Genomic DNA, 143,051 nt, shown 5'->3' with positions numbered 1-143,051 from the left:
CCGTATTCCCATGGAGCAACCTCCCTGTGGGGTGGGCAAACACAAGCTAGAGGAAGGGAGTTTCAAAGAAAGGCTGGCCCGGTCCCGCCCTCAGTTTAGAGGAAACATACATGGCAGAAATTTAAGTAATGAAGAAATGATACAGGCAGCGGATGAGTTGGAAGAGATGAAGAGAGTACGAAATAAACTGATGATAATGCATTGGAAGGCAAAACGGAGCCGCCCTTACCATATTTAATGTGCCCCACCTTTCCTTGTTTTGCTTAATAATACCATTGCTACCTGGACCCTCTGTTTGCATTTTTTCTATGCCCTTTCACTTCTTTGTTGTAACTTTCTGTGCAGTTTTATTTCAGGTGTTTGACTTGTAACTGGCACAGGATTTTTTTTTTAACCTTCTAAAATCTGAGTACGATCTATTTGCATGGAAAGATACATTATATATGTGCGGTGATAAAAGTAAAGAGTATACATAGCATCCCATTTTTTTAAAAGGAAAACACATTTATATATTAATATACAAGGAAAAGCTAAAATCTATATACTTAAAGGCTAACTAACATTGATTATCTGTGTGGTAAAGATAATAAGTGATTTTTATATTTTTAAAATTTTGCTTTATCCTACCAAGAAGAGACTTGATACCCTATGAGCATATACAGGGGGAGGAGGTCCCCCTCAGGAACAGTCATAGGGGAGGGGAGTAAGGGGAAAATGGGAGGGAGGGAGGAATGGGAGGATACAAGGGATGGGATAACAATTGAGATGTAATATGAATAAATTAATAAAATATATTAAAATTGTTTTGCTTTATCTAAAATCTCACATTTCATGATGAATACGTTTTATTTATGTTGCACTACAAACAACATAGTGAAAAATGCGAAGCAATTCTTAAAAAAAACAAAACTTGTTAATCAGTTTATAAATACCATGTGCTCCTTAATAAATATTTATCTGAACTTAAATTAATCCTATTTCTTCTGAATCTCTTTTCTAAGATTTATCTTATTTTTTTATTTTATGTGCATGAGTGTTTTGCATACACCAGGTTTGTGCAGGGTGCCTGTGGAGGTCAAAAGAGTGTGTTGGATTCCCTGAAGCTGGAGTAACAAATGGTTGTGAGCCATCACATGGATTCTGGGATTTAAACCTAAGTCCTCCGGAAGAGCAACAAGTGCTCTTAACCACTGAGCTATCTCTCCAGCCCCTTGTCTGAATCTCTTAAACAGAAATATAAATGAGGTATTTACTATCAGTAGGAATAACATTTTCCAAGTTAAATAGGAGTACAACACACCTTAGAGCGCTGCTATGACACTAAATGAGAAAATAATCCTTTGAGATGTTTTTTTGGTAGAACCTCCCTCAACCTATATAGATTCTTCTGGAGCTCAAGAAATGAGTAGCTAAAGGAAATCTCACCAAAAATTCTGGTGACATTCCAAGTGAGTGCCACGTTCTCTTCATGCTCTGCTGTACTCTGATACAGTGCCTTACTGCCGGGTACAGCTGCCCCTTCGCCTAGGGCCTGCGGTTTGCACTGGCCCCTATTGCGGCTAATAGCCTCAAGGTGCAATGCCTCACTGTTTTGAGATCTCGAGTGAGCCAGAGCTATAGTGTGTCTCCTCTAGCCCTATGGAGAATGTCTCTTCTTGCAGCTTTACTATTAAACATACTCAAGTGTATAGAGTCACAGTGCTGCAGACTTACCTACAGACTTTGGTAGGGTAAAAGAATGCTCAAGAATATATTTTCCAATGTTGAGCAATATGGTCTTTTTTCTCCAATTTCTCTCTTAAAGCCCTTTTTTGGGTTTTTGTTTGTTTGTTTGTTTGGTTGGTTGGTGGTTTTTTTTGTTTTGTTTTGTTTTGTTTTTTTGTTTTGGTTTTTCGAGACAAGGTCTCTCTCTCTCTGTGTTATCCTTGGCTGTCTTGGACTCACTTTGTAGACCAATCTGGCCTCGAACTCACAGAGATTCCCCCTGCCTCTGCCTCCCGAGTGCTGGGATTACAGGCATGCGTCACCACGCCAGGCTTTAAAGTCCTTTTTTTTTTTTTAACTTCCTGGACTCAAACATGAGATCCCTGAGACCTGGAGTAGAAAGGCAGATTGGTAAGATGGACCCATGCTGAGTAATTAGAATAGAAACTCCCCTTTCAACTATCCAAGGCTAACTCTAATTTCTATTGATTTACCTACCTTAGAGTGCTTTTCTCTCAGGGGCTTTTCACAGAATTGCCTTACCCATTCAGTTAAGTGGTATAAAGTAAAGAGGACGATAAAAGTTAATGCCCATGTGGTAGTAAATGAAGCCGGCAGTCCCAACTCTTGGGAAGTTGAGGCAGGAGGGTTGCCACAAGATGGGGACCAGACTGGTCTACACAGCAAGTTCTAGGCCAGCGTGAGGTACAGAGTGACTATGTGTCAGGGGGAAAAAATGAAAAACAAAGTTCTGAAACAAAAATAGAATTAAAATAAACCCCCCTTGGGCTCAAACTGGGACATTCTCATGTACAATAATCCTCAGCAACAATGTGCATACAAAAGTACTCACTGTGCAGCAGAACATCAGAACATTCTACTCATTAGCCAACCATTCTTCATTAGAGTCCATACACCATCTTATTCAAAATTCTTAAAGTTAAAAAAAAAAAGGGCAGTACAGTAGAGACGATGCCTTTAATGCAAGAGGCAGAGGCAGGCAGATCTCTGTGAGTTCAAGGCCATTCTACTCCACACAGTGAATTCTGGGACAACCAGAGCTACATAGTGAGGTCTTGTCTCAAAAATGTGAATCACAAGCAATATTAAATGATACATGAAAGACTGGAATAAAACATAAGAAACATGTTACATATTTACAGGTATACTTTAAAAAACAAACACCTCAACTTACCCACTGGAAAACAGTCAAATGTGTTAATCCACACGAGAAGCAATACAAATTTTATGGACAAATATGCATGCAAATACATATACATATATACAATTTGCCAACTATAGAACACACTCATAGATGGAATTGTATATATTTATATAACATACATACATACAAATACATATTCATAGAATCTAAATTACATTGCATAAAAGATGCCACATCCTGTATGTCATCAATTGAAATATTTTTAACTCATAATATGTCCTGAAAAATCTACACTTCATCCATCAGCCTAGTTTAAGTATAAATGATGCACATGTTGCATATTCTGAGCATTTTGTAGCTTGTTCCCTAATGATAAATACTTTGGTAGTTTCTGGTGTTTTACTATTACAAATATGCCATAGGTGCCATTCATTTTAAAATACTTTAATTAAAGTTGCTCTTTGATAATGTCAAATAGGCAGAAAATGCATTTTGATTACTATAACTGCATCTTTTCTAGTCTCACTTCCTCCTCCTCCTCAGCCTTCTCACTTCCAAACATTCCTTTTTCCTGTTTTGAGAACCACGGAGCCTAACCAGAATGATGGGTGTTACCTTGGACATGGAACTATCCATTTTGACGCCTGGGTAAAAACAATGGCTGCCCTTCCTGAGAATCCACCAATAAATAAGAATTTTTCAGGGAAGATTAGGACCCCGGAGGCCCTTCCCTGGTCCATGATCAACAGTTGACAGGTCGAATATTATGTAAACCTATAAAGCAAATAAGCACAGATAAGTTGTGAGGTCTGAAATTGGTGTACCTAGCCCAGAAGACAGTATTTTACAAACCTTCTTTCAGAGATTTTTGAAGACCGTTTGGAAAGGTTTATTTTATTCTTTGTGTCACTCTGTCTCTGTCTTTGACTCGTGTGTGTGTGTGTGTGTGTGTGTGTGTGTGTGTACATGCAGCAGTGTTTGTGCAGTTGCCCACAGAGAGCAGAAGAGGACTTGGATCTCTTGGAGCTGCATTTATACTCAGTTGTGTGCAACCTGACATGGATGCAAGGAACTAAATCCAGTTCCTCTGGAAGAACAGCAACTTCTCTTAACTTCTGAACCATCACTGTAGCACCAATACCTTTTATATCTTATGTTTTTTCTGACCCTCTTCCTAGATGATGATTGACCACTAGAGGGGATGTTATAAACATTCTGTTTAAGGCTGAGCACTAAATATTAATTATTCTCAGTACTTTGAGCATCCACATGTTATACACCATCATTCACACAATAGCCATTATTGATCATGACTTCTTGTGGTTTTGATTTTTGACCCAATTATTCTAAGTAGAAGCAGAATAGTTGGGTCAGAAGATGTATCTATGGTACACAACCAAACCAGTCTTTGTAATAGGCATGTGCTATCCAAATCTTTTCTAGCTGGTCTAGTCCACTTGTGCGTTTGAGGCAAAATCTCCATGACTTCACTCAGGTTCCCCTCTTGTGTTCAGCAAAATCCCTTTCAATCAGTCCCAGAGGATGTTCCTCACAGTCATCAAACCGAGATATTAGATGTTCTTTCCTGGTGCTTCTAAAATATACCAAGTGACTAAAACTTACCTTTTTTTTTTTTTTTTTTTTTGGCTTTTTTTTCAAGACAGGGTTTCTCTGTATAGCCTTGGATGTCCTGGACTCACTTTGTAGACCATGCTGGCCTCGAACTCACAGATATCCTCCTGCCTCTGTCTCCTGTGTGCTGGGATTAAAGGTATGCACCACCACTGCCCACCCCCCGGCGTGACTAAAACTTTTAATAGTGTTGTTGTTGTTATGTTAAAACTTTTATTATTGTTGTTGTTATGTTATAATTATTTTAGGTATCTAATTTTTCTATAAACTGCTGCACTTCTCAAAGAAACCTATATCTTGCTTACCATATCCAGGACATAGTGCAGAGCAAATACTCATCAAATATCCTTGAACCACATAGCCAAGAGTCCAGTGCTGTCTCTTCTGCTCCATCACTTGTTACCCACACCTAAAGCTGAGGTTGGTTGTTCTGAGTGCTTTAGTGAATCCCTGGTATAAAAAGAGTAGCTGCTTAATGTGCTAGAGCACAGAAACGAAAGCCAGGCAGGAACAAATACTTTCCTTCGGAATTACCTGGATTCCAGGAAAGGTGGTAGCAGCCTGGCTGAAGGATGTTTTCATACAGATCAAGTGATGTTCCTGTTATCTCACAAAAGCTGAGCCATCTCACCCAATGACAGAAGTCAATTATTGGAAAGGATGATACAAGATAGACATTATTATGTTGAGCTAGGTGACCAGTACTGGCTGCATGATCATCCTAAGGATCACTCAAACTAACAACTTCAAGTGAAGATCTTGCATAGGAATTCAATATTGCTTATTTTTACTTGACATGTATGAATGTTTTGTCTGTCTGTACATGTGTACCATATACATACACTGACTGCAGAGGCCAGAGAAGGGTTTCAGAACTGCTGGAGCTGTAATTGCAGAAAGTTTTGAAGTGTCACGTGGGTGCTGGGAACCAAACTTGGGTCCCTCTGCAAGAGCAGCAAATGCTTTTAACTGCTGAGCCATCTCTCTGGCACCTTATTTAAGAACTTTTATGGCAGTGGAATTTAGCAACTGGTGAGTCAGTGCCGGGGCACGCATTAATCAGGCAGTGGTCCGTTTTCGAGGCACATTCTGATATTATCTGAAGGTCACCAGATGTTTTGGGTCCCATAAATCTGGAGGAAGATTACAGATTATGAAGTCTTATAACTTCCCTTGTCCACTTTTCCTGGAATCGTTGACTCTAGAAAGTAATATTTAAATCATTTAGAGGCATATTTTGTTTGTAATATAAAATTTGGACAACGGTAATGAAAAAACAGTAAGGTTGCAAAGGACAATTTGCCAAAGTCAAGTGAACTCATTAGACTGTTTCATTACCAGAAACGTGTTGGGAGTGCAGGATCACCACAGTTTAAAACTAGAAGGCGACTCATTTATGATTCTGCTACAGCCTCATTTTGGGTGGAACAAGAGACCATAAACAGTAGCAAGAAGATGTGTTGGAGGCTCCTGTGTATCCATCCATTCAGAACCTCCACTGAGGAATGATAACTTTGAGTTCTGTCCAGGACCTCACCTGTTACTGGCTTCCTTCAGCCCAGATGGGACCACATTCTCTGCCCCCATGTGTTTCCAAAACTTGAGTTGCTAACCAACCCTCCTTCAGAAGCCTTCTTTGTTTCTCTGGAAACATGCAGGTGCACATGCCTGTCTGTATGCCTGCCTGCATGCCACAGAGAGAGGGAGGAGGGAGGGAGGGAGAGAGAGAGAGGGAGGGAGGGAGGGAGGGAGAGAGAGAGAGAGAGAGAGAGAGAGAGAGAGAGAGAGAGAGAGATGTTTCTAGGCTTCCGTTAATACCAGAAGCAAAAGGAGATGCACTCATGGTATTCCTAATTGGATATCCCACTCCTCTGGCAGGGTAAGGATGATACAGGAAAGCAGGCGAGCCAAAGGCTGGGCAGGTCCTGCTGCAGTGAAGAGATGCTAGTCTGACAGCAACAACTGCCACCACAATCATGTGCCTTTAGGAAAGAATGAACACAAGGCAGCAATAGAGCACCCTGGGCTGGAGGAACCCAGGCAGACAGGCCCTGAGGTGTGAAAACAAGGGGGCAATTAGAGGGTGGACAGGCTCTGTCCCTTCAACGGAGGCAGGAAAGCCTGGACCAGAAATTCTCTTTGGACTACCTCAGATTCCATCAGAGAAAGTCTGGGACCTGGCGACTGTTGCCATGGCAGCAGTTATCCAGGGCTGACAGCCTCTCCTCTTTCTGCATGGCTGCTCTGTCTGTCTTCTGATACCTTTAGATCCTGCTTCCAGAAAAGGCCTTTTATCCTGCCTTTGGCTGTGTGGGAATGTGGCTGGGTGGGGGTCATTTACTAAGGATCAGTTTTAGCAGAGTACCTCAGTACCATATTCTAGACCAATGTCTAGAAGGTAAAATGTGAGAGAAATGTCTTCCTGAATGATACAAATCAATCATAGTCCACAGATGTGAGTTACACTGTTAACTCTTTTGCTGACATTTTAAGTGAAACTAGCCATGTATTTCATCTTTATCTGTTTCTGTTTTCCCATTGGTAAATGAGACTAGATGCAGATTTTAAGTATATCCTCCTCAGCACATGATGTGTTTGGCAGTATCTTCTCCCAAAACAAAGGAAAATTATGTCCTTACAGCATGTGCAAATATATATTTGTAAATTTTCAGAGTCTGGCCTGAATTCAGGAATGTGCACAAATGACACTTTGGACTGGATTCAAATTAGTGTTGGGTTAATTAATACTAAAGTAACCAATATTCAGTGTGAGCAATAGAAGGTATGGCCAGTAATCTCAATAGTTTATGTAAGTGACATGGCATGCTCACCAGATCAGAGGAATGAAAGAATTATAGATAAAAATCAACCTTTTTTTCCTGTGCCAGAGATTCAACCCAGACCCTGTCTTAAGTTTACTGCTTTTTAAACCCTTGTCCCTTTAAGGTCTCAAAAACAACTTTGATATAGCCTACAAGGAAATTCATCTGCTGTTTATTAAGCCATTTTACCAAGGCCTTGTGTACAGGCTCTTGGTCTAAACCTTCTTTCTCTGACCGAACTTGAAATAGTATTTCTTTTTTGTGTTTGTTTTACAAGGGAATTTTCCATGCATGTCAGCTTAGGGGGTTTTTTATAACAAGGTTGCCCATAATCTACTTCAGGGAGAGGCTAGTTCTTTTCACCTGTGCTCAGTCTGGGAGAAGCAATGTCTTAGGGTATTTCTTTTGGAGTGAATAGAAAGGAATTAAGACACTTATAGCTAAGGATCCATGACTGAATGAGAGAAGAGATCAGAGGTGTTCCAACTAAAGATCTGTGTGTACCCTTGCAATGATGAAACCAGATACACAGAAGAGGCGGTGGGTCCACAGTGTTCTGCATAGGTCTTTTTTTTCCCCTACAAGCCTAAACTAAACTATTTGGTTCCTCCAGAAATGTGCCTGTGTTATCACTGAACTGGTTAGTAATGGCTCTCGGCCTGTGTGGTCTATTTTAATGCTTTAGAAATACCCATTTATGTGAAACTGACCTTTAGAATGCCAGACTTAGGGAAGTTACTGACTCTAGAGGCAAGGGCACAGACAAGAAAAGCATGAAGTATGTCTGGGTCATACTGATTGGGTGGTCTCTTTTGGCTGGAGCAGAGGAAAGTCCCTGATAAAGCTAAGAATTTATGATTCAGTCTCGATTCGTAAAGGCTTTGAGAATAAGAGGATGAAACACGGGGGTTAGTCATTTATATGTTTTTTAATGTATTCTAGTGAATCCAGTCTACATTGGCACTACTTTCTTCAAATTTCTATATCTAACTGATAATAAGTAGTATTTCACAAATTAATGAATAAGGTATGGGCTAACCCCTATGCTGTGCATATATAAGCAGCAGTTATCCCCATGCTAGCCACATGAAATGCACTCAGTGATGGTGAAGCTCCCAGAAGTCTCTAAAGGACATATGCTGTTTTCTTGTGGTTGGTCTTTATGTATCTATCAGCCTGACATATTCAGCGTGTGTATAAGAATCATTGTGACTACATGTTGTTGAGTGACCAAAATATAAAGATCTACTATCTGTCCCCATATCAGTGTTGGAGCATTTAGGTCAATCCTCAGCACTGTAAAACAAAACAAAATTAGTACTGGTCAGTTCATCATATAACATCTGTTTGAATTATAAGCACTAAGTAATCTACAGTTGTGTAAGACTGAGGTTTGGGAACTCATTAGCAGACTACAGTTATATAGGAGAAGTGTGTGTGGGGGGAAGCTGAATGGCTGATAGGTAATGAACAGGTGAAACTACCTTGTAGCCTTCAAGGCTCTTTGATTTCTACAAGTAGCTAGATGTTGATTTGTACAGGCCATTAGGAAGAGTTCTTGAAGGCAGAATATAAGCTGATTATCCAATGGACTTAACTTACGTATGTTCTTGCCTTTGATATTAGATGGTACTCCATGAATACAATGAGGCATCACACCCATGATTACATTACTTAGCAGGAGAAATTTTAAAAATACAGTCAGAGTTCCAAGGGTTATCACTGTGTGATCTTGACATAATAAAGTTATCTTTTTAAAGGAACTGGCCCTATCTTAGGTGGGGGGAAATTTAAGCCATGAAAAGGATTGAATATGAGGGGGCTTTTCCAGTGTTGACTTTGAAGTTTAAGGAGACTACCCGAAGAATGTGAATTTCTGGGAGCTGAGAACGATCCCTGCTAGTGAGCCAGGAGGAAAGTATGGCCTCATACTTGATCCACATGTAACTGATTTCTGTCACAACCATGGAAGTTTTAAAAAGGACCCTAAGCTTCAAACATAGCTTCACACATTGACTTTAATTCATAACACACTAACCAGAGGACTAAGTCACTCCATACTTGGAATTACCACACATCCAACTGTCAGGTAAATAAGTGGATGTGAGTTTAAGTCCATACGTATGGTACCTTGTTTGAATGGCAATAGAAAATGAATGCACAATGCATTACTGTCTTGTATATTTTGATACTTGGCAAGCTATAGAAATGTCTGTGACAGAGTGTTAGAAGGAAAGTAGAGTGTCATGAAGAATAGTGCCCAACATTCAAGAGCATCTCTATTGTAACTTTTCTGTTATGCTTTAAGAGACGGATGTAGGTATATTGGTGTAAGGGGAAGTTGTGGATTTAGCTTAGGTTTAATTAGGTAATTTATTCCTGTGTTCCCCAGTCTCTTCCACGCATAAGTAACTATAAGTTAGGACAATTACAGGGTAGAGACATAAAATTCAAATTAGGATTATCTAACTCTGGTGCTGCTGAGCCTAACTACTCCACTCAATTGCCTTCTTCGGACTTAGTAGACACTTGTAAAAACTTATGTCACAATTAAAGTCATGAGTAGTCTATCATTAACCTCTTGCCAGCATTTGATAGTAGTTCCAACTTCCTTACCTGATTCCAAGATACATTTTTAGTCTTAGTGAACACTACTGTCAGTAAGTACCATCAGGCCACCAGGAATGCAATCTTGGGCTGGGCATAGTGGTGCAAGTCTTTAATTCCAGCACTCAGGAGGCAGAGACAGGCAGATGTCTGTGGGTTCAAGGCAACCTGGTCTTCATAGTAAGTTCCAGGACAGGCAGGGCCACATACACAGACCCTGTCTCAATCTACCCCAAATATGGAAATTTGTCCACCCATCATATCATCTATAACTTTCCCTAGTACATCCACATAAGCTTTATTCTTTAGTGGTAATGGAATGATATATTTATATTTACCAAAGTATTATAAAATTCAAAATACACCACCACAAAAAGGCATTGATGTTAAACTGGACTGTGTACATTAAGAATATTTCCCATTTGTTTGTTCGGGCTGTAGCTCAGTATTGCTGCTTATCATACACAGGGCTCTTTATTATATCCCCAGGAAAACACGTGTGCATGTACATATGCAAGGACACACACAGTTATTTAGGATTAGTATATCCACAAGAAAACTTGATATGCTCTGAAATGTTAAGAATAAAAAAGAAACTGCATAGTGGTCGCTAATGCTTTCCTCAAATTTGGTAATAATAAAAAATTAAAATAATAAAAATATGCTATCGCGAATAACGAACAATAAAGCTGAAAGATTTTAAGATCAATAGCAAACAACTGATTATGGCAAGTACTGAAGTACCTTTTAAGGTTTTTGTTTTGTTTTTTGAAAAGAGACATTACCAAAATGTTATATGAAGAGAGAATCTAAGTGTTTTCAACCAAAATTTGTAGGGAAAAAAATCATTATAGAGGTGTGACAGGCAGTAAGAAAATACAGTTCCCCTTCAAATTATGATATTTTGTATGCCATTGTTAAATTTAAAGTGCATTACGTGGTACAATTTCTCATTATAAATATTGTTTACATGAATACCTAGTTGTCTGCATTGCCCGTATCTTTTATTCATTTATTCTTTGATTCATTGTGGTAACCAATTAATCACCCTGTCATCTCTTATTCCTCCTTTTAAATATCCTTTTGCTTCAAGAGGGTCTTTTAAGGTGTACACTTTAAATGCCTTAACTTGCGTCTCACCGGCTTGTTTATAGTGTCAACTTGACACAAACTAGGGGCACCTGGGAAGAAGAAACTTCATTTGAGAAATTCCCTTCGTCAAACTGGAATGTGGGCACATCTCTAGGGAACTGTCTTACAGATGAAGATGACTGATACGGTACAGGAGGGTCCCGCCCACCGTGAGTGGCCCCTCTAAGCTGGTGGGCTTAGACTGTGGATGAAAGCTAGGAAAGACCAAGAGAAGAAGCAAACCACAAAGCAGCACTCCACCATCGTGTCTGCTCCAGACACCTGCCTTGCTTTCCTGCTTTGAGCTCCTGCTTTACTTCTCTTGTTGAAGAATTATAATTGGGACGTCTAGGTCAAACAAATCTCTTCCTCCACAAATTGTTTTTGTTCAGGGTGTTTTATCATAACAGCAGAAAAGCAGACTAGAACAGGGTGACTGACTGGTTAGGATTTCAGTCATTTGGAGAGGTTGGAATGCTGCAAGTCCTGAGCCATTTTGGGGGGGGCTATCTTAAGCCCCCTTAATAACTGTTTATTACCCTCTGTTCTATATGTGCTAACATCTTTGTAGTCATTAGGCAAGTCCTTTGGTATATCCAAACAGACCCGGAGTTTCCCCAAGGTGAAAGGCTAAGGCGGCAAATGGGTAGAATCTGAGGCCAATAGTTGAGATTTCCCTGCTTTTTTTTTTTTTATAACTTGCCTAAGTAATATGCCCACCAAAGTATTTGAAAAGTCTTAAATATTTGAAAAGCCTTAAGGTTTTCTTTGCTCTTTTATTATAAGATTTTATGGAACTGTTGTCATGTTGGAACATGGTATCTTGGGGAAACCTGAATCTGTGTTCCTGGACTATGGCCCTCGTATTTGGCTCTAGAATAAACTCTCTCTTTTGTTCTGAGTTTAGAGCTGGTCCTTTCATCAACAGTAGCCAGCGTTTAAAATCTGAAAGCCCAGATTTTTAAAAAGCAGATTGCTTCTGTACTATGGCATCATGTGGCCACAAGAGCTGACTTCATGGAAAAGCCTCTCACATACACAGGGGGCCCCCGGGGGAGCTCCAGCTGCTCTGTACATTTCAAACTTCCAAAATAGTGGCGGCTTAAGAGGATCTATATTTGTATTATCACTGAGAAGCAAAAACAGGTGGCTGAGTTATTTGCTTACCCACAGGAACTCTTTTATCCACCTCTTGCTCCTCAAATGAAAACAGATCTTTTCTATTTTCTCATAACAAACAGGATGTACGCTGATAATAACAGTAAAAAAAAAATTACTGTAGTGATAAAAACCAGAATGGACAAATAGTAAAAAGAAGTAGCAGAAATTCCCCCCTCCCTCTCTCTCTCCCTTTCTCTCTTTCAGACTCATTTCCTGGGCCTTGTCTTTTTTCAGTGTCTGTATGGGGCTGCATGAGAAACAGTTAGGCTTTAGGGTCTTGGGGGTGGGGAGGTAGAGAGTCTTAGGGGATAAAAAAGAAAAAAAGGAAGCATTGTGTATTTACCCCAAGTGCTGATCCTCTCTGATAATCTGAGAAGAAAGGGAACAGAATTCAAGGACAATAATATACATTTAGTGTCTCCAAGAGAAATAGAAAGGATTAACAAGTGGGAGGGAGGGAGGGAGGGGAGGGGCGCCTGGGCTCCTGATTTAGTGCTGTTGGCGTCATTGAGAACCTTAGTTTACTGAAAACATAGACTTTGTTGAACAAAGAAAGGGCTGGCATGCATTTCAGTTACCAGGTAGTCCCAGTCTTCTTTTCTACCTGAGTGTCCACGCCTTGGGTGAGTGTGCCTACTGGACAGAAAGGGGTAGTGCCTGCTTTAGATCTGAGGTGGTTTGAAAGCTGGTGCTAGCTTAAGGCAGAGGCTAGGATAAAGACCACAGCAGGTCTCAGACTGTGTTGCTTCCTTTCAAAGTAGAAATGCATAATAAAAATAAAATAATGACATACAGCAGGTATCTGAGGGAAGGGGCTGAATTTGCCTTTGGGCACTGGAAAGCAGAATGGTTTCTGGCCCAGGAAAAGAGGAGCAAACGCTCTGGTGGCAGCCCTGCAAATCAGGGCGAGAATAGGTAGCACTTCCAAAATGCTGGGACGACGGAAGACGTGTGGGAAATGGATGCCACAGCTGGTCATGTCCGGCAGTTCTGACACCACAGCTAAGCCCTCTGTTCATTTTGATGCAGAATATGATGGGCATAAGAAGGATCACTGGGGAAAGCGAACTGAATCCTGCGTGGGTGCCAGCTTCCTTTTTGCGGAGGATGTGGGCATGTTGGGCGCAGATACAAATGGGGAAAGAGGTAAGCACATTGAATCCCTGTAAGAGAGCATGAGAATGGCTGCTGCCTGGAGCTTCCTGGTGGGGGTGAGCAAGCTGATCCTTTTCTAGACTACATCCCCTACAGTTTTGCCCCACCACCTTGTTCCTCTTGGAAAACACACACACACACACACACACACACACACACACACACACACACACACAGACACACACACACACACACACACACACACACACACACACACACACACACACACACTCCGTGGCTTAGACCAAAGTGAGAAAAATAGCAAAATATCCATGTGAATTCAAGGGGAAAACACGTCTCTAATGCATTAAAACAAAACAAAAAAATGAAAATGATGCTTCTATAAAGCAAGTAAAATATGCCCTTTATTCATGCATACTGCTCCTCCCCCCCCCTTTCTTCCTTCCCTCTCATGCCATTTTCGGAGCTGTTGCTGTCTCCTGGTCTCTGTCTCTAAGGCTATTGCTGCCTGCTCTGTGCCGGTGGGGCTGGAATTCCTTCTGGAGTGAGGATGTTACGTTTCTGGGAACGAGTGCCAGGTTTATAATAAGAAAGGGTACATCCAGCCCCTTAGCATTTGAAGGGGGCACTTTCACAGGAAGCACTTTCCAATGCTGCAATTCTTTGTGGGGTAGTTCTACCCCTTTAGTGCTCCAGCCTTCAGGAGGCATCAGGGCTGATGGTACGGATGTTCCACACTCATCTACCAGGACGAGGCCAACTGCCTTCACTGATGATCAGAGCACAGTGCGCATCTCCTCCTTGTCCTTTTCTTCCTTGGGATTTTTTGTTTGTTTGTTTGTTTGTTTCGTTTTGTTTTTTGAGACAGGGTCTCTCTGTGTTAGCCTTGGCTGTCTTGGACTCTGCTTTGTAGACCAGGCTAGCCTCGAACTCACAGTGATCCGCCTGCCTCTGCCTCCCCAGTGCTGGCATTAAAGGCGTGCGCCTAAGGGAGGAGACAAGCCCCAAAGGTCCCTCACTAGAAACGATGGTTGGAACTGTCTTTAGATCAAATTGGTGTCTCACAGAATCTGACTAAAACATTTGAGGTTGCAGCCCAAGTAGCCAGCCTTTTCCTCGGACTCCAGTAAACTAGCCTATGAAGTAACTGACAAAAATGAGGTTAGGCAGCTGACCAGGCCTTGCCCATCCTCCTCCTATCCACTTGGTATTGGCTCTCTGAAGAGCTAGACTGCCCTGACCTGTTTTGGTGATTCGTTGATGACTTATCTCTTTGTCTGCCTGGTGCAGACCATCTATCCAAGTCATCGAAGGGTCAGGATTACAAGAGGCACCAGAAAAGGGGGCTTTCAAAGGCCTGTGCTCCTCTAAACTAGTACAAAAGGTTGTTGGCCCTTGTTCAAACAACCTGGCACACTGCACGAAGCCCTTGACTTGAAAACCAAGGCAGTCGGACTAATGACTTGGTCTTTTAAAAACTTGTTTCCAGGCTTCTTTCTGGCCACTGTCTTTCCCACATATTGGGCTAGTAGCTCAACCACATGTCTAAGCGCTGATTTGCCTGGTCATGGTCTTGACAGAAAACATTGAGGTTTCAAGATCCTAGAAAGAAGGGAAAAAAAGTCATATGCCAGCTGCATTCACCTTGCTCTGAGGAGACAGTACATAGAGAGGAAGCTTCTATGATGACGAAGCATAGGGACAGGTAAGCCTCATGCCCCTAGCATTATACTGAGGCCTCACTCAGCAGAAGATATGTGACTAACTGCTAGGAAACAGTCCCTGTAACTACCCTTACATAGATTACTAAGAAGGTTGTGAGTCCCTAGACTATTACCAATGCCATTGCCGAGCGCTACTCGATCATTAGAACTCAGCCTTTAATGCTTGATAAGGGGTCTCTTTCATATTTGCTTACATTTTCATTAGCTTGTTCCTGGCTCTCAGTAATGCACTGTTGTTTGTAGTTTCTTCCTAATTTCTTCCTTCCGTCTGTCCCATGTGTGAGTTGTGTAACACAGTCTGAATGCTCTCCCCATCTTCTCCTGATCTCCCTTCCTTTATCCATAAAAAATCCCTTCTCAACTTCTCTTTGGTGTATGGAGAATCGTATCTTGGCATATGCTTCTAGGAGGTCCTGAACTGTAGAGAGTCAGGGTACTTGCCCAGATAGTCTAATGTTTTCCATTTTCATGTAGCTGTACAAGTTTTCAGAGGCAGGAGAGCGTAGTGGTTAAAAGTGCTCAAAAGTAATTGCAAACTGGATTTAAGTCCTAGGCCTGACACTCTTAGCTCTGTGTCTTTGGCCTCTGAGTGGCCATCTTTGATAGAGCTTCATCCAAGCTAAATGTGTGCTCTGCCACTGAACTATACTCCCAGCTGTTTTGTTGCATTTTGAAATGGTCATGATTACATAATAACCCCTTAGAGTTGTTGTAACGTTTACATAGATCACTTAGTGGCAACAGATAGTATGTCATATGCATCATCTATTTTCCATCTTCAATAGATGAGGTAAGACAGGGAGAAAAGATCTCACTAGGTCTTAAAGTTTCTGATGAGTGGGGAGCTGGAACTCTCGTTCTAAATCTATATACAGCTCTAAGTCTATATGCTCCAATGTGCTTTTAAACCTAGAATTTCAATTAAGGCTCAGGAAGACACATGAAACAAATATGATTACTGGCTTCTATTTTTAACTCCCAAATGAAAATATTGTGATAATATTGTTTCTTTGCCTATACAAAATCCACCATATAAATCATTCTGGAATACAGAAAAGGCATGGAAGATCATATTTGGGTTTTCCTTTTCTTGTCATATTATATTAAGAGAAGCAGTGGTTCTCATCCTGTGGATCGTTACCCCTTTGGATAGCTGAATAACCATTTCTCAGGGGTCACCCTAAGACCATGAGAAAACATAGAGCTTTCCATTATGATTCATAACAGTAGCAAAATTATAGTTATAAAGTAGCAATGAAAAAATTTATGGTTTGGGGGTCACCACAACATGAGGGACTGTATTAAAGGGTCACAGCATTAGGAAGGCTGTGAACTACTTAAAAGGAGGGAAGAAACAAATTAGGGAGGACATGTGCTTGACTGCTCATCAATGGATACACGCAGCATTTGGTGTTCTATGTTGGTTTTCCCTTTAATTTTTGTAAAAAAAATCCTATAATAGAGTAATAATTCTGTTAAATGAAGGAGAAACAGAACTCAGAGAGGCTGACTACAGAAAGTCCTTAATCTAGTTAATTGTAGAGGTTCAGTATTGTTTGCAGTTTTGTCATATTTCAAAAGCTCATACTTTCCCCCTACTTTGCTTTTTAAATGTCACTTCAACATTAGATAGTGACTTTCCAGGACTAGGGGCCTAATTAGTTTAAACTTGCAGGACAATATGTCAAATCAGAAGTTTTCTCTTACGTATCAAGCTATAACAGTAATGAAATTAAATCTGCACTTCAGAGAACAAGCCAGCAGATTTACCACGCACAAGGAAGATACAAAGGACAAAGAGCAGAGCTAAGAAGAGGGAATTTTTTGAGTAATTTTTCTTTTCTTTCCGTTGGGGCCAGGTTATGTTGAATGTTGGGAATGAAACTTGGGGCCACGTCAATGGTAGGCAAGTCCTCCATTGGACTAGATCCCTAACCCATTCTGAAGAGTTGTGGTGCTTTTATCCTTTAATCCCATAGGGTTAAGCTAGGCCTCTTGAATCTGAAATTGAGAGGCATAATGGGATATTATCTATTTGTAGCATGAGAAATCGTATTGGTTAAAGAATGGAACTATGCTGATGGAGGTGACTGTATTGTGATCTGTTTGCATTTCCAGTCCCTCATGAAGAAAAATATACATGAATTTTCCTCTGTGCCAGAAGATGGCTCGGGAAGGAGAGCAAACTGCTTGGTAGTGAAGCCATGCAGAGAAAACATTTGGATGTGCTGTGTGAGGCTCCGCGGAGAAACTGTAGGGCTGCATAGGGGGATGGGGAAACAACAATAGAACGGTTCACTGTTGGTATACAAATTTCAGTCCAGTAGCCTGCAATGAGAGTCTGCTTTAAGTAGCAGCAAGACCAATAGCTGTAAAAACAGTTTTACAATGCTACAAGGCAAGACCTGACAGCCCCTGTCCTGCTTACTTTCTCTTCTCTACACTGGTGGCCAGGCCTGAAGTCAAAAGCAGTAGGCTAGGGAAGGAGGACTGGCTAAGAGAAGCAACTTGGCACATCCTTTTCCAGTGGAGGGTCATTTCAAGTTGGTGCAAGCTGAGCAGAGAAGGGTTAATCCTAAATCAAGTTCAAGAAGCCCTTTACTGTTTGGTACTGGACATTCAAATCATTTAAGGCTCAGTTTGTGATTAAAAGTAATTGTACAGCTATTTGGAGGAGGAAAAAAAAAAGTCATGGGCCTGAGAAAACTTTAGGTTTAAAGGTATCATATTAGACAAATTTAAAGCTGCACTTTCATGGTACCTTCTCTCCAGTATTTTTGGTCAGTATATTGAGTGCATTTGCTTCGTACAGTGTCTGTCACATGCCACATTCCTATGGATGAGTACTATTAGTGATTTAACTATGACTTTGCTGCTTCCACTTCTTTCTGCTTGCTGTTTGCCTGCTATATGTTTTTCTGTCTTTTTTATGGTGCTGGGGATTGAACTTAGGGCCTTGTACATGCTAGGCAAGCATCTTATCACTGAGCTACACTTCCATCCTCTCTCAATCATTTTACTTAGAACTATTCTGAGTACTTCTGACTATACCTTAAAATCAACCCTGAACTCCATGTCCAGTACAATAATCCAGCGTAGGGATTTCTTTTAATATGAGGTTAATTGTGGATTATTGACATACTGTAGATCTATTTACATCTTCACAGTTGCTTGTTTGGCCATGTATGTTATTTGCATCTTTCCATCCCTTCCTTCTCTTGCCTATTGAACCGATGGAGGCTTTTTTTGCGGTTGTTGTTGTTTGTTTTCATTTTGAAATCTTTTTTCTTTTTGGGTTTGTTTTTGGTTTTGTTTTTTTTTTGTTTGTTTGTTTTTCAAGACAGGATTTCTCTATGTAGAGCCCATCCCCCCTTTTTTCAAAAGTAGGACGATAACTTATTCAAAGGAAGCAACAGTATTCATTAGCAAAGGATAGGGTGTGGTGGCGCACACCCTTAATCCCAGCACTAGAGAGGCAGAGGCAGGCGGATTGCTGTGATTTCGAGGCCAGCCTGGTCTACAAAGTGAGTCTAGGATAGCCAAGGCTATACAGAGAAACCCTGTCTTGAAAAACCAAAAAAAAAAAAAAAAATCGACAGTGGGCCAAGGTGGGTGAGGGCTCCAGGTTACAGCCAGGGGTGTCCTTTCATGAGGTCTATAAAAAGGAGAAGTTTTCTTACTTGTACATCTGTTTTTTATTTTCAATAATTATTAAAAAGTTTTCCAAATTGTTTATCTACGTATACTTTTAGTACGACCTAGAATAAAATATCTCCCAACTCTTGTACAGACTTTTACATTATATTTTATAATATTATTATATGTGTTATATATGACATGAAATTGGATACTTCCATAATAAATCAAATTATAAATTCAGTTATTTATATACTTTAAAAATACATCTTTAGTATAACCTATTGTGGGACTCCTAACAATGGGAGCAGGAGCTGTCTCTGACTCTTTTGCCTGCTTTATGTGACTCCTTTGCACGTACTGGATTGCCTGTTCAGGCTTAAAATAAGGGGAGGTGCCTAGTCTTATTGAAACTTGCTATGCCATGACTGGTTGTTATCTCTGGGTTGATACATCCCTTTTCTTATGGAAAATGGAGGAGGAGTGGATTGATTTGGAGGAGAGAGGAGGTGAGGGGGCAGGACTGAGAGGAGAGGAGGGAGGGGAAAGTGCATTTGGAATGTATTGTATGAGAAAAGGATAAAAAATACGTCATTTGATTCTAAGAAACTCTAAATGAATCTTACCGGGAAAATTAATTTAAGTGACAAAAATAAAAAAGATCAAAGATCTCTCCAATTTTTCGAGGCAGAATTTTTTAATGTAGGCCAGGCCTGAGCCTGTAGCCTTCTGAGTACTGGCATTACATGCATGCACCATCGTACCTGGATTTCTTCAAATCTTCATGGTATCTTTACAGACCCTTAGTGTGGAGACCTCAGGTTGAGAACTATTTCTCTTGGGGATAGATCATTTCTGAACACTTATTCTGTGCCAAATATATGCCTTAGACAAAGTAAACCATACTGTTTTGTCGTTGTTTGGATTGGTTTTTGGTCTTGAGAGGGACTCACTGTATAGCCTTGGCTGTCTTGGACTCGCTTTGTAAACCAGGCTAGCCCCAACCTCACAGAGATCTCCTGCCTCTGTTTCTTGAGTGCTGGGATTAAAGGCATGCACCACCACACATGGCTGATTTATTTTTAATTATGTATAGACATGTGTGTCTGTATCTGGGTAAGAACATATGAGTACAGGTGGCTGCCAGATGAGGGTCTCAGATTCCCTGGAACTAGAGTGAGAGATGGTTGTGAGTTTCCAGGCAGAAGTGTGGGAACTGAACTCCGGTCTTCTGCAAGAGCAGTAGGAACTCATATTGCTAAGCCGTTAAAAAATATAATACCTCTTACATGTGTAAGCATGTGAGGTAAAACCCACTCCTGGTAGGCCTCTCATCCAAAGTTTTATTAACAACTCTTGTACATCTTTTGGGATGCTTCTTGAGTGTCATTCATCTAATGTTTCTTGAACTGGATTAGAGTCCTTCTTAAAAACTCATTGGTTGCTTTAACCCTATATCCATAGAGGGCCTGGGGACAAAAGGTCTCCAAACCTGCCCATATTGTCACCCTTCTATCACTAAGCTAGAATTTGCACTTGATCTTAGCCAAAAGTCCAAGAAGTGATACCAATTCAGGATTTGAATTACTTTAATTTGTCATCTGATCCAAAGAATTAACCTACCTAAAAAGGAGGCACTTACTAAGATATACAAAGACTATACTCTATTCATTGAGCAATTTACATGTTCTATGCACCAGGGTTAAAGAATGATGGTAATTAGGTCATCAATAAGGTGCATAGAATTATCAACAAAACCCCATTATTGTTTATGCAGGTCTCTGCTACTTTTCCTCTGTCCTTGTGGTAGTTTAAATAGGGATGGCCCCCATGGACTCGTATATTTGAATGCTTGGCCCCTAGGGAGGAGTTTTTGTTTTCCCTGTCTGGAAAAAACAAAACAACAAAACAAAATAAAACAAAAACTCTTCTTTCATATACTACATTCTGACCAGTTTCTCATCCCACTCCACCACCTCCCCCATCCACTCTTCCTCCATTGAAAAGAGCAGGCCTCCAATGGTAGCACCCAAACATATCAGCCTGCTTTCTTATAGAACCCAGGACTACCCACCCAGTGGTGGCCCCACTCACAACGGGCCCTCTCCCATCAATCACTAGTTAAAAAAATGCACTAAAGGCTTGCCTACAGCCCAATCTTATGGAGGCATTTTTTTTTTCAATTGAGGGTCCCATCTCTCAAATGACTCTAGCCTATGTCAAGTTGACATACATCCAGCCAACACAAAGGCCAACCTGGTCTACATATTAAGTTTCATGTCAGCCAAGGCAAGATAGAGAGATGTCTCAAAAAAAAAAAGTGACTACGATAAAGAAAGGTACTTTTTAAAATTAGCCTTTAGCTTTAGCTTTATTTTCCTAGTCCACTATTGTTAAAAAAAAAAAAACCCTCATAAAACATATCAACTATTTATGCGATTGCTATATAACCATGCTACAGATATGTGGACAGGTTTTTCATGTCTCATAATTTACACATTTCATAATTTCCTCTATGTTGTTTCATTATAAAGATATTTAAGTATTTATGTACTTAAATCTACCCATTTTTTGATGGGCACTTTGCCAATAATCTAATATTCAGGAAGGGCATACCTGAGTATAGAAACCTCTATTTTAGAGCACCACACTTTGGTTTCATCAATGAATTGTCAAACCTTACTCCATTTAGAATGTACTTTGTAATAAAATGTAATGCAAAAAAAAATTAAAATCACTCCCAGAAACATTTTCTCAAAATGTTTCTTGACTATATTAGTCTTGATTCAAATGTTCCAACATATGAAATACATACATATTCAAACATTTATATTCTGTTCCTCTATTTTGGTTAGGGCCATTTTATACTGAATTTTGCTATGTAACAACTCCTTACTTTAAAAACAGATTTCTTTTATGTATAGTTTGCATTCATGTATGTGTGGTCCTCAGAAATGAAGTTATGAATGGTTGTGAGCCACTGTATGGGTGCCTGGAATTAAACCCAGGTCTTCTGCAAGAGCAAGTGTTCTTAACTGCTAAGCTGGCTTGCTAGGCCCCTCCCTAACTTTTTTTCAGAAATTTCCCATTTGACATTTTCTTTCCAGTCACTCATATTAAAATAAGGAAAGAGACCTTAAACTTGACACCAAACAAGGAGGGACATATTGGAGAGTTTGAAAGGAGGAAAAGAGGAACTGATATAATTATAGTCTCCAAAATAAAAGAAATAATCTTAAAAATAGAAAAAGAAATGCAACCCTCCACCAAAAACCTAAATGTCTTTTCCATATCTGTGAACAAAACACTTAAATTATATGTATATTTTGACTTCTACCTTTATTAAATACGCACTCATAATTCTAGAGGTGTATGGTAAAGTAGCAATTATGGTTATTTCATGTATGTCAAACATCCTTGTGCTGTACCTCACCTCCTCCATCTAGCTCTCTCCTTGCTGTGTACCCCAGGCTTCGCAATGTAGACTATATATAAGGTCACGCTTCTCTGGCTTTCAGTTTTGCAAAAGGAAGATTATATGCTGCCATGATACAGAAGTAAAACACTGAGGTTAGCCATTTTATCTTTGCTTTTTTCCCCAGGATTCATTTATGCACCACACTGCTCGCAAATGGCCCCTTTCCCCACACAGGTGCACACCTTTGCCCCACTCTCCATCACCTCCTTTGCCTAAAGGTACTAAACCCCATAGGATAAGCTGAATTGGAAGCCACCCGCCCTTCACATGCCTGTACCAACTCCAGATGTAGTTGTATTTGATAATAGGGTCTTTACAGAAGTGTCACCATAGCAGGCCCTAATCCAATGATTGGGTGGGTCCTTGTAAGAAATTTGGAAATAGATAGACATAAGGAGATGGTCATGGACAATCTTAAAGGAGGCTTCAGAAAAGCCAGCTGTCAGCACCATGGTTCTTTACGCTGCAGAATTGTAGCACCAGCTGTTGTATTTTGTTATACCTGTACAAACCAAATATATCCCATGATTCTGTTTCTCTGGCAGTAACTTCAGAAAAACACTCAAAGACCGATCCTGTAGGATTTGGTTCTCAGTCACTTCCTATTTGCCCATAATCACATGTTCCTAAATTTCAACAAACACCGCAGAATACTTCTGTTACTAGAAACATGCCCCACCCCACCCCACCCCCATGGAAGGGTATAGCTGGGAAATTTCCATGTTAAGATTTAGAAAAAAAAAGATTTAGAAAAATCCGCACGTTATTCCTCCTGATAGAAATAAGACATAGGGTATGTATGTTTCCTATGGTGAGACGAATTAAAAGCTTTGAGCCTAGGGCCTGGACATAGTTCTCAAAAGAATAAAAATAAGGGGCAGGTAAGAGTACTTATCCTGGTATATATGCCAAAATAATAGGTGCAGAGCGTGTCAGGGACAAACCTGGCTGCTATTAAGTGTCACCAGTAAGCACTCTACCCAGAGAAACCAAACTAAAAAGGGGGAAATGACTTGACAGGGCATATTCTAATCTGCTTCAGCAAGATTCTTTAAAGGAAGATTTTCACTTTTCGTTATGTATATGTGGGGAGCATGTCCATGCAAGTACCTGAGATGGCCAGAGGGCATCAGATCCCCTGGAGCTGGAGTTACAGGTGGTTGTGAGCTGCAGGGAAAGAACCTCAGGTCCTCTGAAAGAGCAGAACAGGCCGAGCCAACTCTCCAGTCTAAGACATTTCTCCTTTGAGAGCCAGGTTTCTTCTGTGCCACCTAAATCTCTCAGGACCCTGCATCTGTCAGCCTCAGTAACATAAGAGGTGTACCACAAAATGTTTTGCTTTGAAATTTAGAAACAAGTTTTATTTAAGATCTGAAATACAATTCCTAAAATATCAACTTTTCAGAAAACTGTGGCTACACAATAATGCATTGCCTCTATCATGTTAGAACGTGCATTAGACTCAAATACAAAACCCAAGAAACAAACCACCATCCTTCAACAATTTGAGCAAAGAGAATGAATGCCTAAGGAACAACAACGATGGATTTGCAGAGGATGGGCTGTTTACGTCAAGCACCATAAAAAAAAAAAAAGCACAAATGCATGGGTTTGGGTTTTCAGGTATATACATTTAAGTTGAACCTTTGGCACTAGGAACCAGGGCATCTCATCACGTAGCATTAACACATATTAGAAAACCGTGTAGTGTCAAAGGGATAGAACCACCAGCATTCAAGCAATGTTGTCAACTAGGCAATAAAATGTTCTACTGAATTTCTTCTTTGTCTAATTACTGCATACACTGGTAGCAACTTTGAAATGAGGAAAGGAGCCAGGCACTCCTTTTATTTTCTGCTTACAACAGAACAGGAAACAAACTTAAACATAAGCCCTGTTTTACATTGACAGTTTTAAAGAACATCAATTATACAATGAAACGACTAAACAGAAGTGTTTACAGATACCAGACAATAGCAAGTGGTCAGTAGACCTTCACAGGGCTTTGCGATGATACTCAGCAGAAGCCACTTTGTAATCACTGGCAGTAAACAGAGAGGCAGAATTCTTTGCCAGATACTTAAGGAAATCATGCAAATAGCCCAGCAATAATGCAAGGCTTTTCTCATCAAGGGGCGTATAGGCCAACATTGCCCCAATTCTCACAAATAATCTCAGTAGGTGTGGTGCCCCATAGATCTGCGACATTGGCGCATCAGGGTGAGCCAGCAGGATCTCGGCATACTGGGGCCTCTCAAACTTGTAGAGCAGCTGAGTGCCCAGCATCACATTGAAATACTCTTTTATCCCTCCCACAACTTCATTAACTGCATACTCCTTATTATCAACATTCCCCTGCGACTTCTTGCAATTGGCATACTCCTCAAGAATAGCATCCACATTCTTTTTAGCAGGGAGTTGGAACAGCTGCTTCTGCCTAGTTACCAAGTCCCAGTCCTCAACCAGCCATGGCTTTAATTCTTCAGGAATCTTCACTTTCACTTCCATTCTATTCTTGAACGCCTCCTCGCTCTCCACAGTGGGGTCAGCCCGTGCCCTTTTCTTCCGAGGGGGCTGGGGCACTTCACTGGTACTGCCACCATCTCCATTGCCAGGAGCCTTCTGCTTGTTCTTCCTTGTCTTCCGCACGGAGCCAGAAGGGGGGTTCTCAGCAGAGCGACCCCCCCATCTTCCTGGGAGGGCTGGTTCAAGATTCTTTGGCTGTGAGCCAGCTGACTTCTTTCCTGAGGCAGCTCCCCTCATCTTACTTCTCTGCATGTTGCTTCGAGTCGGTTTCTTAAAGTTGTCTTCTTCAGCAGGTTGTTGTCCACGAGTTTGAGAAGCCTGCTTTCTGGAACTCATTCAACCCTGTTTTTATTCCAACCACTGTAATACATAAAGTATTTTATTTGGTTGTTTACTATGGTGACTTTAAGGCCCATCAGAGCACAACACATGCTAAAGTCTCTTGGAATACAGATCCCAGGTCCTATTTCTGGACCATTTAGAAGTTCATTTCTAGCTTCTCCTATCCCAAATCCTTACTCCCACCCACAACTCATCACACAGACACACTCACATCTTAAGTTTCTTGATGCTATTTAAAAGACAGGCTCTTAATTTTAGAGAAAGATAGAGGGGCAAAACCACAGAAGGAAGTAGAGTTGAAATTCAAGACTTTGGAACAAGAATAAGAATTTGAAAGAAATGAAGTTGGAGGTAAATGAATTAACAGTAAAGGGTTGCGTATCTAAGTCTAGGTAGGCCTTACCTAGTGTAATAGCAACAAAGAGAAACTGAACTCTTGTGCAACACACACTGAGGAATACACTAAGTGAAGGCTAAAGGCAAACTGGGTTGTGCACCACTAAACGTGGGTAGTTAATTAATAAAGCAAATTTTTTTTTTAGTTTGATACAATCAGAAAACAAGGTTAGTCCAATGAGAGTCACATGCATCAAACATCTTTCAATGGCTGCTTGCTGGAAGAGATGAGAAACCGGGTAGTCAGTGATGACTTTCAGGCTTTGAGGAGAGTGACTGTATTTGTACTGTTATGAAATGAGATGGCATGTAAACAAGTAAAGTGCTTAGTGGAGAAAGATGTTCAGCTTTGAGCTTTTAATATCTGGGGTGTGCACTCAAACAGAGAACATTCAAACTCACCTAAGAGGTCAGAGCAAAGAAATGGAGATGTAAGTAATTATTACGTAGCCAGTAGCAAATACTATAAGCCAGAGAACCTTTTCATTGAGGAAAGAGGCAGAATTTCATACATAGAATTCTGGGAAACCTAAGAAAGGTATTTGAGTCAGCAAGAAAGACACCACAGGTAAAATGGTTAGACTCTCATCTGAGAGTAAAAAAGAATGTGATTTTGGAAGCTAAGTTGCAAGAGAAACAAAACAATGTTCAGTGAAAATGCATTAAAAAAAAGTCTCCTGCTACTCTTATGGCATGACTCAGGAAACAATCCCCTTGACTTACACAATCTTCCTTCTTTCCCTTCCAAGGATGCCTAGTAATCTCCCAGATGGAGTCTTACAGATCTCCCAGGATGGTCTGGAAAGATGAAGTGGAATACAACCTAGAAAGGAAAGCAGGTATCTGCAATGAAGATGAACTTTTATGAAAGCATGTAAGAAAAAGATTACAAATGTGCCTTAAACTTATTAAGGACAATAGTAAGAGTTTTTGGCTTGCCACATGGAATTGGAAGAACTGAAACAAGACTAATGTAGACTCTTAGTCTCTTCTCATTTGCTACATGACAAAGTATTCCTAGTTGTTATAGGCTCCTATAAGAATGGCATGTCACGGCTGAATAGCTAGCACAGCATCTCACTAAAACATTTGTACATGTGAATGTGGACACAAAGATGTTCATGGAAATGGTATTTGCAACGAGGAACTATAGACATTTACATATTCTTCAGTAGGGGGAGGGTTCTATAAATTACACATGCACACTACAGAATACTCAAATGAACTAAGCAGAGGCCCATATACTGACACTGACATTTCTATAGGAAAATGCACACAACATTCAGGCCAAATCTGTATTGCCAGAGTAAATAAAGGCAAGGATACAGGCCTGACTCCACCTCAGATTAAAGCTCTTATACAGCCAGCTCCTAATACATAACAGCTTCACTATTTACTATGCTCTTTCTATATCCACCTTTCCTAGAGTAACACTGTTCCATAAAGTTTGAAACAAGTGCCATAAAATGAGCATATGGTATGGTCCTTCAAATTTGACTCTTTAACTTTGTTAGCATACCTAATCTTTACACCAGATTTCCTCTCCCTTGGTTAAATATAATAGAAGTCCTACCACAGGGTTTGTGCTATACCTAATCTTGGCTCTTTGGCAGTAGCACACAGGTTGCAGATTAATACACCATTTTCCCACTCAATCTCTATAAGCTAGCTTAAGAATGAGGCAGAGAAGAATAACACTCTTATGTTTGCCCCTACTTATTGAAGGGCTTTTATCATAGTGCTAAATTGTTTTCCCTTCAAAAACTCTAATTTAGAACCCTAATAGTAAGTAAAAAACAAAAAACAAACAAAACAAAACAAAACAAAAAAACCGACATCAAACCATGCCCTCTACTAAGCAGCAGCAAATCTTCACTTTTGTGATTTGCATGCAAGCAAGTGCTCCACTACTGAGTTACATTCCCAACCCTCAACAGCTTAAAAATTTTTATTTTATAATGTGTTGATCTGTTAAGAAAAATGGGTTTCAGCTGGAGATGGTGGTCCATGCCTTTAATCTCAGCACTTAGGGAGGCAGAGGCAGGCATTTCTCTGTGAGTTTGAAACCAGCCTAGTCTACAAAGTGACAGCCAGGACAGCCCAGGCACCAGAGAAAGCCTGTCTTGAAGAAAAAAAAAAGGGGGGTTTCAGGTCTCCAATTTGCACTTGTGCTAACAAAAATCCACTCCCCATTTATAAATGTTTTTGTCCTTTGAGTTGTTTTTTGGTGCTTTTATCATTTTATAAGATATCATCTAATTATCGTTGGCATGCTTTCCCTTGGAGGGCTCTTATAGTGTCAGACATCAAGATTTTTAAAGTTCTCAGCCCCACCGTTGTGGACATGGCTCCAGATATTTCATTACTATAAAAATGCAGTACTAGAGACCAATGTATAGATATACTAAGAGCACCAGCTAAGTATCTCTGAAGGATATATTCCAAGAGGAATTATTCAAGGAATCTGCCTACTTAAAGCTTTGGTGATCTAGCCCAATTTACGTCAGAACTGTCTTAATTTGTATTCCTAACCAAAACATGTCAAATTCATTTTTCCATCTTCAACCACACTCGAAAAAGATAGATTATAATATTTGCTTTAAGGAACTTACCTCAGGGCCTCCCACATATCGGGTAAGCATCCTGCTACTAAGACAACTAACTACACCTTAATCATCAAGCCTCTTCTTTTGCCAATCTATGTACTGTGAGGTACCTTCATTTGAATACGGATGATGGATTATCTCTAACCATCTATTCATGCAGTCACTGGTCACATATCTTTTTCTTACATGGGTATTCTTTTTATTCCTTTTTCTATTAGGATGCTTCTTGTTTGACATAAATCAGTAACAAAAACCATGGTTTAAGCGTACTTAATAGTGTCTATGGCCAGGTGTGGTGGCACAGGCCTTTAATCCCAGTACTTGGGAGGCAGAGGCAGGCGGATCACTGAGTTGAGGTCACCCTGGTCTACAAAGCAAGTCCAGGACAGCCAAGGCTAACAAAGAGAGACCCTGTCTCGAAAAACCAAAATAAATAAATAAAATAAAATAAAATAAAATAAATAGTGTCCTATGGACTGGGTGCACTTATATATCTCAATAGTATAAACAAACCTGGCTGGCCTTTCTTTGGCTTTCTTGTGCTCAGACAAAATGATGCCAAGCAAAAGTTATAGAGCTAAGTCTCCCCTAAATTTCTAACACTCTTTTCTCAACGTTCATTACTGACGATTCTGTCCTTTTCTCAAGGAGAAACGCTATCTTATTCAAATATTCATGAATTTATGTGACTTTTAAGGAGCTCTCTCCCCAAGCCAAGGCTGGCCTGGAATTTTGTTTATTAACCCTCCAGTTTTTGCTTTCCACACACTGGAACTACAGGCATGAGCCACCACACCCATTTTTGGGCCCTATCAGTGATAATCCTGCTTGTTCTTGTAGCAGTATCATAATGATTTAATTATTTGAGTTGAAAGGCATAAATGGTGCTCTAGAATAATAGTTGTCAATGGATATAAAAGGTGGCTGATATATTATTTAGTAGTAAAATACTGGGGTAACCTTATAGTAATTTGACAAAATGTGATATATTCACAATATGGAATATCATCTTAGCTAAAGGAAATGTCACTGCGAAAGAAATACCACAAAAGAGGTTAGACAGAGATCTATGCATTGACAAAGACATTCAAAAACTATTAGTGAAATAAACAGCTAGTTGTAAAACAGTATCTACATTGACATCATAATTTATACAAAGAAAATCATTTAAAAAAACCTTTTATGCATATCTGTACATTTTAGAAGAAGGAAATGAGGAAAATTAGTAACTGAGTGTACTAAGAACCAGGAGCAATGAGAAAACATGTGATCCATACATATTATTCATGACTTTGTAATATGGTCACCCATGGATTTTATATTTACTTTCATTTTCCACTTCATTACCACTGTACACTGCATGCTTTACAGGCATACTACTCAGAGAGCCTCACAGGTCCAAGTCAAGGTTTTTTTCCTCCTTGAGGCTTTCCCCACTTCAGATCTCTTTGGCCCTTGCTTTGTCAGTTTCTATGGATCCACTTTCAGCCCTCACTCATTCTCTCAATTGCCTCTCTTCTATTAGGGAAGTGCCCTCTGCTGAAACAGCTTCTACAAAGGAGAAAAATTAAGGAAATTATATAACTCCTTTAAAAATGGAGCTGTGAAGAGCCTGAGACACACCCCTTCCTTTCAGTGCTTCGTGCAATCAGACTCCAAATGCTGTTTTGTGTGTGCTACAAACACATCTAGTTAACAAACTCCAATGATTTGTTGGCAGAAACCTTTAGTTGTCTATTTAGTTAAACGTGAAGGGACCATATCAATCACATCATTTTTTTCCATTGCTTGGTCTCTGGCTAAAATCAAGTACACATCATCTTTCTCATTTGGATCTTGGAACATTTCTTATGTCTAAAGAAAAAAAAATTTTTTTGACAAAGGGTCTCATATGTTCCAGGCTAGACCCAGATTCCCGAAGCCCCTGCGTCCACCCCCTAAGTGCTTTGATTGCAGGCATGTGCCACCACACCTGGTTTGTGCAGTGCTTGGGGATCAAACCTGAAGCTTCATGTTTGCTAGAGAAGCATTCTACCAACTGAGCTACATTTGCAACCCAACAGATTGTTTTCAGTCTGAACAAAAAGAGGAAAATTGCATAAAAATGCTGAACATGCTGGCTATGGTAGCTAAAATTATAGTTCCTGGAAATTTCCTCATAAGCAAATAACCTTACAACTTTTTACATTGATCAAATAAAAGAGAAGTCTTAATTTCAGAATTCAGTTCTAGTAGTTAATTGCTGTTTCTGGAAAATGAGAGAAACCAACAATATTAATTAGAAAAAAGAATTCCAAGAAAATTATATTCACTATTTTACAAAACTGTGCTTAGGTGTATGTATGTAAAAGGTTTCATACAAGTATTATTACAGCAAACACTTTTATGAGGACATTTTGGAACAAAGGAAGTTTCTTGCTCAGGCTTAAATCAAATCTATCAAGTCCATATTTGCTCTCTAGAAAAATAATGCAACATTTGAATCTGTGAAACCATTAAGGAGCACCAATTTTTAGTATTTTTTAATTAAGAGAGTAAGATTCCACATGACAATATTGCTTATCTAGTGTGCATCTTTCTCTTTTCAGAATTTAGGGTATTTTCTTAGATGGGAGCTTATTAATCTTTAAAATATTCCTAGACATTTAGGAAGATTATGCTTTATATCTTGTCTGTAAACTGAGGCCAGAAGAAAGGCACTTACCCTGTACTCTGCAAACAGGAATGGTTCTGCAACCAGGGTCAGATCTCCTGATCCTTATTGTATAGCAAAGTTAGCTTTTCTGACGATGACCTAGAAGGTCAAACAAAGAGATGGAAAAGGACATAAAAAGATATGAGATGGTGATTCTTTTCCATCCATCAATACAATTTTGTCTCACACAAAGGACATAAAAGCTGATAATGTACAAATTTTATTTTTTTGCGTGGCTAATATTCTCAAATGTACCTTACTGTACATTTATCAATTTTGGAAAAAATTAATTTCTATTAAGGATAATGTGAAAGAAATAAAATTGTAAAAGAACAGCATTACAAACCGATGCGAATCCATCATCCAGCTCCAACAATTACTAACTGAAGGCCATCTTGTTTCATCTGTTACCCCACCCACTGCTCCCCCCCCCCACTTTCTTTAAGCTACGGAAAAAAATGACTTCAGAATTATGGAAAAATTCAAATATATACAATAAAAAAAGGTGAGTATAAGAAACCCCATCTGTCTACCCCTACACGCTTAAACGATTATTAATCTAGGGTTCCAATTATACCCCTCCCATCTCTCTCTACCGCTGAAATTATTCTGAGGCAAATCCTAGTCATCCACGTATTTTGAAGCCATTTTCAGACACCATTTAACCCTTAAGCATTTATATATGCATATATACATCCACAAAATAAACCAATTTGAAAATATAACCACATTGCCACCATAATCGTCTAAAAAAAAAAATCTGACACAGATTTCATTGAATACTAATCTCGCATTTAAAAATTCTCGATGCGTCTTAAAGAATACTTTACAATTGGTATGCTCGAATCAGGATTCAAACAAGGCCTACTCATCGCATGTGCTTCATTCCCTCCCTCCCTCCCCTCCCTGTCTCTCTCTCTCTCCCTCCCTCCCTCCCTCTCTCTCTCTCTCTCTCATGTGGGAAAATTCCAACCCCCAGACCATTCTGAAGCAATTCTCGGCTAGCGAGTTATTTTAACGGTAAAGCTTAACAAATACCTAGCCCCATAATTTCTTCTAAGAAAGGCGGCGTGCAGGAAAAAAAAAAAACCTACATCGAACGAATTTGCGTAATTTAAAATTCCCTTCCGCTACACAAATATCTGTCCTTAATAAACAATTGCTAATATCTTTCGGGGGACAGACTCCGCATTGAATGTCCTACACGCACTATTTTGCTATGCACGTCTGAGACCACGGCTCTGAGACGGATACTATTATCACCATTTTGCAAACATGGAAACCCAGACACAGAAAGGAGCCTTGCCCAAGTTGGGCGTTGCCGAGCACGACTATGAATCCCGCTTTGCCTGAATGTAAAGCCACTAGCTAATCCTGTCTAAAGACACGAAGAAAAGAGGAAATCATCGACCCCCTCCTCCCCACCCCCACCCCGAAACCTGAAACGAGAATCCAGTTCTTTCCAGCAGCCGACGTGTGATCACTGCTGCTCCTCCAACCGCCATAGTAAAGCCAGGTTTCTCTGGCAACTGATATCCATAGGCAGACACGTCACCCTGGGGGAGGGCTTAGCCTCTCAGCGAATCACAGTCGTCTTGTCTAAGTTTTAGAATGTTCCATAACCAAATGATTGGGCCGCCGTCCCCACGTCAGCAGTGACACTGCGCCGCAGTAAAGGCGGGTGCTAGGAACCTGCTTCTTCACGGTGAGGGCCGAAATCAAACCAATCACCGTCCTTCTTCAGTGCGGGCTCCCGCCAATGACGATCGCTCTTCTAGGTTCTTAGCCCGCCCTCCAAATGCGCCACAGCCGTTGGGTCAGAAGTCTATAGGGCAGCGTGTTCACGTGGCCTATTTTCACGACCCAGAGTTCCCCTGACCGTGAGTTTTTTTTTTCTTTTTACCCCCACCCTTCCCTCGCTCTCTCTTTTTCTCCTGCCGGGAGGCATTATGGGTTTGTGGGTCCGGTCCCCTCCTCCGCCCCCGCCCCACTGGGAAAGGAAGTGTCTACGTGGCTTGCGGAAATAGGATAGGCGGAAATGAGCTAAGGTTCCCGCGAGTGGGAAGAGCGAGGTCAAGCCTAGGGCCACGCCCCCGAGCCTGTTGCGCAACTCTCGGGAACAGGAGAAAAAAAAAGGAATAATGAAGGTTTTCATGTGTGTGCGTGTGAGGGTGGTGAGTGCCACGGGAGGATGCCATGAGAACCAGTGTGTATTTGCGCGGACACGCTCGCGTGGCTGTGGAGTGTGGGTGTGGGCGCGCATCAGCCCTCGTGGCGCCAGAGGTGATGGGTGTGCGCAGGCGTGCACTCCTCGCGGTGGTGGGAGGGGCCCCGAGTGCCTGTGTTGTTGAGGTTTTTTTTTTAATGGGCGAATTTCTGCATTTTTATGTTGGCAAACTGCTTTAATGAAAAGGAAAATAAGACAACGTGCTAAGTAACAGGGCTTTGTTAGAAAAAGGCCTGCTGATCGATCGATCTCTCTCCTTCTCTCTCCCTCCCTCTCTCGGTCTCTCCCTCTGTCTCTCTCTCTCCTCCCTCCCCCTCTCCCTCTCCCTCTCTCCCACCCCTCCTCTCCCTTTTTAAGTTTGGCTGGCCTGGGACTCATAGGTCCACCTGTCTTTTCTTATCCGGAATGCTGGGATTAAAAGCATGCGCCACTCCACCCAGTCTCATTTAATTTTAGACCTCAAAGATGGTCGTTATTCCTACATTTTAGTCCACCAAAATAAGCCCCTTCTATAGTTAGGAGTCAAAACTATATCACCTAGTCCTCCCTTTTGCCTTTCACCAAGTTTACTGCAAACCTCCCCTTTCCCCGTCACCAAGTTTACTGGCAGAAAAAAAAAAAATCTAATGAGAACATACACAATTAAATCCCCTAATGATAGCGACTCCTCCAGATTTCTGTGGATGCTAAGGCCCGCCTACCTTTTTCCTGATCTCTAAGCATAGTGATCCTCAGGCACATATGCATTCGTCAATTTTCCAGAAAATTCACTGGGTAAAGAGTATATCTCTTGAATCTGCCACTAGATGTCACCCAATTCCAGCAAAAGATTTGAGGTCCGGTTCCCAGGGACTGTGAGATTTATTTATTTATGCTCCGCCCACTTCTTATTTTATGGACTCAATAATCTCTAGCTGTCTTATATATATCTTAGATTCCTAAAGAATAAAAAAAATCAGGTTCCGTCAATTAAAATCCTTTGTGAGATGGGGTGGCACATCTGCTGTATGAGCCCTCAGGAGGCCAGCGGAAGGACCCCCAATTGAAAGCCAGCTTAGATTTTTATGTTGAGACCCTGTGTCTATATAAATAAACTAATGAAAGAATATCCCTTTTGCTTTTTTGCTCACTTTATTTTTCAGTAACTACAATTCCTCCAAACGGCAATTGCAGAGGACTCTAGTCAGCCTGTAAAGGTAACTCCAAGGTAAACATTAGACCTCAGCATTTGGAAAGTATCTTTCCTCTTGAAATTTTTATCTGATATGTGTGTTCGCACCCTACTTTTATTTACTGGTTCTGTGTTTCGAACAAGAAGGTAGGTACTAAGTATAACTAGTATTTTATTATGCTGAGAGTTATCACACCAAGTTAACACTCTACGTTCCTAACTAGTCCTAAACCTGTCTCCCCAAGGCCGTTCACCTGTGCAACTTACCTTAGCTGAAGATCAGGATCCTAGGGGAGACTCTGCGGCCTCAAGGCAGATGAAGGTGCTGTCCCTCCAGGTGCGCAAGAGGAAGAACAAGGCTCTGGCCTCTGCTTATATACTGTCCGGTGGGCGTCACAGTCATGAGACTCGAGTCCTGTGTCTGCTTATCTCGAGTGAGTGATGTCATTGGGGGCTGGTTATCAGGTGTAGCCTGGGGTGTAGTGGAGTTCCTGACTAAGCTGTTTCTGTAGGACAAAAAGGCTTTTTTAAAACTACGTTCATAGCACTTCTGCGTAACTTAGTTGTGCCTTTAGTGCCAGATAGCAAATAATTAAACCAATTTCACACTTACTGGCCCTATCTTTCAGAGCAAATAGTAATGATGAGGCCCTGAGGTTGTTTTTTTTTTTTTCAATTTTTTTATGTATACACATGTATGCAACAGTGTTTGCCTGTGCACATCCTGGCTAAAGGTCAACTCCCTTTAGGTCTCTTCCTCTATTGCTGTTCCCCTTTATTTTTGGAGACAGTTTCTCAATGAACTGAACTAAGGTCGTCATGCTTGGGCCGCAGACACTTTATCCCCTGAGACATCTCCCCAGCCAGAGCCTCATAGTTTTTATTAACTTTATATCTCAATTGAAGCCCCCCCTCCTCTCTAGATCCCACCCTCTCTCCTTCTTCCCCCCACCCCCTTCCCCTACTCCTCAATTTTTAAATGTTTTCTATCTTTCAGATGTTGTATGAAATCCTTTCCATAGATATTTTTTTTCTTAACAAAAAATCAACCAAAAAAATCTGTTTCACTTATCTACGATATGTGGGTGAAGGGCTTTTCTTTTTATTAAAGATTTTAATTTTACTGTTTTTAATTATGTGTAGGTGTAGGCCTGCATGTGGGTGTGTGACTTGAGTTCAGAGGCTAGAGGCATTGGATCCCCTGGAGCTATAATTACAGGCTGCCCTGAGACAGGATGTGGATGCCTTGGAGCCTCACGTGGTCTTAATTGCTGAGCCTGCTGAGCCACCTCTCCAGCCACTTTGGTGAAAGGTTTTTAGAGCAGATCTCCAGCTGTTTTTTTTCCAGGCAAACCAGAAGCATCAGTCTAACCTGGTAAGTTATCAGACAATTGGATTCTTAGGTGCTACCTCAAATCTCATAAATCAGAGAATCTTTGGATGGAGTTTGACAAGCCATGCCACTACAAATTGTTCTAACGAATCCAGTGCACTCCAAAATTTAAGAACCACTGCTTTGGAAGGGGAAGAAAAAAGCAACACTTTCTTGGTGCACCACTAGAGGGTGCCATAGAATGTAAAGTGAAATACAAAGGATGTGTTCTGAGATACCCTGCAGTCTCGTTTGGCAGATTAACAAATGTGTAGAATTGTCACCCTAAATGGTCATCTTTCAGAGCCTGAAACAAACTATATTATAGATTGTCCCTTGCTTTGACTGATATTTCCTGAGCCATTAACGAGATGTGGAAATAGCTTGATGATCTTGGTACCTTTCCTTCTCTCCCTTCTATAGGGTATAACATGGAAGTTCAAGAGTGGGCTCCTTCTTGTTTCTTATTTCTCAGTGCTCTGTCTATGTAGTTATCCTTTTTAGCACGTGTCATAATCTTGTATGTATGATAAATGCCTGAGGGTGGTGAGTAAAAACAGCTTTGAAAACTCATTATTGGTCACTCACTCTATTGCTCTATACATATTAGTACTGTTAATAAGCTTATAACTTAGCTGAAACTTAATACTGTTTTATAGTGATGAAAAAAAGTTCTGATGTCCAGTTATTTTCATTGATCTTATAATTTGCAAGTAATAAAATCTGAATACTTCCTGGCATTCGGAATTCTACTATTAAGCTTTCTAGTTCTCTGGTTTAGTTTCTATGTAAGTGATTTTTTTCCTTTTTAAAAAAATTTCCAAGATACTGATACATTTTGACCCAAGAGAAAACGTGGAAAAGTCCCTGTCTTGTATTTTGGCCAGTTTTTATCTGAGACCGGATGTGCACTCTCCAGGCCCCCTCCTATCAGCCAGGCACATTAAGAGGGGGGTAAGTGTGGCACCAGAATCAACATTTCTGACTGCTGCAGCCCTACTCTAATGGGTCCATCTGTGTGCTTTACTGAGTAGGAGTGTAAGAGCAAGAGCGTGAATAATGGCCATTAGTTTTAGAGTCGGAGCGGCGGCCAGTAATGGCCTAGAAGCAATGTTTGCTATGTTCCAGGTAGCACACGACTCAGCCCTTTCCATCTGTTGTCTTAGCAAATTGTCACGGAAGCCCAGAGAAGTTAAACAGTCACTTCACCTTGCTCAACCAGTAAATTACGGAGCAAAGCCGGACTTGTTCCCTGACTTTAAAGCCCAGGCGTTTTTCTGTTATGCTGTGTCACCCCATCAGTGTGAATACTGCCCTGCAACCTAAAGCCTCAAGGGGATTCCTGCCTTATGGTCAGTCCTCAGAAAATGAGAAATAGTCTTCCATTAGATTTTATAGCTGCGCTGGTGTCTTCATACACTTTCAACTTGGAAGGGAAAGATAGGGGAATTTTGGGTGGCTTCATGACCGAAGGCCAGGTAGAAACTATTATGGTCTCAGCCTTCACAGGCCATTCGGGGCTCCACGCATCTGGTATTATTTTCAAGGCTACCATTAGCTTCTACAGTGGCTCGGTGATAATCAGAATCATAGGCCACCCAAGGGTAGACAGATTGCAGAAATATGTACACTCCGGTGGAACAGTGAGGAAAATGCCCCTTTTCTTGGCCTTGCTGACATCTTCACCAAGGCAATTAGTTGAAAACGACATTTCAGCTAGGAATTTTCCTCTCTTAGTTGAGTACTATTGTGTAGCATGTAACCTGCCTGCCAGTATATATGGGCCTTACTTGCATTACCTGGTGACTAACAAAACCGTCCTTGGTCTGAAAGGTAGTGGTCGGTATTGGTTACACAATATTCTGTAGTCTATCCCCACTGTCCTCCCGTGTCTTATGACTAGTAAACAAAAGTTGTTCTATCCTAAGCTTTAGTTGTTATCATGTCATATATTATATATACATATGTGTATGTCTATAATTTTATTTTAAATTTTATTTTACTTGTGTAGGTGCTTCATCTACATGTATATCTGTGCACCATGTATGTACCTGGTGCCCAGTGAAGCCAGAAGAAGGCATTGGATTCCCTGGGCCTGGTAGTACTGGTTGCGAGTCAGCACGTGTGTGTTCCAGCCCCAAATCAGAACCAAACTAAAAATACCAAGGAGAAGCTGGACAGCTGGCTCAGCAGGTAAGAACACTTATTGCTCTTGTAGAAGACTAGAGTTCAGTTCCCAGCACCTATAGGGTGGCTCGCAATCATCTGTAACTCCAAGTTCAGGGGACTTGACACTTTTTTGTGATGCCTGTGTGCACCAGACGCACGTGTGTACATACATATATTCAGGCAAAGCGCTCATGCACAGAGAAGTAAATAAAAGAGGTTTTAAATTTTTGTTCTAATTATCTTATTTACTATTCTTAAAATAATGATTATTTAATTTACAAATTTAAAAAACTAGTCCTAATATTTCAAGGCTGAACAAAATGCCATTTCTGCGATTAGAATGCCTTTTTTCATTTGTTTATACTGCCTCTTTCCAATAGAAGTTTCATTTAGCCAGTCCCGCAAATTTCTTTGGATCTGTATGGTTTTTTTGTCCATGGCAAAGCAAAAAAAAAAAAAAAAAGTTAAGGGGAAAATTTTGTCCTTTTAGTGATATCTGTTCTCTTCTGTAACTGAACTACAACCGCATGGCTCCATTTGACGTCGAAAAGCTCATTTCAAATGACTGAAGCACTGAGAATTGAACCTAGTCAGCGATAACCTTAGATGACCTTGAGATGCCAGGCTTGCACATGATCCCTTGTTTTTCTCCTCCTGAGTTAATCGTTTAGCTTGAAGCATGCCAAAATGCCTGGTTTTGTCAGCAACACACTTTACTTGGAGGGATGATGTAAAGCCGCCCATGGTATACATTAACTCAGAAAGATAAAGACTGGTTTTCGCCAGTGATTGTTGTTGCCTGCAGTTCGAACTTTGCCTCAAGTGTGGTTGCTTTAAATCTGTCCCCCCCACCCCTGGCTAAGTTTCTTGTGTTTGTAATTTCTACCTATAGTTTACATTTTCCCAGAAGTGATAAACATTACAGCTTTTGAAAATATTAGCTGCCATGTTTAAAAGGACAAGTCAACATCGCTCGAACTATTTGACATGCTAGTAGTACGGATCTAAATTGTTTAATGGTAGATATAGGGTTGCTTGGTCTGGTTCCCTACTTTTCTGTAGTTCTGAACAGTCTGTTAATAAAATAATTCTTTAAGAAGAGAAAAAATTAGCCGGGCGTGGTGGCGCACGCCTTTAATCCCAGCACTCGGGAGGCAGAGGCAGGCGGATCGCTGTGAGTTCGAGGCCAGCCTGGTCTACAAAGTGAGTCCAGGACAGCCAAGGCTACACAGAGAAACCCTGTCTCAATAAACCAAAAAAAAAAAAAAAGAGAGAGAGAGAAAAAATTAAAAAGTGCTTCATTGGTTATGGGCTACAGTATAAACATGAGTTTCTCTTTAGAAGAGTATTAATTAACCAAGACATTGAGTAAAATATATATTCTTTAGTAGGAACAGACCATGTCAGATTTAGGAAGCAAGTCAAATAAGGTCTCCTCAAAGGACAGCCTCTCCAGCAGATGCTATAAGAAGCCTTGCTGTAATGAGCCACTGTGTGCAGCGTCTCACAGGCATCAGGAAATTAGGACCAGAGAGAGGTTGAAAACAACAGAAAGAAGCTTCAGGTAATCAAGGAAGCTGTGGACCAGAAGGCAGAAAACACACAGGCAAACGGAAGCTGGGGCAAGAGGGTCTTAGATCTTTGCTACCACCCTCAATGAGCGCTGAAGAAGTCAAAGCTGCTAAGGAAACAGGAGGCCAGATTGTGGAATGTGTGACATAAGGCATCTTATCTATTTTCAGAAGATGCCTTTCCTACCTTGTTTACAGTTTTTAAGAGTAGGAAAACCATCTGAAAGCAAAGACTATGTATGTGCACATGTGTGTAAAAGTGCAAGCATTTTAAAAATTTTTAATTTTATTAATTTATTCAGATCACAACTCAATTGTTATCCCAATACTTGTATCCTCCTGTTCCTCCCTCGGTGCAAGCATTTAAAGACAAGGCATCTTACCACCGTTATGCTTGGAAAGGCAGGTTCTACAAACTACACACTGAAACAGTGGTTTTGATCTACTTGCAGCAATGGTACCATATGGATAAGTGAAGGAGGCTGTTGTACACGACTGTGAGAGAGTGGATAGAGCTTAGGGTATGGGGTCCTCAGAAGATATATTCCTTCAAAGCTTGAAGGAATATGTTGAGAGAAAATGATTAAAAATTGAGGACAGAGAAATGAGTAAGAGCAGTTCCTAAAAGGTACAAAGCTGAGATACACCCAGCTGCTCCCTGCCTAGAGTTGTGGGTGGACGTCAGTGGGATCCAGGAGGGTACAGCCAGCTTTCAATAGAGCTGGTCTGTGAAACTTGGCTGAGAGGACAGAGGAAAATTGATGTTTGCTCCAGAGTGGGGCTGTCAGCTGTGCTCACTGCCTCACCAGGCTCCCAGCTGTAAACAAAAGTCCTGGCCCTTCATGGCACTGCAGAGCAGTCCAGGCTGGCGTAAGTCTCTGAGGACAGCTAGACCATTTTCTCATCCTGGCTGACAACCAGGAGACAGAAGAAACAATAAAAGGTAGAGTGGGGGAAGGGGCAGAATTGCAAGGGGGCGAGGAGCAGAGACCATTAGGAAAACATTGTCCATTTCAGATCTTGAGTCTTTAGATGAAAGTAGTAGAATTATTTTAGGGAAAGCAGACCACTTTCCTTGTGTAAATGTCCCAAGTAATAGTGAATTCTGAAGGAGGTTTCAGAGAAACTAGTGCATCATCCACCCCCTTCGTTTACAAACATAACGCTCATTGCCATGCTAGGTGATGCTAGCCATCCTGAGTGATGCTAAAGTAACAGAAAGTAGCTCACACATTCAGGGGTCTAATAAGGAGTTTAGGGATATGTGTGAAGTTGAGTCTTAGCAATACCAAATAGGCTTTTTGTTGGTGTATTTGTTTCTTTCTTTTTGAGACAGGGAGTCATGTAGCCTAGGCTCTCATTGAACTTGCTATGTAGCCAAAAACTGGCCTTCAATTCTTGACCTTCCTGCCTCTACCTCCACAGTGCTAGGATTACAGACATTTAACACTCTGCTCATCAAATAATACACCTTCTAAAATACTACGTGACGAATTTGGAGTAGAAGTACTGAAGCAACATATCTGGCTATAGTCACAGAAAGTGGGATTTGAGAGAAATGTAGAAAGCTAGATGTGATTTGGCTATGAAGGAAAGATGTTTGGAATTGCAGGCAGGACAAAATTATTAATAAAATTGATTCCTGCTTTGGCTGAAGCAGTAAGTTAGTGTGCCACAGATGCTGTTCTTTCTCACCCTCTTATACTCCCATCATGGATCGGCCAGCATGCAAGTCTCCCTTTAAGTGTCACATTCTCACAGTGGCCCTACCTTATCTCTAGGACCAAGTTGAGTGTCTTGCTTTATGCACCTACAGTACACACTGCTTCTGCCTTTCCAAGATGCCACCATTTTCATTTGATGAACTTAGTTTGTTTTGCTACATTTGTTCTCTACATTATAAGTCAGGAAGGTTTGTTTGATTGTATTTCCTCCTCTTCCTCCTCCTCCTCCTCCTCCTCCTCCTCCTCCTCCTCCTTTTCCTTCTTTTTGAAAAAGTCAAATATTCTCTCCCTTTTAAGACTGTCCTACTCCTGCTCAGCTCTGGAGGCAGAGACAGCTGGATCACTGAATTCAAGACCAGCCTAGTCTACAGAGGAAGGTCCAGGACTATATAGTGAGTCCCTGTCTACAAACAAACAAACAAACAAAACCAGTCCTACTCCTAATATGTTTGTTTCTTTGGCTGTTTTCTGTTCATTTCTCTTCATTCGGGTCATAAGCCTTTGTCCCAGGAAAGACTTCTAGGACTTTCCCAACTTCCACCATAGATACATTGTCCATAATATCTGTATATTTTCTCCATTTTCCTACTTACTAACAGCGTAGTCAGATTTTATCTCTCCCGCCGTACTATAGGATCTCTGAGGGCAGAAGGTGGGTTTTTTTTCTTTTCACTGTGTAGTCTGTGTACTTAGCATGTAGTGAAAAGTACTTCATGACCATTTGTGAATGAATCCAAAGGAGAGGACAGAATGTTGGAGTGAAAGCCAGTCCTATGCATGAAGAGAAATCTTTTGAAATTTTCAACTGTAAGAGGAGAAAATTATTTTCAAATCTCCTATTTGTTTTGATACTACATGTGGAATTCTTATTTATGTCAGGCAAGCAATAGGCTGCATTTCTAGCCCCTGAGGGACCACTGATCTCTGTTTTTTAAAAAAAATGGACGCAAACCTTAGCCTACTCCAGATTCTTGCTTCCCGTTGCCTTGTGGTTTTTATGCTCTCTACCTGTACCTGTAATGCCCATGCCTGTCACCTCCACAAACATAAGATGTACCTATTAGTCCCCCTAGCCAGAGGTGTAGAAGTATGACTGAATGCTCATGTTGTTACAGGGACACTTGCTCATTCAGCTGCTGCTTATCGCCCACCTTCCTTGTATCAAGCGTGGTACTGATAGTGCTAGATGAAAACCTTCTGTCTAGCTTAATGACACTCCTGATTGCATGAGTTCCTCACACTGGTCACTCCGTGGGAGCTTTAAATGTCTGGTAAAGGAATTTGCCTTACCTGGGCTCAATAACAGAGACTATAATACTAGAGCCTGCAAAGAAATTAGGTGTCATAGGTAGACCTTCTTCTGTGTAACTGAGGACTCAGGGTACGGTCCCAGTTGCCAGTTTCCAACAAACTTTCCCCCCTTCCCTGTAGATTCACAATGGCAGAGTAGAGGATATCTAGAAAGGCAGTCAGCCAGTAGTGATTCCTTACCTTTCTCAGAGTGGTCCTACTAAGGCAAATATCCAACAAGTTTCAGCTGTTACTAGAGGCTCTCCCTTATACTCTGAGTGGGTCTAAAGCAGGAGTAGAGCTTTAAAAGGGCTTCCAAGGACGATTAGACATCTTTAACACTGGGGTAAGGATTAGTGCTAGGGGGTTGATTGGACTGTTTTCATCTTTGATTCAGGTTTCAGGTGTTTAGGAGGCTAGCAAATGAGGATATCAAGGGGGCAAAACTTACCTATCACCTTTCACAACATATCCCTCAGCCCAAAGATAAAGAGAAAAGGTATTGCAGCTAAACTCCTAACTGGTTAAAGAATAGCACACAGGGTATCAGTGACATTTTGAAGACATATTCATTAGTTTTGACCTCTTTTCTCTTCCTTGGCTCCTTTTTTCTGAACCTGACTCCACCACCGGGATATTTTGAAGAAAGTTTATATATGTAACAGATAGAAGCAAAAGAGTTTAAGCCTGTGATTACTTGCTCTTCTCTATTAGGTCTCTTTTGGGTCAAGAAAATTCATAAGCTTGAAATTTGAAATCATCATGAAATTGTCAATGGTGTGTATTTCATAAGAGGATATTGATATATTGAGAAACTACATTGTCTCCTCCCTTAAAGGACCATCCTTAATCTCAGGCCCCTCAACTGCTGATAACAGATTAGGTTACTACCAGGGGATCCCTAAATTCATGAGGAAGCTCTGCTGAAGAAAACTGAATTCCCACAAGTAGAGCTCAGCATGATCTTTTTATAGCCTTACTATCATCCTGGATTACGCCGTTTGTGCTCTCCTTGTTCTCTGTATACAGGTATCAGGCAAAAGATGAAAAAGGCAGGGGTTGAGCACTAAATAGTCACTATCCACCCCATAAATTGCCATTAGAATGAGTCTGTTGCAGAACAAGCTAGAACAATCCCAAAGTAAACTTCTGTAGCTAATAAGTGACACTTGTCAAAGAACAAAGGAAAGTTTAAAGGAGGGCCTGAGCTTTCAGTCAGGCCCACAGTAACCTTATGTTTGCTGAAGAGACAGGATTAAATGATTAGAGAAGAGCCTTCTGTTGTGCCAGGTGCTAGCATTGTAAGACATTGTGATGTGCTGGCCGGGGTGTCTTATGGGAAAGCTTATAAGATACTAGTTTTCTAAGAGTCAAATGTTTGTTATTCTGTGTGAAAATAAGATGAGCGGCAACTGCATTCAAGATAACATGTATAGCCAGGCGTGGTGGCACACACCTGTAATCCCAGCACTCAGAGAGACAGAGCAGTTGGATATCTGTGAGTTTGAGGCCAGCCTGGTCCACAAAGCAAGTCCAGGACAGCCAAGTCTACATAGAGAAACCCTGTCTCAAAAAAGCAAAACAACAACAACAACATCATCTATAGGTTGATCATTTGAAAAGGAAATTACAAGAAAGATACCTAATTATTAGATTTCTTTGTTACAGCTATTTTTTAGTTTAGTCGATTTCTTCCCGTGATGATTAATCTACATTGTCAACTTGATTGGATTTATGATCACCTAGGAAATGACTGAGGGCACATCTGCATGTGCTTCTGTGAAGGCGTTTCCAGGGAGGAGTAACTACAGGGAAGCCCTATTCTTAACATGGATGGCACCACCCCATGGGTCAGGGCCTCCGACTGAATAAAGAAGGGAGAGAAGAAAGCCTTCAGAGCATCAGCAGTCCCCCCTCTACGCTTCCTCTGGACCATCAGGTGAGTAGCTCCCATTTCAGTCAGCTATGATGTGAAGTGCTCTCAATGTTACCCTCTTGATGTTTTACCTAAGCACACATGAGGCCGTGATACCATGGACTGAACCCACTGAAATTATGAGCCAAAATACATCTTTTCTTCTTTAAGTTTTCTATGTCAGAGATTTTGGTCATGGTATTAAAAAGCCAATTAATATATCCCCAACCAAGGTTTTCATATATCAAATGGTTTATATCTGAAAGTCATACACAGTACAGTTTTGATTTGCACAAATTTAAAGCAACAGTAAAACAACAACAAAAAAGCTATCTCCTTACCGCCACCAAACAAAATTCTGTTGGAAAGAAGTTGTATAAACTGAACATAGAGTTACTCTGGTTGAATGTGTATCAGCCGGTGTATGTGCAGATATGGGAGATGCCCGCTTGTTCTTTCCACAAGACCTTGGGACCTATTGAAGATGATTGGAAAAGCTCTTGTGAGGTTGATAAGGCAGTATGCTGAGAAATAATAAACTTGCATTTTGCTTCTGCTATGAGACTAGAGTAAGTTAAAGTTTTTGAGCCTCTCTTCCTTTCTTGCCTGGATACATGGTGCTTTTGAGAATGAAGTGGTACTGAAATGTTTGCAGCCCCTGCAAACAAAAGGAAGCAAAACCTGCAAGAATGCATGGCCCTTGAATAATATGACCCTTCCCAAAGAAACTATAGTTGGTAAGAGCTAGCATTGCAACTGAATGGTTGAAAAAATTAAGCAACTATAATGTTCATTATTTTAAAATTATATAGGAAACACTAATTGATTTCATGCAGTGGATTTGGTATGGGTCATACAATGAAATACATTTTGATTCCTAGTTTCAAACTTGGATTTCTGTGTGAGGGATATGGGTGAAACAGCATGTCTATTTCACAATGGCACATGTAGAACTATGTACGGAGCATTACTGATGAGTTTAAATCTACTTGAATATTGGGCTTTAGAATACTTCACAGAAAACATGATTTCTGGCTGAGTCTTGACAGATTAAAAAAAACAAACAAACCAGGGTGGCAGAAGCCAAGACAGTGTTTAAATGCTGGGGGACAGTATGTGCAAAAGCATGAATTTGAGACAGGATCTGTTATCTGTGGCTGGATTCAGCGTTCTGTAGATAGAGTACAGAATTCATTTAAATGGAGAATTCATTTTGCCACTGGTGGGGACCAGAGAGAAAATCCATTATAGGTCATTTAAGGAGCATGGGCTTTTCCTGAGGTGTGGAAGAAGCTGTTGATGGAAATGAAATCTCAGATGTGAGAGAAATAGACTGTTTATGATGAGAGTGACAATAGTGTGGATGGTAGGAAAACCTTGGACTCAGTGATTCAAGAAAATAAAGTCAGAGAAGATAGGAAAAGGGGGATTATTTGAAAAGGAGAGTATTCAACAGGATTTAGTGACTGATTAACTTATCTGAAGTCTGTAAAAAGAGTTGTTAAAGATCTTTGACGCCAAGATGTCTGGCATAGGTGACCAAATAGTTAGAAATCCCCCTTGTCAGGATTGAGAGGATTAGACAACAGGATTTAGTGATGTTGGAAGAAGGTTGTGAGTTCTTCAGTTCTAGGAATGTTTGGGATATTTCTGGAATGGAGTTAGTAATTAAGAACCATCAGCCATATTGTTTGTCCTAGCCATGGAAATTGTTACAAAAACTGGAGCTTCCCTATGGCGTGAAGAAGGGTTACCTCAGCAGTGACTGTCTGTAGAATAAGAACTCAGGAGTCTGGGGAGGTGGCTCAGGGTGGAAGACCAGTTGCTGCATAAGCAGGAGGACTTGGGTTAAAACCCCCACAAGCATTTGTGGGGCTGAAACAGGCAGATTTTGGGAGCTGCTGGGGTCTGCCTAGCCAAAACAGTGAGCTATCAATTCAGTGAGAAACTCTGCCAAGGAAATAAGACAGACAGTGAGAGAAGGAAGACACTTGAGATCCTTCCCTGCCCTCCACATGTACTCATATAGGTGCACACACCTGCATCCACATGTGTACACAGCAAGCGTGCTCGCGCGCGCGCGCGCGCGCACACACACACACACACACACACACACACACACACTAAAAAAAAGGTCAGACAAGCAAGAGAAGCAATTGGACAAGGAAAGCCAGGGGAAAACAGATGTGGCAAAGCAGAAAAGCAGATGTGGCAGCCCTGACAGATGCTGGAGTGAAGCATGACAGATTAGAAAGGTTTTGACTTGGTATAGCAATTATGAAGGTATATAAGGAATATGGAAAGAATATTTAGAGAATGAGTAGAAGGAAGAAGCCAGAGATTACAACGTAACAAGGAGTAAGTGGTGAGGTGGGGTCATGGGAATAGTAGTAAAGACATTCATTTTAGGATGGTAACTAGAAGTGGGGCGCTAGAGTGACAGCCACAGAGAAAGCCAAGGCCAAGTGAAGAGGAGTTTTTCTCCTTTTGACAGATTCATTCTTGTCTCCCCATTGCTCTCCTGTTTGACGTTGGCAACATGACATGGCGAACAAATGTGTTGACCTGCATTCATACCTATCCTGTGACATAGGCAGCCTGTAAACTGCAGGCTGGAGATGCCAGCAACCAAACCTAGCACATTAAAACTGACACAGGCTCAGAGGGCTTCAGCAATTTCCCATGGTTCCATATTTTTAAAGTGTGCTGTATCTTAGTAGGCATCTAGTACCATTGAAAAGACAAAAATATATAAAAGTGAGTTTTAGACTGGCCTTTTTTTGTGAGTGCAGGCTCAGAGAGAAGCTCACACGTATTTTGGAAAATTGAAATTCTAAGCAGGTCCAAGTGTTAGAAAGTTGACAAGTATAGAAGAGAGACTATTAGGCAATAGCTAATTTTTATTGAGCAATCTACTATATGCCAAATGCTGAGTTAAATACCTGCATTGTGGAATTCCCACAGCAACAGTATGAGGTAGTTACTATTATCTTCAATTAACACATGTGAGAACTGAAATACAGAATAGTTCAATAATTTGACCAAGGCCTTGTAGTTAACTGTGTTCTGGATTTCTCCAAGCCTTTGAATGGACTTTGTAGAAGAAGAAACTGAGGCTGAGGTAATTGTCATTCAAATGTAGGCTCTGTCTGATACTAAAACATCACACTGTCTTAAACACCAAATTGTCAGGAATGGAAACTAGTAAGAGAGAGAAAATGTTCATTTTTTTTCCAGATCCCTGGATTTAAGTGATAGCAAGAATTTCCCCTTATTCCAGGAAATTAATAGTGAGATCTGTTTTTAAATAACATACCATACAGTATAACACCTTAGGGCATTTGCATAAAGCTTTACAAATGAAAGCAGAGGATGTAAAAGAGAGCTATCTGCTCAGGAGTAGTGATAGTGACTTCTTCAGGTGGCTTCATGTTAGCAGACTGTCTTTGTCTTTCCATGGGGAGAATTCTGTGTGAGGGTGAGTTGGCTCAGGGGCCATTCTCGCCCCTAGCTCAAAATCTGCTGACAAGCTGTTCTGACTAATAAGCCATCAGCCCATATTTGTAGACTATAAACATTCTAATAGCTGGAGACACTGATAAAGCAGGGTGTGGGGCCAGGAAGAACATATTAATTGCTTTCCCTTCAGAGATGACTGTCTCCTCCATAGAAACAACACGTAGAACAGGGCGAAGCAGATGGCTCTGCTGCCTAAATTCCCACTACTGTGCTCACTTGTCACCGATGGTGTTTATCTACCGGTTGGGATTTTAATTACAGCTTGATCCCAGTTTTAATATATGTTGTATTATTAATGCTTAATAAGAATATTATTCTTAATTTTGTTTCGCTTATACCTGCAGACCACATTGTGTGCACGTATCTTATGAACTCTGGTTTTGAAGGAGTTCGTCCAGATTTCTTTTTCTGTGTTCAATAAATTAATGGAAAGGGAACAAACAAAACATATATGAGATACCAAGTGGGAAGATAGTTTTTATTCTAATTACACATATTGTGTATTATTAGGTACTGGGAACTGTGCAGGTTAACAAGTTGTATAAATGCATCTCTTGCCTTCAAAAACCTTATTCTACATTTCTTCCATTGAGTCTGTGACTGGAACCTTGCGTCCTAATCCCTGGGTGGTTCCTGAACTAGATTGACTAATGTTCCTTACCAGTGCAGCCTAACACGATGAATCCCAGCATAGTGAAGTAGAAGTTTAAGATTTTGGTAGCCAGAAATAATTAGAGAAGACTGATAATGCTAGCACTGAATCAATCGAGAGTGTTAAGAGGACACATTTAAAAAATCTAGAAGAAGTAAATATATTCTGGATACAGTTGAGGCATTTTTATGGCTCAGTGAAAAAAAATAACTTTAAATCAGTCTAACCCTTTAAACAGAAGAATGCCGTTCTTTTATGGTAGGTAAGAAAATGCTTATGGGAAAGGCAAAGCAATACATTTCATTCAGTGCATTTCTTCCACTTAGAAAGCTGCGTTTGCTTGGCCTATGAATTTGGAGAGAGCAAAAGGACCTGTGAACAAAAAGACTAAGCCACTGGCATTCCGCGAGGCAGAGCAAGCTGTAAGGAAAATGGAGGTATCAATACCCGTAACAACTGAGCAAATAAAGCCTTTCCTCTTGAAAATATATTTATGAAACATTTATCTAACATAAATATTAACCAAGAATTCATGAAAATACCTGAAACACTTTATCTTCAGAGGAACTACCCTCCCTAAATCCCTCCCTCCTTAAAAAATGCTGTTTAAATCTCAGAATCAGATCAGAGTGATTCAGGCAGACAATAGTATGGTTCTCTGGAGGGGTAAGTACTACAAGAGAGCTGGTAAATGAGACTCTTATGTCACCTTTTCTCAACTTATTGGTAAGAAAGACACAAGTTAACAATTTTGTGATGGAACAGATTCCTAAATGTCAAAACTTCCTCAGTGAGACCTAGCATTTCTCTCATCTCTGTCCGTATGTGGGATGAAGGAGGAAAATGAAAACCATTTGCTCTAGATTTGATGTTGGCATTATGCAAATACTTCTCTGCTTAAGGGCTCCAGTGAGAAGGGTAGTACCTTCCACCTGGCATTAACTCTGAGTGGCTTTGTGAATTCCTTTGGTCTATTATGCTGGTTGGTACTTTGGCTTCTTTGGCACCCAGCACCAGCTGATGCCCTGATCTGAGTCCCAGTTGGACAGCCTTTATTGCTCAGCACTGTAGCTGTCTCCAGGGCATTGTTCTTGAGACTTCCAACAGGGCAGATTTGTGCAGTTGGCCCATCTGGACAAGATCTGTAACAAGTAGAGCTCTGTGCAGTAAGCTCATCTCCATAGTCCTCCCCCACCATCCCCGCCTCCGGGCTGCGGCAGCCTGACACCCCAGCCCCATCAGGGACAGTATCAAAGAGATACTCTCTGCTCCTTTCAAAGGGGTATTGCTTGTGGCCTCTCATTGATTGGCACTACCTGGGCAGAAATAAGAACACAGGGGCTCTCTTCTCTTTTCAATTTAATCTCCTCCTATAAATCAGTTTTTAAATTTTAATTCTTGAGATGAGAGTGCTAACATGGTCAATAAAAGTAATTTCTAGACCTGAATATGGTAGTACACACTGTTAATCCTAACACCAGGAAGGTTGAGACAGAAGGATTATGAGTTCAAGGCTAGCCTAGGCAGCAAGTAAGTTCTAGCCCAGCTTATGATATACAGCAAGAACTTGTCTCCCACCCTCCCCAAAAAATTCTAGGCCAACTACCTTGATCATTTCAAAGCTCTTTCTTTAAAAATCAAAGGAAACAAAAAGGCATCTCATTAGGAATGTCAGACAAATTCAGTATGAAGATAGAGAAAGATGGCTAGGCTTGTCCTTGCGCTGACCATTGAACTTACTGACTTTGAATTTGGAATACTATGTGGAATGAAATAGTGAGGGAGGGTTGAGATAGAAAAGAGAGGGAGATGGGGAGAGAGAAAAGGAGGGAAATTGGAATGGACAGAGGGGAGCTCCAATTACATAGTTAATTATTATTCTGGGTCCAGAGAAAAGGACACATTATTTTAAGATATTATTTGTTTGTTTATTCCAACTGCTGTCCTCACACTTAATCTCTCTCATCTCATTTCTGTGTTCTTCCCAGTCAGATAACTTCAAAGAATTCAATGTAACAGGCCCATATGTCTCCATAACCCAGAGTGACACACAACCCACTCTATTCTGACCTTTCTTGTAGCTTTCCCAAATAATCCTATAGAAGAAGAAAGGGAAACACAAAGGAGTAAAGAACCCAAATTATGGCTCTCCACATTGAACAGCTACTACCAGAGGTAGGTAGTTTGTTTTTCTAGATGCCTAGATAGGGACCCTCTGTTGCAGTTATTTTACCAATGTGGCCTAATAATGTTTATTATTAAGCCTATAATTATTATTACGGCAGTATTTTCTAACCTGATAGCAATCAATTAAGACACAGACACTTGTTATATTTTAAAATAGCCTTAATTGATCCGGGGCAGGGCAGATATTAGTCCTTAAACTACTTCCCATAGTGGGGCAGGTATGGGATGCCTGTCCCAATCCCATGCCATCTGCTTCTAATATTTTCTATTAAGCTACCTCCCATCCATAATCCCATATACTTGCTAATGTTCTTCATCTGGGCCAAATCTCTATCCATGCCGGCCATGTTCTTCTCCTCCACCTAACCCATGAAGGTGCAACCTTCTTCCCCTCTCTAATCCTGTCTCTCTTCTTCCTAAGATCCTCTCTGTCTTCCCAAGCCCTGGAACCTTAGCCACGCCTGTCCCATCTGCCCTGCCCAGGTGTGATGATGGCCTTTTATTGGTCAGGTTCTTAGGCAAGGTGGGTCACAGAGACAGCAAGCAATAATTAGCATCAAAATACATCAGACCAACCTCCAACAACCCTCTACTTGCCTAGTGTCTCCTTAGGAACTTTTAGGCCTACTCTATTCAGAAGGAGGTTGCATGGCACCATTATTTTCTTGCCAAGAGAATGTGAAGGAGAAAGTTAGAAGGTCCTGGAAAATAAAGAGACTTTGGAGAAAAAGAAGAAACAAAAGAGGAGTAGTGTCTCTAAAGATTATTTCTGCACTCCACTCCTTAGGTTTTAGTACCTTTCATCTCACCTTTCCTAGATCATTACATAAGTATCTTAAAGAACAAGCCTCCCCTAACTCTTTCCTACCTAGCAGTATAGCAAAACCTATGGTCATGCTACTTGATTAGGGACTGTAACAAGTATGTCTGGGACCAGGAAGGTTAGGTAGATATGGAAGGGTAGACTTTCTGAGAGTGCTTGGCTTCTTTCCCTGTTCTGAAAATGTTAGCTTTTCTGGGAGAAGTGAACATCTCTCTTTTAGGTCATATAACAGTGCCCAGGCCCAGTGCTGCCTATGACTACCCCATCCTGGTTAAGAGGTGGGAGATCTGTGTCTTTGTCTTCCTGTCAGTATGGACATCTGACTAGGTCATTCAGAGCAGTATTTGTGGCCTGAGAGGACTCCAGATTTGAGCTTGCAGTGGGAGGGAGAAAAACGCCAAGTAAAGGCCAGACTCTGAATAGAAGTAGAATAGATGAAGATGACAAGACCAAGAATCCAATAGTCTAAATATTCTTCACAGAGGAGCCCCACCAATGACCGAAAGTCATTTTGGCATTAGGCACATGGACAAACAAAGAGAAATGGCAGAGTAAGCAGTAAATCTGGATTGGGGTAGATAAGCCATGTTTGTAAGTACAGCCACAATTGGCACTAGGCAGTTCACACATAATTTGGGAACTGGTGATTGAAGTTGTGAGTATAAGGACAAGAAGGAACTGTTCAAGCCCCCGGTAGAGTCTGATAGAGGGGAAAAAGCCCACCTGGGTGAAAGCAGGCAGTCAGCAGCTGCACACTAGCCTGTTCACAGTGCCTGGTGGATATCTTCTGACCTTAGAACTTTATAGACAACCCAGTAGAAGATATTGAAGACAAGAAAAGTAAAAGGGAAGACAGCCCTGGAGATGGTGTCAATTCTCTTGGCTCGGTCCACATAGAGTTTCCTCATGTTTTCTCCCTCCTTTAGAAGAGGGGCTGGAGGTTGGGGAGTATAAATGCTGGAACCTTCCATTGGGCCTCCATCCCTTCCTTGTAAGCAATGCCCTAGGCCATAGCCTCGAAAATAGAAGCGGCTTTCTCGTATGATGTCTTCTTCCTAGAATTACAAGAGAGAAAAGATGGTATTGGAAGTCAAAGTAGAAGCCGGACCATGCATAAGTGTCTCATAGGCAGTGCAATACAGGTAAGTTGCTCACTACCCAAGCCCACTACATGATTTTTGATGACCACAAAATTATTTAAAATATATATTTTTTATTTTATATGTATATATATATTAACCAGTTGTATGCTATGAGTTCACTTACAGCCATGCACTGAGGTGCCTTTTGAAAATGTGTAACATCATTTGGAGTCATGTAAAACCCACTGAAGTGCGAATATCTCAATGCCAAATTATCTCTGTCAGGTAACTAGAGCAACAAAGTCACTAGATGGTGAAGGTGAAATATTTTGCCTTGGTGAAATTGATGTTAATGAATTTTAAAAGATTTTGAATTAGTTTGTTTTATATATAATACATTTTAAGCATGATTTTTTGACTTAAAGCTAAGAATTCCAAAAGTTTTTTTTTTTTTTTTGAGACAAGGAGGTCTCTCTGTGTTAGCCTTGGCTGTCCTGGACTCACTTTGTAGACCAGGCTGGCCTCGAACTCACAGCAATCCACCTGCCTCTGCCTCCCGAGTGCTGGGATTACAGGCGTGTGCCACCACGCCTGGCTCCAAAAGTTTTAAATGACCAAATGAGATGGACAACTTAGGTTAAAGTTGACCCCACTTCTGAAGATCTGTTATTGATTTCTTTGCAAATTAGTTGATTGAACATGGGAGTCAATAAATCTATGGTAACACTTATTACCTGATGTACATTACATTCATATACAATGCATTTCTTTTGATAGCCACATTAACATGAAGGAGGTATATTTTTATATAAGCAGTACGCGGTAGACAGCAAAAAAGTCCGTTAATATAACAGTTGGCTGACAAAATATGAGTAGCTTTGATATACATGGGAAACAGTAAGTAAGTACACATAGAGGTTAAAAAATTAGAAGGGGGAGGAGTAGGAGAAGGAAGAGGGAAAAACACCCACAAGAATTTTACCTATGTAAGAAGCCCACAGCCCTTCACCTCTGAACTTACTTGCCCTATTTTTTTTTTCATTTTAGGGCATATTTGAGAAATATGTCCTTCAAATAGAAGATGATCCTATAACTTAAAAGTGTTGACTGCTCTGCAGTAATCAGCTAAGAGGTGGCTGAAATGGCATGCCCGGAACTGAGGGGGTTCCTGAGACTGGAGCTTCTCATTGCTCACACTGGAGAAATCCAAGGTGAAAGAGGAAGGGTGAGCCACCCTAGTTACCTGATGTAGTTCTATAAATTACAAGAATAAGAGAAACATATATTGTGTGCAGATACATATGTATATGCAAAATGAGCACAAAGGTGTTAAACATTTTGTACAATTTGAGAGACATTGTGGGATCTTTATAGCAAGGCCTTTGCAGCTACAGAAAAATTGAAAAGTAGGTTTGTAGATGAGGTATTGGTATGGCTGGTCATAGCACTCTCAATTATTACATTAACCCAAACTGACCTGTTATGAGGGCAAGCTTGGTACTGGGCAGCAGTGGCAGACGAACTCAGGCCAGAAATTCACAAGCAAACCCTATCCCTTTTTCTGCCATGTGTTAGCTCATCTATAGATTTGTTAACCATTGTCTTCCCAGTGACAGGCACCATCCTTGGAACCTAATAACACTCAGTAGATCCCTTTTGAATGGACAACTGGACTGAAGAGGCACATGCTTCAGCATAGAAGGAATGGAGTGGCTTTTAGTTCTTCTGATGCCCGTAGCTTGTCAGGGTCCCAAACTAAAGAGTCTACTCAAAGGGGTGTCCCTCAGTTATGAAATATTTGGCCAGAGAAACAATTACTATTTGCCCCACTGGACTGTGGTTTGATGGCCTGTGGTTGTATCTTCTAGTTGTAGGGCTAGGTGAATAGTGGGGTACAGGATCCCAAACTGAGATGCTAGGGATTTATTATGGTGTTCACAGAGACTTGTATGTATGTGTGTATGTCAGAGGCAGTTCACTATACTGGCTCTTCACCCTTGAACTGTATCTGGCAGCCTGAAGGCTCTGCTCATTTATCATTTTGGCCTTTAAAAAAAAATCAGAGGTCTTGATTCATTTCACATGTAATCTGTAATTAATTTTCACACTTATTCTACAGGGGAGGTTTGCTGTGCCCATTTTACAGACAAAAAACCAGAGGCAAGCAAAGTATCTCTCTCACAAGGAATTGAAAAATGAGAGGGGTAAGTAAAATTAAAAAGATTTTTTCCCTAGCACTTCAGTTTGGGATCCTATACCCCACTATTCACCTAGCCGTGCAACTAGAAGATCCAACCACAGAATATAGATAGTAAGGCAAAAGCTCGGAGGGAGAAAGGTAGGTACAACTGCAATTTCTGTTTCTATCAGTCCTGTTATTTCTTCTTTTACCCAGTGAATCTGAAGGAAATTATGTAGAAATACATCCCAGGCTAGAAAAAGTAATTTCAGCTGGGGTGTGCTGGTACATGCCTGTAACCCCAGCACTCTGAGAGGCAGAGGCAGATTGCTGTGAGTTCAAGGCCAGCCTGGTCTACAAAGCAAGTCCAGGATAGCCAAGGCTACATGGAGAAACCCTGTCTCAAAAAAAAAAGTAGTTCCATAAGAAGAGAAAACATACCCAATAAGCTGCTCTTGGCTCTTTTTTATTTTGATATGTATCTTTTAGGGCTGGCCCAGCAAAGATCAGTAGCCTGAAATCTAAGGATCAAGGGGGCCTGGGTTTGGATATTAAGTATCAGATATTTAAGACAAATTCCGAATGGTATTTGTATATGTGTTGAGGAGGGACAATGTGCCATTAAATACCGCTTTGCAATTTCCATGGTTATTGCAATACAGATTTTTTTAACTTATCTAGGAGCTGAAAGGCTAGAGAAAGGAGCCAACCTGGGAACTAAAAGCCCAGTGTAGACGGCGGGGTATGAGGATGGGAAAGATACTAAATACTAAAGTGTGACAGGAAGGAAGAAAAGGAATTGGAGATGGGGTACGGTGCTCAATGGGAGATGGAGAGTTGAACACAGTTCTGAAAGTAAGCCCCTGAGAGGATTTGTGGGTATTTTGTAATTTTTTCTAGTTCTCAAATTGTTGTATTAATAATAGCAAGAGTTCTTGTCTATCCAGCTTGACAGCCTTTGCCTTTGGCTGTTCTGTTTAGAGCCAGGGGCTAACCCTGCAGGGATGATGAGAAAAAGGTTCCACCCTTTCCTCTGAATCATTTAGACCATCTGGGAAAATGAGGCAGAAGTGTATATAAAAAAAAAAAAGTCCAACAATTCAGGCAGTGCCATGGGAGAAGAGCACATGGAGGAGATAAGTGCTTGAGAGATTAGAAAGAAAATGACGAGCTCTACAGCTGAGAGGGAGGTGACTGGCTCCTGAAGAACCCTGTCTTGACCTGGACTCTAGGCTCCTGAAAATTAGAATATTTCTCCCCTCTTCCCTTAGGTTTTTCTCAGGACTAAAGGCTTCTAGTTCTTTTACTGGGACATCAAGGCCCCCAGAGAGGGTCTAGACAAATATGGGCTCTCAATCTACTTGTTCAGCATGTTGTTTGGGACCTCCAAGACTGTTGGATGGTCTCACTGGCATTGAATTAGCTCTCGGAAACTCAAGGAAGGGGTAGTATTAATGACACTGGTTTGGCTTTCAGGTTTTATTCACATTAATAATATGCCACCGTCCACTTTTGGGCAAGCCACGGGGTCCTAAGTGGGCATCAAGCTTCTGCTAAGTAGCTTTGTAATAAGCGAGTACTATGACCCACTCCACTATAAGCTCTTGGACAACCTGCATATAATCATGAACAGACAGAAGTTGGACAGTAGCTGCTTGGGTGGGTACAGAGTAGGAGGTAGGACTAGTGTTATGCTGAGTAGCTTTGTAGTAGCTAGTAATCTTTCTTACTGGGACATCAACACAGGCATTTTAGGCAGGAAAGGGATTCTGGGCTATTTGACGACCTGTTCTTCTTTCCTAGGAAGGCAATGTTAAAAAACATTTTTTAAAAATCCTATGAATTTTGGTATCTGCAGACAAGTTTCACACAACTAAACAAGAGGCTGCATTAGTTATTTTAGGAAAGGGGGCATCCTGTTTTCTTTCCTTTGCTAACTCTGTACATGTTTTCCTATCCCTACCCTGAGACAGGAAAGTCTTCTAGGCAAGTCTCTGAAAGAATTAGTCTTATTCAAAGAGATGCAGTTGTAGATCAATCCACTAGAGGGCTCACTCTTTAGGAACCATGAAAGAACTAAAGAGAGGAAAGAATAGGTATTCAGAAAAATCTACATGAGATAGGAGCCCAGTCTCCACTGAGCGGAACCATACCAAGGGATGTAAGATCATGCAGATAGTTTGTGTGATCATTGGAAGTCATATGGTAGGGGTGCACCAGGAGCAACTGAGGTGGGAGTTGAGTGTTAGGAAAAACAGTTGTATTATTAGTATGTCTCAGGTTAGAGTCAGAATTGTGTGTGTGTGTGTGTGTGCGCGCGCGCGCACGCGTGCGTGCACGTGCGCACGCGTGTGTTGTTGTGGATTAAGCCCTGTGTGTGTTTATCTATTTGACAAGCACTGAGCCACTGAGCTACAAGTGATGCCCCCTAGAGTCAAGATTTTAACAGTGGGTTTAGGTAATTTGTTTTCTGTCCTCCAGCAGTAATTATGTGTTTGGCCTCTGGATTAAGCAGAAAACATGGAGTCAAAGCTCAAGACACTGTGTCTCTGAAGATTAAGCAACCAGTAGCAAGGCTTTTGGCTTTGCTCATAATTGGAGCTTGCTTTTCTCAGGGTAGCCCAGGCACCTCTGTTGTCATGACAACTTACCTACTGCCTATTGTCTGGGCAATTGAGGGAAAACTGCTTCTGTTGTCATGACAACAACTTCCTCTTCTATCTCCCCTTGGTGATCAGTCTGCTCTGGAAGAAATGGGGCTAACAAACAAGAGTGAGAAAGAACACCACCTCAGCCTACCAACTCTGATGTGCCTGATGCAGAGCAAGACAAGTTCCACCAATCAGAAGAGGCAAGTAGTAATCTTTCAATTACAGTGCAAATATGGGGGCCATCTCACAGTGTTCCCCTTGAACAGCACTAGAGTCTGACTCTGAGTTCTTAATGGGAGGACAGCTTAAGGTGCAATCCTTCTTGATGTGAGGAGAACCAGAAACAACTATTATTACTTCTCAAAGCAATAACATCTGTGCTAAGCCAAGAAGATTCTAATACTGACAAATATGTTTTTGTTTGTTTTGAGACAGGGTCTGTGTGTAGCCCTGGCTGTCCTGGACTCTTTGTGGACATGGTTGGCCTTGAACTCACAGAGATCTGCCTGCTTCTGCCTAAGTGCTGGGATTAGAGATGTGTACCACTGTACCTAGTCCTGGGTGACATGTTTAAAGTGCTTACTATGTGGTATACTCTTGATCCCTTTACTGCCTTCTAAGGGTTAATGTCTCATTTGATAGGTAAAGGAAACAGAACCAGAGAAACTAGCCTAGGATTAGAATCTAGGATTCCTGATAGTCCAGTCCTACACCTCTGGGTTGGGACTTAGTTTGTGGGAGGAGTAATAGGGAGGAAGGAGTTCAAAGGGGAAGAGAAGTGGGTCCCTCTGTTTTGGTACTCACCATGCGTTGCCGTCTCTGCCTTCTACGAAGTCTCATAAATTCCTTATGCTGACGAGAGACAAAATTGACTGCAGCATACTCAAGCAAGGCAGCAAATACAAAGAGCAGACATACAGCCATCCAGATGTCAATAGCCTTCACATAGGATACCTGCAACATCCATTAACAAAGCAGTTATCCTTTCTGGAGTCCTTCCTGTTAGTGTTAATTTTACCCTGAATCTTCTGTGGTTTTAAAAGAGTCTGTCACGATATGTATCTTTATCTGAAGGCCCATGTCGAAGAGATTAGGGTATCCATCATCCTTTAGCTCTCTGAAGTCTCCATCATCTACTTTTATGAGCCTTCCCTCCTTACTCTTCATTTCCTTTCTTTATTCTTCTTGCTAACCTGTTTTGCCTTCTGTTTCTTACCCTTTTTTTCTGATTCCTCTCTTTCAGTAAATAGCAATGATCAAAATCATATTCTTGCCCTCTGGTATGTCCTGGGTTTCTCATAGCCAAAATGACAATTAGGACGGGCTCACAATTCCCATGTGAGATGTATGGAAACATGTACTACTCCAAGAGAAGGGGCTTTCACAGAGATCACGTAGTTAAAAAGGTACTGTTGAAACTGGGAAGTTCTGAGCTTTCAAATCAGTGGCCTTGACATTTACCTAGGTTACAACTTTACTGGAAGACTAGGAACTCCTCCACACCTGTTCTACTGTTGACCCTGTGGAGTTTTCTGCTGCCTTTGCAAGAGTCACTGCTAAGGAATGGAGTGCAATGGCAAGCCAAGACATCATCTCTCACCTAGGAGAAAACAGTGTATGTTTTACTTCTATGTGTGCTTGACTTGTGCATACCTCTTTAGCATCCATCACATACCTGGCCATTCCTCCACTAGACTGAGCATTTCCATGCCAGGGCCTATTTTTGTGTTGGTCAGTGTTCTAGCTCCTGTCCCTGAGTGCTTGGCACATAATAAGTGTTTTATGAATGAGCGGGTGTGTGTTTGTCTCTTCTGGCTCCTATTTTCTGTCTCTGCTCTTCTTTTCCTCCTTTGCCTTATGAGCTAAGGCCAAGATATAGAAAATTGATTCCTTCCTCCCTGGTACAGCTTGATCTCTTGTCTTCTATTTAGCTCTTCCGGTCTGTGGAGCCTCTTGCAGCTGTGGAAATCAAGAGCCTGCCAAAGAGATGGAAATCGATGCCTGTAGGGTGCCACACAAGGCAGTGAAAGAATGGTCTCTGGTGACTATGGAGAAAGACTACCCCAACCAAGTTCCCTTGCAAAGAAGTCTCTTCTACTCTCATCTGAGAGCGCAGAGTTGTGTTTCAGGTGGGAGTGGTTTTGCTATCCGATGCCTCTAACCTGGCCCTACCTCTTTCCTTAAATCCTCAAGCAAACCTAGAGTTGCACAAACTGAAGGGTAAGCAAGGGCCCCATGGCTTGCTGTTTCCTTTGCTCCATGGCTCTACCTAGAGAGATCATTCATTTCATAGTACATGCCTGGATATTTTGCTTACTGGCCAATGAGGTTATTAAAAAGTCATGAAAATATAGCAAGAAGGTACAAAGCATTGCAAACAAGTAACCACTTAACAAAGTCTATTTTTCCAAATGAGGAAACTATGTGATACCTAGGAGCAGATAGGTTGTGCTCACTCACAAGAGGGGACCAGAAAGGAAATTCTCTTGGCAAGAAGGCATAAACTGCAGTATCTTTCTGGATTATGAAGAATCTTCTTGCTCGGCAGAGACAAAAAAAATCAAGGTAGGGCTCTTAATGGAGCGATCCTCATCTAAGGCTACTATAGTAATACAAATATTATAGCCCAGGCTGAGCATATGACTCCCCTAAGAACTTCATGAATAGCCCAGTCCATTTAGGAAACACATACAGGAAGGGCTTCCTGACAACATCTCAGGTGCCTCATGCTAATCTGAACGTGGTCGCTGTTTCATCGTATAGGGGTTTTTGAAGTACCTCACAGGTTTCCTAGCAAATGAGAAATGAGTAGGGAAATATCACCTGCTTTGCTCCCAGATCCAATATTCAGTTTTTTACTCTATAAAAGAATTAGCGCTTATTGAGCAATTATTATGTGCCAAGCACTGTCCTTGTATGTTAATAACTAATTTATTTTTCACAACAATCTTAAGGAGAAGGTATCATCCTTAATCTCATATTATAGGTAAGGCAACTGAGAGACAATTTACCCAAGGTCATACTATTAATAAATAATGAGGCTGGAATGTAAACCTAAAGTTGCCTACACTTACCCTACACTTACCCTCCCCTACGGCAATTTCATAAACATGCCATCAGTGTCCACATTGCACACTGCTTAAGTCTCCAATAAAAGAAAGTCTACATGGAACAAACAACGAGAGAGCATATCTTAGGACCAGGTTCCCAATAAATCAGAATAAAAGGGGATGTGTTCAAGGCAAGATTCATTATTATTCTATGACCAGGTATAGTATACTGGTACATAGTATGTGCTCAAAACATATTTGTTGAATGAAAAATAAAATGGCCTCACTCCCTGATTTGTTTAGAGCCTTGCTGACCATAAGGACTTTGAGGTGACCTTTAAATTCCCTACATGAATACACAATGCAGGGAGAACTGTTCTTAGTCCCATCAGCACAAATTTTTCTGCATAGTCAAAACATTAACAGGCCCCAGATGATCAGAGTCTACTGTCTTTAATTGCTATTATATTTGCGATCTCAAAATATTCTCCTCCCCCCCCCACAAATAAACACTTCCATTTAGAGCACTTTGTAATAGTACCTTATTTGTTATAGAAAAGGACAGAATTTGGTTAAAAACTGTACTATTAGGTTGTTTCTGGTCAGCGTTCACCTTGAAAAGGTCATTTACCCTCTGGTTTGCATTTTCATCTGGCCTAGGAGAGAATAGGCCTTTCTCTGGGATAAGGGTCTTTTACATGCTAGTACTCCCGAAAGAAAGTTAAGTAAGGCACTATCGCTACTCATTCCCTAGCCAGCAGCATTCACGTTGTTATGCTGTTAGTAATAGTATGCTATGGAGAAGAGGAAATGCTGAATTCGCAGTTAAAACCCAATCCAAGGTAAAGAGGGAGTAGACAGCAGGGAGCATGCGATAGATGGGAAATAGGGGGCTTGATGTCAAACAGGTTCTCTTGCAGATCTCTTCACCTTAGGCAAAGAGGCCCTGGAGCCAGAGCTCTGGGTGGTCATGGTGAGGACAGTGGTGATGCCAAGGCCTACACGAGCAGGGGCAGCATCCATGTTGATCCAGAAGGAGACCCAGGACAGAATGACAATGAGTAGGCTGGGAATGTACATCTGGATCAGATAGTAGCCCATCTGCCGCTCCAGGTGAAACTTTACCTCAATGCAGGTGAATTTTCCTGTAAGAAAAGAAATGAAGTATTTGGCCCTAAATCCCAGAGTGCAGCTTGGCCTGAGGGAGTGTAGGTCAGGAGTAGGGCAGCCTTGCTGAACCAACCTCTGGGATGCTCAGCTGGCCCCAGGGAGTGCCAGATGCCTGGACTATGAAAGCTCTCAAGTCAGTCAGAAAGCCTGTCTTCTTGCTCCCAGAATATTTCCTTCCAGCATAAGACCTTTCAAGTAACAATTACAGAAGAAGGATAAAGAGTAAGAAGGCTCCAGAATCAACCTTTTTAGGGTTGAATTTCAGCTTTTCACCTAATAGCTATGTGATCTTGAATAAGTCATTCAAGCCTTATTGTTGTTATACTTTTTGTTTTTGAGACAAGGTCTTTTTATATAGCCCAGGGTGGCATCACATTTGGAATTCTCTGTTGTACCACCACAGCAAGTTCCATTCAAGTATTTTGAACTAGTTTTCTTGTCTAGAAAACAGAGTAATTAACAATACCAACTCCATCACTGGCTGGTACAAAAGTTAAATGAATACTGTATTTGAGGAGCTGAGCACAGGAGCTATTTCTGTTGTTAAATCATTGCTAAGAAAGAATTAGTTTGGACCTCATTTGGATCTCATTATCCTTCTTTGTACTTGCTCATATCCCAGAGTCTCTCTAGCAACGGCTAGAATAAACACTGCCTGTGTCTTAAGCAAGTGAGAAGAACCAGCTAGTATGCAGGTACTGACAAGCAGGTTCCCATAGAGCAATGGTTCTCAACCTGTGGGTTGCAACCGCTTTGAGTGTGTGTGGGTGGGGGGCGGTCAAATGACTTTCACAAGAGTCACCTAAGACGATTGTAAAAGACAGATATGTACATTATGATTCATAGCAGTACGAAAATTACAGTTGTGAAGTAACAACAAAAAGTTTTATGATTGGGGGTCTCCACAATATAAAGAACTGTATTAAAGGGTCGCTGCATTAGGAAGGTTGAGAACCACTGTTCTAGAGTATCAGGCACTATTGTGTTCCACCCTGAGTCAATGAATTGGTGTTGGGCACATATCTCAGTGCTCTTCTTCTTTCCGTGCCAGCTCTCTTTCCTTTATCCTGCTTCCCATGGCTCGGAAGCTAAGACAACAGTAGTTTACAGCTTCTCTCAAAACCGGAGGCCTAGGATAACACAAGAGGAAAAGGAGAGGATTTCTACAGCCATCTCTACATAATCACAGGGAGATGGCTTTCAAGATCCCCTCACAAATACCAAAATCTGTGCATGCTCAAAACCCTTATATATCCTAAACATTTGTTTGTTTGTTTGTTTAGTGTGTGTGTGTGTGTGTGTGTGTGTGCACATGCCACAGCATATGTATGGAAGTTAGAGGACAACTTTCAGTAGTCACTTCTGTCCTGCTGTGTGGGTTTTGGGAACTGAACTCAACTCACCCACTAAGCCATCTTGTCGGCTGTAGATTGCTTATGATATAACATAATGTAAGTTCTATGTCAGTAGTTGTTACACTGGATTTTTAGCGACTAATGATAAGGAAAATTCTGTACATATTCAGCACAGATGAAATTTATGATTAATGCTTTTGTTCTCAGGTTGGCTGGACCTTTGGGTGTGGAACCTGTGGTAGCCAACTGTGTGTTTTATGTTATTCTGACTAAGGCTTAGTTCTCACCTGATCACCCAGGACCAGTGACTTGAACTTACTGCTTGGGTCTTTGTCATGCTCTATGACTCTGTGACCTCCTACTTGTCCCCTTGTCTACCCCTACTCAACACCATGGGCTTAATGCCTTTACTATGGACCCATATTTTCTTTCCATTCATTCTTTTGCTGTAATAATAGTTTGGGGCTTAATTATCAGATTAACACTTGTTTAATATAGAAAAATTAGAGAGAATAACATTTTAAGCTCGTATTTATCAAATCACTACTAAGTGCCCAGACTTTTTATATTTCAAATTCTGTAGCATTTTTTAGGGTGGGCAAAATGATTATCTCTCATATTACAGATAAGGCTATAGAAGCATAAAGAAATTAAACTGTATTTCTCAAGGGTAATCAACCAGTATATAAAGAATCTAGAATCTCAACTCAGGGTTATCTTACTGCAAAGTTCTTGCTTTTATCTATTGTGTTACACCACCTTAGAAACATTTAGTAGTATTATTTTTTTTCAGGGATTTTAAATACATATTTTTGTTTTGTTCTTATGGTTTTGCTCTGCATATAACATTGAATCTTATCCTTTTTTATATTTGTAATTTTTCATGAAGACATAAGAACTGTGAAAGTATTATGTTCATAACTGCATATTCTTTTACCAAGTAGGCACACTGTATAATTTACTTCTGCCACATGGGTGGGTGTTTAGAACAATTCCAAGTGTTTGCTAGCATTAATAGGAGGAACCAAGTGACTAAAGCCAATGAGATATTTTGTAATTTTTAAAAAAAATATATTCCAAGGAGTGGAGTTCTTATACAAATACATAGGAAAAATATATCTTCTAGACTAACGTTTCTTAAAATACAATATTTCCTGAGCTATCTGCATCATAAGCCTCATGATACTTGTTAACATGCACATTTCTAGGCATTTCCTTTAGTATATATGATTGCAATCTCAGAAAGTTATAGCCTAGGAATCAATGCTTTTAAAAGACTCCCTAGAGGAATATATAGAGTATAAAAGCTTGGAAACAATTCAGCTACAAATTGCCATTCCCCCTCCCAAGCCTCTACCCGTTTCTACCCCCAGCTATAGTTTCTAAATTCAAAGAACTGTTCTACCCACCAGTCTCTCACAGCTAAGATGCTAAAGGAAATGAGTAACCAGCGACTCTTAGGAACTGCTGAAGAAATGAGCTGTCCAGTTTGGGAGAACAGTTTCTCTCCACTTCCCATGCTCCACATCCGGGAAAAGAATGTCTCCTGATGTCCAGGAGAGCTAGGCAGCAGAGGTGGCTATGGAAATATCCGTGGTCAGCTGCCTGCTCCCTCAGGCCTGCTTTTTTTTTCTGTTTGAGTACAACTATTGACAGCTTTCACACAAAGTTGACCCTAGGAAAAATAAGACACCTTTGCTGCTCGTTGTCACAGGCCTGTTTGCTCTGCAGTATGTGAGAGAGAATCAAACATGGGCTTCGGGGTTAGATCTGTATTCTAATTCTGAGTCTGACATCTGTTAACGTTGTGACAACTGATTTAAGCTCTAACTCCCTCCTATTAAGTTTCTTTAAAATTTTTTACAGTTATTGATTGTCATGTGTATATTTGAGTATGAGCATGTCGCAGTACATGTGTGGAGGTCAGCACAGCTTGTGGGAATCAGTTCTCTCCTTCCACCAGGTAGATTCTGGGATTAAACTCAGGTTGTCAGTTTTCCCTGCTGAGCCATGTCTATAGCATTTCTGTGTTCTCTTTATGAAAGTGGTATTGGTAGCATCTTCCATGATGAACTAAGTAAGTTTAGGAAGCATGCAGCATCATATCTCTTCTATTGAGACTTAGGGAGAACCTGGTTGCCTCAACCTCAGACCCTCTAGTGCCTCACAGACAATAAAGACTTGCCTGATTCTTACCTGTGTTGTAGTGCTTGGTACAATAACCTAGATCTTTTTCATCCCGCAAGATAAACTGGGGTAGAGTCAAGCCCTCAGCTACTTGGACAGCAGGAGCATCTTCTAGCCACTCAAACACGAGGTCATTCATGGTGTAGCCAACTGCAGGTGACAGAGATATCATAGAGTTTCAGAGTATGTGCTTGGGGTGAGGATAGAGGTAGAGTTAAAGTTAGCAGGGTACATAGTTGAGGGATCAGGTTTGGGGTTTAGAAATGATATGCTTATTTTGGAAAGGGGAATGCTTCTAAAGAGGGTATTTCCTCAGTAGTCATGGGCCTTTATTAAAAGAGCAAGTCAGAAAGATCCTAGACTCTGCTACTATCTAGGTCTCAAGCTTGGGAAATGCTTAGAGAAAAATTACTCTGGCAGACACAGGATGCAGGCCAAGAAGTTTGGAAAGATGTCAAGGACCCCAGCTGGGAACCGCCTGCCACATCTTAAGCCCAGAGGAGTAAGCATGTGTACCAACCACATGTCCTGAGCTGAGCCTCAGAGCCAGGGCTTCTGCCACTTCACCTCAGGGAAGAGAAAGCTATTTCGGTCCTTCCAGTCATGCATGGGAGAATGTGCATACCACAGACTCCTAGCCAGGGACTTGAGTTGGAAAAAAATTGAGAGTTAATAGCTGAATATGCCAAGTTGCTCACAGAGTCCTTGCCGATCGTTAGGGTTCATGTCATGGATGTGACCATGTTTTTGAATGTAAGGGGAGACTGAGGTTTGCATAATGTAGTGTAAGGTCCACGTAGCTATGTGACTTCAGGTGAGCCATCTGCTCTTTTGTAAAATAAGGTTGGCAGAGGCTGCTTCAACGTTTTTAAAGTTTTTAAAGTTGTTGTGAGGGATAATGGGAACCTGCCTGTGGAGATGGTATATGAATTCTAGAGGGTGGACCAAAGGGCACTTTCTTTGCATCACTGTTCCCAAGTTTTTCTCTCTGAGGAATATCTCCCAATCTTACAGTTTGACTTCACCCAGGTGATAGGTGAAGAGGTGAAGAGTAAATAAGGCCCTGTCCTTGCCATCCTTTGGTTCTTGGCACGTTTGGCAGCCTGTACAGGTTAACACCTTTGCCATAAGAGGAGACCTTGGCTGACTTCACCTCTTTAGACACCTTCATGCCTGAAGCTGTCCTCTTGTTCTCTGCAGTCATTATCTGTATTTGTGGAGAATCAGAGTTCCAGGAATAACTCTATCTTGCCCCAAACTGGCATGCATCTATATGGGCATCTTCAGTGCCTTAATTCTGGGAACGTAAAGACAAAGCTACTGTAGGGACTACAAGAAGACATTTGGGCACAGGAAGCACTCTTCAGACATTGCTGCATGGCCAGCAGAAGCACAGTTCTATATAAGGCTTGGAGTCATTATGTTCCCTAGCACCATGGAATAGTCAGCCCTTCAAGTACTATGGGAATACAAAAACCACCCTGGGCTGGGTGTCAAGGAACCTTGGCATCTAGTGTCATCCATGACAAGAACCGATTTTGTAGCTTGGGCAAGTGCTTGTCCTGCCTGAAATCTCATTATCTAGCTATTACTCCTGGCCATGCCTTGTGGTTCACTAGAGACACTTACAGCTTTCCAGCTGCATTGTGCAGGTCTGGATGTCCATTGGGAAGTTCTTGAGGTCCATTGGGCAGGACAAAATGAGGGTCAATCTGGTTGGAACAGTGAAAAAGTTAATGATACCAGTTTACTGGGGTCCATCACTGTAACACAGACCATCTTCCCACCCTTCCCCCTCCATCTGGCTTCTTCCTCTTGATACAAAATCTCCTTGCTGTATACTAGGTGCACCTGATGCTGTAGAGCACATTCCCATTCTTGAAGATCCGCAGTAACTTGTTGTCTGTGGTCACCTCATGGAAGTTGGCCCCTTTCTCATTGGCAAAGAAGAGATCTGGCTTCCAGATAGAGTCAAGCATGGAGGGGTCTAGGTCCAGAGAATCATCAGGATATTCTCGGTAGGCCAGACGTGGGTCATTCCACTGCTGCCGCAAGAAGACATTTACCCGGTAGTCCTGGAACGGTGGAGAGGAGGGCTTATTAAAAGCAGTGCTTTTCCCGGGGGTCCAATGAAACCAACATGAGCAGAAGAGCCATAAGCAGGAAGTGCTGGAGATATTTCTTGGGGGCAGTAGGCATTTTGCAGTAGAGAAAGCTCACTTTGGGTAAACATGCCAAAGATGGGAAGAGAAGAAACATGTATTTTAAGTACCTACTATGTGCCAGACTCTCTCTGCTAAGTGCTGCTTTTGTAGGACTGGAAGTTGAGCACAGGTTCTTGAGCATGCTGGGCAAATACTGTATCATGAGCCACATCCTCAGCTCGGAGTGCTTTCCTTAGACACATAATTTTATCTAAACCTCACATCAGTGTTATGTGGAGAATGGTTTTATGATCTATGCTTTTCATATGAGTAACAAAGACCAAGAATGATTGAGGTCAACCTGGTTGGGATTTGAACTCAGGTTTTTTTCTTGTTCAAAGGCCTGTGCTCTGCATTGGGTGACTTCATATTTGATGAACTGTTCTTAGACTAGTTTGCAGTTGGCTAGGAAAACCCTGGACTAAGAATAGCCTCACAGTCATCAGCTCAAATGTCCCGTGGCCTAAGCTGGGATCAAAAGCAGGAAGAGAACAACAGAAAGGAAATGTTCGCTATATGGTGAGCTTCTCCCAGTCACATGGGAATGGAAGAGGGGAATAGGAGGACCCCTTACCATGGTGGTCTCAGTGACGGAGCCAAAACTGTTGATGAAGATGTTGCAGGTCACATTCACAGGTGGGCCTAAGGGTAGCAAAGCATAGACCATTGGCAGGGCATTCCAGAAAGCTGAGCGCAGGCTCTTCAAGTCCCTCTCTGAGCTTCAGATCAGGCCACTGGAAAAGACTGACAGCTACACAGACCCATGGGCAATAAGGAGAAGAGGCTCTTTCTGAGCTATAACATCTAGCCTTGAAAGCCCAGCCTCCTTCCTTAAGGACAGCCAACAAGTACAGCTAAGTGGTATGCCACCCAAAAGAGTAAGCATGGGGGAGGATTTAGTAGATGGGCGTTTCTTACCTTTGAAATTGGGCCTAATCCTGGCATCATATCCAGATGTTCGTCCCATAAGCTTGTCCAAGAAATCAGAGGGGGACATTGGCTGGGATCCTTTGGGCCCAGATTTGACGTCCTCTTTTGCCAAAGCCACACTGGACATGAAAAGAAAAGTTTGAGGAGTGTTGCTTCTACTTACTACAGACTGTGCTTTCCTGTCTCCATCCCCCTTTGCATCTACCTGTCAGACAGGAAGATAAGAGAGAATGGGTCTCTGGTGTACTAAATGAGGAGAACAAAACAGTCATGGATCAACATGCCTGCCAACAGCAGTCCTGGGAAATGGCTCTCCCATAGATTATATCCTCAGTGCATGGCATTTAGACTGTTATCTCCATTTTACAGAGGAGAAAACAGGTTTAAAAAGTAGTTACTTGCCCAAAGTCTCACAACTTCTGAGTGATACAGTCAGGACTCAAACACTGGACTAAGGGCCTACTTAGTCTTCTCTTCCTGAAGGTGCTTTGAAAGCATTCAAGAATGACATCTTATCTGGTGTGCTGTCAATATGGGCTAGCCAAGGCTAGGCAGGGCTTTAGGACAAGCTGCTTCCCTGAGAACTGGTAGCAGTTGCTTGGGCATCCTGTAACATTTGCAGGACTTAGGGCCCAGCTTCTATGGGAGTACACTAGCTTTGTGCCATTCACCCATCTGTCTGTCTGTCTATCTACCTATCTATTTTCATTTTTTGTATAGCAGGGAGCTATGTTTAAATGTAAGATCATGACTACTACATGACTACTCAACTATGGTAATTAGGCAGGGCTCTGTAGCCACAGGAGTTTCCCAACAGAGTGATCATACTGAGGCAAACTCCCATCTTTCTTTACCTAACAGCTTGACTTGGGGGAAGAAGTCAATATGTTTGTCCTGGCATAGAACCTAGCCTCATTTCTTTTGTCAGTTTTCCCCCTAAGAGAGCTGAAGGGGGTGGATCAGTAGGTAAAATGCTTGCTGCAAAAGTAAAAGGAACAGCATTGCGATGCCCCAGCACCCAGGTTAAAACCTGGTGGATATGGCAATGCGCTTGTAATCCTACCACTGGGAAGTCTAGCTTTCCTGTGGCAAGCTGGGTGGTTAGACTTGGCACAAGAGACTCAGCAAAGCCTTGGGAGCCAAGCTCAGGCAACGCTCCTGGCTAGACCAGGTTCTTTCTTGCTGCATCTCACTGTCATCACCGTGAACAGATATTATAGCCATCTCCACAGCTGCCGTGACTGCTGCACTGTGGGACTGAGCAGCAGAGTGGCTGCTGCCTTTCTACTCCTAGTCCTCTTTAAGCCAATGGGCCTCCTTTTCGCAATAAACCTGTGTTCTAGTCGGTCACTGGTAGACTATATTAAATGCTTCACAAGCCTTATCTTAGGCTAGTTCTCACATCACTCCTCCCTAATTATTTCTATTATAATTGGTTCTCTGAATCCATGGGGGCACTGATTCTAGGACCCCGCTGTAGATAACCAACTTTTCAGAAGACTACATATTTTATATAAAATGGTATAGTCTTTGCATATAAGCTGTGCACGTCTTCCTGTCTACTAGAAAATCATCTCTGGGTTCTAACACCTAGTGCACTGCAAATGTTATACAAGTACTTGTTTAGGGAATAAGGGCAAGGAAAATCCAAATATGGTTAGCACAAGTTCTGTTAAATATTTTGGTTCTGTGATGCTTAAATCTGAAGATGCAGAACTGATGGATACAAAGGCTAACTGTACATAGATTAAGAGACTGGACATGAGTAAGGTAAATGTGAAGTGACTTCTCTGAGAGCCTATAGCTAGTGAATGGTAAAGCCAAAATTCAGAGCCAGTGCCAGTAACTTAAGGACTCAATGTGTCTGTCACAGCACTGTCACAAGACAAGCAGCCTGGGATGATCTCTCAAAGAACCAGAATGAGGAAAGGTCAAGACCTGCCACACTGTGAATTCTTGGACTTCTGTCTTGAACCCTGAAAGTAGGAAGAATTCCTTACCCTGGGAACAGAGGCCACCCTGGCCCCTGGCAGGAGTAGTTACAGCAGGTGGCCTAAGTATGCTGTGGAACTCCAAGGTGGTGATGCTGGGGCAGGCAGAAGTCTGGGGCTTCACCACAGAATGTCCACACTAGCCAGGTGCTACTGCTGCTGTTGCTGCTGCTGCTGCTGCTGCTGGCCATCTGCCCCTGCCTGCTGGGAGGCCACATGGCCCTGCATCCAGGCCAACCAGACTTCTCTGCTGTCCTCAGCCTCTCTCGGGTCACCTCTCCACTACTCCCTGTCCTAGAACTCTAGGATAGGTTGTAACTCTTGTCTTATTTCTGAGATGATTTTGTCTAAGGAACTAAGACTTACTTTGTGAAACCACTCTGCCCACCTTTTCATTTCTGGAAAGTTCCAGACACTGACAGAACCGGGAAGGATTGAGAACTGATAATCCTCATATAAGGCCTTGGGGTGATATGAGGAGAGAACTTTGATTCAAGGTACTTGGGCAACGTTGAGCAGGTCACTGAATTCAGTTTCCATATATACAACAAATAGCTCTCTAAGAGCCCAGCTTGCTCTAATTACGTCCAGTTTATAAACACATATGCTGCTTCTCTCACATGTTCTTGAATCTCGTGGCAGTCTCCCCTCACCAAGGGACAGCAAGGCCCAACTCGATGACCCCTTTATGTCTGTATCCTGTCAGCTCCCTCTAAGCTACCATTCCACTTGGCACTGCTTTTCCCTTCTAAGCATAGTGTTCCTCTCCTGGGCCCCATGTGTCATCATGTGTCCACAAGCAATGGAGCTGAAAGCACCTCAAGCAAGATGCTCTAGGATGCTCCTTGGATTAAAAGAAAGAAGACGTGGCTCTGGCATTCACTCTTTCTACTTTGTGAGGCATTCCTTTGAAGACCATTTCAGCCAAGCCTTAGCCGTCATTTCTACTCAGCTTACTGTGTCAACCTAGACTAGCTTTTGTTACACTGAGAAAGGGACAGATGGTCAGGGAACATTTAAAAGGACCCCAAAAAATTCCTTGCCTGCAGACCCAGGAAATAAGTGCTACCTGGTGCCTCTCAAAAGGACAGTGACCAGCCATATGTAAAAGGGCAGGATGACTGAAGAAAACTACGGTTCAGACAGCTCAGCTCCATCCTGCTGTGGTCCTGTGGCAATCCTGTACCACCTGCAGCCTCTTTGGCAAACCTCTGACAGATGTATCTGTCATTTTTAGAGATCCAGCTGGTAGAGAGATAGGATTCAGTTCCAGGACAAATGACCTCCATTTTTGGACTCAGCTACCTAACCCTACCCAGGCCCATGCACTTCACCCATTCAGAAGCTTCTCTACCAGCAGTGGGGCCCTACATCTGTACTGGACAGCTCCTGGGTCCTGACGGAGGAGGGGTGTGTCCTCCCCTGATGCCCTCCAGTCTTGGGCTTTTTTTTTTTCAAACTTAGAAGAAACTCTGCCAGCTACCCCATCTGTTACCACCAGCCCCCAGTTAGTGTTTGCATGCACCTCCTTCTCACCCCACTGAGCTCACCTGAGGAGGACCTTCTCTGGCAAGGTCCAGAGAAGAAGGAAGAGGATTCCAGGAACAAGAGTTGTCATTCTGCAGGGACCTTGGAGTCCTTTCTCAGTCTGGCTGCCAAGGTGAGAGCAGGTATCCCTGTGGGCAAGCCAACAGTACAGAGCCCTTCTCTAACTCAGGAGCCAGTGTGGCCCGGCTGGGAGTTGAGCTCTCTTTCCTCTTCTGCCTCTTTCCTGCCCCTGCCTGTCCTTAGCAGTCAGGATCTAGAACTATCCCCCTGCCACTGAACCTGACACAGATAACCCCTACCAGCTCCAGCTCCGGCTTGGGCTTGTCTTAGACTGAAAAGGGCCTCAGCCTGCCGGCCAGGGAGCCAGAAAAGATTCTCTTTGAGTAGCAGTCACACTCTCCAAACCGTGGACAGTCTTGGAGGAGAGGGAGGAAAGAGACCGGTAGAAAGATGTTTCCCTCCCTCCCACATCCCCCTAGATGCACCCTCGGAAAGCAGCAATTTAAAGGCACAGTCGCCAGCAGCTGGAGTGGGGTTCCCAGCTTGTCTGAGCACTGGGGAGGAGCTTGGGCTGCTGAGCTGCTGCTTGGGGAGAGCCTGAGGTGTTAGGTCCAGCCTCCAACTCTAACAGGAGGAAAGCTCGCTCGCTCACACACTCATGCTCACACGTAGTCAGCCTTATTCCTCCCATACCCAAAGGCTTTCCTTTTAGCCTAGAGTCAAGATGGGGCCCTGGAATAAAGTCTTAATGCTTTTTCTAAAGGGATAAAGACCTCAGGGGGCTCATGGGGGACCCCCAGGGTATTCTGAAGATGATGGCTTCCGGTCAAATGGAGGTGAGGAAAGGCTAACTGCAGGGGCTGCTTTTCTGTACCCTCTGGATGAAAGATGACAGCTCACAGTCTGTCTCTCTCTTTACCTGCAACTCTATCATTGTCCTATCCCCTTTAGCCTGGTAGTTGTGCATTCTTTCACCTGCTTGGTTTTCTCTACAGTGTCTGTTCCTCAGGGCTGCTTGTGGGAAGGGACAACTCTCCTGGGGTGGGAGGTATGGGCCGAGCATGGCTGGGACATCGGTACCAGAGGTGGGAGGTAAGGTGGGGAAGATAGTGACCAAGCAGCCAGATAGCCCTGGGTGTAGGAAGAGAGACAGAGGGTGTGGCCTAGCTTCCTCCTTTGCTTTCTGCACATTTGCCATGGCCCCCAGATGCTTAAGCAGCTCTGTTTTCTCCTGTCTGCCTGTTTGTCCAATTTTCCCCATGCTTCATCTAAAGAAGAGCTGGGACTTTCCCCTCATGCCCCTCCCTCCCTGCTTTGCTCTTCTCTCTTCCTCCTTCTCACTGAAGTTTTCTATCATCCATCTTTTTTTTCATCTGTTTTCCTCTGTTCCTTCTCTGTGTTTCACCTTCTATACCTCCTGTCTCCCTCCCTTCTTTCTCCTCTCTTTCATTGTTTTCTTTCCCTAGTTCCCCTGTATCTTAAATCTCTCACTCTCTCCTCCTAAATTATAGCAGTGAGAAACCAAGGGCTTTCTTTTCCTCAGTGGAAACTCTCCTACCAGCTCTGCAGAGTTGGCGTGTATGCTGGGGAAAGGGATCAGGACCACTTTCTATACTGGCCAGTTTGTCATCTGGCTGGCTGTAGCCTCTCCAGTCTCGTCAGAGAGAAGTTGGGGAAGATTGGATGTTCTTGCCTAAGGGGTCCTATTGACTATATAGAGGAATTAATAACAAGGCATTCATGTGTAGAACTTGTGCAGCAAGCATCTCCCTTTTTGCTGTGTTATTATTAAAGAAGAGGATTTTTCAAATTACAGATGAAAGCCAAAGAAGAGAATTTTCAAGAATAAATGCTAAAATATTGATGAGTGAGCTCAGCTTTTGGAATTGGGACTGAGACTGTTATATGCTTCAATGCTTATATGCTGGGTAAAAGCAAAATACTAATTATCCTGTAACATCTTTAGCCACCCTTTCACCTGCTCACACTTCCTCCTTATTTCTCTTAAGCATCACGTACCCTACTTTTAGACAGGAAGAGAACCTGGAACCTTTCAGGGCAGTGTACCAGGCTGGGGAGCTGAGAAAGCAGTTGTACTTGTCTCCTTTCTGTAACTTCCCCACCCTCTGACAGGTTTCAGGACAAGATGCTGCAAATTTATCGGGTCATATTTTTCATTCCACTGATTTCTCTAACATTGTCTCTTCTGTCTTCTCAGTTTGGTGGTATTTTCACATGTTGCCTACTAAGTACCCTCCCCTATGTTCTTACCTATCTGGACTCAGTGTTCCTGTTGCTTTGTCAAGCAAGACTTATGGAACCTCACCCACTGCCCTCAGGTCCGAGTTAGGAGGCCCTTTGCGCGTTCCCCAGATCCCTCCTCTTCCAACCCTTCAGCATACCACACTCACTGATTTCCTTGCCTCTCCTCGGCTCTGTTAAGAGGTCCCTGAGAGCACAGACATATTATCTGCCAAATCTGTGGCACAGGATAGGCAGTTAGGGAACACCTTTTAAAAGATGTACCACATCAAACCCCTACTCAGATCTAGCCAGTGGACAGGACATTCTCCACAGTTATGTGGAGAGCGGGGACTGACTCTGACATGAGCTCTGGTGCCCCATATTTGACCACCTCCCCATGGTGGGGAGGCCTGGTGGCACTCAAAGAAAGAGTAAGCAGGCTACCAAGATGAGACTTGATAGCCTATGACCATATAGTGGGGGAGGAGGTCCCCCTCGGTCTTAGACCTAGGGGAGGGGAATAGGGTGAAAGCAGGAGGGATGGAGGAATGGGAGGATACAAGTGAGGGGATAACAATTTAGTTGTAATCTGAATAAATTAATAAAATTTTTTAAAAGATGTACCCTTAGCACCCAGGTCTTCAAGTTTACCATCTCTGAATCACTGTCCCTTAAGTCAGAATGATAGGTTTGACATACAGAGAAGGGACCGGCATGAGGTAATGGTAATAAGAAGAAATGAGGAAGCAGTTTTTATGCACTTGCCCCTTGGGCCTGTGGCTCACATTCAGTCATCTGGAATTCTTGGCTAATGGAAGGCATAGTCCCCTGGGGACTGGTTCATTGTTGTAGGTCTCACCTCCTCTGTGCCTCATGGGATCCCTGAGAGCTGAAAGCATGGCTGGGTCAGCTACTGGGAGGACAGATTCTTTCTCATGAGAGGCTGCAGCAATGAGCAAATGTCTGGCTGGTCTGATGAAGAGATACAGCTTTTCTAGGGTGCCCAGGGGCAGACTGTGAATAAAGAAGGAAACAAACAAACAAACAAACAAAAAACTGAGTAAGCTGCCGCTTGGTTTTGGCAAAAATCAGCTGAGATGCTAATTCCAAAATTTGCTGTACCAAAAAGAAAGCCATTTCTCTGAAATGATGGTGTCCATTCGACATATAACTACTTTTCCTTCTTACTACCACACCTTGATGTACATGAATCCTGTGTTAAAAAGCACTGTGTCTTTTCCAGTTTGGCAATTGGATGCTACACTGGCATGAGAACTGTCTTCTAGGTATTGCAGAGGTAGTATAGAAGTTAGAATAAACAAAGTGCTTTTAATATTTTGTCCTGAAAAAAATTACTTATATAAGTATAGCTTTGTAAGTGCTAAAAGTGCATTAAACACAGTTTAACAAATGTTGAATTCCACAAACGGAAGCCAGTAGTTTCAGTCCTATACAGGGAGAATTGCAGCTGCACCCTGCTGACAAACAGACTTCCAGAAACTTCTATGTGAGGAGCAGTATTTCATTATTGGTATTATTGGTATTGTTTGTAAATTCTGTGACTTCTGGACTACAATTAGTGGGACAAAATTGGAGAATGGTTTACCATAGTTTCCTGAACCTGTTCCATTAACTGGATGCTGTGGTCCTGATATTGCCCATTCCACTCATTGAAGCAGAGAGTGGACTGACACATACCTCAAAAGGTAGGCTGTATTCACAGTGGGGGAAAACTCCCAGGTATAAGCAAGTTTTTGGAAGCAATGGGATAGGTAGTTTAAAGAGGATGTGTATGCAAATAAAAAACAGATACCTAATAAGAAATCTGATGATGATGATCCGAGCATTTCTGATAGATCTCCAAAGAACAAGACTGCATATCCTTTTTATTTTTTTCCTGTATCGAAAAAAATTTAGAGTCATTTTTAACTTCCAAGGATGTGACAGTTTACTTGAGTAGGAGTTTCACTTCTGGTGCTTGGGATCATTAGCAGCAGAGGCAGGAGGCCCCTTACCCTCCAGATAGTGGAAGATAGGGGAAAGAGTGTGGCAGAGTACAGCATCAGGGATGCTGGGAGTCTCAAAAAAATTGTGTGTTAAATATGTTTGGAATTCCCCCAAGCTTTGGAGGGAGGGTGACTGATTCAAGTTCAATGCTTCAAAGATTTGCCCTACTTTTTATGAAACATTTCAGGCATGGACTTTGCAGGGATAACTTGGAGCTATAAACTTCTGGGAGGCCTGTGGAGAGGTTAACGGAGATCCTTTTGATCTTCAAGGACAGGGCAGCTTTCATCACCAGAACACCACCAGGGAGCAAGCCCTGCCTTTGTTGCTGGCTTCTGTATTTAGTGCCCAGGATCTACTAGTGTGGTAGTGCTCTAGCTAGGGAATATGTATTGACTAGCACTAGAATCGTTTCTCCCCTGCTACATCCTCAGAACCACCATTCACTCCATTAGTCTCTTGAGGGCAATTTACTGGCTATGCAGAAGTTTCATTAAGGTGTCCCACAGAACTTGCATTGATTCTCCTCATCTGTTTTTTTATAACTTTGCCACATTCTTGTTCAGAGTTGAGGGGACCATGTCATGACTCTCCTCAAAGCTAAATTTGTGTGTGTGTGTGTGTGTGTGTGTGTGTGTGTGTGTGTGTGTGTGTGTGTGTCCATGCTTGTCAATATCTTATTTCAGTCATTTGGACGTTGTTGATAATCTGTGGATGTGAAAAAACGAGAAGTCCTTACATAATGTAAGCAACAGAACTTGGGTAAATAAATATTTACTGTATCAAATGGGTTTCGTGGCTACTAATTCATGCATGTGCTCAGCAAAGATGTATTGAGTGCAAGTCATATGGCAGATGTTCTAAGTGCCGGGGATATGATAGTGAGCAAAGAAGAAGTCTGTGTTGTTGTGTACCTTGTATTCTAGTGGGTTAATAATATAATTCCTTTTCAAGAAGGCTTCTTCAGGATTATCATCTGGTCCAGGCCTGTGAACCTCTCATAGCGTCTGACAGGTTACATATTACATGGCATAGAAAACAAGCAACTTTTCAGCAGGCAGTAGTGAGCTTCATTTCCAGCTGTTGCAGACTCATCCTGCCAGTGGTGACATAGCTCATCACTCTCCAGAGACACTCCCCAAATGCTTACACTTTCTTCAGTAATCTAGCCCTGAACACAGTTCCTCACTAGGCAAGTTAGGTGAGATGAGCAGCATTGTTTGCTGTGGGGCCTCTCTAAGTAGTTTCTAACTTTTTGGGATTGTGGTGCCCTCCCTTTCCCCTCCTTTTCTACCTTTATTTTTAGTTTTTCTGTCTCTCTTCCTTTCTTTTTTCACCACGATGTTGCTGACACTGCAGGTGTAGGTGGCAAGGAAAACTTTGCTTGGTGACTACATAAGAGTTACGGACAAAGTTGAATTTGCAATAGTTCCACTAATAATATACATAGAGCTAAGTCTAAGAAAATTTATGTACCAAGAATTAGAACTTTAATTGAATGGGCATTGTATTAGCCTAACCTTGCACTCCTGCAGGGCTCATCGCTTGAGTATGTACATGTGTGTGCGCAGGCTAATATACAAAGAGTCCCCTTCTTCATAACCTGAAGGTGATAACTCCCTCTGCTAGCAATTATCATCTAAGAGTGACTGACTGTAGCTGAAGAATTTGGTTTTTGATGAGCAGACCTTTTGATTTGTAGCTGTGGTTTCTACATACACTGTGCTAATTAAGTCCCTTTAGCCACAGTTACTTAGCCAGAATAATTAGAATCCCTAGGTAAGGTGCCAAATTAAACCACTTTTTTTTAACCAGGAGTGATTATTCATTTTATGAAGTAATACTGTATATGACCCCAAATGAAAAAATTTTATTAAAGATCAGGTACTTCAAAAAATCACCAGAGATGCTAATCAAACAACAGGCTACTCCAAACCTCAGCAGGTCACACACATCAGCTTTTGCTGCCATCATCTGCAGTGTCAGCAACATCATCGTTAGACACTGAGTGTTACTTTGAGAAACCTGACTTCTCTTTTCTACCCATTGTCAGTTTCTTTCTGTAACCTTCACATTGCCTTTCTGCCATGCATTGCATCCCACGTGTTCTATAATCCCCTCACTTTCCACAGCAGTGTGCCCACTGCTGAGTCAAAGGCAGGTGCTCTTTCACAACTGCAAACCCAGTACAACTAGCCTCAATTATGGTCCAGTTTCAGGAGAGACAAATAGGATGCTGAGGTCTTGATATTTTCAGGCAAGCAGGAGCACAGAGGCAGGAAGTCTGCTCAGCTGTATCACCTTAGGCAAAAGGACTTGGGGAACCATGTGTTCTCCATGTATATCGCTAGGTCTATGAAATGGCATAATGGAAGAAAAGAAAACTGTTTAGAAGGCTCACTGAGAAGAGGTAAACATTTTAGCACTGCAGAGAAGCACCCATGAGGAAACTGGGACTGAAAGCAAGGGAGTTCAGCATATGTGGGTGTACTTGAAGGAAAACATTTTCTTTTCTCTTTTCCCTTTTTTATCTGTTTTTTTAAATGGCTCTGATGCCAACAAAATGTTATCTGTGAATCCATTCAAAATCACATAGCAGTCAGCAGCAGTCAGAAGAGAAAGCTAAAGTGATTAGCCTTGGATTGGTATGCATGCCTTCATTTTCAGCACTTGGGGTACAGAAGCAGGAGGATAGTAGGTTTGAGGTCAGCCTGGCATACATAGAGAGTATGAGGCTGGTTTGGGCAATGTAGCAAGACCCTGTTAACAAGACAAAAGAAATAATTAAAATGTACAGAAACAAAACAAAACTCAAAACAACAATAAAAATCCACTCCTCCTCCACAACCAAAATACCAGGATTCAGTCTCCTGGAAAAGCTTTTAATCAGTGGTGAAGTGGTCAGGATCTACAAATTCTCCTTTCATGTTAATTGCATTGATTGAATACTGTTGCAGCATTTAGTCTACCTCCAAAGGATGCTCCCCAAGCCACTGTCCTGAGTGGATTACCTTATCCTGTAGAGAAAGCAGAGTTATTTTAAGAGAAGTTTCAGGCATTTAAATGTGCTCAAATTATCAGGAGGTAAAGAGGTCTTTGTTCCAGGATGGTGAGATACAGCAGAATTATCTGATACATTTCAGCATCCTGTTTCAATCTGACAAGCTGTCATTAGTCCTTCCTTGATTCATTTTGCAAATGGACAAACAAAATCTCAGAATACTATACATGTCTGTCTATCTTTTTATATTTGCACTATTATCCCACTTTGGTTTCCCCAAACATAACTATGCAGTGTTTCCAATTTGGCAAAAAAAAATCAAGGTAGGCAATGGAAGAGATTATATAAAGCATCTATTTTATAGCTAGTGGCCAGGAAATACTTCTATCTAATGTTCCAAGTCTGTGTTCTGTCTCTCCACTGCTGTGTAGTAACAAGGTATTTCAGAGTGTCCTTTTCCATAGATTGACTAAATTCTTCTGCTGACCAGCAAGATGATCAGTGGTAATCTTTTCATTTAGCAAGTCAGGCAGCAGGAAGTACAGAATGTTTGATTCAGCATTGGAGTTTATTCTACTGTGCACCTCCCATGGTCTCAGGAAATGAATAGAAAGTGGAAAAGAGACAGCATTCAACTTTTGAAGGAATCTAATGCCACCCTGCATTCTTTTATACAAAGCAACTACACCTTTCAGCCTGCATTCCCCAGAATGTGATTGTGGAATAGACCTTTTTTCCAAAGGTCAAACAACCTACTATGAATTCAGGAGATAAAGGCTTTGATTAACTATTCAAGGTCAAGCAAAAATAAACTATAAGTTTAATGTTTGCTTAAAATACTAAGGGGCAGTAGTCAAAATCAATGCCTGTTTGCTTACCAAACATTTTTATAGTTAGTGATAAAGTTGTCTCAATCCCAGTAAGGATATCCTTTCAATTACAAGATGAACCATGGATAAAAATTAATGCAGTTCTTCTAAAGGTCTCTTCTCTCCAAAGCCTCATCCCCATGATACTAGTTCTCCTCAGTTCTGGCTAGTAGCTTACCTAACCTTGAACCATGATCAGAAATGTCAGTAAAATTGACTGTCCTCATATGTGATTTAGACATGCTTTCTGTCTTCTGTTTAACAACTGAAACATTGTTTTGGTGATGAACTGGGAGAAAAGGCTAAGATTTGAGAGGAAAGGCTTTTTTACATAGGGAAGGAAGAAAGCTCAGACTTCTTATACTCTCCCAAATCTTACACACACATCAAGTAAGATGTGGCCAGGTCTTGAAGACCAAATGCAAGCCTTTCTTTCTGAAGGCCCCGTGTGACCAGTATAGTCACTGAAGTGCATGGCTCAAGATGACCCAAGAATTTAGTGACCATATTGGGTGAGATCTGAAGTTTTGGTTTCTGCATTATCTGTTTCTTATAGATTGCTCCCTCCCACAGAAAGCTCAAACTAGTCTGCTTTATGCTCTTTGACATTTCTAATATTTCCCAGCTCAAAAGACATGCACATATACAACTATACTGTGTACTGCACTTCATAGCAATGACCTCCTCTTGGTACAGCAGAGGTTCAGGAAATGTGGCCATCCTAAGTTTCCATTTTTTAGGAAAGGGCCAAGGAAGGCACTTTATATTAAGCTACAAGCCAGTCAAATTATGCATCTGTAATATGAATCCTCTACTCATTACTCAGTAACCTGTAAAAAAATCAGAGCTAAGATTAAAAAGGAGAAAGAAAAATGAAATTGGATCAATTTTCTGCAAATTTCTTGACACTCCTCCCATTTACCCAAACCATAGTGTGTGTGTATGTGTGTCTGTCTGTCTGTCCTACTCTGTCTGTCTTGTGTGTGTGGTAGTTTAAATGAGAATGATTCCCATATGCTCGTAGATTTGAATGCTTGTGCTCTAGTTGTTGAAAACTGTTTTAGGAAGGATTAGGAGGTGTGGCTTTGTGGGAGGAGGTGTGTCACTGGGGGTGGGCTTTGAAGTTTCAAAAACCAATGCCATTACCTGTTATCTTCTCTAGCTGATCTTGCAGATCAGATGCAAGCGTTCAACTGCTGTCCTAGGGCCACGATTGTCTGACTGTTGCCGGGCTCCCCACCATGATGATATGGACTCACTCTCTGAAACTGTAAGCAAGCCTCCAATTAAATGCTTTGGACATGGTGTTTCTTAACAGCAATAGAAAGGCAATGAAGGCAGTATAGTGTGTGTGTTGTATGTGTGTGGTGGGGTTTTTGTGTATACACCTGTGTGAATGCAGGCGGAGGCCTAAGGAGGACATCAGGTATCTTCCTCTGTTGTTCTCTGCCTAATTGTCTGCCTTATTAGCTTGAGATAGGGTCTCTCACTGAACTGGACACACACCATTTTGGCTAGGCCAAAGATATCGAGGATTCCTTGTCTCAGTAACCCAATGCTAGGTTTATAGGCATGCACAGCCATGACATTCTTTATGTAGGTGCTGGGCATTCAAAATCAAGTCCTCATGTTTGTGCAGGGAAGCACTCTTACCTACTCAGTTGTCTACTCAGCCTTCTGAACCATTTCTTTAAACTGTATTCTTTGGGGCAAGCATTCTTTGCATTTCTGGCATCTATTATCTCAGTATATTGATGACAATAATGTTTTGGCAGTGTCACTATATAGAAACCTCCTCAGTATGGTTTTGGAATGCAGTGTCGTGTCATAGTGGGCAGAGAGGGTCTTCTTTAGCAACAAGAAGTAAGTAACCTATAACGAGGTGCTTCCTTCTCCAAGGGGTAAGTAGGCACTTGCAATGGGCAGTTTTTGAGTTTCATGCTTTTAAGACAACCCAACCTTACTGGGCATGGTGGTAGAGGCTTGTAATCCTAGCATTTGGGAGGTAGAATCAAGTGGATCAGCGGTTTCTAGCTACTTCAGCTACATAAAAGTGTGAGGCCAGCCTGGACTACATGGAAACCTTGTCTCTAGAAGCAAAATGCAAAACAAAGAAAGCTCACCCTAAGAGCATTTGTAGATGATACAGTACCCACAAATCCATCCATCTCTGGGAGAATGCAGCATCCCCATTGGTTGTATTGGGAACTTTCTTATGTAGAAGGAATTCTGCCCCTACAAAGTTGACCTCTGTGTGCTAGACACTTTATATGGTACTTCCTTCCATAGCCATCAGTTTGGTTGATGCATAAGTTTCCCAATTCCTAGAAACAAGCTCAGAAGTAACAACTGAACATCTAGGTCTCATAGACAGGACGCTTGGCCCCTAACAGCCTCTTCTCAGTACATGTGGAGCTCTAAGATCACCAGAGCCTGGCTTATAGGGGACACTCACTGTATGTGTGTTTGGTGAATGAAGAATGAGTGTTTGCAGGAACTGTCTGAAGAAAGAAGTGGCTTACAGCTAGGGTTCCTCCACTCCTTTTCCACTCTACTTCTCCTGTGGACTTCAGCAACAGACACGTCATTTTGTGCTGTTTTTGGTGGTGGTATATATGGGGAGTGGGTCTTAATCTATTTATTATTGTTCAGAATCTTTATACTATCCAACACATACTTCAAATAGTGGTGATTAATGTATTTTCTTTGGCTCCATTATTTGTATTATGTAAGTCAGGACAGTATGTTCCTTAACTCTCTTCAAAAAGTAGACATAGTAGGCAGGTTTGGGTAGTCCACTTGGGTTCAAATCCTTCTTCTGCTCCTTATTTTGTCAACTTTTATAAGCATCTTAAGTAACTTTCCTAAGTGCCTTTGTCCCCAGTTTTTTCTTACTTGTTTTGCTTTGTTTTTAGACAAGCTCTTACTATGTAGTCCATGCTGACCTGGAACTCTATGTACCACAGACTACCTTTGGACTCATGATCTTTCTGCCTGATCTCTCCACTGTTAGGATTACATGCATGCCTCACCACAGCTCATGCTCTGCCTCTGCTTGTTGAGTGAGAAAATAAACCTCATTCAGATGGTTGTGAATATTAAGTGGAGTAAGATATATTAAGCAGTAAAACAGGGTCAGACACACAACATTTGATAAGTGATGATTATAAGTCTGAACCCTGGAGCCTTTCTTTCTTTTCATTTGCTCTGTAGTCTGAAATAGTTCCTCTCTACTGTGTCCCTAGCTTAGTGGTGAGGATATACCAGAACCGAGAATGTGAGCATTAAACAGAATACCATTTAAACAGCCAGTACTTACTAGGCCATTGGTACTGTGGCTGATAAAGCATCCTGGATTTGGTTGTGGCTCTGACAGAAGAGAGATAGAAATATTGCTAAGGGTACAGAGGACTGAAAATGAGAGGACAGAGAAAAAAAGCAAAGGAGACGTAATAGGGAAAGGAAAAATAGAGAAACAAGAAGAAAAGCTTGACAAAAGATAGTGAAAGGGTAGAACTAAACAGCCACTAAATTGCTCCTGAACATTAAGCACAAATGAGGGGAAATAAAATTAACAAACAAGAAAGTAGGAAATATTCTTGTTTAGGGAAATCTCATATAGAAAGGAGTAGGTGCTGGAGGCCTTTGGAGGCTGGTTGCTGTGGTGATGCTATATGGCTTCTATCCTATTACCTTGTGAATCTGTCAGCAGATGGTTTTTTCTGCTTTGGTTTCTAACACCAGGACTTATCCCAATATTTTTGTTATGCTGTGACATGTACTCCCTGTTGTCTAACTCCCTTTTGTTAAGTTGTGCATCTAGGAAGCCAATGGACAAATTACATACTGGGAATCTGGAGGCAGAAGCCTATGTACATCCTTTCGAATAAATGGGAAGGCATGGTTAGCAGGCCAGCAGCACCTCACAGATGGGGAGATTTGAGAGCATTTTGCAACACCTCCCTTTTTAAGATAAATTAAGGTGAGCACTTCACTAGAAAACTTGGGTCAACAAACATCTTGGTTTGTTCAAGACTAAGGGATTTCCATAGAAGCAATTATTGAATTTTCACTGTTATTATCAAACTGAGCAGATATTAGCCAAACCAAGATGGTTGCACCCCCTATGGAAAGTCTCTTAAATTTCAAGTAGACACAAGGATTAAAGAAGACTTATGAAGCAGATTCACAATTTGACTGTGGTACTCGAACATGGGCAATGATTTCATAGTTTAGTTTTTGCCATCACCCTACCATCCACACCTTGTTTATTATACATCAGGTGATTCTGAGTTCAAATATTGAAACCAGCTGGGATGTGAAAAAAATGAAAACTTCAGGACCTCATTGTGATCTGCTTAGTCAATGTTTCTGTCACAGTGCAGTCCAGGCATCTGTACTTTCTCAAGTCTTCCTCATGAGATCACTTCCACAAAATATGACCTGTGTTCAAACGGGGGGATGCTTTTTAGACAGATGAAACTCAAGGGGCCCCAGACTTCAGAGATCTTGATTTCCCCAATAGAAAAGCTGTGCAAACACCTTGGCCCCAAGGTGGAGGCTGCTGTGCTCTCCATCTATACTCACCTTCCCTCCACACCTGCCCGAATGCTGCTTTGTTTTTGCTCAATGGGAATGAGGCTTAAACAGCATGTCCACTTCCCTGGCCGCCTACCTTGTCTTACACTGTGTCTCTCTGTTTCATTGCTCTTGTTAGAATTTGTAATCCCACACCCCTGTGAACATAGGTGCCCTTCCCTACTAGACTTAGACTCCACAGAGTGGAGGCCAGGCCTGTTTTTCTCAGTCCTGTGCACTTGCAGCATCTAGCATGAGGAGGATAACAGCTAAGTACTGTATTTTTTGGACCATGAGACGTACTTCCCCCCCTCCCCCCCAAGTAGAGGGAGATTTCGGGTGTACCTTGTGGTCTGATTGCTGTTTTTACTGTTTTTCTTGTTTTACTGCTCTAAAAATGGTGCATCTTCTGGTCAGGTGCATCTTATTGTCTGAAAAATACTGTATTGCTGAATCAATACATGAATGACAGAGTTGACAAAGAAGCACTGGGGTCTGTCTCAGCCCGTGGAATTATGCTGAAAGGCAGTGTTTTGATGGGGCCAGTCCTAGGTGCTCTCTTTGCAGGTCCTTTGCAAATCCTTTGCAAAACCACCTTGCCCAGATTGGAATGTGGCTGCTGCCCAGTGTGTCCTAACATGGGTGAAGGGGACAGGGAAAAGACTAAGAATCTCAAGTCTGTTTTCTTCCTCCTCTCATGACACTAATCCCACTGTGAGGACCCCACACTCATTACGTTCCAAAGTCTTCAATTTTAAGTAACATGCTGAGTGAGAGGAAGGGATTCAGCATATGAATTTCATAAACATTTGTCCACAAAACCATTCATGGGTCTGGGGAGATGGCTAGGTGTCTTAGAGGGCTTACTTCACAAGCAAGAGGACCTGCCTTCAGATTCACAGCACCTACATAAAAAAGGTAGCATGGCTATACACTTGTGTATCCCCAGGACTGGGGTAGCGTGTGGGCAGAGATGTCTGGAACTTGCTGGCTGCCAGCATAGCAAATAAAATCTCCAAGTTCAGTGAGAGACTGAGAGACCTTGTCTCAAGAAAATAAGACAGAGAGCAACAGAGGACATTTCTGGCTTCCACACTTGTACCCCAACCCCTCCCACATATACACAAACAAGCATACACCACACACATACACACAAATGGTGTAGTGGTTTAAAAGGTGACTAAAGAAACCAACATGGAGCTGCAGAGATGGCTCAGAGGTTAAGAGCACTACCTGCTCATCCAGAGGTCCTGAGTTCAGTTCCCATCAACCATGTGGTGGCTCACAGCCATCCATAATGTGATATGATGCCCTCTTCTGGCCTGCAGGTGTACATGCAGGCAGAGCACTGTATACATAATAAATAAATAAATAAATAAATAAATAAATAAATAAGTCTTTAAAAAAAGAAAGAAACAAACAAACGTAAGAAAAAGAGCCAAAGAGAAAATACAAGTAGAAAGCAGCTGGTGCTGGGCTCCTTCTTCACGGGTTCCAGTGTTTAAAGACAGTCTTCTATTGTATTCACAATAAAACCAACATTTTGGGAAAGAGGAAAAAAAGGGAAGACTCAGCTCCTGCTGGCCAGGTAAATAACTGAGGGCAGGGGACAGTATTTTTCTTGCTATACCTCTTATCCTGCCTGCTCAGCCTTCTCGGCCCCTGAAAGAACACTCAGTATTTATTGTCTGCTGTCTGGTGAGAAATGGGAGCACTGGTCCCATGCAGCATTCCCAAGGCTGCGCATATTCTGAAGGGCTGCCTCAGGCAACTTGCAAGCAAATGTCATGTTTCCTCTGCAGAGACAACTGAGAGCACATTGAAAGGTAAAGCTCTAAGGATCAAGGACCTATGGCCTCTGATGAGCACCCAGCATTTCTGAGTGTTCACCAGGGCCCAGCAATGGCTGCTTTACACATGTCTTCAGCACCCTTTGAGGTAAGCGCTACTGTTGGTGCCCTTTGTAGATGTGGAGACTGATGCTTTGGTAGAGTGGATGGGTTGTCACCATTACACAGTCGGGAACCAGAGCTAGACAGTGATCCTCATGTCCTATACATCAAGCTCATGATCAGAATCCCTTTCTAAAAGTGTGTGCTGTCTCCTATGTAAGGAAAGGACATGGGCAAAGTGAGGCCCGCCACCCGCCATGGTCCTGGATTCAGGCCAGTTAATGCTAGAGCTAGAGGCAGCAATTAGATGTCCCTCCCCTCTTCATCTCCTCTCCGTCTCATGACCCTAGTGTCTGTAAGGACGCTAGTGAGAACTTGTCCCGTGTCTCCAGTCACATAGGATACAACCAATCTAGACAGGGCAGAGGTCTCCTAAATCCTAGGGCTATATCGACTGTGATCGGGGACTGAGTCCACGGGTTGGACCAACATACTGGAGAAGGATCTCAGCACCTACCAGCACCATCGTCACTACTCTATGGCTGCCACCTTCCAGAGGTGCCTTTCAGCTTTCCTTTCTTAGGCAACAGCTGCCAGCCCTGCTACCATTTACCTTCCTCTTAGGCTTTCCCTCTGCCTAGCTGTGGGGCTAGATGGAGTTTGTCACCCCCATCCAGGGCTTTTAATGAGAGGTATTTGGTTATACCCAGGCAGCAAAAATGAATAATTCAGCAGAGGAAGGCTGGCAATGTTAGCACTCCAGTGCAGATTCCCTTGACAGTGTGGGAGAAGCCGAGAGAGAAGTACTACATCTTATGGGAAGAGCAGGCATCTACACAGGCGTCACTAGCAGAAAGCTAAGAGATCCTTGTCAAAATCTCCTTGCCATTTTGGAACTAAGCCAATTTAAGCCGCTCTAAAATCTCCATTACTCAGTGGCTTTTGCCTGGTAGATCAACAGTCTCTTAATGACCATTGTCTATCTCCAAAGCACAGTGCTGTCATCTCTAGGTGGGAGGTAACCTGTTTTCTTGAGTTCATTGCATTTTCAAAATGATTAAAATTGCTAAGAGGAGGAACGGGACAAAAGGGAAGTACGGACATGTATTCAAGTTTGTCTTAAGCAGTTATTTAATTCATTCTTTGAGAGTTTCATACAATGTATTTTGAACTCCTACCATACCACCTTCTCCACCCTCCCATGCTTTCCCACCTTTGTGATTTCTTTGTTTTTACCTTCTTTCCCTGTCAAGTGTAGTTTGCGGTGCCCAGCTATTCTTGGGAGTAGGGCCTGTCCTGATATAGATCAACCTAGCAGGGGTCACATCGTAAGGAAAACCATCTCGCCCTCTCCTGGCAGCTATCCAATGCCAATAGCTCCAACTAATGTTGGGACTTCGTGCCTGCCTTCCTCCCTGTGTGCTGGATATTATCTGGCTGTAGCTTGTGCGGGTCATGTCCAGGCTGTCGCGGACTCTGTGACTTCATATGTGCAGCTGCTGTTATGTCTGGAATGCACTGTTTCCTTGATGCTAAATGCCTATTACGATCTTTTCATTCCCTCTTCCATGAAGATTCATATTACAGCCCTTCCCCCAAGGCTCAATTTCTTGTTTATGCAGCAGGATAGAAAAGCAAATGACGTAGAAGCACCTTGCTGCTCATACTGTATCTAGGCATAAGCCCCTCCCGGGTGGGGCAGGAGCTATGAGATCATCCTTAGACAGCCCCTTTGGAGCTAAGACAGAAACTGTTTCTCCTGCAAGCTAATGTGGCTCTAATTCTGTTAGAGCATGGAGAGTATCTTGCCAATTGGCAGCTTAGGACAGGGCACTGGGGCCCTCACCATTGTTTGTAAAAAGTGTCAGTCTCTTCATGGGGATATCAGCATGACAAAAGCAGGGTTTCTAGGGCTTTCAGAGCCAAAAAGGTCCTGTCCAGTGGCTTAGGTTCTAGTGTTCTAGAATCAGAAAAGAATGGATTTGAACCCAGCTTTCCTACTCCTTAACCAAGTGACCTTAGGAAAGTGGTGCAATCTTCCTAAGCCTCACTGTTGTTATCTGTAAAACAAGTAACAGCATGATAGATGGTCTCAGTCTCTTCCTCCCCCCCCCCCCGCGCTCTCTTGCTCTCTTTCTCTCTCTCCCTCTCCCCCTCCCCCCCCCTCTCTCTCTCTGTGTGTTTACAACTGAGATCGGACCCTTGTGTTTAGGTTATGTATAGGTAGAAAGGTACATGCAACAACCTCTGAGTACTCACCTGAGACCCTTTGGCCAGACTCAGACTGGTTTCCTAGAATTCAGAGCAAAGAATTTGGCTAATGAACTGTCTGTGCCAACCTAACTGACATGACAATTAGCTAGTTATCAATTAATGAATTTATTATCAACAGCACTTTCCCATCACCAGGGATGCAGAAGAGGGAAACTTTAGAGTCTAAGGGGCCTGAGTTTGGTGCCAGGCTCTGCCATATATTAGTCATATGAATTTAGAAAAAATATTTAATATCTTTGAGTCTCATTATTTTTATCTATGGAATAGAACTAATATTTTCTACCTCTAGTATTTTCCTAGTGTTAAATTTGAGTGTACATAGTAATTGTACACATAGTACACTGACACATAGTAATTGCTCAATAAATGAAAGATTCAGTATATACATGATATTGCTTTTTAAAGTGATCAGTAAATTTCTTTATATACATAATAGACATAATTTTGTAAATATTCACTTGAATATTGTGTACCTAGGAGTACTAAAGACAATGGTGAGCAAAATCATTTGCCTTCACAGAGTCCAATGAGTCTCAACAAGTGTTTGATGGATGAAAGGAGGATTCTATGCATGTATTAAGTCCTAGAAGTTGTGGATGAAGAAGTGATTTTTTTCAAACTGTGAGATTCAGCTATTCAGGATAAAAAGAAGAGTATGTAAATTATATCAAGCACTGAGGAAAGGACACAGAGGAAGGAAGGTGCATTTTTAAGGAGGGTGCTGTGTCCATTTGCAAGTGAAGACATCAACTTCATTAAGATAAGTTGAGCAAGTAACCTTTTACTAGCTGTGAATGTGCACTCCCAGCTCCCTACCCCTGAGTGCTCCTTGCACACTTTCCAGCCTTCTTTGTTTAGTAATTGAGTTTAGTAAAGTTAGGAATTTAACCATTCCTCTTCAGTATAGGACCATAGGCACTACACAAGCATTAGCCACATGTCTGATTTTTAAGTCAAAGCCTGAGGATTGTACATCTTCATTCCTTCATTTTTTTTAAACTCTATTTCCATTTCCTGAGGATTACACGTCTTTATTTCTTCATTTTTTAAACTCTATTTCCTCTTCTTGCTTTTAGCCAAGGAAGGAACAAATGGCTGTGTGCTGCAAAGGGCTGACTGGTCACTACACATGCTCAGCATTTCTTTTAGTCTGTAGAATCTTCCTTTGGAGGCTTAGGAAGAAAATGGTCAGGATTCATCTTCATCACCAAGACTATTGAATCTTAATACAAGTTGGCATTGGAGGCCCCCTCACCACCTTCCCAAGAGGATTCCTTAGGGGTGCTGCCTAATGAAAGCCTTCAGTTCCTTACCTCAGTCTTCCCCTGGTTCTCTCTGGTGTTTCCCCCTTTCAGCTTTCATATCACCTCAGAACCGGCATAATTTTACCAAGTATTGAAATCATCCTAGGCAAAGCAACGCAGCCAGCCCCGTTCATCACTGTCAACTGGGTGGAAGATGAGGAAGCCTGGAGGCTTACTGGTTGCCATGGAGAAGAGTATGCCCTGAGAGGATTAAGAAGCTGCAAGCTTGAGCTTTTTTGTTTGTTGGTTTTGATGAGTTCTGTTTGCTTTATCCCCCATGTCTCCTTCTCTTCTGCTCCCCTCCTCTTACCCCTCCAGAGTCTCTAATCACTAAAGCAGAAGATTACTAAGAGCAAAACCAGTCCCGATGCAGGCTATACCAAATACAGGCTGCCCTGCTGAGGATAATTGGGATGTATTTGGCAATGCAGACTCTCGGGAGGACCAAGTTTGAAATACAAGTTGTTATGCCTTTGTGGCATGGTGCAGCATCCTGAGACAGGGAAAGGACTCCTGAGGAAAAAAGGAGACAGCTCAGTCCTGGAAGTTTTGGCCTGTGTCTTCATACCCCAAGGGATTCGAGGTTTTGTTTTGTTTTGACAGGTCCAGATATCCAGTCCACACAAATTTCCTCAATTAGCAATCTTCTCTCCCACTGCTGACCAGGATAGAACATATTTGTAGAGAAACTGTGGTTTAGGACCGTGCACACATTATGTAATAATTATTGTTATCCCTATTATTATTATTTTATAAATAAGTCCCTTCAATTCAATCCATGTTTCTGAAAAAAAAGGAGACAGCTGACTCAGGAAGATTTTGTGGACTGGACTGCAGTGCAAACTGACCTCGCTTCCTTCTTAATTGGTACCCTGGGGCTGAAGGAGGAGCAGTATGAAGAGAAGGAAACCCTGGGCACACCAGAAAAGGCAGATCATGGCATGTGTAGGAGTTTCAGTGTCTGTTCTCTCTTGCACTCTATGCTAATTGCATAATGCTACCTGGACTGGATGAATATAGCAGAGTAAAAGATTTCAAGCCCTTTTATCCACCCCATCATAGAAATAAGCATTTCTTTTTAAGTCTCCAAATGTAGATTCTCCAAATTGCTTTCTTATTCTCACCTATGTGTGAATTTGTGACTATATACTCTCAAATCTTTTTCTTGTGTCCATCTTTATTATCCCTAATAGATGGCGTGTTTCCTAAAGGCAGGTTCTGTATCATAAAATCTACCAGAATCACTCTTGAAGGATCTGAATATCATAGGAGCTCAGGGCGTGTGTGTTAACCTCCTGATTCTGGTCTGAGAGACACGAGGAAGGCCTGTGGTACATATAATATGTGATATTAGGAAAAATTGCTTGTTCCATAGATAAAATATGGCTAAATTCGTATCACTTGCTAGATGTAAAATAAACTCTAGAAATACTGAAGACTAACATGAAAGGCAAAATTGTAGAATTATTAGTAGAAAATATAAGAGGGATTTCTTTACTATGTTAAGGTTCAGAAATTTTCTTAAAGTGTAGAAAGCATAACTCATGAGGGAAAAGTGAATGTTTTTTTTTTTTTAGCTGCATCCCATCAAAAGTAAAGATCTCTATTCCACTAAGTAAATAAATGAACAAGAAAAAGGAAACCAGATAGAAAAAGCAGCAAATGTACAAACAGACAACCTAAAAAGGGGGGAAGTCCAAATAAACAGAAGAAGCCACTGAATCTCATAATCAGGGAGATTATGATTTCGTACACATCAGACTGGCGAAATATTTGTTGACAACAAAATGGGAGGATCAGGATCCTCACATACTGCTAAAGATTGTGCGAATACATACAATCATTTTGGAGTGAAATTTGGGGGGATTTGAAGGTTTTATTTATTTATTTATTTATTTATTTATTTATTTATTTTGGTTTTTTTGAAACAGGGTTTCTCTGGGTAGCCCTGGCTGTTCTGGACTTATTTTATAGACCAGGCAGATCCACCTGCCTCTGTCTTCCCAGAGTGCTGGAATAAAGGCGTGTGCCACCATGCCAGGTGGAATTTGAGTGCTTATCTAATCCTTGACAGAGCAATTCTGTTTCTGATTATACACACTAAGCACATTCAAATTACACTCAGTGACTTGCATGAAAATGTATTTTTTGTAATATTGTAATAAGGTATATTGGAATTAGCTTAAATATCCAAAAACAAGAGAATAGGTGAGTAAAATTTGACATATATAAAACATGGGCTGTAGTTCAAACAAGCACATTAAATTCATAGATATCAGTGGATTTTGCTCAATAGTTATTGTATTGCATGAAACAAACAGCAAGTGATATACAGAATAATACTCTTTATGTAATCTAGACAAGAGTATCCCCCAGGAAAATCAGTGGACATTTGAACAATGATAAAGAGGGAAGTAAATGGAATAAACTTAATTGAAGAATAACTAGAAATAAACTTAAATGAAATAAGCTATCAATGAACTAATAGTGATAGTGTGACTCGACCAGAATTTCAATAATAGCAAACCTTTGCCTCTGATGAGCAGCCCCAATCCAGGAAAAAGAGAGGAAAGAAAGGAGCAAAGATATAGTATAGAAAATATTCAGAGCAGTATCTACTTACAGGCATTTACTCAGCAAGTGTTTGCTCTCTTCTCCTATCCCTCTTTCTTCCTACCTCAGGAGGTGGTAGTAGAACAGGGAGTCCTAGGGACAGGCCATGAAGCCAAACACCTGATAGCTTAGTGTATTTTGTGCTGCTGTAATAGGATACTACAGACTGGAAAAAAACACAGAAAAATTACTCACCGTTTTCAAACTAGGAAGTTCAACTTAAGGTACAGATGGGTTCCTTCTTCAGCTCTGGGGTGGTCTCCCCTTGCTGTTGCATCCTCCACAACAGAAAACGATTATTTCTTCACATAGAAGAAAGTAAAAGGATAAGAAATACTGAGTTCACCCCAACCATCTTTTTTTTTAAATGGTGGTATTTATTCACCTCCAAACATTTTTTTCTTAGCCATTTAAATTTCTAACACATGTGTTTGGGGAGGACACATTCAGGCTAAAGAACCCATGTATCTGCATATATTTTTTGATTCAGTTGGTCTCCCTGGAGGAAGTGTCTCTGTTGAAGAGCATCTAAAGTGAAACAAGGTACCTTAGCTAAGACCTTTAAGGACCCTCCACATTCTGTATGTGCCTCATTAGAATGTGATATTTGGCTTCTCATGTTCCAGTCTTTCCACCTTTATACTGAGAATTTGAGTCAAGAAGCCTAACCAGAAGGGCTGTCTGTCTGACAATCATCTTTCAGTGAGAGCAGCATCTTCATTTGCTCAAGGAAAGGGAAGAACTGTACCTGTTCTTCTAAGAGCCAGTGCCATATATGCCTGAAAATTTCCCCGGGGATACATATTTATTTCATGAATCTCACAGCTAAGAAACTTGGCATATCGTTTAAGGGAACTACCTTATACAGGGTCACAGAAAATGAACCCAAACTGAAGGGTCTCAAGAAGGACTGCCTCATTTACCTCAATCTCCATTGCTGAGAGTCCATCAGGTTTAATTTAAGCAAGTCTGGATGAGCCAGAAGACATTCTGGAGGTAGAAGCCCTTAGCGACTTGTTGGCAGAAAAGAGAAGAGAGGTGATGGGAAGAGCCCTCGTTCCAAAGGCATAACTTAAGCAAGACCAGCTTATGACCTCCTGATTCATGGCAAAGGGGGTAACTAGGTAGTGGTGCACATTTCCAGACTTGCCCAGCTCTGTTTTAAATCTGGGGACTAACAGGCTGTTGTGCTAGTCCCAAGACAAAACTAAGCCAATTTCCTACAAATCTGGAAAACAATATAGACCAGGAAGGAGCAGATAAGTATACGGGAGGGCATAAAAGGGAAACACTTCTAGAAAGAGCAGTTGCCTCTCATTTTTTCATTTCATTTCTTCTGAGTCAAGTTCTCTGGTTAGGATTCTCATTGAACCAGTGTAAGGACTTGACATTGACCTTGATTTTAGTGGTACTAAGAGAACTGAGAGTCCTAGCCCTACCACTCTGCAGAGCTGGTCATCTGTCTTTCTGCAGGGAAACAGACTTGACTGTGTGGTAAGCATTCATATTTATGTACGTGGGTCTCCTTGCCTTTGCTTTTAGCTCTGCTTCCTCCCCCCACACCCAAGCTGTGGGGCCCTCAGTCCTCCTGGCTCTACATCTGTTGTCTTTCTGTCTGTCTTTGCCTCCAAGGTCAGACGATTGGGATTTGCTGATTTTTAAATTTTTGTAAATATTTTGTAGGCTGCCTGCCCAGGAACACAAATGGCACAGGGAGTGCCAGTCCACTTTGGATACTCTTTTGTCCAATGTCCTTGGTAGATTAAGGGAGGGAGAGAAGGAGGCTAGCTGCTAGTTGTGTGATGCAAAGTTCATGGTTCATCTTTTGTTATCACCTTCCCCTCTTTTGGTTCCTCCTGGAGCGAGGCACTGAGGATAGCAGAATACAGAGGGCAAGAAATACCCATTGGGTAGGAGTAGCGTAGCTACAATGTGGCTATAACCATGATAGGACTGCAGAGCTATGATTCAAACCCAGGTTTCCTGACTCCAGCTACCGTGTTGCCATGTTAGGAGCTGTGCCACAAACATGTGTGGCTAGTGAGAGAAAATTCTTCCTGGGCCTCCGTTTCCTCTGCCATAAAGTAAAGAGAAAGAACCTTTGTTCTCCCAAGCCTCAGGCTTATAGTAAAGTCAAAGTTGGCTAGGAGTATGGAATAAGAGTTTTTCCTTTGGGTTGGAAAGAGGGAGTGAAATGAACAGTGGCCCCAGATCTGGTTGCCTAAGTTTCAGTGATGGCATTGCCCTTCACTGTTTCGTGGTGTTTGATGAATCACTGTAGGTTTCTGGGCCTCAGCATAAAAATAAGAAAGTGGCTTCAAGGGCACCGTGCAGTTCTGTGGCTCTCTGATCATTTTCCTTGTTTTGAACAGGCTATCTGATGCTGCAGAGAATTGGTCCCATTCAACTTTTCTTTGGTATGCTCATAATGACTGAGCCTCAAATGGTTTGCAACGAACAAGGAAAGACTAAACAGGCTCTTCTATTAACCTCTCCTACCAGTCTTGATCTTAGTAAGTACCCATATTCACCTCCTTGTTATTAACCAGAGAGAAAAGCTGTGCCTTGGCTCAATCTTATATCATAATGCAATTGCACTCCTCTAAACTTCCTAAATAAAAATGAGTGCCATTGTCTTCATTTATTGTCACCTGATGCTGTTCTTAGGAAGAGGTGAAAGACGTAGTCCAAGGCTTGGGATGTAAAATAGAAGCTCGACAATGATGAATATCCTATAATGCTGTGCTCCTAGTTAAATCTTTATATCATACAACCTGACTCTATGGCAAGTGTGCTGTGTACACGGTACTCTGCTTGGCATTAAGAAGGGGCCTATTTTATCAGGCAGATAAGACGCTTACTAGCTGGTGGTGAAATAAGCAAGTCTCCTTGAACATTGTAGCATCCTGTGTACTTGACCAGAACCTTGAGAATTGTTTCTTGTCACCTTCTCAAAACCTTTGAGGAGCTGGAACAGTGTCATCTTCATTTCTCAGATGTGGAAACTAAACATGTAGTACATGCAAAACAGCGTGCCTGTGGAAGTAAGAGCTTCAGAAAGAGTGTCAATTGCAAAGATGGCTAATAGTATGTGACATACAGATTCCAAATACAAAATGGTGCGCCATTGAAAGAGGAACATGGGGATGGTTTACTGTTAAGCTATCTTATTCTGCAAGAACTGGGGGATCACTAAAGTGTGAGCATTTACACAGTGGAATGAAAGCTTGCAGAACTGATGGGGACTGAACAGGATAAACAGAGTCAAGAAGGATTAGGACTTCTTCTGGGTATACCTATGGAGCCCGACTTAGGGTACCATAATAGAAGTGTACCAGGCTCCCTTTGAAGTTCTACACATAGTGTCTCGAATGAGCCAGTCCTGCTGAGCAGCTGATGGTTTTCTCAGCATCTGCCCTCACCGGAGGTGTTCTCTGAGCTCCAGGAGTTCTGCAGGCCACCCAGCCCCCAACGCTCTAGCTTCTTTCAGAAGCAGAGCTGGAGGGCTCATCTGGCACGATGTTCCTCTGCTAACAAGCACTCTCTTCTCTGGTAGCTCTTCTGCTGGAATAATTGAGCACAGCAGCATGCACATGTGATAATGTGCATGTACTTGCATGTGGGGAAAGTGGGGTCAGCTGCTGATAGCCTAGGGCGAGATGAGGTTTCTTTCTGCTTTCCAGTTACCTTGCTAACTGCTTCTTTCTCCAGATACTTGATTTGCTTCCTTCCCTTCTTTTATTTCCTGGTCCTTCTCACATTCCTGATTGGGGCTTCCCTGTGCCCCTAAGGCCACACTGTTCCAGAACCCTACCAGGGTAAATTGTAGGGCTCTCTCTGAAGTGGATGATGCCTCTGGGAAGTGGGATACATTCCTGAGTAAAGGACTAAAACTAACTCAAAAGGTAGAGGGCCCAGGAGGGGCATTTTAGTCCGGTGATGGACCTAGTGGTAAGGGATGTAGGCTTTAGAGGCAGAATAGTTAAGTGAACAATGTTTTATGTCCTCCTGGCTATATAACCTCATACAGCCTCAGTTACCTCTGCCTTTAAATTAGGAAATATAACAATATTTATATAGCTTTCCTTGGATTTAAGTAATTTGAGTCTGCCTTCTAAGGGTGAGGCTCAGGAGAATTTGTTTCTAAATTCCAAGCTCTAAGAGCTCCCATTAGACACATTCCTGCCCAGATGAAGGACCATGACAACTCCTAAAGGTTTCTGTCTGTGCATCAGAACCTCAGCTGCAACCCAGTGTGATCAGCATCGAAGCTGTGGGGATCTCTAAGAAGTGTTTTCTGGGCCAGCTCCAATACTGTCATTTTTTGAGGAACTTCTCTGCACAGAGCACATAATAGTCTCAATTGTGGAAGGGTCTGTAAGACTTACAGGAAAAAGCAGGGGGTGGTTTAAGGTAGGGAGGTGGTCATTGCCTGCAGGAAGTGAGAAGCTGTCTCTTTCCTCAGTAAGAACAAGCTCTATGACACTAGCTACCAGTATAGTTCAAACAAAGTAGTTGCTTTACTCAAGAGGTTTACCAGCCCAGAGCCTACGGGAATGCAAAAGCTTCAAATCAATGCTAACACCAATATAGAGAGAAGAGGAAAAACAGATAAGAGATCCAGGCCAACTTTGAGAAACTGAGAATTAAAAATAGCTGACCTTTTGTGTGTGTGTGTGTTGGGTGGGGAGAAATTGGGAAAGTATTGGGGACTAGAACTAGACGGCTTGCACAAAACATGTTTATGGCTGTAGTTATAGTGCAGTGGTGCAGCACTTGCCTAGTATGCAAGACACCTTAGGTTGGATCCTCAGCAGCACAACAAATGGCATGCTCCCATAGATGGCCAGTTACCCACCCACATACTGGCAACACTATGTGTTCTTTAAAAAGAGCACAGGAAGTTAAGAGAAAAGACTGATAGGAGGATGGGAGGTATAATAGGGGATAGGGATGATTTAATAAGTTACGTTTTTAAAACATAACGCTTAAATAAAAATTCTTAAGAGACAAGAAAATAAATATTTTACTCTCTTTCAGGAATGGATAGGCAAGTATGGATTCAATCTTTTGTACCACTGTCCACATTGGCCATGTAGCACCCTCAATTGATGATTCCCTTGCCACCAGAATTGCCCTCAAGCTCTGAGCCTGCACTAGTTGTAAGTTCTGCTCTTTGCAGAGTGCTTGGGGATGCCTTTCAGAATGTTCAGTGGCATTGTGTCGGCTGACACGTAAACAGTCCACAGCTGATCTCTGAGCAATGATGACAGCATGAAATTGAACACTGAGGGTAGAGAGGGAGCAATAGAGCCCTGGCCTATTCCACCCATAGGAGTCATCTCAGAGAACGTGGAGCTGACAGCCTAAGTCTAGAGAGAGACCAGATTTACCCCACAGAGCCTTCTAAGGAGGCAGGAACTGACTAAGTAGACTGTAGCTTTGCTTGTATCTTTTGTATTGATTGGAACATGAGGAGGATGGAACACTGAGCATCAACTAGGATGAGGTAAAGAAAGATACTGCTTAAAAGACACTAACCAGGGGGAAGCTGGGAAGGTGGTAATTGGGACAAGTGTATGCCAAGCCAATCACTTTGTTACCAGGGTTTGGGAAGGAACTACAGAAACTACTATTTTTTTTTATGAGACCTTGGTATTATTGAGCCTCACATAGTGTATCAGGGCTTCCCAGTAATGATAATTGTTGCTCTTCAAGTGAGCATCTGCTATGTGCTGGGCACTTTCTGCATACGATCTCATTCAGTCTTTCCACCAGCTCTGTGAGTTGGACATTAACATTTTCACTTTGAAATAGGACAACACAAATTCAGTAAATCACCCAGTATTACACAGTTGCTGTGCATTGAGATTTGAATATAGTTCTGTCTGACTTGAAATCTGGCGCTCACTATGCTACACTGCCATTCCTCAGAGTACATAAACACTTCAAAAGCTTTTCTCCCAGGAGAAACTACAGAAAAAAAAGTCTTGATTGCATTGGTCACAGTAGAACAGGATAAATATTGTAACAAGTAACACCCATTTAGTGGTTTAGTACAGTCTGTAGTGATTTCTGTTGGGGGATGGCCTGATGTATTTTAGTGCTAATTACTGCTTGTTGTCTCTGACCCACCTTTTGCTTAATAAAAAGCCATCCCACCTGAGCAGGGCAGAGGAGATAGGTAGGGCTGAGAGAGAGGAATTCTGGGAAGAAGACCGCCACCAGGAAGGAGGAGAGAGACCTAAAGTAAAGAGAGAAAGGCCGCCATGGGTTAGCTGGAGGAAAAGCACATGGCTGGAAAATCCAGCCCAGATAAAAAACATTAACAAGTATTTGGGCTTATGGATGGGAGGTAGCTTGATATAAGTTATTAGAAACAAATGATATGAGATTGAGACAGGGATCCCATGCCTGCCCTACTATGGGCAGTAGTTTAGAGGATAGATATCTGCCCTGCCCCAGGTTAACCAAGGCTATTTTAAAATATACCAAGTGTGTGTGTCTTGATTGCTTGCTAGCCGGGCCTACAGTTAATATAGATAATTTTAAAAACAATAGATTTCACAGCCTAGTCACAGTCCAGTGCTGCTTACAGAGGAAAGAGATGGGGTAGTGTGCTGGGCTTTAGTCTACACAGTCATTCTGGGCCCAGGCTCTTCCAATAGTATTGCTTGGACATGTTTGAGATCTTTGAGGTTCTTTACTGTGCACCCTGAATTCTGCCAACTGGTGAGACAAAATTTGGAGGAGGCATACCATGCCAGTTTCAACTCTGTTGTGGTGACAAACACTCTGAGCAGAAAACAACTTAGAAGTGGAAAGTTTTGGGATTTTTTTTGTTATGTTTTGTTTTGTTTGTTTACACCTTGGTCATAATCTGTCACTGAGGGAAATCAGAACAGGACTCCCAGCATGAACTTGAAGGCTATTCAACACAGCAGTGTTCCTTTAGCTAGGGCACTCAGAGCCAGGGAAGCAAGGCAGAGAGACCTTGGAGGAATGCTGCATGATGGCTTCCTCACACACCCACCTTAGTTAGCTTTTTCCAACATATAGATCAAATTCACTTCCCAGTCTTCCAGCTCTACCCTGCTTGTGACCCACCCACCACCAAAAGAAGAAGAAAACCAAGTCCAATTTGTATTGCCCATATATTCACCAGAGCATAGTCCAAGTCCCAGTGGCCATCCCCTTAAAGAAAACTGCCCTTCGCCACCCACACCACTGCCAGAAACCATCAGTTTTGGAGAGCTACACTTCAGCATCCTTATCACAATTTTTAAGAGTTCTCTTCAATGGCTTCCTGTCTGGGCTGTGATTTTGTTTTACTGGGGGATATACAGCCCAAAATCCTTTGGCCTACATTAGGCTGGGTCTTCCTATATCAATCGATCATCAATCAAGACTGTCCCCCATAACCATGCCCACAAGCCAGTCTGATCTGGGAAATACATGGATTGAGACCACCTTCTCAGGTGTGACTCTAGGCTGTGCCAAGTTGACAGTTCAAGGTAACCGGGACATACAGCCACTCTGCGGGCTGCACGGGATTGAAGTACCTCTACTCACATTCTGAAGACAAGCCAGCTGCACTTTGCAAGGGAGTCCAACCTTTCCCTATTCAGTGGAAATGTCATTCTCCAAACCTTTGGGAATATTTCCTCCCTCCAGTGATGGCCCTAATAAAATGTATCAGTGCTTTGGGGATGTTTTCATTGGTTTGTAATGGATAACTTCTTTCTTATTCATTATCTTGTTTGGAGGGCAGGTGGAGAGAGGTTCTTTTTTTCCCCCTCCCCTTCTTCTTTGAGACAGGATCTCACTACGCAACTCTGTACTGGAATGGTCTATGTAGACCAGGCTGGCCTTGAACTCACAGAGATCTACCTTTCTCTGTCTCCCAAGTGCTGGGACTAAAGGCAAGTATTAACATGTCCAACCTAGGTTCCTATTTTAAAATGTAATTAGTTCACAAGATGAAGCCAGCCAAAATCCCAGCATGGATGAAGGAGGGTCTCATGAGGCCCCACCCCTAGCTGAGAAGCTACTGACAACTGGATGTCTGCTGAGGAAGACCCATGTATCCGTAGGGATGCGAGCCCTACATACAGCAGCACTACCTGAATTCAGTGGCTATTGCTTTTTTTTTTAGTGACTGCAGCTGGGAGGGAAAGTGGTAGAAGGGATAGGAGAGGAGTTAGAGGGGATGGAATTTGGGGTTGGCGGATCAAAACACATTTGTATGCATTATGAATACTAAAGAAAAGCACTTAAAAATAATACAAACTACATAGTTGGGGCTGCTGGAGAAGGACAATGAAGAATTGTGTCTTTGTCAAGGTTGGAGCTTTCCACTGGAAGGAGCAGAAACCAGAATGGTGGCTGTATTTGGTGGCTGTGAGAGGAACAATAGACTAGTAGTCCAGATGGACAACGTCAGCCCTGCACTGGAATCTGTGAGGTGAAGTCTGGAGGGTAAAAGCTCTGGAACATGTGGATCATCCTGCCTATCCCATGCCTCTCCTCTGTCTATGGTGCTCTCTGATTGTTTAATAAAAAAAAAAGCCACGCCAAGGAACTGTCCTCGTCTATGGTCTTCTGAGGAGAGGATCCCTATAACCTCTCCATGTGAGAACTACCTAGCACAACCCCTGGCCTTTATGGGAAGGTCCTGATTGTGCTCATAGGGAGTCCACGGCAGCACTGTGTCACCTGAGTCCTAAGAAGGATCCCCTGTATCTGAAATAATTTGATCCAATGGTTCCCCTTCCAGACTCCAGACCGTAGCCTCTCTCCTAACACCTGGAAGCATGGGTGGCTGGGGCAGCTTCACTTCCCTTTTAATGTGATTCGTCCCCTGCTTACCTAGCCAATCCAAACTAAAGAAGGATCAAAATGAAGTGGATTTAATGAATGCAGCCTCTAGGCACCACCTCCCCATCCTCCTAGTGCACATATTAGATTGCTGCCCCTAAGGCTCTGCTGAACTCACTTTGTTCTCTCCCTGTGTTCCTCCCCAACCATGGAAGCTTTTGTGCACTGTAGTTATCCTAGGTCAGTGAGTCCTGACATGGCCAGGCTTCATGCCAGCATCAGCCAGCACATGCCCCCTCCCTCTCACCAAGAGCTTTCTTCAGTATTGCTATACTTGTTCCCAGTTGGGAAAGGCAGAAGAGAAAATGTTACCCATTGCAGGGAGTCTACAGTCAGTTCCTTAGAGCAGAAGTCATGTCTTCCACTGCTTCCTAAGTGTGGGTCCGCCCTCCCCACCCTACCCCCCCCCCGTTCTTGTGTCTCAAACAAAATGGGCAAGAGGCTGACAGCAGTGAGAACTCACTCCATCCTTGTTGCAAGACTAGCTGTAATTGTTCTCCATCAGCACTTACTAGACATTCTGCAGCAGGAGCGCTGGCCCCTCCCTTCAGTCTCCCTGGAAAGTCCTGTGCTGAGCTAGCAGCAGCCTCACCAAGGCTGCAGAGCTCCTAACCTCTATCAGCATGAGCCTCAAAGAGACCTGAAAATGAGAGAGAGCTCTCCCTGTTTTTGTACTCTGCAAATACAGTCACAATGAGTTTATTAACTGGGTGAAACCCCAGAAGAAATCAGGCCACATATCACAGTGCATCAGAAACCATAATACACATGTGAATGCATGTAAGCGTGGGCACGCACGCACACACGCACACACGCACGCACAAATACATGCACACACACCATTTCCTTTTGTGTACTTATTGGTTAGCATACAAAAATAGGTTTCATTGTGACATCTTTCTAATAAATATTATTGTTTTATTCTTACTTGTCCCCGCTGCCCTCCCTACCTATCCTCTCCCATTGCTCATCCCTGTCCATTCTCAAGGCCCTCCCTTTCACTTCTTAATGTCACATACATTCCATTACCCTCTTTTGTTTTTTCCTCTTCCTCCATTTAGTTCTCTTTCTCCCCTCTTATAGTTCTTTTTCAGTTTCTATGTCCTGAATATATATATATATATATTTGGAAAAGGAGGAAGGAGGTACTTCTTTGTTTGTTTGTTTGTTTTGGTTTTTCGAGACAGGGTTTCTCTGTGTAGCCTTGGCTGTCCTAGACTCCCTTTGTAGTCCAGGCTGGCCTCGAACTCACAGCGATCCCTGCCTCTGCCTCCCGAGTGCTGGAATTAAAGGTATGTGCCACCACCACCACCCCGGCAGGAGGTACTTTTTTTTTTTTAAATGCAGACTTTATCAGTATTATATATTCAAACCTTAATTCTGCATATGGAGAAAATATGCAACATTTGTGTTTTTACACTGACTTATTTTATTTAATATGTTCTGAAGTAGCCTACATTTCCTTCAGATGTTGTAATTTCATTTTTCCACTACTGAATATAATTCCATTGTGTATATATACCACGTTTTTGGCATATGAATACCTCACCTGGTTTCATATCTTGGATGTACATACAGGCACAATTTAATGACCTACTACTGTGATTGAGACTAATTTGAGCATTTAAAATTGCTAAGGATGGTCTTTTAAAAATATTTTTATTATTTAATTAAAGAAAACATATGGGTGCATATGGAACAGCTCAGGTACCCACAGAAGAAAGAAGGGTGTGATAATACTCAAGAATAGCAGTTACAGGAAGTGGTGAGCCACCTGATGTGAGTACTGGGACCTGAACTTGAGTCCTGGAAGAGCCATATGTGCTCTTAACCACCAAGCCGTCTTTCCAGCTCCTGGCAAGGCCAGGGATGTGTAATAAGAGCTTAAGAGGTAACTTGTCATAAAGTGGAATTTTCTTTCAAAGAACTGCCAGGAACATAATAGAATTTCTACTTATGTGTTTTTGTTTGTTTGGTTGGTTGGTTGGTTGGTTTTTCAAGACAGGGTAGACCAGGCTGACCTTGAACCCACAGAGATCTGCCTGCCTCTGCCTCCTGAGGGCTGGGTTTAAAGGCATGCACCACCACTGCCTGGCATACTTATGTGCCGTTTTAAGGGCAATGTTGCCAGTACAAAGAGAAAATCTTATATTAATGCATGAGTTTCTTACTTTATTTGCTGAATAGTTTGGAGAAGTGATTTAAATTTGGGGCCTCATTTTATTATCTATAAAATGGGAGCAATAAAAGTGAGATGATATATGTGTTATTCATTGCAACAAGGGAGTAGATTATACCTTATTAAATGGTGTTAGGACTGTCATAGGATTTGTCCTAATGTAATAGTGAGAAAGGCCTATGGAAGCTTTGCTCTAGATTGGATGCTTTCAAGAAGCAGGGTCTCAAAGCATGCCCCCCTCTTCTACCTCCCTCCTTGTGTATATCAGCACTTTATGTTTTTGTATGTATGCATGGATGTGCACGTGTGCACATGTGTATATGAAGGTCAGAGGTTGGCACCGGATGTCTTCCTAGATCACAGTCCATGTTATACATTTGTGTGTGTGTGTGTCTGTGTGTGTGTGTCTGTGTATCTGTGTTCCAGCACACACATGCATGTATGTATATGTGGTATGCACAGGTACATGAGTATGCTCACCCACACAGATGTGTATGGAGGCCAGCAGCTAAGGTGAGGATATCTTCTTCAATTGCTTTGATGCCTTAATCTCTGAGACAGGCGCTCTCGCTTGAACTGAAGCTGACAATTTTGTCTAGTGTGGCTGGTCAGTAAGCCTCAGGGATTCTCCTGTCTCTGTTCCATAGTGCTAGAGTTATATGCATGTATTACCATGCCTGGCTTTGCCTTTGGGGCAAACAGGTCTTCAGGTTTGCACAGAAAGCACTTTACCTACTGAAGCAACTCTCCAGACCTTAGCTTTTGAGACAGGGTTTCTTATTGAACCTAGAGCTTATTGATTCTGTTAGGCTGGCAGGCTGATGAGCTGAAGGAATCCTCCTGAATCCTCCATTCAGCAAGCAAGTATTTCTATAATAAGGCATTTTAGTAATAAATTGCTGTAAGGAGAAATATGAAAGCAAAAATAAAGGAGCAGCAGTTCATTTTAGTGAGGATAGTGGCAAGTTCAGTCATGTCTATGGTTTAAACATTGTTTGTATTTTGTCTGCATTCAGATCTGGTTGTACCATAGTCTCTTTCTTTCATGGTCCCAGACCATGGCTTTATCTGATGTTAACATTCTGTTGACTTTGCTTGGCAGGGGCCAACTGGGAGGACCAGGGCAGGTTCTCGGTTTAGGGGCTGTTTGTTTCATAGTTACTCGCTTTTTGCCAAGGACAAGCATGGTCAGACTGCTGGACCTGAATCAATCATAGACAGGCTTTCAGCACCACCAAGGTTTTGTTTAGAGAGCATGGCCTGTACTAAGAACATCGTTAGTTTCTTCTGTTCCGTATGCGGCAGGATGAGATGGTGAGCCCGCTCAGAAGACAGTGGGTATGTGGCAGCATTTGAAACTGGGCAGTTCGTAGTTTATTACTAGCAGTTTTCAGAAATGAAATGATTAGTGATTTTGTTTGCCTCCTAGCATATAGGCAATTACTTGTTACAACATAAGATTCCCTTGACTAGTTAAGATGAAATCCATGTTAGGGAGGATAATATGACTAGTCATAAAAAAATCATAGATTGTGAGTTGTTTAGAATAGTTTGTTATGCTTTTATAGTAGAATGCTAATTATGAGTAAATGTTATTAGGGGTCAGTGGTAATCATTTCTTTCAGTTGTGTTATTCTTGCTGTGAGATTGACAGCTTGTATGGTGGGCATGAAAAGGAAATTTGGCCTCCCTTTTGGGAGTTCTGAAAGAATCCCATGTGTGCCTCACTTTGGGGTAATTGGGCATTTTATATTATAATATAAAATTTGGTAATTTTATTTTTTAAGCTTTTAAAGTATTTTTTATTTTTTAATACGTGCATTACAGGAAACAAAACACAAGAATCCAAGAACTAAGCCACCCTGTCACAAGTAGCTCAGCTAGTGTGTCCTAGATTCTGCAACTTGTACATACACTTGGGTAATTGAGATTATATAGCATGTGCCATGCTTTCCCCCACATCGTGAATATTCGCCAACTAAAAACTCCACACTACATGAGCATTTTGATTCCCAAGAATACACCATGCCATCTCAATCTGTCAGACAAAATTGCAATCCTGTCTTCCTTGGCAAAAATTTCATAGAAGACAAAAATGGCAGCAGGCCTCTAGATAGACGTATTGGCAAAGTTACAATTTAAATTCCGCATTCTCTCAGTGCTCAGCTTACAAGGAAACACAAAGCAACAGCTTTCTTAAATTTATCATCAGATCTGTATGCTAACATATGAGGAAGAAAGGGTGTTCCCATCCAATAAGTGTATTCCTATGGAGTATCTGGAAGATGTGCCTGTGGCAGGGGCTCTCAGGATGCCAGTCAGTCTTTCTTTTTTTGGTTTTTCCAGACAGGGTTTCTCTGTAGCCTTGGCTGTTCTGGAACTCACTTTGTAGACCAGGCTGGCCTTGAACTCACATCAATCTCCCTGCCTTTGCCTCTGCTGGGATTAAAGGCTAAGATGTCAGTCTCAATACAGGGCTGCATGCAGGTCTTGCCCTGGGAGCTGCTCTCTGCCCCTCCACAGTCAGCCTAGCAACATGAATTAACTCACACAGTCCAGACATGGTTTAACAGTTCTATGTTTAAAAGGAACCTTTTCTGTCAATTCTACCATATCAACTATCCTTTTAACCATATGCTGTCCTTTAGAACATTTATAAACATGAGTGTTTTACCAGAAATGCACATACGACCTCCTGGATACAGCTGTAAACTGTCCTCTGGATGTGGGGGCTCTAGCAAAACCCCTTCCCTCAGCCATCCTCTTCTCTACACTACTCTCAGTGTGCAGATGCTAGGGAGAGGATTAACAAAGGCCAAGGCAAGAAAACAGCCCTCCTAACAGGCTAGCAGCTACTTCTGACATCCTTTGGGCACTGGGACTTACCCTCTAATGCCTGGCACCAATAACTGAATGCACACCATAACGATGGCTAGACAACCCGCGCCAGCCGGTACAGTGCCTTTTTCTGAGCACTATTCCTTCCCCCAGCTCACCTCCACCACCTGGTAACAGCATCTGCTCAAAGACCAAGTTTAACAATTCCATTTCCCCAGTGTAACCATCCATATGAGACACAAAACAGTCCTTGAAGGTGGTGTCAACCTCTATTTTTACCATGCTGTGCATTTTTTACGTATATGAATTAGTGAGAGCCGTTGCATTTGTGTGGAGGCTAAAAGATGACAGAATCCGTTTTCTCCTTCTAGCATGTGGATCCTGGAGATCAAACTCAGGTCCCAGTAGGTGGCAAGCGTCTTTGCAGGCTGAGCCACCCTACCAGTCTGTTATTCACATTTCCTTACTATTTGGAGACAAAGCATAGGTAGTCCTGGCTGGCCTGGAACCCAGAGATTCACCTGCCTCAGCCTAGAAGTTAAGGCATGCATTACCACACCAAAGTCTATTATGTACTTCAAAGATTAAAGACTAGATGTTTGCACTTTGGTTTCCCAGCATACGTTCAGTGCAGTGAATAAACTGCACACACCTAAGAAAGGCTATAGTCAGAAACTGCTACATGACCTTTGTTGCTGCCTCCCAGCACCTCCTCTAAGCCACTCAGCAAGTACAGACAGTACTGCTCAGGGGGCTCCTATAATTCCACTCCCAAAAGAATTTTAGCAAAAAAGATATTTACAAAGTGATATTTACTACAGCATGTCCAGTGAACGGCACAGATGTAACAAGAGTAATTTAAAAAATTACAAAAAGGACAAAACGTACTGTTCTACTAACTCTACTTTGTCACACACTGGCAACCTCTTTAACACCTGGAGTGACTAGATGTTGTAAATTAGGACTCCTTTGTCCTTTATATATACTATGTACACGGCAAAGCAAAACACGATGGTCTGTGGTTCCTCTTCCACCCATGGAGCACAGGGGCTCAGAGCTCTGCATTTCCTCCACACAAACACAATGTGGTCAACTCAGGAGAGGTTTATGTATTCCTCCCCAAACAATATTTCAGGTGAATCCCAACAAAAAACATATTTACATAATGGTTTACTACTAATTATAAAATATGTCAGGCACTTCAGAGCATCTAGAAAGATGTTTCAAAAAGATCTTGGCTTTTCAGACACACAAACACAGGGTGGGAGTAAGAAATGAGGAACAGAATGCATACACAATACAATAGTTAGAATTTAATAAAAAAGACGTCTTCTTCACGCGACCAGTCTGCCTGCAGACCTCTTCCTTCTGCTGGGTCTACTGAACAAAGAAGGACAAGTGTCGCTCCTGCGGTCTTTCTAGAGGCGGCCTAAACAATTCCATTTCAAAGTCACTTCTAGAAGACATGTCTATGATGTTTCTTGTTTTAAAGATGACTGAGTACACACGTGATTTCCTACCTCTACCCTGTGTCGCCAATCTCTACAGCTAGATGTCCAGATTCAGCCAAAAAGTCTCTAAGAGGGTCGGGAGAAAGGTTGAGAGCAGCTCTTTCACATTATATACACAGGCCTTCTACAGCGGCGGGTAAATCTTTACCAGCGTTTCCCACTGGCTACATGCTGCTGTGGCATCCCGACTTCTCTCAGGTGGAAGGAAGACCTACGGCCACTGAAATAAACTTTTATTTGCACACTTTACTTATATCTGATTGAAGAATTCTGCTTTCCTCAGATTATTTGATACTAAGTATTATGACAAAATTCTTTTAATAGTTGGACTTAATCCAAAGAGAAGCTTGGATAAACCTAATTATCTTTTTATTCATTCTTTTATAGTAGGGTAAAATGCTAAATCATTGTGTCACCTAAATGGCCACTTTAGAAAACCCATAGATAGCTTATGCATAGGAAATATTTTAATGATTTTATTATTCTGAAGTCAGGAAGAGGTACTAGTTACTTTTCTGTTGCTGTGAGACAATACCTTGACCAAAAGCAACTTAAAGAAGGGAAAGTTGACTTTGGCTTATGGTTCCAGATGGCTAGAATCCATAATGGTGGGGAAGGGGTGTCATGCTGGCAAGAGCAGAAAGCCACCTGCTTACAGTTTCGTCCACATCTGGGAAGCAGGGAGCTAACAGTGAGGTGAGGCTACAAACCATCAAAATCTGCCTCCAGTGATGCTCTTCTTCCAATAAGTCTCCACTTCCAAATGCTCCATAACCTCTCTCAAATAGTGCCACCAATAGTGGATCAAGTCTTCAAAGATGTGAGCCTACCAGGGACATTTCTCCCTCAAGCACTGCAGAGAAGTAAAATTAGGATTCTACAATAAGGGACAAGATATAAGTCCTATATACCTTAAGACAGATTTATAGCTAACATCAGCAAGTCATTCAGAGTGAACAATATCTACATGTGTATTAATTTTGGTTTACTAGTAAGGACTTTTTAAAATGACTTCAGGATCTGTAGAAAAGGTTCAGGAGGTAAAAGGACTACTCAACTATTAAAAACAAGGAAATCCTGAAATTTGTGGGCAAATAGATGGAACTAGAAATGATCATCCTGAGTGAGTTTACCCAGACCCAGAAAGACATGCATGGTGAGAAAGGCACCACAACTAAGCTGGGTATCAAATAGTTTAGTTACTGTTTGTAAATGTGACCCAAGTTGAAATTTTACTCTTTTGGCAATTTGTTCCTGTAAAATGTATAGGAAATGAATAATTTCAATACCTTTATATGTATGTATTTATATATACACAAATATATATAAGAAAAATAGGTTATAATCTTAAGGTTTTAGTTATGTTTGAATATAACTAATATTAAATGAAAATATTATTCATGTTAACTACATTGAAGGGCTTCAGTGAGACATCAAAGTTCCATTGAATGTGAACTTAGACACCGTCCCCCCCCTAAACATGTGGGCAGACTGTCATCTCAAAGAGGCAGATAGAAAGAATTTCAAGTGTGGTCACTGGTAGCTAGGGTTATAATAGCTATGAAAGATGTTTACTGTGCACATAACATTCTTTAACTGGGCACTTATTGATTACCCCAGTGATGGCCATTTCAGAGAGAAAGGGGAAACTTTTCCATTTCCTTCATGGCCCACTTCCAGTGAAAAGTGCAGGAGGGACTCCTCCTCCACCGTTTGGGGCTGATGTCTCCTCAGAGTCCACTGGCAAACTTCTGTCTGTCAGTGGCGTTACTATCTTTTCTCATAAATCGTGAATAAAAAGGACAGGCTGTCTCAGTGTCCTCCTTAAACCCTAAACATGAAACCCTTTGATCACTAAATGAAAGGTCTGGGTCTAAGGTAAGGATAGTTCAAGTGAGTATTGATCAACCCCCATTTGTATCAATGCCTCCCAGCCAGAGATCACTAGTAGTACATTTGTGCTTGACACAGCTGAATTTCTTGCTTCTTGGGAGTGAATGCACACAGTGGGTGACAGTAGGGTGTTTTCATTTGCCACAGTGCATGACAAAGCTGCCTTTAGCTTTAGCCACTCCACATGTATTCCTCATGATCTTTGACTGATGCTCATTGACACATGTGCATGTAAAAGCAAGCAGCCAGCAGCCAGGCTTCTGTGACCACTAACTAGATGGACCATGTCACTTGAGTTCTCTGATGCTGCTATTTCTTCTGTTAATTATACATAGGAATAGCACCCACCTTAGACTGCTGTGAGACCTTGAGACAAATTTGTCTGCAAAGCATACAAAGGTATGATCATTAGACCATATTTAAGATGGCATCTACATGGAACACCTCAGGAATATTGTGACCTAGTGACTCTGTAGGGATGGGATTTGTTGTTTACAGAGAGTTTTGCAGTGCTGGCTCTTGAAGCTGGCCAGAGAAAGAGGTTATAGCCTACAGCAGGTAAACTCTTTTCTCTCACAAAGAATCTCCCTACCTAGGAGCATCTTTCCCCCTACCATCTCTGATCTGTTTTTCTCTAGTTGCCTTTAATACATAATTTAGTATTTTCTGAAATACTTTTTCTACAGCATCTTCCTTGAGTAATGGATAAAATACTAGACTTGAAAGAGCTAGGGTTGAATTCTAGGTCTCCCAGGACTACTTCAGAAGCTTCACTTTGTTCATTGTGAAGTAGGTAAAGCAACCCTGCCTCATCTGTTGCTGGATCAATATTGATGATGATTGTGCCAGAGTGCTATAATAGAAACATGCTTATTTCCTCAGCTCACATCAAACTTTTGCTTAAGGAATTTCTTCCTTGGGGTATGGGAGTGCACGTCTGTAATTGCAGCACTTGGGGGAACTGAGGCAGAAAGATCTTAAGTCCCAGGCCAACTGTCAAAAGAAAAAAAAGGAGAGACTGTCTCAAAATAATGGGCGGAGGAATCTGGTGAAAAGGAGTGGAATATAGTACATATGGAGCTAAGATGTTATTCATCAAGAAGTGAGCATGGATTGGTGGTGATCCAGGGAAAAAACAAAAAAATGAGAGACAAGAGGGAGGAAAAGGAATGAATCCATAGATAGATATTGGAGTTTACAGAGAAAGTTCAAGTGACAATGAAATGTATAGTAATTGTAGTTTTTAATTGTTTATATTGTTATAACATATGCCTCCTCCACACTATAAACACTTTTAATATGTCAGTTACAAAAGCCTTCATACGAATGGGTTTTTTTTTTAAGATTTATTTATTTATTTATTTATTATGTATACAGTATTCTGTCTGCATATGTGCCTGCCCACCAAAAGAGGGCACCAGATCTCATAATAGATGGTTGTGAGCCAGCATGTGGTTGCTGGAAATTGAACTCAGGACCTTTGGAAGAGCAATCAGTGCTCTTAACCTCTGAGCCATCTCTCCAGCCCCTACAAATGGGTTTTTAAAAATTATAAGTCAGAGAACAATGTTCCTGATGGTTCTTGTCATCTGACAAAAAAATAAATAGAAGATGAGCTGTGGAATCTGAAAGTTTACTAGAAGCCCCAATCCTGAACCACATAGGATTCTGAGCCCTTAAGATTTCCAAGAAATCTCTACAGAAGACACTAAACATTCCTGTCAAGGGTAAAGGTGGGGACTTGGGCCAACTTTATTTGAGTTCTAAAAGACGGACTGATCCTGTACTTACTTCTGCTGAAGTGTTCATGTAAGCGCAGGGCCCAGCAGTCTCGCTCCTCTCTGTCAGTGGTATCTGGATCTCCATTTGGTTCAGCATTTCTAATAGCCTTTCCAAATGAAGTCCTAAGCTCTTTCTTGACAAGTGCTACATCTACAAACCATCCCATTTTTCTAGACTTCCTCCAGTGTCTGACAAAATGTTGGGTGCAAGCCAAGAATGGGGAGGGGGCAATGGGAGCAATGTCAGGATCTAAGAATTAACAAGAGTTGCCACTTACTGTGCTGTGCTGTGGCCTAAGCTGGAGTGGGTTCCTAAGATGGCGTGGGTTAGGAACCCAACTTGGTTAACCACAAAGCCTCAAGTCCCAAGCATTGTGTAGCCTATCTCAGTGACCATCTCCATTTCTCTTACCCCAGATGAGCTTTCCCTAGATTAGTGTAGGACTGAGAGGCCCAGGGCAGGGCCATCAGGTGAAGGAACTGGGGCTGGAACTTAGAGTAGAGCATCTGTCTATAGGGAACTGTGTTTTTTGTTGGATGCTTCCTTAGCAACTCTCCAGCTGACTGCCCTGACATGTAGGATTGCCAGATTAGCAAATCAAAAGATAACCAGTTACATTTGACTTTTGGATAAACAATGGGCTTTTTAAAATGTGCACATGTTCCATCCAGCAGTTAGGACACACATATTAAACAATCATTCAGTTTATGTGGAATACAAATCCAATTGTGCATTGTGCATTTAATCTGTCAAGCCTGTTCTGTCTGGATATAATGTTTAAAGAGTGGAGCGATGGGGACTTTGGAGATGTCCCATATAGTAGCCTTAGCACAGGGATCCTTGTAACCTGTGAAGACTGGCAACTCTTGAGACATCCGCGTCAAAAGCAGAGTTTGGGTAGTTCTCCTGCACTGGTGGAGGCTAACAAACCTGTCTCAGGTTCCTCAGGATGTAACTAGTTTTCACAGTGAGAGACCTGCATCTTGGGAAATAGTTTTCTTGCTGACAAATTGGCCCCTGGTGATGGGTTTAAACTTAGAAGAGCTGGAGACTTTGGGGGAAAAATGAATTGTGAAACTGCTAAGTGAGTGCCAAGACTTTTCAGTATTTCTACCAAGCACATTTCCTAATTGTTTTAAAGATAGGAAGTTGGGGGGAGGGCCTCTAGGAGTCCTGGATCTGAAAGTGTTGGTGCCAGAGGCCACGAAAGTCCAGCCTCTGCTACTTGTTGTTTATCAAGCGATTCCTGAGTAATATAATAATAATAGAAATACAGGGTAGTGGTGGTACATGCCTTTAATCCCAGAAGCATCCAGGAGACAGAAGTTGGCAGATCTCTGTGAGTTCAAGTCCACCCTGGTGTATAGAGTGGGTTCTAGGACAGCCAGAACACAGAGAAATCTGCCTTGAAACAAACAAAAATATAACAATAGAAAGAAGATGTATCGTGAGATCTGAAGTTAGTAACCATATGAGGTCACCCCTATTATGTAGGCTCAGTTTTCTTAACCAATATATTTTATTATGAACTTATTAACCAAGCATATGTCCCTTATAACCCGACTAACCAATAGGAAAAGAGGATTAAAGAATAACAAAACCGTAAGGATATCAGTTCTGAGGAATGATTCTCCTGGCGTAATCAGCAGGATTTCTTCTGCTGGAACCTGGAGTAACCAGAACCCAGAACCTCAGCAGGAGCCTGGAGCCCCAAAGCCTTCCCTCAAGTGGTTCTCTCTAGGAGCTTCTTGAAGTAGAGCAATGAACAGCCAAAACTATCCCAAGTCTCCAAAGGCCCCACCTCCAGTTTTGGGCTCATTTATATATCTCCTCCCACAGTTTGTTCATGGGGTCTTTTCAGCTGGCAACAATCAAGCTCCTGCTGAGGTGGTTTGTCTTCTAGTGGATTAACCTCACCTGTTCTCACAAGACCGTTCCGATCCCACACTTGGGGTCATAGCAAAAACACTTTTATCTCTACTTCACCCCTATGATTATATCTTCTTAGGAATAAAAAGCAAAGACTAAGAGGCTCAACCATTGCCTACTGTCCTAGAGTAGATAAGCTAGCCCTGGCAGGGCTTACTAACCAAAACTATGGATGGTATGAAGGAAAGGTGCTGGAATTATGTTTGGTTTGTGTAAAAATACTGAACCAAGAGCTTCACTATGCTTGACAAGCAGTTGGTCGCTGTGCTCCATCTTCAGCTCCAGAATCTAGGTTTGGAATCACTAGACTCTACCTCTGACCCTGTGGAAGGCCACTTGCTATCTCGCTCAAATCTCCAATGCTCCCATTCAAAGATCTTTGTCTTTGTCCAGTTATCATGGAGAGAGGATGACTGTTAGCCCAACAAGAAAAGACAGTTTCTCCAAGTACAGCAAGATCCAGTCCTACTGCCATCTCTCTTATTCTTCTTTTTATGGAAATTTGAGGACAATAGAACAGCTCCTAACCCCAAGATGGGGTACTTTAGGCTTAGGTCTGGTGGCTCTTCCTTAATCGATCCCTCTAAGGTGCATGTCATGTTGCTGGAACTCAGGGCAGACCCTCTAAGGTCTCTTAAGCAATGTACTGAATAGACTTTATAGGACCAGGCCACAGTCAAAGTGCATTCTGGTAAGGTTTTGTTTGTGTGTTTTTTTTTTTCTGATAGTTGAGCTTCAGGCATGCAAGAGACGCTACAGGGAACTGCTACCATTGTACTCTTTGAAATCCTTCCAACCCTTCTGGATTCAGTCTGTGGAAAAGATTGCAATGCCTTCCAAATTCTGAAGGATTTTAAAAGGGTAACCCAAGGAGTAGGTAAGGCCCCCTTTGGCGAGTCCTCCAAGAGGAACACTTCTTAGACTTTGCAGTTTTTGACAATTGCACTTTTAAAAAAGAAAACATTTTCCCTTGAGGCTCAGAATGCACACGACCTCAAAAGCTAGGCCAGCAGAGAGCATATATTAGCACCTCCTGATTCAGGGGCTGGCCATCAACTCAGCAGGCCCATGAGGTGAGTTCAGCTCCGGGGCCCAGGGCCCCTCATCTTCTGCCTGGTTTCACAAAGAAAAGCCGACAGGAGTGAAGTTCTTTGAGCAGCAGTCGTTGGGAGAGTGGGAGAGCTCAACATAGGCCAAAGTCTGCCCCGTCCTACCTGGAGACAGAGGCGTTCTTGTCTTTCCCTGTGCCAGCTTATAACTGTCACTTAGGTACCAGCTTCTGGGCAAATCAGCTCCTCGGACAGCTGGGGCATGAGAGGGGGACAGGAAAGAAAGGGCTGTCTGTGGGGGCCCACTTGCCCTGAGCTCCAGCAGCGTGACATGCACTTACCTGAGGCATTTAGCTCTCAGCAGGGAGTACTGTGCTGCCTGCAGTTTCCCCTGCTTCTTAGTTCTGTCTGTTGGCCTAGTTTCCTAGAACAGGTACCTTAGCTTCAAAATTAGGCGGTCTGCTCCTTAGCACCTCAACTTGAAGTTGTAGGGTCACAGCTTGGAGTGATCCTTCAGCTGGCTATGCAGCCAGATGCTTGCCTTTGTTTCTCTGAAAGGCCCAACAAATTCTATTATTGCCTTCACTGTACCTGGACAGGTAGGCTGATCTCTGTAAAGACTGCCCAGGGCAGCCGGGCGGTGGTGGCACACGCCTTTAATCCCAGCACTTGGGAGGCAGAGGCAGGTGGATCGCTGTGAGTTTGAGACCAGCCTGGTCTACAAAGCGAGTCCAGGACAGCCAAGGCTACACAGAGAGACCTGTCTGGAAAAACAAAAACAACAACAACAAAGAGACTGCCCAGGGCTGTGGGATCAAGAGGATGTCTAGGCAACTGCTAGAGGTGATCCTTCAAGGGCCATGTGCAGCCTTCAGGGCTGGTGGGACCCGTAGCGTGGCAGACAGGCTCTGTGCCTCTGCCAGGGTACTTCCTGGGTGAAGGGCTTTTTGGACAGTATGTGTGCATACTTTCTGCCACAGGAAGCAGAGCTAGGGCAGCCATTCCTTTCCCAAGCAGCTGTACCCTAATAGTGTTTTCTGAGACCTCCTACTCACAATAGCATCCTTATCGGCTGTGTATCAGTATATGGGTGTGGGCAGGGGGAATGATAAGTGGGACAGTGGAGGCCAGCCAAACCATTGTGCTGTGGGCTACCTGAAATCAGTGGGAAAGACTTGAGTGATGGATGGACTGCTGTATGAAGGAGTTTTCAGAGGAAAATTTTAATAAGGTAGCCTGGAAATACATCTAATTACCAACTAGTGCCGGGCTAAAGAGCATAGAGCTAATGATCCTAGAAACCTGCAAGAAGAACATTATGACGAGCAGATCTGGGCCCAGGGGTTCTGCTCAAACTATGGCACCAGCCAAGGACAATACATGCAGTAAACATGGGACCCCGACCCAGATCTAGCCAATGGACAGGACATTCTCCACAGTTGAGTGGAGAGTGGGGTCTGACTTTCACCACGTCCCCTGGATGGGGAGGCCTGGTGGCACTCAGAGGAAGGATAGCAGGCTACCAAGAAGAGACTTGATACCCTATGAGCATATACAGGGGTGGAGGTCCCCCTCAGTCACAGACATAGGGGAGAGGAGAAAGGGAAAAATGGGAGGGAGGGAGGAATGGGAGGATACAAGGGATGGGATAACCATTGAGATGTAATATGAATAAATCAATAAAATATTTTTTAAAAGAGCATAGAGTTAAAAAGGCTTCCTGTTATCTCCAAATCCCCACCCCTTTCTCCAAAGCAGCCACACTTTACCAGGCTAGGGCACCCTTCCAGAAATAGACATCCCCCTTGGGAATGGTCTCCTTTTTGTTTCTGGCTTAGTCTGATTTTTAACTGTAACGACTCTTCCTTTTCTGACTTCATATTTGAATCATACACAAAGTAGAGAAAACAGCAGATTAAACCTTCGTGTTCTCTTGCAGTTGTAGTAATTATCAAAATTGGGCAGATACTAGTTCACTGAATCTTGTTACTACATTTTTTCAGCATGGGAAAATCTCAGGGCTTGTGACATTTGGCCATAAAATTTTCTAAAGTAAAGAGTCTTTAAGAAGCAGCCTCACAGCTGGAGATGCAGCTTAGGAGTCAGCCTAGAAGACTGAGGCTTGGAGTTGGATCTCTAGCCACGTACTCACAGTCAGTCCTGGTGTTACGCTCACATCTGACAAGCCCGCCAACCTTCTCTGCTGGCACATGCTCTCCTCTGACTCCCGCTTATCTCAAATCCAACTAGTTAGATTAAAAAAAAACCACTGCTTTCTGAACATTCACTCCATGCTTTGCTTTCAGGCATATGAAGGGTTAGAAGCTTGGGCCACAGCAGCCCGAGAAGCCTGCCCATCCTCCCCTTGGCTAGTCTTGCTGAAGGAAGAGGCTCTGTATTCAAGCATTCTTTCAGAGCAAAACAATTGCACCAGCAAGTTCCAAGCAGTGAATCTGGACAGAGGTATTTTCTAAAGGTAGTTTTGTCTTTTGCCTATTAGGTGGCCCTGGGGAACCTGCTTCTCTGTACCCTGTTACTCAAGTGGAAAAACCAAAATGTGTCCCCCTAGAGTTAGGTGAACACTGACAACAACAGAAATAATGTTATTTCTGCTGTTGCTAGAGCTCACATATATGCCCCCTCTCTATAGGGGCTCCCCTAGCGAAGCCAGCCAAGTTTTTAGGATTCTAAGTGGGTTACATGGACAGCTGGTTGCTCCACAGTGCTACTGGCTATTTGGCATTCCTTGGGTGCTTTTTTCCTGAGTTTATTTGTCTGAATGTTTTGGCTTTTAAGCTCTTTTCTTTAATCTATCCCAAGCCATTAGCATCTGTCTCTGATAAATAGACACAGTTTACCAGTCATCCCTGTGTCCATCCTTGCATTACTCTTTAAATTACCAGAAGAGTAGCACCCTCTACCTCCCCCGCCCCGCAACACACACTGTGCCTGATCAAAGAATGCAACATCTCTGGCCCTCAGCCTTCAGTTCTCTTGGCCAGAAAGGCATGGCCAAGCCAATCGGCACAAAGTTGGGTGTGGAAAGTCCTATCGGCAAATACACAGGACTTTACACATTGCCTGCCACTCTGCCAGCCTTCTGGGTCAGGACTGGAAACAACTGTAAAACCAGCCACTCGTTTTTCCCAATTTGGCATGTGATGACATGGTCTTGGGTGGGACAAGAGAAACATCAGCTCCAGATCCTCAAATACCACCAGTTGAGCCTGGGAACTCATTGGTACTGTGCCTTCCCTGTTTCCTTTTTCATCTTCTAAGTGGACATGAAGCACTGAATCGCCAGATTAGGTACCTGTGTGCTTTGCTAGTTTTTATGGAGAAAGTCATTGTATTTTTCTGGATGTCCGAGTTTAGTGGAGCAAAGAAAACATGCTTTCTGGCCTTCAAGGTTCTGGTGTTATGGGATGATAAGAGGAGAGAATGGAGGTAATATCCAAATGTTTTATAGTTAATGAAGACAGTTGCACAACTAAATTAAGCTATGATCAAGGGGGCTCAGATTCTCTGGTGGTCCTACTGAAAGTGCTTGAGGCACACTTCTCTAGTGTAATACAATCCTGCTTTGTTCTTCCTCACAGGCCTCCAAAGCAGGGAGCAGAGTGGAACCATGAAGGCTGTTGGTGCCCTCTGGAGGAATTTTTGGGCATTGCAGAAGCCCCGCTGGAATGGAGAGCATTTTGTTCAGCACACTTAGGAGACCCAATAAAAACAGAATTACAAACACGGGTAGGGTGGATGGAGTTTTATGGGGTCGGGGGGCTTCTTGAAGACCTGAAAGAAGTCCTCTAAGGACTGTAGGGAGAGTGTAGAAGAAGGATGCAGAGGGAGTGTGCAGACAGACTGTCAGATGGACAGAGCAAGTGCAATACATTAGACCAAGGCAACTGGGAACCTCAGGGCACCAGGGAGAGTGTGATGTAATCACCTGGCTGAGCACCTTTCCTACCCATTGGCATAAGAGCAATGCAAAAAACAGGACGATCTTCCCCGCTAGTGAGGCGTGAGAAAGGGAAGAAGGTAGAGAGGCAGGGACAAGAGAAAGAGAACAGAGATAACATAAAGCGTAAGACAATAGAGATCATGGAAAGGAGAAAGGAGGCCTCAGGAGACCGTGGTAGACAAGTTGGCTGGCGTCTGGGAGTTTACTGGGGAATTATTTTCTCCTGAGTAGTATAGACAGTCCTAGAGATATAGTTAAGAATGGATGAGATACATAAGAAAACTCAGTCCAAGCAACTTTCCCTGTCCACACATCTGCCTTGGCCATTTGAGCCGTAAGGATCATCTTTCTCATGCCCTGCATCGGAATGCCCAAAGTTTAGGGACAGTTCTTTTTGCCATCACACCCCTTCTCCAGGACCATCAGTATAAGGAAGATCCTACAGCTGCACTTCTATGGCAGGCAGAGTCTGTGTCTGGGGGGGGGGGGGCAGGCCTGGGAAAGGCATGGGTCTTATGACCCTCAACCATCAGTCATGGCCTTAGTCCTGTCTGCCCTGGGAAGCTACTACTTTCCTGTTCTGCAAGACACAGGTACAAGGACTTATATAAGAGCAAATGATTTATTCTAGGACCAGCCTCATACACTACAATTCTGGACGCCAGTGGAATCAGCTGGAAACATGTGGGAGATCACAATCCCAAGAGAAGTCCATAACACAGTATCTGTTCTCTTCTTCCACAGAAAAGTTTAGGTTCTGCTCAGTTTCCCCCTTCTGTTGTCTTTTACCTCAAGACAAAGAACCACAGGACAAGCTCAGGAGGACATATCTCCCTTTTTAGGAGTATAGAGATGACAGGCTCTGCTCTTCTTATAGACCAACCTTCCTTAGAGTCACTCAGGAGTTGGGTCTTGCTTCTACATCAAGAGGACTATGACTGTCACAGGGTTCTGAGGATTGACAAAGAACCCATGTAAGTGCTCCTTAAACTTTACCTGTTCTAGAAAGTTCTAGAACACTTGCCCTAGCTAACATCACCTTTTATATTAGGCACTCAGGTCCCTTCACAGACTTCAGAAATCACTCTTACCAGTATAGATATTTCATATATTACTCCCCTGTTTTTACTGCATGACCAGTGTTTTCATAGACTTTTCTCTGAGACAAGAATCTATTTTCTTTCTCTCCTGACCTCTGAGTGCTGCACCCCTAAATGCTCCTTGCTTCTCTAGTGTCATCTTCACTTTCTGATAAGAACTCTATATTTCTTGGGAAGAGTTTTAACTAGCTGAGTCCCAGTTTGTGATAATGTCTTGTCTCAAAGTTAATTCTCATTGAAAATCGCCTGCATCGTCCACTCTGGCCTTTTTTTTTTTCTTTCTCTCTTGTGAACTTGGCATAGATCTTGCCCTGTCCTTTGTATTTTTCTTACTAATTACATATTCATTATAATTCTGGACTTCTTGAGCTTGGTCATAATCTGTTCGTGGAGTTATTATCTTCATCTAAAAACAAAGGTTTTGAAGAAATTATTTTAAATGACAAATTTTTTCTTCCCTCTTTTGTTTCCAGTACCAAGAGGAGGAAAAATGCCTTTTGCTACCAGAGGAAGGGAAGGGTTCCAGGGTCAAGTGCAGCTAGCAGTGAGGGTTGGGTGGGGCATATTTAGTAGTATAACATGTAGCATTTTGATCCAGACCCCCTCATCAGAGCTACCATTTCACATGTTTTTACATGCTCAGACTGAAGTATGACATGTCAGATAGATCCACAGATCAGTTGGAGGATTCAAGGGCCCCTCTATTTAATTCTCACCCCCAATTCATATTTCCAGAGTTCTTTGTAGCAAAACAAAATTCTAGAGAAGCTTTAGAAAAAAAAGAGAGGAAAAAAAGCCCTCAAAAACAAAAAGCAAACAATGGGAAGTGAAAGGCAGAAAGAGAAGATGGAACCCTTAAAGAAGGGAGTATCCCAAAGGAGGTGGGGACAAGGGGAGGAGAAAGGGAGGAGGAGAGGAGGAGGAAAGCGAGCCTGTCTCTTTAAGGGGGTTGGCTGTCAATCAGAAAGCCCTTTTCATTGCAGGAGAAGAGGACAAAGATACTCAGAGAGAAAAAGTAAAGGACAGAAGAAGGAGACTGGAGAGACCAGGATCCTTCCAGCTGAACAAAGTCAGCCGCAAAGCAGACTAGCCAGCAGGCTACAATTGGAGTCAGAGTGCCAAAGACATGGGTGAGTTTCAAAAACTTTAACATCAAAGACGCAGGCACAGGAATTCAAAAGAGATTTTCCAACTTTGGAGCTTTGGGTTTCCAATGGCTTAAATAAGTTGTGTTTTGGCATTTATTCTCTGTTTTAATTCCTTAGCATTTAATTGTATTAACTCCTTCTTTGCTGTACTGAACATAATGCTTCGCTGCCAATGAATTCCAGCAGTATGTGTGGATTCCCACAGATTCTTGGAGAGAATGCCCACAGGATGATGTGACCATGTGGATTCCTACCACTTCACTTTCTTGTCCTTTCTTTTTTCCCCTGATCATAAGACCCCGCTTATAGTCAGGTTATCTGGAACCTCCAGTTCCACTGGAGACAACTTAAATATTGACTAACCGTTGTATGTATCGAATACTTGCTTCCCTGATACAAACCTCAGAGCAGGTTTGACATCAATAGGATGTGGAGGAGTGCGGAAAACTGGACTCAGACTTGGCAGTGCCTATAGTGGACATTATAGGTTCAGAAGATGAAAGCACAGTTCCTGGTGGTTTTACCAGTGGAGTAGATATGGAGTGTGTGTGTGTGTGTGTGTGTGTGTGTGTGTGTGTGTGTGTGTGTGTGTGAGAGAGAGAGAGAGAGAGAGAGAGAGAGAGAGAGAGAGAGAGAGAGAGAGAGAGAGAGAGAGAGAGAGAGAGAGAGTGTGTGTGCATGTGAGCACACACACATGCAGCTCAATGTTTCTAGTAAGTACCATGGACCTAGCCTCAATTTCTGCTATAACAAGGTGGCTTCTATCTAAGGGCTCTTGTTGACTGAGACCTGAGGGCTTTTCTATGTGCCACAAAGATGGAAGCTGTGAAGTTCTAGTGTCTAGCACTGTCAGTTCATAGTACGGTATGTGGAACAAAAGTATCCTCCTTTGCCTTAGGCATGATGCTTCAGAGATATGCACATATTGCCCACGTTTGGGAAAAATAATAGTAGCAGCTGCACACATCCTGAATGAAAAGAGATTCAGTTGTCCAGTGATTCGCCATGTAACATAGTAACCAGTAAATTGTTAAGAGCCACAAAAGCATTCTTTTCATTTAGACTGAACTGTTGTGAACCTTGGGTTGTTTTCATCTCAAGTCACTGAGGGAATGTTAGAAGCATATATGCAAGTAGAGTAGTTAGGAGGGTAGCGTACTAGACCAGGAGTCCAAACAGCCAGGTCTGGATCTCAGCTCAGTCTCTCATGAACTCTGCAAAATTGGCCCATGCCACCATGAATCACCACTTCACCATCTGCAAGACAGGGGCAACAATAACTCTTCTGTCTACTTTCAGGGTGGAAGATCGAGTAATAATGATGTGGCAGTCCTGTCAATGTAGACAAGTCCTGTAACCACTGTACATTCTGATGACACCCAGTATTCTGCGACAGTGCATTGCCTAGCTGATGCTCCCCTTTCCAAGGTTACTAGGTTTTCGTTGTGCACACCTGCTATGTTTGTGTAAGAACCATTTGATCACCTAAGTACAGCAAGGGGAGAAGTAATGTGGGAAGAAGTCTGTTCCTACAAAACAGGGGTGGGGGTGGGGGAAGAGTGTAAGTTGAATCTTATTTCTTCAGGGGATAAAGCCTTGAAGAAATAGAGACAACAAGAAAGAAAATGATCACAGGAATATTTTCTGGTAACAGAGGCTGGATGACTTCCTCCCAAGGAAGGATAGCACAGAGTGAGGTGTCATTGAGGATGTATGTTTAGGTAAGCAATACACGGACTCGGGATACATGATGCAGTAGGCATTGTCTTTGCAATCACTCAGTAACACAGTGTCTGAGCAGTGAGTTTTCAGCCATCTCTGGCAAGGTAGTAACGTGCGATTGCTTCTGATGTGGAGTTCACTGCCGTTTAACCATGGCAACAGATAAATCAAATTGTAGACTCCGGAATTGAAAGGAACATTGAGACTAATCTGAAGTGGAACTCTGCGTGGTCCCACATGCCTTTAATACCTTAGGAACCTGAGGCAGGAGAATCGGTATAAAAGGCAAGACGACATAGGGAGACTCTTATTTTTAAAAAGGTTGTCTGAGACAACCTTCAATGCAGAATTCATTTCTTTGACAAAAAAATTAATAATACACAAGTCTCTACTTAATCACCTCCAGAAGCAGGCAGCTCATTACCTCAACCACAAAATCTCTTAGGATTGGAACTGAGGAGTAGTACTGAATCCAGTGGTCTCTGAACAAACAGGTTATGGGCAGTGTAACAGCTTAGTAACACTTCATCCAGACATGGCAGGGAGATGCTTCATATGGGTCTTTGGAATAACAGTGAAACTAAGAAAGAGCCAAAGAGCCAAAATGAATATTTTCTGCTCAATAACAATGCCATCACTAAGCAGCAAAACAGCGCCTTCCTCAAGCTTGTTGTCATCAGAGAACAGTGGCCGTTACCCTGGCAACCAGACTGCAATGCTTCCCTCCAAGTGTGGCTTGGAAGTACAAACTGTGGAGGCAGAGAGGAGGCTGAGTTCTATGAGCTACCTGAAGACTATCTGATCCCATCAAAGGCACCACAAGAATGCCAGGATTTAAAAGGGAAAGCAGATTTAGACCAGCACGTTAACTGACTCTTCCTAGAGACAGACTGAAAGGATCAAGGGCAGCCTTCACCACACCACTTCTTACCTTGTTCTGCCTAGCCAGGAACTCTTGAAAAGCTAGAGAGATTAAGCGATTTGCCCCTGCTTTGAGGGGCTTCACCTTGACCCTGAGCCAGGACACCAGGAAATGTAGTTGACAGTAAGGTTCTCTTGGAGCTTTCTGAGTGGTGACATCTTTAACCCAGGGAGGGGAATGAGGAATAGGAACAGGAACATCTTCAGGTCCCAGCCAAGCCAGGGAAATGTTTTTCCCTGTTGTTTGTTTATTTGGGGTGTGTGTGTGTGTGTGTGTGTGTGTGTGTGTGTGTGTGTGTGTGTGTGTGTGTGTGTGTGTAAGACAAAGAGACAGGCAGAGACAGAGTGACAGAGAGATACAGATAGACAGGCAGAGCAGAGACACACAGGCAAAGACAGAGAGACAGAGACAGAAAAGAGAGACAGAGGGGAGAGAGTGTGAGTTTATATAGTTTTAAAAATCATCCCTTGAGTACAGTTCTTTTTGTCTTGCAAGAAAAAGACACAAAAGATTAAGTCAGGAGTGACCTGATAAGGAAAGGTCATAAGCCATGGTCAGTGAACAGAGTACTCCCATCTTTTGCCACTCACAGGCCTACCCAGTGTCAGAGTCACATCAAAGTTCAGCAAGGCCTTCCTTAGCCTTTGCCAAATGATTAGAAATGATCTGTCATTGACCTCAGAGCTCTTTGTTGTTTAAGGCTTTGAAAAGGAGTCAATGACATACCACGGAAAAGAGTGGGATTCTACAGGTCATCCTACTTTAAGCAAGGAAAGAGGGGCTATGATACCAGAAGATGCAGCTACACTTACCTCTAGTGACACATTGTTCTTTATTTCCTCATACTGGACAAGGTCACAACAATGTTCAAGGAACAGATTTTAACAGTCAAGCTTATATTTTGGCCTCCAAGTGTTTACACATAAATTGGCCCCTTTCTCTGCCCCCCACCCATGTGTGTGTGTGTGTGTGTGTCTGTGTCTGTGTTTGTCTGAAAAAGAACATAGGAAGAAAAGTGGTCCTGATGCTGTCCCTGATGGTTGTAGTTGTAATTCCACTACTAGTGGGTACTACTAGGAGTAGCAGCAGTGGTAATAATCCCTGTGTAATAAGGAGGTTGGAGTTCTTTTTTATATAACCTTGTCCACATGACTTGACTATCAAGCAGGCTTGAATCCCTAGGCCTCAGTGCCTATAGAGTCCCTTTGAACTCTTGAATGTGGTATATGTGCTAATACCATACAGGAAAGACAAAATCATAGGCAGAGCTTTGTCCTAACAAGATCAGGCCAGAAGCAAAAGTCTTTGTCTCTGTCACCTCCTGATAATTGTTGTTTTACTTCTAGAACCCCCACCCACTGATCGCCTTCTATCCTTAGTACCAGTCACGGCTGCTCTAGTATCATGGCCATGTTAATGGCTCTAGGCTGTGATCAAGGAAGCCTCTGTTCATGGGTTGAAGTTAAGGGGTGGACTCTGGGAGGAGGGGAAGACTGCAGTGTAGATTACAGACTTAGGGAGATGGGACCAGTTTCTCCCTCAAAGAGCTAGCCTGTTGTTTAGCTCTATTGTACAGGGTTCGTCTATCTCTCCCTTTGTCAGCTGGATTCAACAGACAAGCTGGGAATTGTGTGGGATACAATTGGTCTCTTTCTACCCTTCCTTCCTATGAAAGCCCTTCCTCTCCTCCCTTTGATGAGTTCCCAGATTTCACACTGAATTTCCATCATGGAGCTGGTCCTTGAGGTGTGCCCAGGGCATGGGAAAGGAGGGAGGGCTTAAGGCATTTGGCTTCTGCTTAAAGAGACAGCATCAGGATCAGGCCAGTCAGTGGAATGGGAGCTAATGTGAGCCTCACAGTAGTACTGCTGATCTCTAGCAGAGAACACAGATGAGAAGAGAAGTCCTATTACAGCTGGTCATGCTTGTTTGGGGATGTGGAGGTAAATAGAACCCAGTCTGAAACTGTTGTCTTTACTTATATTTTTACCAGAGGATTTGGCTCCATGAATTTAGTGCTAGATAATAGGTAGCTCTGCTTTTCAATTTAAGAAATAAATTTGTTCTCCGAAACAGGATTGGAAGCTTTCTGAGGAAAGAAATTGGGCTCCTAATTTCTTTCTGTTTCTTGCAACATCTTTGTTACTAGTAATGTGTTTAATGTTTGTCCTCAAGCCACTCAAACACAGAGGAAAAGAAAGCATCAGAAAGGGTCATTAGTTCTGTGATCACACATCAAAATGAGGCCTTTCAATCTCATTGAGTAGCATTAGTATTGTGTAATTCTTTTATACTGACTCCACCGTTTATTCTTAGCTGGGAAATGACAGAATGCCTTTTAGCATTCAAAACCCTGTTGACCCTGAGGTATTCTGAAACAGAGAGCTTATAGTTTTAGGCTGTTATTGCCCAGTTCATTGTGAAAAAATCGAAGTGAACCCAATGGACTTTTATTCAGAATGCTTTGACTGTCAGCTACTTTGATGAGAAGACAATCTCTTATATGTTCTGAGTTTTCCCCTGTTAGAATTCAAATTTTGACTTTTGTTTGTTTGGGCAGACTAGCTGCAATTCTTTAATTCTATTGAACTTAAATGCCCTTAGAGCAAACATTTCATCTGAACTTTGAGGACTTTAACATTTGATGCTTGTTTTGATGTTGTTGAACTATTTTATAACCTAACAGTGATAGATATAGGAAAGGGCATTTGTATTGGCTTTCACATTAGAGATTCACCAAAGCTGATGTCCTTGTTCTCTGCTTTGAACATCACTAGACCAGAAAGGGGAATGGTAAGTTATTATCTGAGCTCTAAGAAAATTGATTTAAAAATTTGTGTAAAAATAAACTATCAAGTGGTGACCTCAAGTTGCCCCCAAAGTTTTGTCACCCAGTAAAAACACTAAATGTGATGTTTTCTGGTTATTTTGATGACCACTAAATGATCATATGTCCAAGAAGATAAATCATTTTGTGTATTCCATCACTTGATGATAAAAAGGAAACGTTGTCCTTAGTGTAGATGATATAGAGGGGACATCAGCTAAAGCATTGAGTAGCTCTCTATGTTTGGCTGGTAAGAGCTCAAGTTCCAGATCACACCTGCCTCATCATTAACCATCCTATGGTGAAAATGCCAGGGTAAGTGAATGGGCACATGATGACCACTTGCTAGGGTAGATGGCTGCCTTTACCCTGGGCTAAATAAACAGTCCTGCCATTGTTTACTGGATCTGACCCCCTCCCCACCCCCAGGCCTCCAAGGCCTTGCAGAATACCAATGAGGCTCCTGAGATCTCAGGAGAAAACAAGGCTTCTTTGTCTGGGGAAAGTTATGGAGGGCTGTGTCCAAGGCTTGACCCTTTGCCGAAGAGAGAAGGAACAGTGGGGTCAGTAACCTCCCCTCCCCCACCTCAGGCCTCAGAGACCTTCTTTACTACAAGAGTCTAAGAGTTGGAGGGTGGAGAGAAGTTAAAAGGGCAGAGAATGAAAATGGTAGTGCTGTTTACTTCCAAGCGCCTTAACCTAATGATAGCAAAGATCTGCTTCTGGGATTGTCTCCCCCAAGGCAGTGGTCAGCTTCAGCTGTTTCCTTTTTCTCTGGTGGACACATGCATGTCATATACACATGTGTGTAAGTGTGTACACACAATCATAGGCCAGTAGTGAGCACCCTCTCTTGGTAAGCGCATGTTGAGTGAACTGAGCCTCTGCTCAGAGCAGCACAGCTCCAAACCCATCATCATGTGTTTCTCAGAGAGGCTGCATCTCCTGGCATGGCTGCTTCAGTTTGAGGAAAGTGAAAGGGACCCGGTACTGCGCCAAATGTTTACTACATACTTTGGCTTGGGTTTCTGAGCCTTATCTCTAATGCAATGTCCAAGGAACTTCACAGAAAGACAGACTGTCGTTTCAGTGAATGGTGGATAATAGTGTTCACTTATTCTACAGTTCTGATAAAAAGGACAAATGCATCTATCCCAACTTTTCCATGATACACATAATTTGATCCTTCAACATCTGTTGACATTGCTCAACTTACCTGTGGAAATCACATTTTTAAAGCATTTGGGGGGTTTTAATAAAAATTGAGCTCATGTTAAGGGGATAAAGCAGAGGACTTCTATTTCCCCTTGTACTGTGTTGTAGGTCATTAAACTTGGCTTGGAGCAATACGTGAATATAAAATTGATTTTGTTCTATTAGGAGATAAGGAATTATACCATACGTATCACATACTAGTACTTTCTCAGGAACACTTTTTGATTATTTGCATGTACTTGCACTATAGGAATAGATATATAAAAATCAACCTGGTATATATATGCATACATGTATATGCACACATTCTAAATACATATATATGCACATATATATATTGAATATATTGTGTCTATATATACTATCTGGCATATCTATAAATGCATATACATTCTATTTAAAGATCTTAACATTTTCATTTTATTCACTGTTTGCAGATCTGGTCAAGAGGCCAGAGGGAAGCACATGTTTATCTGTCTTGTCAGCCACTTCCTTAGCATTGATAAGTCTCATTTCACATAATTCCAGACTGTGGGCCCTAGCTGCTTCCAGAGTCCGTGACTACTTTATGTACCTTTCTTGTTTCGCAGCAACACTAGCACAGGGCTGAGAGGTGCCAGGTCTGGGAGCTCAGGCACTCTTAACACTTTAAGACACCTGTGTGTTTTCCTTAGGCCAGAAAGCCATTGTGGCCATGACAGAATGTTTCTTTGTGGCTGTACTAACAGAATCTTCAGGGTGTTTTGTTTTTTCAAGACAGGGTTTCTCTGTGTGGTGATGTATTGGACTCACTTTGGAAACCAAGCTAGCTCCTGACTCACAGAGACCTGCCTGCCTCTGCCTCTCAGAGTGCTTGGATTACAGTCATGTGCCACCACACCTAGCTGTGTCATTTGGGTGGTATAGAAAATGGCCAAGCTGTGGTGGTCTGATACTGCTTATGTGTAGCCAGGTGTAGTAGCAAGTCAGGCTACTGTTCCTTCATGCGTCTCTCAGTTTGACTAGCATAATGTCTCCTATGGATTAGCGCTTCTGAAGGGTCAAGCAAGGAGTGGCAAGAAAAATCATCAAGCCGTATTCAAATATTTTTTGTAGTAGAAGGCATCACATCCTCTGAAGCTGGAGTTACAGGCAGCGGTGAGCTGTCTGATATGGATTCTGTGGAAGAGCAGCAAGCACTCTTAACTACCAAGCCATCTCTCCAGCCCCACACCTGCATTTTTATTATTGTGTGCAAAAGCATCTTTCCTAGCATCACTCCTTGTCCCGTGCTAGTTTCTGTCTTCTCTAGGTTGTTCCCTTCTATCTAGACTAAGAAGGATTTGACATTCTTTGCAACAGATCTGCATCATGGGTAGGAATATCCTGAAGCATGCCATTTCCATCCTATCTTCCACCTGGGATGCTCGTTCAGTTCAAATTGTGTCTGAAAACCCTGACATCTATGGTTAGCACTCATCCCTTCTGAAATCCCAAATAGATGTACTCTCTGGAGCCATTTACTTCCTTTCCTGGAATTGTTGGTGGAAAATATTACCTTGACTTCATTCATTCTTCTTCAGTGAACTAAACTCCAATCTGGCAGAGTTTGTACCTTTCCTGTTTTCATATCCCATGTACAATGCTTGGAACATTTATTCCAGTCGATGAATAACTAAAACCAGTCAACAGACTACAAAAGGGGCTCATCTCACCACCTCCCTGAATTGCTACTTGAATTGTTTGACTCCTCTTTAAAACCCATACATTCTGAGCATTGAAGATGTGGGCTCATTTTTAAGAATGGAACAAAAAGCAGGTCAGTCTCACATCCACAAAGCTAAAGCCTGTGGAGTCTCCTTTAGAGCTACCAAGATAACCACTCTCCGTGCTTGGTAGCATGGATGTCTTGGCCCAGCAGTGTAGTGTGAGTGGACGAGTTCACTCTTCTGCATCTCTGACTTTTCCCCTTCTTCTTCCCTAGGCTTATTAGAGTGCTGTGCAAGATGTCTGGTAGGGGCCCCGTTTGCTTCCCTGGTGGCCACTGGACTATGTTTCTTTGGAGTGGCACTGTTCTGTGGATGTGGACATGAAGCTCTCACTGGTACAGAAAAGCTAATTGAGACCTATTTCTCCAAAAACTATCAGGACTACGAGTATCTCATTAATGTGTAAGTACCTCCCCACCCCATACCCAGGCTCATCTCTTTTTTTCCTCACCCTGTCTTGGAGGTACAAAACACATCAGCATCATAGTGACTAGTAGGGGACCAGTGTGGAGCCAGATAGAATTCCTGTGTGTACAGGTTTTACCATGCCATGTTGGAAGCTCTAAATAAGGAGACAATGTGAGAATCAGAAAGGAGGTCTTCCTCCTCTCCTCTTGTTTTCTTATGCATGGCCTGATTTCTGCTAGGTATGTTTAATGTTGCTTGAATTGTCTCCACAGTGGCAGGTGACAGTCCAATGACTGGGCACAGTGGAATCCCTGGTTTTGGTCTGATACTTATTATGTGTACTCAGGCGTAGTAGTAAAGTCTGTCCTGCTCCTAGAACAAGTCGGGCTACGGTTCCTTCATGCATCTCTCCGTTTGCCTAGCATATGTCTCCTATGGAGTAGCACTTCTGAAAGGTCAAGCGAGTAGTGGCAAATTTGGCTCTCTAGGGTGCAGGGTAATACGGAATAGGGGGGAAAGAATGTACCCTTGGCCACCTGCTCTGTCGCCATTTACTGTAACACATGAAAAACCTAGTGATCGCTCTCAAGAACCCTCAGCCACTGAGGGATGTACCTTACTAAGTAACGAGGAGAGCAGTGTCCTCTGCATAAGGCTATCTGAACTTTTCTGTCTGTCAATGCAGGATCCATGCTTTCCAGTATGTCATCTATGGAACTGCCTCTTTCTTCTTCCTTTATGGGGCCCTTCTGCTGGCTGAGGGCTTCTACACCACCGGCGCAGTCAGGCAGATCTTTGGCGACTACAAGACCACCATCTGCGGGAAGGGCCTGAGCGCAACGGTAACAGGGGGCCAGAAGGGGAGGGGTTCCAGAGGCCAACATCAAGCTCATTCTTTGGAGCGGGTGTGTCATTGTTTGGGAAAATGGCTAGGACATCCCGACAAGGTGATCATCCTCAGGATTTTGTGGCAATAACAAGGGGTGGGGGAACAAGTGGGCGTGAGTCTGTGGCCTCATCCCCACCCAAGGTTGGGTCCTCTCCAGAGGCCTGGCTTTTGAGTGAGGAAGCGATGGCTACAGCTGAACGATATGGTCAGGAAGAACGTGGTGCCTGGCCGGCTTAGCCTCACCTTTCAAAGGTTCCCTAGAAAATTTCATCTCAAACTGAAAAGCATGAATTTTGTAGGATCTTTGTACAATAAGACCATTTCTAACCAATCTGTTGGTATCCCTTTACTTTGTTCCTAGCAAGGATTATGAGAGTGGGCCTGACTACAAGAATCTAAAATGCTAGTCATGGGATTTAGACATAGACACACAACCTGAAATGGAGGGTGGATCATAGATATTAAAGAATTGACTCCAAGTCACAATATTCTGGGATCCTATACCATTGGGGGTTCCAGAGAGAATTAAGCTAGATCTGCATATTTCACACACCTTTGAGCTAGCTGTGTTTTAGAAAGACATATATTGGTTTTCAGTCTCTAGAGTTAAAGATCTTTTGGGACCTGAACATGAGTGTGTTGTGGTGATGACCTTTATGACCAGCAGTTAGCTTAGAATGGTTTTAGATCTGAAATTTAAATCTCCTATTGGCATTGTTCAGTGACTGGGGAACAAAAATCCTGTGGCAAAGAACATCTTGTAAGCTCAGCCTAAGGCACAAAATGGCACAACTTTCTTTCAGGACTTTTTTTTTTTTTTTTTTTACTTTTTTACACCTTCTCTGCCCTCCAAATCCCCTGAAGCCCTTCTAACCCAGGGATCCGCCTCTCTCCAACTCCCACCCACTCACTCTACCCTCCATTGCAGTTGGGGCCAGTTCTCTAAGAGATACTGCCAGTGATACTTCACAGAAGTGCCCCGCTCACTAATTCCATTTGAGGGAGATGCCTGGAATCTGACTTCATTGGCACATGCCACTCCAGGGTCTCCCAGTTTTTGTTACAAGGCCTGCAAATTGATGCTGATTTTTAACCACCCCATGTCAATTGTTTTAGTTTGTGGGCATCACCTATGCCCTGACTGTTGTATGGCTCCTGGTGTTCGCCTGCTCTGCCGTGCCTGTGTACATTTACTTCAATACCTGGACCACCTGTCAGTCTATTGCCTTCCCTAGCAAGACCTCTGCCAGTATAGGCAGTCTCTGCGCTGATGCCAGAATGTATGGTGAGTGGGATATGGGAGCCTTAATTGCCTAACATCTCGAGAAGCAACATGTACTTGTTTTTGTTTTAGGGTGAATAGGATGGTGATTATGGAAATATTATAAGATAATGAATAAATGCATCTTAGTTTATTAATCTTATTCCATGGAAACTAAGATCCCCCCCCCACACACACATCAAGGAAACATGGAAGTTTGGGGAGGTTTTGTTTTGCTCTCCTCCTCCTCCTCCTCCTCCTCCTCCTCCTCCTCCTCTTCCTCCTCCTCCTCCTCCTCCTCTTCTGCCTTCTCCTTCCTCTTCCTCTCCTCCTTTTTCTTGGCTGCTCTCACTCATTTTCTCTGACTGCTACCAAGAATGCAAAGCAGACCCTTTCACTACTATACAATTTCACAGTTATCCAATACCACCTTTACTTTCATGTAAAATCTTAGAAAACAGGGCCATGCTTGCTGTCGATATGAGATTTACAGGCAGCGTAAAGAAGGTAGAAGGCTCTGGGGAAAGTCCACACGAAGTTTACTCTGGTTGCTTTTGCACCTTAGGTGTTCTCCCATGGAATGCTTTCCCTGGCAAGGTGTGTGGCTCCAACCTTCTCTCCATCTGCAAAACAGCTGAGGTAAGCGAATGATGAGTGGGCTGATTTTGAAATAGATTAGCTAATAACACAGAAAATCCTACCTATAACAGAAGTTTCTCCTTACGAACTTCAACTTCAAGGGTTATAGTATCTCCTTGTTGGACTTTGAATTAGCAGACTTCCTTCTGCAAACTGATGGCTAAGTGTACCTGAACCAATGAACATCCTGATTAAAGTACAAACAAGTACCTATTCACCCCAGAGCTGCACTGAAACGTTTACTTTCCCAGGCTCCCCTCATTAAAAGAAAAATGTGGAGCCTTAAGTAAAGATAGTGCTTAGTAGTAAGTTTTCCCTAATGAAAATTTCCATTTTGGTTAAAAACTTACCAAGAAAATGAGCCACGTACAGAGACACACATAAGCTCTATCAAATATTTTTAATTTGGAACTCCTTAATCTCCAATAAGAGGTGAAATAAGTACATTTGGAAAAAGAAAAAAGAGAACAGATGTGCCATTGCAGCAAAGGAATAAAAGCCAATCCTGGGGAGGAAGTCAGAAAAACATCTTTGAAAAAAAGATTTGGGATCCTTGGAAGAACTATAAGAAATGAATTGACTATTTGGGATCATTAATCTCTTTTCTGAGTCTTGTACATGCTCTGGGTGTGAGGTACCATAATAGATAGACAGTGGCAAATGGGAGGTTGACACTTAGGGAAGTGAAAATTTATAGATAACAAAATCAATGTGTAGGAAAGATGTCAGCCCATCCAGACAACTGCATTCACTACAATGGAGTGCTTTGCTTTTCTGTTGTAAGAAATCATTCTCTCTCACATTTTCCTACAGTTCCAAATGACCTTCCACCTTTTTATTGCTGCATTTGTGGGTGCTGCAGCCACACTAGTTTCCCTGGTAAGTTATTTTAAGATATTATTAGAAAAGGCATGCTCCAGGGGTAGCTTGAGTAGTGTTAAGCTGAAAGACTAGAAGAGAGACTCCTCCCAACTTTGGAAGGCTGGAGAGAAGCTATGAAGAGGGGCAGCAAGGTGTGGGGCTATGTATTCCTGCTGTGAATTGTCAAGGTACTGACAAGAGCATAGGGCTAAGCAGGATTTGCCATATCCCAGGAGTCTAGAGAGTATAAACATCTTAGACAGTCTCTAGTGGGCATAACTACTCCCAGGGAAACTGGAGGGACCTCCTCACATTAGAATTGCTGGCACTCTGCTGCAATCCTGGGCCCCAGGTCCTGAGGATAATGTAAGTGCAGTGCCAATGCAGTATACTGTGCAGATACAAAACCTCATGCACCACGGGGCAAGGTGATGACTGCAAGTCTCTGAGGTAGCACTTAACTACAAAGAGGATCTTCCAGAAGCATCCTCATTACTGCAGAGGCCTTCACAAAAAGCCCCCTCACTTCTACTCTGTGAGATCAATTGCTGCATGAGAGAGGAGGGCTGTGCCACATGAAGTAGCTGTGTGTATACAGCAGACACTTTATGACTCCAAGTCGCTTAGACATGTTGAAAGAACACAGCACAGACATAGCCAGCTTCCTGTGGTTAGCAGAACCTGTCTGTGGAGTACATCTTTATTGATTAGGTTTTTGAGGGAATGGGCTATTGTGGAAGTGTCTAATTCAAGATCAAAATAAAAAACACTAGGGATGTGCTCTTTACTTTTTTTTTTTTTTTTTTTTTTTTTTTTTTTTTTTTTTTGCAGACAGACCTTTCATTTAGTTGTGATTTGATTTCAATTCTCCCTCATTCCCAAAGGGTTTTTGAGTAGAGAGAACTTCCCTTTCTACTGTCACTTACCTTTTCTCTTCTGTTCCCTACAGCTCACCTTCATGATTGCTGCCACGTACAACTTCGCCGTCCTTAAACTCATGGGCCGAGGCACCAAGTTCTGATTTCCCGTAGAAATCCCCCTTGATCTAATAGCGAGGCTCTAACCACACAGCCTGCAGTGTTGTGTCTCCTATCTTAACTCTGCCTTTGCCACTGATTGGCCCTCTTCTTACTTGATGAGTATAACCAGAAAGGAGAGTCTTGTGGTGATTAATCTCTCTCTGTGGACTCTCCCTCTCATGTACCTCTTTCAGTCATTTTGCTCCACAGCTGGTTCCTGCTAGAAGTGGGGGACGCCTGAGAAGGTGATTCCCCAGCTGCAAGTCACAGAGGAAAGGAAGCTCTGATTGAGTTTGCAAGCATCTCCTGAAGGCCAGGATGTGCTTCCTTCTCAAAGGGCTCTTCCATTGAGGAAAACAAAGTGGAAAGAAAGATTCTCAGGTAGAGAGCAGGAATGTCCTTGGCCTCCTTGCCATCAGTAGGAGCCAAATATATTCTCCTTGATGCACAAAATGAAGAACTCACTCTTACCTTCCTGTTTCCACTGAAGACAGAAGAAAATAAAAGCATGCTAGTAGAGCAATACCATTTGCCCAAATGTGTTCCTGCAGCTGGGAGAGGGGGTCGAAGCAAGGATCTTTCACCCTTAGAAAGAGAGCTTTGACCCCAGTGGCATTGAACTATTTAAGCCCTCACTCAGCCTACCTGCCTTACAGCATAAGGGAGCACAGTGTCTGTGTAGACAAAGGGGGCATCATTTGTCCTTTCACCTCATTAGGAAGAGAAGCAGTGTTGTCAGGATCTTCTTACTCCCTTCTCCTTGATAACAGCTACCATGACAACCCTGTGGTTTCCAAGGAGCTGAGAATAGAAAGAAACTAGCTTACATGAAATAAGAGTGTGACCTAAGGAGCAGCAGTGGGTGGAGGCTAAAGGTGTAATTTGAGCTGGCCCTCGGGTAGATGCAAGATAGTTAACTCTTTGCATAGTACATCTTTCTTTCCCTGTCACTTAGATGTGTCCATATCTTCACAATGGTGCTCTTTTCCTGGGGTTTATCCATTCACTCATAGCAGGTGATTTGAAGATCTTGATTCGTTTCAGAATGACTCATGCTTCATATTTTCCAATTGTTTATCTTTTCTTTGGAGTTGTATCAGAAAGATTTGGAGAATGATTCTTAGAATATGGGTCTTTTGGGGGCGGGGAAGGAAAACTGCACAGTAAGCATCACAAAATATTTGAAATTGTCTAGTCCCATGAATTTATTGGGTTTTCCACAAACATTCTGCCATTTGTAGATGTAGGTTTGTTTGGTAAATTTAAACTTCAGTTTGAGTTACCTGTCCAACATTTTCTTTCCTAACAAATGACAGATGATTTAACTGGCTAATATCTCAGTATTTTGAGAATTAGGTTTAGCATAGAGGTTGTTATCTCTTGGTATATATAGGTCACATAATAGGTTGTACCAGCTGTCAGCTGTTCAGTTGGTAGGCTTCCACAGAGATCTGAAGACATGGAGAGGACAGACTGCAAGAATTTGAAACCTGAACAACTCCCAGATTTCAGGCTTACCCTCTATTTGTTAACTTTTGGTTATAAAACAAACCCTTGATCTGTTTTTATTGATGGGAAAGTGATTATAGATCTTTTATTGTAGATTTGTGTTGTTATTCCCCAAAGTGGTTTCTGCTGTGTTGAAGGAGATATGACTTTGCAAGAAGACATTTTGAGACTTATTCTTGGGCCGGTATATAAGGTAGATTAGCAGGAAGCACAAGGGTGGTGAGAGGGGAAAGGATCTGTAAGAAACCAATCAAGATCAAGGAAAGTGAAATAATCTATATCTTTTATTTTGTTTTAATTTAATAGCATAACAGATAACCAACCATTCCCTGAAGACCTCACATGCACACACATGCACACGCACACACACACACATGCACATACACATACAAAGAGAGTTAATCAACTGCAAGTGTTTCCTTCATTTCTGATATAGAATTTTGATTTTAACAACATAAAGAATAAACGTTTAGAAACTCATCTTACAAAATGTATTTTATAAAATTAAAGAAAATAAAATTAAGAATGTTCTCAATCAAACATGGTGTCCTTTGAGTGAATCGTTCTCTTTGACCTCACTAACAGGAACTTAATTATAGTTAGCTCATGGTGCACATGGATTTTTCAGGCTATGGAAGTTATTCTTACACTACTGTGAAAAATGTCATAGATACATACATAACTTCTTTTTTTATACCTAAGGATACTAAGAAATAGTTGCAAAATGCAAAACAGTTTACCTAGAGAAACCCAATAAATACCTGTCTGAATTTGAATATGGTTTTCTTTTTTGATCCAGGCTTTTATTTATCCTTGGCTGTCCTGAAATTATCCACGTAGAGCAGGCTGCCCTTGAGCTCATAGAGATCTGCCTGCCTCTGCCTCCTGAGAGAGAGAATTAAAAGCATGTGCTGCCATGCTGGGCTGAACCCAGGCCTCTGTACCAGTTCATTTCATGTTTAATTTCTCGTAGATTTCATAGTGTCTTGCTCATGCCAACTCAGCATGGTTTACTTGCCTAGTGCCATTGTATTTACTATTAAATTATTTTTACTATTTCTCAAAATTGTTTAGCTATTTCAATAAAGATACCCTGGTGCTTCCCACACGAAAAATACACAGTCTCAGTTGGGAAGTAGTAGATAAAAGGTTTGAAGTTGAATGTCTATGGCAGAGAGGATACACCAAGGATAATAGAAACTAACATGCTGTGGCTGCTCAGGAGTAAAACGAGTTCATGACACCTACTACCCTGTAGTGCTTAGTCCACAAAGCCACCTAACACAACATGGACCGTAAGTCTGATGACCAGCCTGAAGAAAGCTAACTTAAAATAAGATTTGTCTCATAGTTGTGGCTGACAAGGAACACGAGAAAGACTAGCTGTAGGCAACATGTAAGCCATCAGTGAAGGAGCTCTATTCAGAGGTAGTTCAATTGTAGTCTCCTGGTTTCTGCTTCATCATAATTAATATTCTGCAAGTAAGTCTGGTCGAATAACTTTAAGACAAAGGGAGTAAAAAATATGATTTATTTTTAGACACTGGAAAACAGGGGCACAGCACCACGTTTTGGAAAACTGACTCGGGGTGCTACAGAGTGAATGTATTTTTGCCTCAGAGGAGCAAAAGCTAAGAAAGCTGTTTCCATCTGTCCTTATTTAGTTCTGCCCTCTGGGATGGGTCTATAGATGGAGTTTCCAGGCTCTCAGAAGCTGAGAGCATCTCTGGTTTATCAATTGAGCCCATTGTTCTTAGCTCACCCACACACCATAAACCTTTCTCTGAACAGAAAGAACGCTCTTTGTGCTCAGATCAGCTACAAAAATTAAAATACAGCAGTAGAAACAAGAAACTTTTTTACAACATCAATTGTATGGCTTTTCTTCAGGGTCAGTATTGAGTGCAGTTATACTGTGTGTGGAAGCTGCCTTTTTTTTCCCCCAAAGAGACATGCATTCATTCTGTATACATTCATTGAGAAAACTAGCATTGTGCTGAACCCTGAGAGGTTCATGTTTGGGGGCTTTGTGGGTAAAACAATCATACAGACATGGTCTTGCACTCAATCTCTGTCCCCTTCAGCTATAGCAGAGGAGTCTCCCAGCATGGACTAGAGTGGAAGCAGGGAGCTTGAAAAACCAATCTGGTTGGTTGGCTGCAATGAGCATCTGATCCCGCCCTTTAGTATGTGGGAGAGGCAGTGGTTGAGGGTCATGACTTCATGTGGCTTTGGTTTTCTGAGACCTTGATAAAAACAAAACTTCAATTTAGAGCTCCTGACAACTTGTGACTTGCATTATGTCACCCCGCTTCTTGTTTTACATGTGACAGCATTTATGCGTACACTGGCACAATGCATGTTCTTGCTTCTGCCCACGTATTCATTTGAGAAGTCAGAGGGCACATGGCTCAGTACTTATGTAAACTATTCAGCCTGCCGAGTTCTCTCAGTCAAGGCTTAATATGAGAAGAAAAGGAAACAACGGGTGACATAAAATATGATGGAAATGCAAGTATGTATGTAGAAAAAAGAGGCCTGGTGTGGTATGGTACTTAGCATTTGAAAAATATCTAATAGCCTTGAACTGTTTCACTTATCCACATAAAAAGTAACCTGGATAGAGGTTCCAGAGAAGCCAGCTTCACTGACACTGTATGTATTTTGGGAAGTGCTATCATGAAAACATCAGAAGGGAAAGCCACAACATTGGAGTCTAAGGGTTTCAGTACTGAAACCAAGCTAATTAATACTTGAAAACTCACAGATGATTTGAGTCCTAATACAGCACAACTTTTAAAAAGTAAAGGTAATGTGCTTTGTCCACACTTAACAAAAATGAGAGTGCAACAACCACCATCCTATATCAAGAGCTGATGCACAGCAATTGTCCCCTAACCTCCATAGGTGCGCTGTGCGTGTGCACATGCCTGCACTCGCATGCACGTTACTCACATAAGCATGAGAATAATATAATGCAAAAATTAAAAAGAAAATAAACCAAAAAGGTTAAAAGGCACAAAGACATGGCAAGTGAAACCCTTAAGTGTGCAAGCCTAATCTGAGTTTGATTCCTATTTCCCACGTAAATGTGAAAGGACAGACAACCGACTCCACAAAGTTGTCCTCTGACCTACAAATATGCATACTCTGTCACACATATCACACACACACACACACACACACACACACACACACACACACACTAATAGCAGAGTTAAAAACTTAAAGAATAATGCTACCAGCTACATGTGGCCCAGCTAATTATTGTTGGAAAGAATGCCTACATGAAGGGGCTGGACCTGCAGATTCAAAAATTAAAAATCTCCTTGACACACAGCAACAATGAGATATCCGACAGCAGTCCCAGTGAGGATCGGGAACGACAGTGTAGGCCTCCAACCAGACCCATGACTCGTAACAATGAACATTAGAAAGTAAACATGCAGACAAAAGGCTATACTGCATGATACACTACAGCTTCTGTGACAAGACTTTTTGTTTTATTTTACTGGGGGGAGGAGAGGGATTTTGGTGCATGACGTGTAAATCATAGACATCCAATAAAAATATAAAAAATAGAAAAAAGAAAAGAAAAATAAATAAGCAGTGATGGTAGTTCCATTTCTTTCGAAAACTCTGCTGAGAGAAGCGAAGAACTGTTGTCAGTTCATATCTGCACGCCAGAAGAGGGCACCAGATCACATTACAGATGGGTGGGAGCCACCATGTGGTTGCTGGGAATTGAACTCAGGACCTCTGGAAGAGCAGGCGGCGCTCTTAACTGCTGAGCCATCTCTGCAGTCACTGTCAATTCATTTTTCTCAGCAATCTCCAAACATTTCTAATTGTGCAATCCTATTAGTAAACTTTAAAATGTGGTATGAGGATAAGCCGCTGAACAGAAACCAGCTTTTAGCAGTATATATCCCACAATGACTTGTATGTAATTAAAATTGGGTTTTTCTTTGTCTAGTCTTATAAGATGCATTGAAATAGATAACATTAGTATTTACACTATTTAAAATCATAAGGAGAGGGAGAGTCAAGAAAACAGCCAGAACAAAGCTGTCCTCCATCCTCCAGGCAGGCCCCCACTTTCTAAATGTCTCATAAGCACTTGGGGATCAATTGTTTAAATACATGAGGCTGGGGAAGATATTTTATCTTTTAACCAAAACATCACTGGAAAGTTTAATGAAGGTAGTAGCGATGCCACTGTAGCAGAGGGAACAGTGCTGGTCATGGGTGGGCTACTTACAGCCTCTCCACCACGATGAACTGAACCCGCCGAAACTGTGGGCAAGATAAGATAAATCCTTCTTCCTTTCAATAGTCAATAGCAGGGTTTTTTTCCCCCCAGATAAAAGTCACTAATACAAATGATTTGTATTACATTTGAAATTGATGATTTCAAGGGCCTCCCCATGCCTTGCCTTGCTCATCTCCTACCCTGTGTGTGATTCAGCTTACTCCTCACTTTTCTACTGTCTTTTCTACTGATAAAAACCACAACGCCAACTCTGACCTCAGGTTCTTTGTGTTAGACGTTCATTTGTGTCGAAAACGTTTGTCTTCAAGATATGTACATAGCTCAGGTATTTGGCTCATACTTTTTCTGGTCTGTTCTTTTTATTCAGGATTATCTGTTGACCTTTCTCCCACAGGAACCAGAACCGTGACACATCAAATCCCCTTTCTGCTTTGTTTATCTCGGTATCTCCATGGACCTTCAGATTTAAGTAGACCCCCATGGCTTGGCAGTGCTTGGCAGGTGCTTATTGAATAAATTAAAGGAACAAAATAACCATACTTCTATACTAACATTTAATGTAAAATAATATTTTAAAGTGTGAGAAAGATGTGAAATTATCTCTTAAATGGTTTTTCTTTGATGGTTATAGAATGTGTCTTAGCTTAAACATGTTAGTGTTAATATTTTAGTGGGGACAGTATAGCTGACTATGCTATTCATTAACTGGGAAGCCATGCTTTAATATTCTAGAGTGCTGAGTTCATTTCAAACTGATACTTGCCTTGAATGTATGTCATAGCTGAAAATGAAACCTCACAAAGATTCATGTATGTAAATAGATGTGTTCAGAAAAGTGAACCTTATATGAACCTTATATATTATTAGTTTATTTTTTTAATTTTTTATTAATTTATTCATATTATATCTCAATGGTTATCCCATCCCTTGTATCCTCCCATTCCTCCCTGTACAGTTATTTTAAAGTTTTTAGGTGAAATTTGATTTATTAAATTTCATTCTCCCTAACATCTAATCAGTGATTCTGACAACATAAAAATGAATGGTTTACTTATCAAACTCCTTTTGTTTCTAAAAAAAACATTTTTAAATTAATATTCAAGGTATTAGATATAATGACATCTTCAAACAAACTGTTCTAGAAAACTATGATACATTTCATGAATTTGTATATCATCCTTGGGGAGGACCAAGTTAATCTCTGTATCATTCCAATTTAAATATATGTGCTGTCAAAGTGAGCACCAAAGCAAAATATTAATATAAATGAGTTTAAACTATTATGTACAGTTTTAAGGAAGTTTAAGAAAACTACCCACTTGCTTTTTTACTTTAAAGTTAGGGCAAATAGGGGATAGGGAGAGGATAGCTCAGTGGTTAAGAGCGCTCATTGTTCTTACAAAGAATTTGGGTTTAGTTTCTGACACCCACATGGTGGCTTACTACTGCCCTTAACCTCAGTTCCAAGGGATCTGGTGACCTTTCCTGTAGTCCTTGGCCACCAGGCACATAGACAGTGCACAGATGCACATGCAGACAAAACATTCATACACATAAACATAAAATAAAAATAAAATATTTTTTAAAGTTGGACAAATTGGTGATTCAGTTTTCAGTAATACTTATAAAATAATGAAAAATTTTTCTTTTTTTATTAATTTATTCTTGTTACATGTCAATGGTTATCCCATCCCTTGTATCCTCCCATTCTTACCTCCCTCCCATTTTCCCCTTATTCCCCTCCCCTATGACTGTTCCTGAGGGGGATTTCCTCCCCCTGTATATGCTCATAGGGTATCAAGTCTCTTCTTGGTGTTTTTGGTTTTACTTTTTAAACACTAATTTTACTTGTACCTGTGAATGCCTGCTTGTATGTCTGTGTGCCATAGGCATGCCTGGTGCCCACAAAGGCCAGAAGAGGGCATCAGATTCCCCAGAACTGGAGTTAAAGATGTAAACCACCACGTGAGTACTGCAAACCAAACCTGAATCATTTATAAGAATAGTAAGCACTCTTAACTGCTGTGTCATCTTCCAGACTCTAAATATCTGTTTTGTTTTATTCTATTTTGATTTTGAGTATATGAGTGTTTTGCCTACATGTATATGTGTGCTGAGTGTGCCTGATGACCACTGAGGGCATCTGATTCCCTGGAACTGGAGTTACAGGCAGTTGTGAGCCACCATGTAGGTGCTGGGAACTAAACCCAGGTCCTCTGGAAGTGCCAGTGCACTTAATTACATTTCTCTATCCCAAACATTTATTAAAGAAATGAATTAATTTATTTTATTCACCTTACATCCCTATTGCAGCCCCTTCATTCCTCTCCTCTCGGCCCCACCATCCCACCCTCTTCCCCTTTTCCCCTCCCCTTCTCCTCAGAAAAGGGGAGCCCCACCACCACCAGCCCACGCCAGCACATCAAGTCACATCAGGACTAAGCACATTTTTAAATGCTTTCTTTGTAACGTATAACTATTGGGAGGAAATTATTTTTTCACTCGTTAAAAACAACTTTCCTTGATGATTATAGTGAGAATGCCAGAGTCCGCTTTATATTTAATATTAATAAAATTTGTATGAATATTTAAAACTGATAATATATATATCATGCTACAACTTCTATAGAGTGCACACATCTCAGATTAGGGACCGTAGTGCATAAAAAACTCAAAACATTGCAATATTTCTAAGCCAAGTGTGGATCTCAAGATAAAGATCATCTTGGGCTATGTAGTAAGTTCAAGACTATCCTGGAATACATAGCAAGAACTTATTAGAAAGAAGGGAAGGAGGGAGCGACGGAGGGAGGGAGGGAGGGAGGGAGGGAGGGAAGAAAAACAGAAAAAGAAAGAAAGGAAAAAGAAAAGGAAAGGAAAGGAAAAGGAAAAATATTCCACCTCTTTCTTTTCTCTTCCCCCCCGCCCCCGGGACAGGGTTTCTCCGTGTAGCCTTGGCTGTTCTGGACTCGCTTTGTAGACCAGGCTGGCCTCGAACTCA

The 143,051-nt window shown here is 42.1% G+C and overlaps 5 protein-coding genes across 17 annotated transcripts in view; 3 read left to right on the top strand and 2 right to left on the bottom strand.

Annotated features, from left to right (window-relative positions):
• Positions 1–287, top strand: part of TCEAL1 (transcription elongation factor A like 1) — a 1,407-nt gene extending 1,120 nt beyond the window's left edge. For all 7 annotated transcript variants that reach the window (XM_084790743.1, XM_084790744.1, XM_084790745.1 and 4 more), the window contains exon 2: positions 1–287. This exon is cut by the window's left edge and continues 299 nt beyond it. In XM_084790743.1, coding sequence (XP_084646869.1) covers positions 1–238 — 238 coding nt within the window. In that variant the 3' untranslated portion in view covers positions 239–287.
• A 23,222-nt stretch (positions 288–23,509) lies between these two features.
• Positions 23,510–32,332, bottom strand: MORF4L2 (mortality factor 4 like 2). Of its 3 annotated transcripts, none has more exons than XM_084790283.1 (4): positions 32,181–32,332; positions 30,751–30,840; positions 26,164–26,283; positions 23,510–25,062 (listed from the first exon to the last, which is right to left on the bottom strand). In XM_084790283.1, exon 4 carries the CDS (start codon positions 25,036–25,038, stop codon positions 24,172–24,174), a length of 867 nt encoding a protein of 288 aa, XP_084646409.1. In that variant the 5' UTR covers positions 25,039–25,062; positions 26,164–26,283; positions 30,751–30,840; positions 32,181–32,332; the 3' UTR covers positions 23,510–24,171. The 3 variants fall into 3 exon arrangements, with proteins under 3 accessions (XP_084646409.1, XP_084646408.1, XP_084646410.1); XM_084790282.1 differs by having other exon boundaries at positions 26,164–26,263; XM_084790284.1 differs by lacking the exon at positions 26,164–26,283.
• Positions 32,333–48,750: 16,418 nt separating this feature from the next.
• Positions 48,751–119,375, top strand: LOC311602347 (uncharacterized protein). Of its 2 annotated transcripts, XM_084790287.1 has the most exons (13): positions 48,751–48,788; positions 50,433–50,526; positions 52,421–52,503; positions 52,630–53,668; positions 54,563–54,647; positions 57,361–57,473; positions 58,739–58,888; positions 59,205–59,402; positions 94,863–95,003; positions 100,834–100,949; positions 116,855–117,011; positions 118,148–118,295; positions 119,254–119,375. In XM_084790287.1, the coding sequence occupies exons 7-12, from the start codon at positions 58,837–58,839 to the stop codon at positions 118,261–118,263; spliced, it is 780 nt and encodes a 259-aa protein (XP_084646413.1). In that variant the 5' UTR covers positions 48,751–48,788; positions 50,433–50,526; positions 52,421–52,503; positions 52,630–53,668; positions 54,563–54,647; positions 57,361–57,473; positions 58,739–58,836; the 3' UTR covers positions 118,264–118,295; positions 119,254–119,375. The 2 variants fall into 2 exon arrangements, with proteins under 2 accessions (XP_084646413.1, XP_084646414.1); XM_084790288.1 differs by lacking the exon at positions 119,254–119,375 and having other exon boundaries at positions 116,855–117,024; positions 118,148–118,286.
• LOC311602344 (glycine receptor subunit alpha-4-like) lies at positions 48,782–74,884 on the bottom strand. Of its 3 annotated transcripts, XM_084790280.1 has the most exons (10): positions 74,812–74,884; positions 71,711–71,836; positions 68,158–68,288; positions 67,814–67,881; positions 66,887–67,110; positions 66,665–66,747; positions 65,045–65,185; positions 61,254–61,468; positions 58,078–58,227; positions 50,443–52,416 (listed from the first exon to the last, which is right to left on the bottom strand). In XM_084790280.1, the coding sequence occupies exons 2-10, from the start codon at positions 71,776–71,778 to the stop codon at positions 52,126–52,128; spliced, it is 1,371 nt and encodes a 456-aa protein (XP_084646406.1). In that variant the 5' UTR covers positions 71,779–71,836; positions 74,812–74,884; the 3' UTR covers positions 50,443–52,125. The 3 variants fall into 3 exon arrangements, with proteins under 3 accessions (XP_084646407.1, XP_084646406.1, XP_084646405.1); XM_084790281.1 differs by lacking the exons at positions 50,443–52,416; positions 74,812–74,884 and adding an exon at positions 48,782–49,493 and having other exon boundaries at positions 71,711–72,659; XM_084790279.1 differs by lacking the exon at positions 74,812–74,884 and having other exon boundaries at positions 71,711–72,659.
• Positions 119,376–120,599: 1,224 nt separating the features above from the next.
• PLP1 (proteolipid protein 1) lies at positions 120,600–136,317 on the top strand. Of its 2 annotated transcripts, none has more exons than XM_084790286.1 (7): positions 120,600–120,739; positions 129,407–129,593; positions 130,285–130,441; positions 131,605–131,773; positions 132,315–132,388; positions 133,202–133,267; positions 134,199–136,317. In XM_084790286.1, the coding sequence occupies exons 1-7, from the start codon at positions 120,736–120,738 to the stop codon at positions 134,268–134,270; spliced, it is 729 nt and encodes a 242-aa protein (XP_084646412.1). In that variant the 5' UTR covers positions 120,600–120,735; the 3' UTR covers positions 134,271–136,317. The 2 variants fall into 2 exon arrangements, with proteins under 2 accessions (XP_084646412.1, XP_084646411.1); XM_084790285.1 differs by having other exon boundaries at positions 130,285–130,546.
• Positions 136,318–143,051: the final 6,734 nt, after the last annotated feature.

This window comes from Acomys minous (assembly GCF_964271855.1).
Source record: "Acomys minous genome assembly, chromosome: 7".
NCBI classification, from domain to species: domain Eukaryota; kingdom Metazoa; phylum Chordata; class Mammalia; order Rodentia; family Muridae; genus Acomys; species Acomys minous.
This window is presented reverse-complemented; position numbering and strand designations above follow the sequence as displayed.

What these genes read in the sequence shown, in the direction of transcription:
- MORF4L2 (XM_084790283.1), bottom strand. Translation starts at nt 25,038, where the DNA reads ATGAGTTCCAGAAAGCAGGCTTCTCAAACTCGTGGACAACAACCTGCT.
- LOC311602347 (XM_084790287.1), top strand. Translation starts at nt 58,837, where the DNA reads ATGGAGTGCAATGGCAAGCCAAGACATCATCTCTCACCTAGGAGAAAA. An exon ending in TCCTACCAGTCTTGATCTTA is followed by an intron (nt 95,004 to 100,833) that starts GTAAGTACCCAT and finishes GTCTTTGTCAAG; the next exon opens with GTTGGAGCTTTCCACTGGAA. An exon ending in AGCAGTGAATCTGGACAGAG is followed by an intron (nt 117,012 to 118,147) that starts GTATTTTCTAAA and finishes TCTTCCTCACAG; the next exon opens with GCCTCCAAAGCAGGGAGCAG.
- LOC311602344 (XM_084790280.1), bottom strand. Translation starts at nt 71,778, where the DNA reads ATGACAACTCTTGTTCCTGGAATCCTCTTCCTTCTTCTCTGGACCTTG. An exon ending in TACCAAGCACTACAACACAG is followed by an intron (nt 61,469 to 65,044) that starts GTAAGAATCAGG and finishes CTTTTCTTACAG; the next exon opens with GAAAATTCACCTGCATTGAG. An exon ending in GGCAGAGACGGCAACGCATG is followed by an intron (nt 52,417 to 58,077) that starts GTGAGTACCAAA and finishes TTGTAATTCTAG; the next exon opens with GAAGAAGACATCATACGAGA.
- PLP1 (XM_084790285.1), top strand. An exon ending in CGCTGATGCCAGAATGTATG is followed by an intron (nt 131,774 to 132,314) that starts GTGAGTGGGATA and finishes TTTGCACCTTAG; the next exon opens with GTGTTCTCCCATGGAATGCT. An exon ending in CAGCCACACTAGTTTCCCTG is followed by an intron (nt 133,268 to 134,198) that starts GTAAGTTATTTT and finishes TGTTCCCTACAG; the next exon opens with CTCACCTTCATGATTGCTGC.